Raw genomic sequence first — 140,379 nt, 5'->3', positions numbered from 1 at the left:
GATGCCTGGTACCTCCTCAGTGCCTCCCTGACCACACAGGCTGCTACAGCTCCCTCAGTCTCACCATGTATCTGTCTCACCTTGGGTTGAAAAGAGCTTGCTTGCTGAGTCAGTCTTGAGGTCCATTAAGAGACTCCCTTCTCACAACACCTGAGAAATTGCTTGGTGCATGTTATATGAGCGTAAAAACTTGTGGTGGAATTATTCCGGGGCTGATTCAGACAGTCCGCTTGATAGCCCTGTCATAGCTCCTGGGGTCCCTCTCAGCTAGGGAGCCATGCCCTGAGCAGAAGTCCATGTGTTCATTCATCTGGCAGAAGGTGGGGACCAGCTGCCACACCACCAGCTGTCTTGGAGGCACATCCGTGTCACAGAAGGGAGGAGGGGAGAAGCTGGAAGGAAGCAGAGAGCATGGGCAGCCTGCGGGCTGGGTTCCAGGGCTCTCGCTGGAAACCCGGTCCCTTCCACCCAGGGCCGAGAGGCAGGAACACCATGCGTTTCCCTGCGCCCTCATCGGGGCCAGTGATGGGCAGGCCCGGGCAGCACACCATCCACGCTGGCTTTCCAAACCCCCAGAGTTCTACACAGTGTGCTGGGGTCACACCGAGAGCTCTGAGCGGGCCTGCCCTTAACTGGCTTACCCAGCGAGTCCGTTCCTCGGGCCGAAATAACACAGGACACAAACCAGGTGGCTTGAAGACAACAGAAACATAATCTGTCCCAGTTCTGGAGGCTACGAGCCGAGCATCGGGCTCCGCAGGGCTGTGAGCTCTCCTGGGGCTGCACGGGCTCCTTGCCCACAGCCGCGGGACTCCAGTCTCCGCCTCCGACTTCTCGCGCCCTTCCCTCTGTGTCTGTCTGTCTCTCTGTCTCTCCTCTTCTTGTAACCACATCAGTCACGTTGGATTAAGGGCCCACCCTACCCCACTGGGAGCTCATCTTCACTCACACCTCAGTTACACCTGCAAAACCTCTCTTTCCAAACAAGGCCACATTTCCCAGTTCTGGGGTGGAGGGCTCAGACATAGACATTGGGGGGACGCATTCAACCCGCAACACCAGGTAAGCCTCTCTCTCCCCCATCAGACCATCCAGATCCTCTCAGGGGCCATGATTATGAGCCTGGGGGTCCTTCTGCTGTGGACTTCCTTCCCCCATCACTTCCGCCCGGTTATCGTAACCTTGGTGTCGTCTGGATACCCGTTCGTTGGTGCCAAGTGTGTGAGTCCCGTGGGCACTCGTGGGAGGGTGGGTCCCTGGGAGGGGGGGGAGCGCGGGCTCAGTCTGGTCTGCTCACCTGTCACCTGGCAGTGTCCGTTATTTGGAAAGCAGAGATGCAGGTGTGGAATCTGCTTTGGGGCTGACGGGCCAGAAGTGGGAGGAGGCCAGGGAGGGTGGAAATGACTCTGCCAGTGGGAACAGCATGGACTTGCTGGCTCAGAGATGAGTTCTTCTGAAAATCATCGTACTGTTGTCCTCTAGGCCTCTGGGAGTTCAGCAGCTTTTCTCTGGGGTGACCATATAATCTGTAGCCCCAACAGGGACACTAGTAAACATAAAAGAAGGTGCTATTAATAATAATGCTGTGACAAGAAGAACACCTGGACTGTCCTTGGCAGCCAGGATGTAGGGTCACCCTACTCCTTTCCAAGTTCAGGAGAAGCCTGGGTGGGAGGGGGATAGGAAGGACCACCCCCCCCAGATGTGATCAGTGAGGAACAGCGAGACCCAGGCACACGGGCCGAGTGACCCGGATATGGGCAGCACACACCGGCCGAGTGGCCAGGCCGGTGGTCGTCAGCTGTGGGACCAGTGGACCCCACCCTAAACGTGAAAAGATGGATCTGATTGCTCAGAAGCTCTGCCTGCTGCTGTCCATCTCCAGAAGCCCTTCTGGAGAGTTCTGCTTCAGACCCACCTGGGAGTCCTGAGTCATCCTGACGCCCCCGGGGTCAACGAGCTTCAGGGGAGATGTGAACGCCCCTTTCCTGGAGCCTGGAGCCTGCCCACGCCTCGCCCCGCCTCTCGTGCCAGAGGTGACTTTGGCACTCTCCCTGGGCTGCTGCCCAGCGTGCCTGCCCGCCCCCCGGGGGCTCCTTCTGCTAGGACCCCTGGGACAACTTTTTGCTTCCATCTTGCCACATAGTTCCACTGCATAATTTGGTTGTGTTACAGCTCCTTAGAAATTACCCCATTCCCCTAAACCCGTCTTTTTCTCTGATGACCCAGAATCAAACACTTTGATCCAGCTTTTTGCGAGGCCCTGCAGGTTCCCCTCCGCCAGGCCCCGTTTTCCTTCTGTTCTCGACTGTCATGTACCAGAGCCCACAGAGCCCACGAATCCTTCTCCACAAGGTCCTGTAACGCTCAGCAGCCCTCCTGCCGTGGAAAAGCCTCACTCCCAGAGAAAGCCCTGGACCCTAAGCCCCCTTCGCCCTGGAGGCACGTTGTCTCCGAGCGGTCTCAAGTCCTCATGAGATTTTTTGGGATTTCTTCATCTTCCTGTGTCACCTGCCTTTCCCCACTTGTTCTGTAAGCCCCTATGGACCTGGATGTGACCCAGGACCCAATGTCCCTGATGCCTTCAGTCCTATAAGGATGTTCCTGGAGGTGACCAAGGACATGACGGCTTGGTGGTAAGGACATCAGGGCTGCCTCTCTGCATAGAAACTGACCTGACTATTTTCCTCTTTTCTGAGTAGTTTATCATTTCTGGATTGTTATGTGTCATCTTGGAAAAAAGATCAACTAAACGTTTGGTGAGTATGGGGCCAGCGGCAGCTCACATCTTCCTGGGAAATTCGGAGGGCACCCCTCCCAGTTGCTCTCTCACACTTTCACATGAAGGAACGGACCCCCGGGTCAGCTACAGGTGCCCTCGGCCAGCGCCTGGACAGCACCCGCTGGTTTCTTGGGGCTCCTTTCATGATCCCTGTTCTGTAACCAGCACCGAGCCTCGACAGGCTCTGACTGGCTCCACGGAGAAATCCTGTCCAGTCATGACACCATTTGGTGCCAGCTGGCTGCCTGGATCCAGGTCCTTGGTAACCACAGGCTAAAGAGGTGATGGGGTACTTGCTGTGTGCCACCCACTGGGCAAGAAAATCTGAGACCACAAGAAATGCCCCTCCCTCGAGATGAAGCCAGAGCGGAGTCTGTGTGGGCTGGAGGAGAAAATGTTCTGGCTGAGACCAGTGTTGGTCACTGGTGGTGGCCAGAGGCATGGCCACCTGCATTCTCATGTTTCCGGGTCAGACAAGGATGGAGTGGAGGGTGGCAGGCCAGCTTTTAGTGACAGGGGACAATTGCGATCTGCAAAGTTTCCCCTTTTCCTCGAGAGGGATGGTGGGGGGAAAGCTGGGTGCATCAGAGGGCTTCCTGGGAAACTGAGTCCGAACGACCTGAGTCTAGAATGCAGGCTTCCTGCGCCAGCCCCTCCTCTGGGCCCATGCCGGGGTCCAGCTACAAACGTCCACGTGGGGCCCAGAGTGGCCCTCCCGTGCCTGCCTGCAGAGGCACGTCTCTCACGTGCTTCTGGTTTGTGCGGGGGAAGGGATGGAAAGAACCAGGGGAGTCCCAGTTCTGCTGGATCCCCACGTGGCTGATGCTGCTTTGGGGTGTCTGTTGGGGTTGGGTGGGAAAGCCCCTCTGTCTCTAGCCTTGCGTGGGGGATCCTGCAGGCCAAGCCGGGGTGATGTTACAGAATATGTCATGCACCCATGTGACACCAGCCCAGCCTCGGGCCGGGGTCCAGAGGCCTCCTGCTGGGCTCAGGGGAGATGGGGGAGGAGGGGGCCTCTTCAGGGCACCTGGGTGGCTCAGGGGGAAGCCAGAGGGGGGCCTGAGGGACTAGGGCAGCAGTGATTTACCCAGCATACGAGCATTTCAGTATTTTAACTACTCGGTCAGTACGGCCCAGCCGGACATCAGTCAGGTATGTGTCTCCATCCAGTCCTGCCCGGTCCCGTCTGTTTCCCCCAGAAGCGTGCGCTTCATTCTCGAATTCACACGTTCTGCCAGCATTTTCCCGCTGGGCTCGGGAGCTCTGTCGGAGGATGGAAGATGACCAGAAACAAATTCTATCACCTAGACCCGTCCCGCAGTGACCCCTACATGGAACCATCCTTGCCATCCCACGGGAACGTGGTACCCCAAAGGCGCGTGCCCCGGGGGCAGACACCCTGACCCACAATTCCCCCGCAGGCCTGGACCAGCCTGGTCACCAGCCTTCTGAGTCTCCTGGGCACTTTTGTGGGGTTCATCGTCATCCTCCTCAGCCTGGCAGTGGGGTTCACCGCCTGGGGACAGTGCAAACTGGACGTGGGGTCCAGGCAGACGCCCCAGGACAACTTCCCTTCAAGAGGCAGGACCGCTGACTGCGCCTTCGCTGGCTCCAGTCTGCTGGTGAGTATGTTTGGATGAAATATTTCAGGCTGGTGAAATCTTTGAGGTTCTCCGCTTCCTGTCGGCTGTGCTTTCTTCTGGGGGGTGACCCGGGGGAAAAGGCTGGAAAGAGGCAGAGGAAAGGAGCTTGTACGCTGAGGAAGCACGGGTGTTCAGTGGACTGTGCTGGAAGAGCTGTTCTGAGTCGTTTAATGCCAAACAGGCCGAAGTTGCAAATAGATCCTCGTCCACTTGGTTTGGGCTTAAGCTCCTTCATAACCACACCAAGCTAGCTGCGTGAGTCTCAAAGGATGGATGTATCTGAATAAGAACTGGCGCCTGGGGCAACGAATGGCTCAAAAAAAGCCAAGGGCTCAGGGAGATGTTAGGGATCTGCCCGGGAGAGGTGGCCTTGGGCTCAACAGGACGAGAACCAGAAGCCGCGGCAGAGAGGGAACAAATCCTCCACATGCACCGGGGTGCACGGTGATGGCCAAAAGCAAAGCATCAGAAATCCAGAAAGAGCAAAATTAAAACCACCAAATCAATAAATAGGATTTAGTAAGCGTGTATTGTGCATATAAGGACAGTTTGCACACTGGGAGCTTTCCAAAACAAAAACTGACACCAAGCTCAGGGACGTGACATCACAAGATGTCTTATAAAGTGAAAACGAGGACGTTGTTAAGCTTCACAAGGATCGGCTGTTACAACGGAAGCTTCCAGAGGGCAGGGAATTGGTTAAAAGTGATAACAGGGGCCAATCCGTGGCTGAGTGGTTAAGTTCGAGCGTTCTGCTTGGGAGGCCCAGGTTTTCACAGGTTCGGATCCTGGGTGCGGACCTAGCACCGCTCATCAAGCCACGCTGAGGTGGCGCCCCACATAGCAGAGTCAGAAGGACCTACAGCTATGTACTGGGGGCTTTGGAGAGAAGGAAAAAAAAGAAAGAGGAAGCTTAGCAACAGATGTCAGCTCAGGGCCAATCTTAAAAAAAAAAGTGATTAGCATTTTTAGGAAGATGACTTGAGTTTCTCGTATGATTGGCAGAGGCATTTACAAGAAATAACCAAAGTTAGGTTTCACTCATGTTCGTGAAACAAGCTAGATTTAGTTTTTCTTATGGCTTCCATGGTTTTGTCTGCTTGGGAAATTGTCTGATCTGGTCTCCATTTTGTGTTAATTGCAACAACACCCCCCACCCCTCCACGTTTGGTCATTCTCTCAGCAACTTGAGGGTCTGACCACTTACTAGTGTTCCTTTCGGTTACCACTATCGATGTCGCCAGGCTGGAGAATCACGTATGTGCTGTTTCCAATAGCTGAGTCACCAGGACCGAGGGTCACGCCACGAACAATTGATTGTCATCAGGCCCATGGCGGTCAGAGCCTTGAGTTCCTCAGGCTGTCTAGTCCAATGGGTAGCGTTTGATGTGTGAGCGGCTGCCAAAAGGCATTTAAACCCTTTGAGAGGAGATAAGGCACAAGAGAGGTTCATGGGATGGCTATAAGGAGAATAATAGCCAAGGATTAAAACATTCCCCGGAGAAGTATGCCCAGGAGCCAAGATTTAACCAGCCAAACAACTCAAGTGCGTTCTAATCACATTCAGGCTTTACTTCTTTCGGTTAATCTACATTTTTCAGGGTTATTTACATAGGCATAACATATGGATTAGCTGCCACACATCCTCATAATTACTGAGGAGAGGATGGGCGTGAAGATGTTGCATTTCAAAAAGCAACATTGCAGGTGAGCTTCCATCTAAATTAGGTCTCTATATGATGTGAGGGGTCAGGTATTTTAATTAGGGAACTTCTATGGAAACCAAAGAAAAAGATGAATAGTTTGAGCAAATTATAAATTCAGTTTCTCAGTTTGGAGAGCGGCTAGTTGAGAAAATGCCCAGATCTGCGTTTGAAGCATCTTCAGTTGGTGGAATGAGGATGGCAGTTTTTATCTGATGGATTTTCCTGGTTTGTGGTTTGACGATCTCTGGTGATGGCATCCAGGGTTCTGTGGAACTTTCTTGAGTGGCCCATACAGCACCGGGCATGAAGGTTGTCCCTAAGTGATCTATTGTGACGATTTCTCTGAAGTTTCTAAGCAGATGATAGAACCTAGAAGACAATGAACAGGAGAAGACTAGGATCTGATAATTAAGTACACTAAAGTCTTCTACCAAAATATAATTTCTCATGGTCATCCAATTTTTATCAAAGATATTTTCAGCGAAACCAATTTGTAAAATAATTCTAGCCTCATTAAACTTGGATTATTTACGTAACCGTGTAAGAATAGTCATTCGATGCGCAATCTCAAAGATGACATTTCAGTCCAAGCTTTGGTAATACGCAAGGGACATTAGTGGCTCCATAAAGTCGACCTCAGTTCTTTAAAACTGCCTGGTAATGAGGAATCTCGGACTAGACCTTTCAAAGTCTCTTTCTGTTGAGAAGCCAAGTTAAGGACGTGTCCGATTGCGTCCTGTTACAAGGAGAGCAGATCCTGACTGAGCTTACGTAAATACATATATTTCCATGAAAAGTAAGAATATTTAATGACAGTTTCTGAATACTGGGGGAATCAGACAGGGAGAAAAAGATAAAAGTCTCAACTTCTGTTTACAAAAGTGACCTGTATCAAAATGATCTAAGTTATAGACAGCTTGAAAGATAGGAGAAAGGGTCTTTAAACCTGGAAAACAAACATTAAAGAGCCAGCAATGTTTTCAACGAAGTCAGAGAAATTATAATCACCTCCATCAGTTCATTCAGTCTCCTGTAATTAATTCTTGTTTGGCTCCATCTTGGGTTAGTAGCTTTATGAAGGAATTTTCCATTAGAGTTTTAGAAATTCTCACCCAGTTCAGCATTATGGTCTTAAAGTTATCAGAATCCTGCCTCCTAGAACCCTTGTCAGGGTCTTTCCCGTGCATCTCCTTGAAGATGAAGCATTTTTGCCAGAAGCTGATTGTAGTTGACTATTTGTGACTTATCAAGAAGCTTCAAGGAGGTACAATAAAGTTGGAGCGCTCAAAGTGCAAAGAGAGCAGAAATCGGGGGAAAAATAGAGACGGGCTTTTACATCTTTATTAGCGAGTAGAATTTTACGGAAATGATGGAGTGTGGTGTTGCCTTCCTGAGTCTATCAGAGAAAGGCTTCCAGCCGGTAAACTCAGGGGCACAGGCACAGATCCACAGGACACTGAGGAGAGGAGAGCAGGTCAGGAGGATCAAGGTTTCCATCCGGCAGCTTGAGAGGGAGGGGAGGCCCCAGGAGGCAGCGAGCTGGGCAAGATGAGCACAAAGACTTGGACCCACCGCAACCCCTGGCTCAGGCCGGCCCCCAGGTGATGACACCAGTGATAACGGGAGCTGCTGTGGGCTGGATGCGCAGAGCGGTTTGGACGAGGTCTGTGTAGGGGATGAAAGGTAAGCTTGTGAGGGATCAAGCTGAGCTCACTTGCTCAGAATTTTCTCAGGGGGGAGCAGGCCAGCAGCATCCCCCTCCCACTTGGTCCTTGAATTCATTCCCTGGGGTGGCCATAACAAACGACCTCATGCAGAGCAGCTGAAAACAACAGAAATTCAGCCTCTCCTGGTTCTGGAGGCCAGAAGTCTGAACTCAAGGTGTGTCAGGGCCTCGCTCCCTCCAAAGGCTCCAGGGGAGGGTCCTTCCTGCCTCTTTCAGCTTCCGGGGCTCTAGGCCCCCAGATTCCTGGGCTTGTGGCCACATCACTCCAACCTCTGCCTCCAATGTCACCTGACCTTCTCCTCTGTGTGTCTGCGTCCTCTTCCCTTCCTATAAGAACACCTGTCATTGCCTTTAGAGCTCCCCCTAAACCCCAGATGACCTCATCTCCAGATCCTTAATTAATTAGCTCTACAAAGACCCTATTTCCAAATAAGGTCACATTCTGAGCTTCCGAGTGGACACAGATTTGGGGGACACTATGCAACCCACTAGTCAGGTCAGCATAAATGAATTCGATGTTCTGCACACGTGTGGCCTGACCTGTTCTACCTGGCGGCCCTTGCTTGGAAGAAGGTGACCAAGGGCAGTGGAGTTGTCTGATTCGTTCTCCGCGTGGGTATGCCCTGGGGCAGGGGGGCGGCGTGGGCATTGGCAGCTATGCCAGCCAATCGCTTCAAGTAGTTGCTGTGCCCCTTGCTGCCGAGGGGTGAGGACAGGTAGAGGGTGCTGACAAAGGTCTCCTGCACCCTCCACCTCTGGGGACCTGAGGGGTGAGCGTCAATGTCCCCATTTTACAGACAGGACACTGAGACCCGGACAAGTAAAGACACTCACTTGGGGAGGCTCTGCTCTACCCTGGGTGCCACCTGCCGCCCCGCCCACCCTGGAAACCAGGGCTTGACCCTGTCTCCCAGGGGTCACGAACAGGTGGGGTCAGGTGGACAGCGAGCAGACTAGACGATGCCAACCCCCCAGCAGGAGTGGGTGGTCCTCTTTGCTGGGTGGTGTTGCAAGGCTCTCTGAGGTTCCAGGCGGCCTGCAGCCCTCCGGCCACCCCAGGAGACAGAGGGCTGCTTGGTCCGAGCACCCACCTATGCGTCCTGCATTCCAGGGGGTGCTCTCGGTGATGCTCCTCTTCACGGTGTTGGAGCTTGGCGTCGCCGTCCCGTCTTCCATCCTCTGGTGGAAACAGGCCCGGTCAAGCATCCCTGGGGTGAGTCCCCTGGGGCTCGGGGACCTGGGACTCAAGTGGCAGTACAGGTGGTGGTCACAGGACCACCGTGGCAGGTGGCACTGAGGTGGACCCGTGAATGTGGCTCCAGCTGAGAGGGAGGCAGCTGCTGGAGGGCAGGACGGCAAGAGAGCGGGGGTCGGTGTTGGGGGAGACCGCTGATGAGGACCTGGTCAGACCTAGAAAGCAGTTGTGCAACCCACTCACTTAGCAGAAGGGGAAACTGAGGCTCCCGAGGCTAGATGACTTACCTGACACCCAAGGCACCTGAGCTGAGACGAGGATGAGGCGCCATTTCCCCCTCTGCAGCCCACCTCCAAGGCCAAGGGCAGCGGACCAGCTTCGAGAGGATTTTCTCCTTCTGGAATCTTCCTTCCTCCACTTCACACTTGTTATAAATACTTTAACATCCTCCCTTACACACGAGAGCAAAACATACTCAGACCAAATTCCCCAGCTCAACCATGGATTGGCTGGTTGGAGATTTTCTTAAGGGACAACATGCCCCACAGCAGGGTGGGGGAACTGTGGCCTCGGGAGGGGCTGGGTGGCGGGGCAGAGAGAGGAACAGGGCAGAAGCTCAGAACTCAGAGTCAGGCGCCTGTTGACGTTCTCTGCCTTCTCCAGGTTGTGCGTTTCCTGGCTCAGAGCGACACAGTCGTCACCAACATGCTCGCAAGAGCATCTGCTGATCCTGATCCTCATCCCGGATTTGAAGAACAGGTGACCTCTTAGGAGAGAGAGAATGAAAGAGACGGAATGAGACAATGAGAGACGGAGAGAGAGACAGAGACAGAGAGTTACGGTGACCTGTGAAGACCAGCATCCCTGGAGAGGGAGAGTAGATCTCACTGAAAACCTGGGCCCGTGGTCCCCTAAGGAATTTATAAACAGGCTTGTCTTCTTCTAAGCGAATGTTTGTTTCGCGTGGGTCCCCTGGTTGCCTCACGATGATTCAAATAAAGCACACGCATGACCAACCTCTCAGGCCACCGGCTGTAGATGGGCCAGGGTGGCCCCCATGCAGCCAGGCGGCATGGTCATCACATCGACCATGAATCGGTTCCTGGGGCTGGTGCTGGGGTCCCTGCCTGAGTGGTCAGTTGTCTGCAGGGCTCCGCTGAATGAGCACACAGACCCCGCCACGTGTTATCTCCATACTTCGCCTGGTGACGTGCATGGGGAAGATTTGGATTAGATTTAGGAACTGAGATCAGATGCTAAGATACTGAGGGACTCCCGCTACGTGCCGCACAGTGTACAAAATGCTGGATTTTCAAAGTCAAGCCTTGCCCTAAATGAGCCTAGTGGGGGACACACGGGGATGATGCAACTTTAGTACTATATGAGGGTGTTTTCCAAACGGCAGATTATAACCCATTAGGGGATCATGAAATCAATATATTGGATCAAGAAAAGCATTAATGGAAAATAAGATAAAATGACTGAGTGTAACATGGTGAGTATAGTGTATGTATCTGAGCATAACGGAGCAAAGTAGGAAGGACGGGACTTGAGGCAGGCAGACAGAACGCATCTCTGAATTACTGGGCTGAGGTGTACAACCTATTTAAAGTGGCTGGTGGTCAGATTTTACGATTCAGTTCATTAAGGCAAACCCTGTAGGGGAGTGAACATGGCACCACCCAGATCCCTCTCCGGGATGAGGGAATTTTCTCCCCATTGCAGGGGGTGCCGCCTGCTGGAAGCCCTCAGCCATCAGCCCCTTTGAGACACCTGCAGTGGGAGAGAGTGCCACCCAGGGTGGTGCCCCCTCTCTAGGCAGCCTGCATGCCCCCCTGGGGTGGAGGGTCTGGTCCTCTTGCTCTAACTCAAGACACCTTGGAATGGTCACCCCAGCTTCCGAGCTGCCCACAGCTGTGGCCTTCACCGAGACTGCAGGACTTCTGCTCTCCGGCTGCCCCAGCCCATTACCCCAGGAGCACCCTGGGCGGACTTCCTCCTTCCCCGGCGATCCCGATATGCTGCAGCTGACGCCATGAGTGGAGGCAAAGAGCAAATGCTGAGACGGCATCTGGACCAGGAGGATCCACCGCCTGCAGGCGGCACAGAGCACACAGGGCCCCGGCCCGTTGACGCGTGACGGGTGAACCTCCCTGATGCTGGGTGGGGTCCTGCTGGGGCAGCATGTCAGGCATTTGAGGAATATGGGGGAGTAAAATCTGTACACTGTGGGGTCGCGTGGCTCTTTGTATCCCGTCAAATGTGACCAGAGGCCGTGGGATGAGTTGACAATTGGACAGAGGCGTGGGTGCCAAGGGCTACTGGGTGGATGGAAGGCCCTCCCCTCCCGCAGCCAGGATGCTGCTGCTGAGGTCCAGACCCAGGGCCTAAAGGCCAGCTGAGCTCCAGAGAATGACCTCCCCACCTGGCGGGTCAGCCACCTTAGGACAGAATGGGACCCTGACGTGGAGGAGGACATCGGGGTGATGCACCCCAAATCTTGAACCCCCAATTCCCTGCACCCTCTGAGCATGCAGAGTGCTCAGCCCTCCCTCTTGGGGGCGGGCACTGTCCCCTTGCTTGGACACAATGCAGGGACCTCCACCCCACAAGACAGCATGTGACCCCGATCCCCCAATATCTGCCCACAGCTCCTCTCCCCGCCACCAGGCTGATGACGAGGTTTGTCCCAACATAACCCAGCCTGGGGCCTTCTGACCTAATAAGGAAGAGCCCCAGGAAGGAGCCCACGTACACCGGCAGAAGTCCGGAGAGATCCATGGAGCTGGCTATTGAAGGTTCTAGACGACAGGGACGGATCCTAAGGTTAGATAAGAGTGGGTTTGTCTTCAACTTGGGAGCATTCTCCAGGATGCAGGAATAACTTCCTGGCAGGGACCTCAGGAGTTGGTACAAACAGGCTGTTAGGAGGGTCCCATGAGCGTGCAAAGAGTGGCAGCTCCCTGTGAGAGAGGCTCCCAGAAGACAGGAAGAAGCTCAGGGAGGTGGGCGTGTTGGAGTGGAAAGCCTCTGTGAAGGGAGAAAAGTCCAGCGGGCGCCTCCGTGCTGCAGGATGCCCGAGCCGGCGCATCTCCCTCAGCAGCAGAGAGTGCGCTGGGGAGGGTCTCAGCATCCCGGGGGACCCTCCCTGGTCCGCCTGTGCTCCCAGGGATGAGCTGTAATTAGCACATTGTTTTCACGCTGCCATGATCTAACAGCCTTGGTTTTTCCTCCAACTCCACAGGACCCTTCTCCTTGGATTCCGTTGGTCTCTTTGGACTGAACTTAGCTTACATTCCACACACATTCTTGCCGGGTCCAGCCAGACTCTGAGGATGTAGAGATGAACAAACAAATAGCAGCAAAACCGGTGCCTGCCATGAAGGGGCTGCAGGCTCCGCGGACGTATAGATAAGTCAAGAGACAACGTAGATGGGGCGTGATGACCAGGTGCTGGAAGCAAGTCGAGGGAGCCCAGAGGAGGGACCCTCATCTACTTGGCGTCAGAGAAGGCTTCCCTGAGGAAGCGACACGTGGGCTGACACTGGAGACGGGCTGGAGGGAGCAGGGTTAGACTACCCTCCCCGGCTCAATTTGCATATCAGAGGATGTGACTTTGAACCCTCACTCCGGTTTGGTACTGCATCCCAACTATTGCTGTGTACTGCAGCTCACAGCTCTCCTGGCTCAGCTACACACGGGCCCTCCAGGAGGGGGTCCAGCACGGAGGCGAGATGCGGGCTGCAGGACAGACGGCTTGGGTTCCAACTGCATCTCCATTGCTTCCCTGGGACATGGCCTTGGACAAGCCCAGTACCTACCCCGTCAGGAAACCAGGTGGGGGAAGTGTCTGCTCCGTAGTACCGGTGTGAGGAGGACGGGCAAAGACCTTTGAACCCTGACGGGCTTGGAGCACGTGTCCAGCGCGTGCCGGCTGCTGCTGCTGCTGTGAGGGCCTTTATCACGACTCGGCCTGCGAGCCCCGTCTCTTCTTTCTCCAGCTCACTAAACTGCTTCTGTGATCCATCTGAGTGGCTGCACGCATCCAGAGTCTGTTCCTTTACTTACCAAACACTGTGAATCCATCACAACTTGTTTATCCACTCACAAGCGGATGGACATTTCCTTCGTTCAAATTTTTGGCTTTTCTAGACAAAGTTGCTGTAAACATTCATGCACTTTTTTTCTTTTTCTTAAATGGGAGTGTACTTTTATTTCTCTTGGGTAAGAGGAATTGCTGGGTCCTGTGACACACTCCATCATCATTATTCTCAGATTCCGTATTCGTGAGTTTGCCAACTCGCTAAAATTTATTCGGAACCCCCAAAATCAATACTCAAGATGATTTCACAGGTATTCACGGACGTGCACAGAGGGACGAAAAATTCAAGTTGCCCGATGAGAGTGTTCCAGCTGAGGCTGCCCAGGGCAACGCTCTGCCTTCTTGTTTCAGTTCATGCTGTCAACAGGTGTCCTTTGTGCTGTCTCCTCAGTGCCACAATTTTCACATTTTTGTGGTTTTTGTTGGCGATTCACCAGCTTAACTGGTGCCCCTGCGTCGTGCTGAAGTGCCTGGTGGTTCTGTCCCCGGGCCGGGTACACCGCCCAGGGCCCCAGGCCCGAGAAAGTGGGTCCTTGGGCACCCGCAGGAAGGAATTCAAGTGAAAGCCACAGAATAAAATACAAAATCTGCCTTTTATTCAGCAACTAAGCAGCAACAGGTAAAGGGAGGGAAAAGGCGGACTGCTCAGGTGAGAGTCAGGGCTGTCCCAGAGAGAGAGCAGCCTGGGGATGGGCTGGGGGGAGATTTTTTTTTTTATTATTAATGTTATGATAGATTACAACCTTGTGAGATTTCAGTTGTACATTTTTGTTAGTCATGTTGTGGGTACACCACTTCCCCCTTTGTGCCCTCCCCCCACCCCCCCTTTTCCCTGGTAACCACCGATCAGATCTCCTTGTCAATATACTAACTTCCACCTATGAGTGGAGTCATATAGAGCTCGTCTTTCTCTGACTGGCTTATTTCGCTTAACATAATACTCTCGAGGTCCATCCACGTTGCTGTGAATGGGCCAATTTTGTCTTTTTTTATGGCTGAGTAGTATTCCATTGTGTATATATACCACATCTTCTTTATCCAATCATCAGTTTCTGGGCATGTAGGTTGGTTCCATGTCTTGGCTATTGTAAATAATGCTGCGATGAACATAGGGGTGCAACGGACTCTTGAGATATCTGATATCAGGTTCTTAGGATAGATACCCAGTAATGGGATGGCTGGGTCATAGGGTATTTCTATTTTTAACTTTTTGAGAAATCTCCATACTGTTTTCCATAGTGGCTGCACCAGTTTGCATTCCCACCAACAGTGTATGAGGGTTCCTTTTTCTCCACAACCTCTCCAACATTTGTCGCTCTTGGTTTTGAGTGTTTTTGCCAATCTAACGGGTGTAAGGTGATATCTTAGTGTAGTTTTGATTTGCATTTCCCTGATGATTAGCGATGATGAACATCTTTTCATGTGTCTATTGGCCATATTCATATCTTCTTTTGAGAAATGTCTGTTCATGTCCTCTGCCCATTTTTTGATCGGGTTGTTTGTTTTTTTGTTGTTAAGCAGTGTGAGTTCTTTGTATATTATGGAGATTAACCCTTTGTCGGATAAGTGGCTTGTAAATATTTTTTCCCAATTAGTGGGCTGTTTTCTTGTTTCAATCCTGTTTTCCCTTGCCTTGAAGAAGTTCTTTAGTCTGATGAAGTCCCATTTGTTTATTCTTTCTATTGTTTCCCTCAGCTGAGGAGTTACAGTGTCTGAAAAGATTCTTTTGAAATTGATGTCAAAGAGTGTACTGCCTATATTCTCTTCCAGAAGACTTATTGTTTCAGGCCTAATCTTTAGGTCTTTGATCCATTTTGAGTTTATTTTGGTGTGTGGTGAAAAAGAATGGTCAATTTTCAATCTTTTACATGTGGCTGTCCAGTTTTCCCAGCAACATTTATTGAAGAGACTTTCTTTTCTCCATTGTAGGCCCTCTGCTCCTTTGTCGAAGATTAGCTGTCCAGAGATGTGTGGTTTTATCTTTGGGCTTTCAATTCTGTTCCATTGATCTGTGGTGGGGGAAGATTTTTTATGGGACCTCAAAGGGAAGTGGTCGCAGCAGCTGGGGGGTGGGCCTCAGGATGTGGCCGGCTGGCTGATGCTGATTGGCTCTGGAGCTGCATGCTCAGTTTGTGGTCCCCCTGCAAACCGAGCGGTCTGTAGTGGGCACGGACGGGCTGCTGACTTGCTCTGTGTTACAGGATGTGTGGCCCACTTCAGGCAGATGTGGCTTCCTGTATGTGCAGGCTTGTGTCACCTGGGGCCCTGCCTAGCCCACCAAGATGCCTGTCTCATCCCTAAGCACAAGAGCGCCGTGACGTGCCTCCCAGCGGAAATATGGGCCAGAGAGAAACTCTGTTCACCTGTGAGTTATAGCACTGTTGGCCGAGTATCCAACGTTAATGGATTGACTATTTATATTCCACAAAGCATCTCTAAACAGAAACACACATAACATGTGCTTTGATCAGCTGGCAAATGTGTTGTGACCAGAGGGTCCCGGGAACCAACCCCGTGTCTCCCCCCGGAGCAGCGGCTCAGTGCTCACTGACTCAGGGTTTGCAGGGATTTTACAGGACGTAGCCAACGTGGATGATGACAATCGAATGTAACTGTGTTTAACTTCACAGGAAACTGCCAAACCATGTTCCAAGTTTTTGTACCACTTTACCCTCTCATCTGCAATGCACGAGATGCTCCCCATCTTTGCCATCTTGTTATCATCAGTCTCATTATTTGAGCCACTCTGCTGGGTGACGATCATGGTCACAGCAGCTTTGTTCGTGGTGGAACCACTAGAAATAATCTAAATAGCTATCAGCATGTTGCTAGCAGAGCACACTTGGCTGCACATATACATAAACTGAATAATAGAAATAAAACAGGACGGTACAGGAGCATAAGCAACATCGTGGATGAATCTCAAAGGCATCGTGTTGTGTTAAGAAGCCAAATGCAAGAGAAAGAATGCTGTGTGGTTGGGCTGATATGACTTTGTAGGACAGACAGAACTACTCTAAATCACAGAAAGCAGGTCGGGGGTTGCCTGAGCGCGTGGACTCAGGGGGTTGACTGCAACTCGTGGGAGGGAAGGTGATGATGGGATTGTTGGGGGGTTGCTGATACTGTTGTGTCGTTTTCTAAAGCCATGAACTATGTATTGAAATGGATGGGTTTTATTGAATGTAAGTTATTCTTCAATGAAATGGGCTTAAAGGAATAGACGTAAATCATGCCCCCTCTCTCGGTTGATAATTGATCACAATTCTTGGTTTAATGGAGATGGAAGGTGTCAAGAAGTGTGTGACCCTTTTTTATCTGGTTTTCCTTTTCTTGATTTTACAGAAACCATGTGAACCGTTGGTTTACATACAACAACACATGAGAGTTGCTCTCTTTCTGGCAAGATAGATTGCACTGTACATCTCTCATGAGGTACAGGCCTTAATGTAATGTATTGATTTTCCCATTGATCTTGCAAATATATTTATTAAGGACCCATTTTCTGACATAGGTTATTTGGGACAAAGTGATGTCCACGTCGTCCAATGCCTTAGGAGAGTCATGTAGCCAGTACTTGACAGCCAATTTGATTAGAAGGATGATAGATCCCTTCACTGATGCATAGATAAAATAGAGCTGTATTGGGTGTGTTAGAATATGGAAGCACAGATGAAGGGCTCCCAGAAAGGCTTGGGTTTCTCTTGGAATATTTCAGAAGAGGCCCCCTCGAAGTTTGTTGCTTGTGTTATTGTCACCGAATGAAAATGAGAGCGGTTGAAAAGACAGGTGGGCCCTGGGGCGTCCTTTTGTTGTTTTTCTTTTGCTCAGAATGGTGGTCAAGCTTCCAAGAAGCAGAAATACCTGGGGGAACATCTGAACCAGGGGATCCTTTGGGGTCTGCTCCCTGTGTCTTAAGCCACGTTTGGTCCCCGGAGATTTCCCGAGAGAACCTGGGGGTGGGGTGGGGGGTGGGAAAGGACGTCTGTCTCTGCGGTCCCCAGCTCTCTAGGGCTTTTCCCTCCGAGGCCTAGAGGCCCTCGATGGACACATGGTCTACCTGTCCGCACTGCCAACAAGAAAACCCTGCAGGAGGATTCTGCGCTGCTGCGGAAATGTCTAGAAAGGGAGGCTGCTGTGGTACCTCACGACGACTTCCCCTGTAGGGTGGTTCAATGGCTCGGATATTTAGGCAATTCCGCCATCTGACTTCACACAGATCCAGATTCTCAGGGGACTGCAAGGGTTTGAGCCCTTCCTCTTGAGCTTGGTGCCTGTGTTGTGCACGTGTGTGTGTTATGTGTGTGCGGAGCGTGTGCGTATTATGCACGTGGTGTGTGCAGTATGAATGCCGTGTGAGCTCATTTCCTCAGGGAGAACTTATGGAATGTCTGCTATCTCATTCTGACCCCTTTATGAAGCTACTTAGGACTCAAATTCTGGGAACACGTGGAAAAGACTAAAAGGAAAAGTGGCTGATACGGTGAGTAGAGGTCATTTAAAGCAAACATCACCTTTTGCGTCACGTTCCTCAGTGTCCATATGGAGCAATTTGTCCTTCCACGGGATATCCTGACTCACACGTCCCTCTGTCATCTCAAGCCAGAGATAAAGATTCAGTATCATTTTCCCGACCTCCTTATATGATTTCCATCAGGTGGGCCCCACAGCAGATTAACAGCTGCTCTCAAGTGGGGCTGGGTACGGGAGTAATTGCTTTCTTAAAGCAGCTTCAAACACGGAGCACGAGATGTTGACACCCTGGAAAGACACCCTTCTCCTCCTTCACGCTTCCTGCCCTAGAGATCGCGGAGCTATCTGGGGAAGAAGAAACCCATTAGAGCCCAGCACGCTTCCCTCTCTCGACCTCAGTGTGCCACTTAAAATTCCGCTGCCCACGTCTTAAGGGAGATGGTGTCCCCAGCAGCGTTTCACTCCGTCACTCTAGCTTCAAGTCCCTAAGAAATGCAGAAGTTCAAGAAGACGCTGCCTGGAAAATGATACCCTCATTGTGCATGCTTCTCTGCGTCGAGTATATCACTTTGCCATATTTCCCTATCAATACATTAGGCATAGATATTAAAATTCTTAAGGAGTGAATAGAAATTGTGTACGTAACGTAATTAATTTCCCCATTCCCTACTGAGGTACATTTGTTTCCATTAATTTAATATTATAGGTAATTTTACAAAGAATATCTTTGTACACAGGACTTTTTCCTACATGCGCTGTTAGCCCCTATTGACCTTAAACAAATAGCCAGCTATTTCTCCAGCAAAAATGGGTCGGGATCAGCAAAGAAGCGCCATTTGGGGTCTGCAACCATGGGGAGCCACATGCGAGGCCCCGGCAGCAAGAGCGGAGAAACTCTTTTCTAGAGGGGAAGAGAAAGTCGGGAGGGCTGTTAGAAACAGGTGCAGTGGCTTTTCACTGAGGGGTGAGAGTCTCTCGTGGGCCGAGCTTCTTGCCCATCAAGAAGAGGAAGAACTTCTGCTTCCTTTGGGCTCCGCTACGAAGCGGGTGCGAGAGCGCCCCCTTTTGGCCTCCCGACTCCAACTGAATGAGGTTTCTGTTTATTAAAATTTCTGCACCCCTTAGTATCAAACCCTAGAGTTGGTATCCCTGGCCCACGGTATACACACCTGTAAAATTCAGAAGCATATTGAAAAATTGTTTATTCATACAGCACTCATACTTACTGTAAAAAAATGCATGCCTAATTAGATGAACTAAAACTGTGAGACTCTCCATAGAGTAAGGATCCCAGTTTCTTCTTCAAGTCAGTGGCATGAAAAAAGGGACACTCCTATTCAACAAAGTACTTGAAAACTGTAACAAACGAAAGTAACGTGGAAATTGCTTAGTTCCTGACTAGATTTGAACAAACCAATCGTAAAGATATATTCTGGGGAATTTGCCCAGAGACTGCGCGTTACTTGATATTAGGGACTATTGCCCCACACGTAAGCAGCAGATGTAATTTGGAAATAAAATTCCTCACCCTTTCTCTAGTTTCAGAGATAAATACTATCCAATATATTATCACAATGCTATCGTCCACGATATATTGTCACTGATGCTAATGGATGGGATGGGCTCGGGAAGCAATAATCCTGCCTGAGCCAGATATTGGCAGAATCAACCCAGTCACACGAATACTCTGGAATTTGTTAAATTGAAATAGTCATCATATTGGCGGAATTGGATTATTTATAATCTTGGCTGATGACTCCCTGTCACCGTTGAACCATGCTTAGAACTCTTTTATTTTACTTATAATGTAAATTTACATTAATTTACTTATAATGATAATTATTTACTTATTCTTTATTTATAATTTCTTATAACTTACGTATAATTAGTTACTTAATTATAATTAATTTACTTATAATTAGCAATCAAGAACTCATCACCTAATCTGAGAACAAGAACAGTCACAACAACCCACGTCTACCAATAACCCCTACTCCCCCCTCCCCTCCCCCCAGAGGTAAGCACATCCCAAATTCTGTATTCATCCTTTTAAAATTAATATTGTGAAATGAATAAGAGAAAACTCAAGGAAATTGCAGTCTGGAAGGCCTGTAGGGGGAGTTCTCATACCCTATCACTTGTCATCAACAACATTTAGTTCTGTACTTTCTACCACGTTCATGGTTTTTTTTTTGCTGTTGTCCAATTTAATTAATTTTTTTTTTGAGGAAGATTAGCCCTGAGCTAACATCTGCCGCCAATCCTCCTCTTTTTTAGCTGAGGAAGACTGGCCCTGGGCTAACATCCGTGCCCATCTTCCTCTACTTTATATGTGGGATGCCCGCCACAGCATGGCTTGCCAAGTGGTGCCTAGGTCCGAACCTGATATCCAAACCTGTGAACCCGGGGCCGCCAAAGTGGAATTTGAGAACTTAACCGCTGAGCCAGCGGGCCAGCCCCTAATTTAATTTTTTAATAGACTTTTCTTTAGAAAAGTTTTAGATTTACAGAACAATTGCAAAAATAGTACAGAGAGCTTCCATCCATTGCAGACCCACATTCCCCTATTAGTGTGCCTATTTACTACACTTAATAAACCAACGTTGATATATTGCAATTAACTAAATCCTATCCTTTATTTAGATTTTCTTAGTTTTCATCTGAAGTCTTTTCTCCATTCTGGGATCCCATCCAGGACACTCCATCACACTTACTTGTCACATCTCCTTAGGCTCCTCTTGGCCATGACAGTTTCTCAGACTTTCTTTTTCTGTTTTTGATGACCTTGACAGTTTCTCAGAGTTCTGGTCAGATCTCTTGCAGAAGGCGCCTCAGTTAGGATTTGTCTGATATTTTCTCGTGATTGGAGTAGAGGTCCGGGTTTTGGGGAGAAAGACGGCGGAGGTAAAGTGCTCCTCTCATCACATCACATCGAGAGTAGGTACTATCAACAGGACTCATCATGGCTGGTGTCGACCTCGATCACCTCGGTTGAGCGGGTGTTTGTCAGGCTTCTCTAACGTGAAGTTACTCTCTTTTCTACGTTGCGCACCGTGCGCTTAGGAAGGACGTCCCTTCCTAAAGAGACTAATTCTCCCCTCCTTAGGGTGGAGTATCTATACTTCTATCAGGTGGAATTCTTCGACATGGAAGGTTTGAGTCTGCTCCCCCAGTCACTGATTTATTCAATCATTGATTTATACCGGTGTACTCACGGATATTTATTTTAATAATTTAGGTTATATTGTAATACTACTTTACTTATTTTGGGTCAAATTGCTGCAGCCTTGGCCACTGAGGTCTCTTTCAGTCCGCCCCTGTGTTGCTCTGATATATGCCATCATTGTAGAACTGGGTTTTGGTTTGTTTGTTTGTTTTGAGCAATTGCTCACTTTCTAGCACGATAAAATACTCCAGGCTCATCGTGAGTATTTCCCACCCCAGTCCTAGGATCAGCTATTTCTCCAGGGAGCCCTGGTGCTGTTTTCCCTGGAGAGCCGTATTAGAAACTAAGATTTGCAGTAGGTGCATCTCTGATTTTTACGTCATGGATTTCTGCTCTTTATTGTTTCTTTTTTTCTACTTCCAGTAAGTTTTGTTTGTTCTTCTTTTTCTATCTTCTTCTGATGGAAGCATAAATAATTGATTTGGCACTTTTCTTCTTTTCAATATATGCATTTGGGTACCAGCTTAATATGCCATATCTTCATTAACGTTTCGCTTAAATTACTTTCTACTTTCTAATTTCTATTGGGATCTTTTTCCTGACGCATGCATTATGTAGAAGTGTGTTTTTTAAATTCCTAGGTAGGCAGCCATAGATTTATTACTTATGCTTTTGCTATTGATTTCTAGTTTAATTTCAATGTGCTTCACATAATTTGCTTTTAAAATTTTAAACCCTCTGAATTTGCTTAGACTTTCTCTGCATCCTACTACTTCATCTATTTCAGTAAATAATCCATATGCACTTGAAAAAGACTTGAATTCTGTTATTTCGGTGTATGCAATGTTTCATCTATCTTAATTAGATCATTGTCATTAATAATGATTTTCGGATTTTCTTCCTACAATTTTTTTCTCATTGTTTATCGGATATTGAGAGAAACGTGTCAAAATTTCCTTTTTCATTATGTATTTAAGTATTCCCCCATTTACGTCTAGGAAATGCCAGCTCTATTTATTTCAAAACTGTGTTATAGATTTAACATACGGATAACTTATTGAATGATTGATTCCTTTATCATTAAAAATATATTTCTTTACATGTAATAATGTTTCTTTGCGTAACTTGCAATTTGTCTCAAATTAGTATAGCTATGCAAGCTTTCTTTTTTCATAAATTTGCGTAGTACGCGGTTCTGGGGAGGGTCCTTTTACTTTTAACCCTTCCATGTCTTTATATTTCCTATTTGTTTTACACAGCGTAGAGTTAGAATTTGCTTTTTTAAAAATCCAGCCTGAGATACTTTGTCATGTAAAACGTTTAGTAAACTTACATTTAAGGCAATTTCTCACATGCTGATAACTGTCCGTATTCTATGTGAGTCGCCAGTAGTACCTTCCCTTTTTTTTGGTCTTATTTCTTGCCTTCTTTTTGATTAAGAAAGTGTTTTACTATTATTTATATTTTCCCCTTTAAAGTGTTGTTTATATATATTTTTTGATTCGTTTAGCGATTTCCCTAAAGACTAACACACGTTTTCTTGCTTCCTGGAGTCCGATACAGAGCGTTGCCTTTGTACTTTTCCTACATTCCTGCAAACGGGAGCGCTTTAACTCCATCTCGTTCCTGCGCCCCATTTGCTTTATGTTTTGTCAATCATTTTAATTATATCTGTTCTTTCAGATTTCACATTCAAGTGTTTTCTGTAGCCAATAGTAATTATTAATTACCCTCGTGTCTTGTCTCTACACTCCTGCCTGCATTTCCTTGTCTCTGAGTCGTGTCCTCCCTGCCTGAAGGAGTCTCTAATATTTCCCTCAATGCAGTTCTAATTCCCTTGAACATTCTTATTGTACTTCTGTTACAAAAGGATAACGTATTGGGTATAAAGCAATATATGTACATGAATTTTTTAGCACTTTAAAGATGATGTTTCCTTAAAGTCATCTGGCTTCTCTCCTTTCTTTTGAGAATTCTCCTGTTGGTATTATTGCTCCTGTGAAGTTAATCACTTTCTCTGTCTCTCTCTCTCATTGCTAGGACATTTTATTTATTCTTTCTTTTCTTTCTTTTTTTTTTTTGAGGAAGATTAGCCCTGAACTAACTGCTGCCAATCCTCCTCTTTTTGCTGAGGAAGACTGGCCCTGAGCTAACATCCATCCCATCTTCCTCTACTTTATAAGTGGGACGCCTACCACAGCATAGTGAGCCAAGCGGTGCCGTGTCCGCACCCGGGATCCGAACCAGGAACCCCGAGTGGCTGAAGCGGAACGTGCGCACTTAACTGCTGCACCACTGGGCTGGCCCCAATTATTATCTCATTTTTATAGTATAACAATGCCCCAAAGGGCCTTATCAGAGAACACGAGATTGGTTTAACATTTTAAAAGGAATCAATGTAATTTTCCATATTAGACAAAATAAAGAGGAGAGATCCACTGAATGCAGAATGTAGCGGAAGTAGAAAAAAATAGGACAAATATAACCTTATCCATCATAAGAATTCTCAGTAAACTGACAACATAAGGGCGCTTCCTCAGTCTGACATGAGGCATCTGCGAAGAAAGCTCAGCTCACTCATACTTGATGCGTCAGTATTTAACTCTTCCCCCTAAGGCCACTCACCACTTCAATTCAAAACTTCCCTAGATGAACAATGAACAATAAACAAATAGCATAAATGTTGGAAAAGAAGGATTAAAGTTTTCTCTATTCAGCGACTACACGATTGTTTACAAAAGAGTCTAAAATAAAGTGTAAAAAATCTCCTAGAACTAATAAGTGAATTGACCAGGGTTGCAAGACACAAGTTTAACATCCAAAATCAATTCTATGTCTATATGTTCTCAAGCAAACCCTTGACAAGTGAACTTTAAACCTCCATTTACAGCAGCATCAAAATATGAAATAAGAATAAACGTAACGGAAGTTGTATTCAAGTTCTCAACACTGAATACCACAGCTACGGGATATTTTAAAGAGAAAATGAAGAAGATGTAAATAGACAGAGAAGCGTATCTCCGTGGGGGGGCAGCTTCAGCCTTGTTAAGACATCAGGTCTCCTCACATTGATCTATGAATTGCATGCAGTCATAACCGTGATGACAGCGTACTTTCGTGTAGAATCTGGCAAGTCCATTTTTCTGGCTTACATCTTTAGATGCCTGTCTAGTGCAACTTCAGAATTCGGCTACTGTCTTGAAGGGGAAACCGGCCATATGTTTGAGGCCTCTCAAGTTTCCAACATAGTCATTCCAGGCCCACGTGGCCTTCCCTCCAGTTTTATTTTTCCTGAGGTGGTTACCCTCTGCCTTGACATGTCCAGAGCTGCGGTCACTAGCCATGTCTAGAATAAGCCAGTGCCCAGGACAAAATGGCAGCCACGTTTCCCCAGCTCACATGTGAGAGGTTCTACCCCTCTTTTCATCAATACATCCCAGATGCTTTTAAAAATATTGCTCCATTCCTGCCAGCAGTAGAAATCTCTGTTATGGAATATTTTACATGTGATATTAGCTGACCACTTTGATAGCAATGGACTAAATATCTCTCTTCAGTGACAAGACATGTTTACAAATTTTTTATTTGGTACTGAATAGCTATTTCTCGAAATAAAGGTATACATGAGTGTTTAAAAAAACCATGGCCTATCTACTCTACCCTAACCATATTTTCTAGGAATAATAAATTCCCTCTAACACCTTCTGAGACAACTCCCTGGAGCATGTGGACGGAATAAGCATTTGTTCGGAAACAGAGATTTACATACTATCTGCAATCTGCACTTAGGCATATAAAGATTGCTTATATAAATTATCTTTGGGGTCTCTGGGTGTTTGAAAATTAATAAGTTAATTAGAGAAAGGGAAAAGGAAACACTTGTTCAACGTTCTTTATTTCACCAGTTCTAAAGTGAGGGATACCCAATGTAGAAATTCAATCAGGAAAATATACACTCAAAGTAAATAGCCAGAAGTCAAATATGAAGTCTGGTTTTGTGTCACCCTTGGGAGTTTGCTGACGGCAACCAAGCAAACTACAGTTCATCAAGTTGCTGGATCATAATCATTTGCTTTAACACAATCATTTATGGCTTTGATGAGATTCCTATAAAACCAAAGAATCCATTTGGGCTAAACACGACCAAAGTGGATCAGTTTAGAGTGCGAGAGACTATATTTGACATGTAGAGCTATGCAGAACCTAGACCCAATCTTGATGGCGCTTCATTTTCCTACTGTATCTACACATGTCGAGCTTCTTCCTATAGGTTCCTGAGTTATTTCAGTATCTTTCAAGAATTACTCCATTTTCTGTCTCAACTGGAGCATGGAAGCAGAATAAAGAGATTCTGTTTTGTGATACAGGCTTTGAAATACAGCAGGCTACCGTAATCTGAAGAGTGCACGCCTCGGAAGTGGTAGGGCTGCCTTTGGGACCCGCCCTGCCTGACTTCAGCCAGGGCACCATTTAATCTGTAAAGCTGAGGCCATGGAACTCCCCAGTGGACATTCCAACTCTCTCTGTGACTTCCCCTTCTGGATGCTGCGTTACTAGGCGAGGTGACACCCCAAGTCTGGAGAGACCTGAGCCTCTAGAATCCATACTCTCATCCTATGCAGCTTTGCTTAGTTCCGTGCACTGAGCCCCGATACGCCGAGTTTAAAAGTGAACTTGGAGGTTAATTCCAAATTCCTTCATTGAAAGCTTCTCTTATTTTAATTTTGTTTTGTGCTCTCTCATGATAGCCCCCAAATAATAACACCTTTTCTTTTCTTCCCTTCTGTTTTATTTCTTGATTCCTTTGTCCTAGAATCTATAATATTCCCAGAATGCTGACCCCCAGGAGAGCCTCAGGGGCAAATTAAGAAAGAGAGCCACAGAGCTTTAGCGGCCAGGCAAAGGAGTCACAGTGCCTGTCTCTCCTGGACATTCTCCAGAGGGACCGACAAGACCCACTTCACCTGCTCCCCTCGGCTTAGGAGAACGACCATTCAGGGAGGCAGAGAGGTGGCAAAGATAGCACGCCCTTCGGATAAAGGCTTGCAGAGTTAAATAAGAGGATAGCAAGGTTACCCAAAGAGGCACATCAAGGAGAGAAAGGACGGAGAGGATAGACAGAGTCTCTCACCTCAACCTCCTGGCGGGTCCATGACTGAAGGGTGCTCCACAGCTCGACGGCGGCTGGAGAATCTCAGTGGGGGAAGCTGACCTGGGCCTTCCACGGGCGGGGTGCCCCAGGTTCTGCTGTGGACGGTCCTTGACCACAAGCTTAGGGATCAGATAAGGCGTGAACATTCATGAATCTTCTAATTCACTTCATCTCCTTCCATTTCCAGGATTTGGCTGGGTGGAAAGTCTCAATTAGTGTAAGTGCCAATAAAGGAATTGCTTTTCTTTTCCCAAAAGGTGACCTCTGACTGTTCATCTCCTCTGCTGACTCATTGACGGTACAGGAGAGCGCTTGGCGATGGGCTGTGGTGAAGAAAATTCTCCACTCCTTTCTAATGCAGACTGGACTTAGTATCAAAGAAAAAAAGATGAAATTTTGGAGAATCTCTTTGATTTCGTCTGTTATGATGAATTCCTAGTTGCGTCTTGCCCTTCGCAGTCCTAAGACTCTGGCCCCTTCTCCCTGAATCTCCTCTCTATCTCTCCTCCCACTCCTGTCTTTGGTCAGTGGGCTCCAGCCTCAGTGACTTCCTTGGGGTCCCCAAAGACTCTACAAACCCTTCTCCCGCTGGGCTTTTGCCCCGTTGGTTCTTTTCCTATTTACCCGTCATGGGCAGCTGTGGACCTGCCTGGTCTGGCTCCAATGCCCCCTCCCTGATGAAGCCACCCCTCCTGCTTCTGCTTTTCCTCCTTCTCTGATACATTTTTCTCTATAAACCACATCAGCTAGAACGCAAGCCACAAAAAGGCAGGGGTTTTCCCGTGATGTGCTTGCTACCGTATGCCCAAGGAAGGTGGCCAGGCACAGAGAGGACACTGGTGCTCAAGCATTGTTGACTGAATAAACAAATGAATGAATAAATGATTCTATCTTGGTCTCATTGTTTCCCCTAAAGTTGGCCCTTTGTATAAGTTCTACTTTTCAAAAAACCATCTGTATCTATCCATATTTCTCTACCTATCTGGATGAAGTGGGGAGTTTGGTAGAGGGGAAATTAATATAGAGAAGGCGTCACAAAACTATCCAGACAGAAGAAGGTGACAGAGAGTGTTTAAAATCTCTACCTATACAATTTTAGATGCACACGATGCAGGCACCGTTGTAGCAAGGATGGCCGTCCTCTGCCCTGGAAGCTGGTACCACGTTGCCTTGGTGATGAGAGTACTTCCCAGGTGATTCAGGGTGTAGGGAGGCCCCACTTGGGGCTTCTCGTTCTCATTCCCTCGGCCACAATCGGGGCCACTTTGTCCTTCAGGGACTGGCAGAGCAGCTGTCCTTGCTTTCTGGAACTCTCCCTTTCTAGTCAAGATATAGTTCGGAAACTTCCCCTTCTGCTGAAGGTGACTGTTCAAGAGGAAGACGTTCCCTGAGTTCCCCCGTGAAGGATGTGGACGACAAATGTTCCCATTCATGTTTTATTTTCATAGATCCATGTCACTGGAACTTTTGTTGGAGGAAAACAACGTGGTCGTAGTTGGGTGTGGCGCTCCCCTTCCTGAATCTCAAATCTTCCAGAGTCTTATGGGGACAACCTGGAGCCTCTGGGTCTCCCCCTCGGCACGGCTCATATCCTCTCATCACGTCAATGATCCGGCCTCGGGTGAGCCTGGAACACCCATAAGTGATGAAGCGGGAATTTTAATAAGGGAAAACAACAGTAAGAGGCACTTATCTCCCTCCGTCTTTAATATCTGCTGCAGGAGAAAGATGATGATGCTCCTGGGGCACGGCGAGACCCTCCGTCTCCAGCTAATGGTCAAGGCCCATTTTCTCGCCTGCCACATTACTAAGTCCATCAGACCCCTCCCCTTGCTCCTCTTTGGCCTGGGATGGGCAATAAATGGGCACAGTCCAGGCTGGAAATGATGTCTCTTTCCAGGTTAGGAGAAATTTACTGGAAATGTTATTCACAAACTGTTCCCTCGAACTCCCGATGGTTGAGACTTTCTTTTCAGTTTCTTTCTTCCTCTGCTGTGATGCGGTCTTTCGTGAAGGGCTCTACACGGCAATTCCAATTTGACGTCAGCGTATGTCCCCGTGAACACTTCGGCATGAATATTATTAGCTACAGTTTAATATTTGTTTAAGTTGCTTTCCTTTGAATGTAGCACTCATCAACAATGGGGTGCACGTTTGAAGAGTTTGGACAGGCCCGTGCCACGCTGTAAGCCAGTCCTTTACCAGGATACAGAACGTTATATTCCCGGAAAACTCCCCGTGCTTGTCTCGGTTCATCTCCGACTCCACCTCTGCTGGAGGCTACCACGGTTCTCATTTGTTTCTAGCATATAGTTTAGGATTTCAAATAAATGGAATGACACAGCAATTACTGCTTTGCGTCTGGTGACTTTTGCTAACATCATGTTTTTGAGAATCTCCATAGGTTTCATTTTCTGAGTAAACCTCCGTTTATTGACTGTTCTCCTATTGCTGGACAACTGGGCTCTTTCCGATTTAGGCTTTTTGGGTAAAACTGCTATGCATATTCTTAGACAAGTTTTGGTTTTCCCATTTAAATAGAATAAAGGAGAAAAAAACACCTGATCATCTTAGGATGCAGAAAAAGCATTTGACAAAGTTCAACACTTATTCACTTGAAAAAGCCTTCAGCAAACTAGGAATAGAAGGGAATTTTCTCAATCTAATAAAGGGCACCAGCGAGAAAAGCTTCCTCAGATTAATGATGAAATATTGAACACCCCCTCCCCCAGAATACACGTAACATAAACTCCTTGTGTAAGACCTCAATTCGAGATTGCTGAGAATAAAGATCCGAACAGACATAGATCACGTTCACGGTCGGAAAGACTAAATATCATCAAGAGGTCAGCTTCCCCCAAATTTATTGGCGGATCCACACAATCTCAGCCAAAATCTCTGAAGACCTTTTTGCAGAAGCTGACAAGCTGATTCTGCGATGGATACGAACGTTCGAAGGATCTCGACGTCCAAGGCCATCTTCAAAAGAGAAGCGAGGCTGAAGAAGTCGTACGAGCTGACCGCGGTCCTCACCGTGAAGCTGCTGTCGTCAGGAGAGAGCGCTCCCGACACAGGAACCAACAGAGGGGTCCAGGAAGCCCAGAAACAGACCCAAACTGTCGCAGCCAACTGCTTCAGAGGAAGGCTCTAGAACAACTGGGTGTCCCAGATCAGGAACAAGCCAAGGACGCCCAAACTCACGACTGAAAGTCAAACTAGAGCTCACCATGGCAGTAAGGCCAGGAAATAAAATAGAAGTCAGAATACTTAAAAAAAGAAGAAAAATACTCTCTCTCGATTTGCCGATGACATGACTGTTTACATAGGAAATCTTAAGTAATTGACAAAGAAGCTGCTAGAACTAATAAGTCCATTTAACAATTTTGCAGGATACAAGGTTAATATGCAGAAAGGAGTTGAATTTTTATACAGTACAGCAATCAATTGGAAAATGAAATGAATTTAGAAATTCAATTTGCAACAGCATGACGATTCATGAAACAGTTAGGAATAAATCTTTATTACTGTTCTGTTCAAAGTGTTTTCTAAATTCTTTTTTGATTTCTTCTGTGAGCCATGGATTATTTAGAATTGTGCTGCATAACTTCCAAATAAAATGTGTGAAGGTCGATGGTGATAACTTCTGATGGGGAAATAAAGCGGCAGAAAGAGAAAGATACCAAGAAATCTCAGAATCTTCCCTGAAAGGCTGATCTGTGATTGAGACGAGGAGGGGGTGAGAAAGGCCGCGACGTGAAAAGCCGTAGGAACATTCCAGGCAGAAGGAACAGCAAGTGTAAAGGCCCTGAGGCAGGTAGACGCGGGAGCTCTGGGGGCCACTGTGGCCCAAGCAGAGCGAACAGGAGAGCAGTGAGCAGTCTGGGGCTGCTTCGATGGGACCCTGCTCCTCCTGAGGTCACTGGCTTCTACTTTGGTAATCAGAATTAACCGTTAACTTCCATTGATAAAGAAAAGAATGGAGATATTTCAACAAGTCTGTGGCTGAATCAATATTTTCTCTTAATAAGATATTAAAATGGTTGGTTAGAAATAAATGGAGCCTGATCTTCCTGGAGTACGTGAGCTGTGTTTTGAGTATTTGCAATTATGGTGCATGAAATGAGCACTCTCCATTGAGATTGCTTCTAGAAAATCAGTGATGATGCCTCACAGCGCCCATAGGCTCCGAGGGTGTCATCCGAGTGAGACCCACGTGACGGCAGGAGTGTAAAGTGCAGGAGGGAGTCACTGGGACCAGCCGCAGACCCTGGTCCTCAGCCTGCAGGCAGCGTCTGAGCACAGTGCGCTTGAGGGAGCTCGCTCTGAGCCTGTGCTGTGGGGAGAACCTCAGGCCTGCGCCAGCCACCGAGACCCTCCAGTGGCCTCCGAGCATCAGGACGCCCCAGCCTCTGCGAGAAGATGCAGGTGAGAACAAATGTCTGTCCTCCGTCCTCTGACCTTGACCCGCTCTGTCCTCCTCGAGCGCTCTCGGCGTCTCTGTTCCTCACTCTGCCGGGCTCTGTCTGGGACACGGGATGTGCTTCCCACTGGTTCCCCCCTACAGGGGCTGCCTCTAGGGTCCTGGGGAACAGGCTGGGCTGGGTCTGCTCGTCCCCCTGGAGAACGGGAAGGAGGGTTCAAGAGACAGAGGCAGGGACGCCAAGAGCCTCAGAGGGGCCAACCCCTGAGCACTTGGCTCTAGCTCTTTTTCCTTCATTTGCTTCTTAAACCTCCTGAGAGCAAGTGGTGCTGCAAGAGCCAGTAAGTACGAAAGGCTTGAAACATGGGATTCCTGCGGGCAGCTTCCCCAAAGGAAAATTGAAAGCACAAGTCTTGGGACTAAAGAAAATGACACCGACCTCCGAAAGTGACACCCTAAAACCAGCACACGTTAGATCCTAACGGGAGAGAAGAGCGAGCTGGGACAGGGTGTGGGGCCCACACCTGCCGGGACCGGGGTAACCTGGCTCTGTGCGCACCACACCTGCTCAAACCACGTCATCCCGAAGGGACGTCTCTGAGAGAGGGGCTCAGAGTCAGCGTGGCACCTCTCAGCTTTGGCCTTTCTGACAAGACGCTCCCTGGTCTGAAGGCAGGAGGGTCTGCCGCAGGGGCGAGCGCAGCCTGCTGTGCAGGTGTGTCTCGAGAGCATCAGCGTGACCTTTGGAAGCAGCCATCACACAACCAGATCCACTGGTTCTGATTCGTCTCACCTGTTGACGATCACAAAGGCAGGACAGGGCTGAGATCCTGAGAAATCCCAAGATCTCATGAGGAGGGTGGCTCTGCCTCCCGTCCCTGGTGCTGAGGAGCGAGGCGGCACCAGGACCCCGCGTCTGGCTTGCAGACCCGCCGTGTTGGTGGACGCGGGCCTCTCTCTCGCTGTGGACTCTGCACGGCTTCCCCGCAGGCCTCAGCCTGAACTCACGCGCGTTGTCTCTTCAAACACACATCCCCTTCCGGCCTCAGGAGTCCATCGTTCTCACCGAGCACGCGCAGTCATGGGCCTTCGAGCTGCAGAGCCGCATCTCTGGGTCCCAGGACGCAGCCAAGCCACGAGGCCGCACTGTGGCTGCCCCTCGTCCTGTCTGTCCCTTCATGGATGTCCCTGGCTTTAGCTCTAGGGGTACAGAGAGAGAAAAGAAGCTGGATTCCACCCTTTCCCCTAATGTGTGCACTGCGTTTATGATGCCAGAAGTCCGTGTGACGGTCAGCTGTATGTGTCAGCTTGGCCAGGCCACGGTACCCAGATATGTGGTCAAACACTGTTCTAGATGTTTCCGTGAAGGTGTTTTTGTTCCATTACTTTCTTCTTCCAGCTTTATCGAGGTATTATTGATAATTAAGAATTGCATTGTCTCTGTGAGAGGGTTTCCATTCCCTTGAATATACACCCAGAAGTGGGATTGCAGGATCCTATCGTAGTTCTATTTTTAATTTTTGGAGTAACCTCTAAACTACTTCCCATAATGACTGTACCAGTTTATATTCCCACCAGCAGCGCACAAGTGTTCCCTTTTCTGTGAAGATATTCTTTAGGCAGATTAACGTTTGACTCAGCAGCCTTTGAGTAGAGCCCATCAGCCTCTGTAATCAGATTACTGATGCGTGGACTTCATCCAGTCAGGTGAAGACCTTGATGGAAAGGACTGACCATCCCCAGCGGAGGGATTCTCCTCCGGGCGGCCCTGGGGCTCCAGGCTGCACCGTCGGCGCTCCCCTGGGTCTCCAGTTTGCCCGCCCACCCTGCAGGTGTGGCCGGGACCAGCCCCCACAACTGCGTAAGTCAACCCTTGAAGTCGCCCTCTCTCTCTAGACACACCTCCGCTGCTGGGTGTCGTCTGTGAACAAAGACAGTTTTATCTCTTCCTTTCCAATCACGTGCCACTTATTTCTTCTTCTGATCTAATTGCACTCCGTAGGACAGAAGGCGAGTGGTGAGAGAGGACGTCCTTGCCCCGTTCCCACTCTCAGAGCGCAAGGTGTCAGCCTCTCACCGTCGAGTGTGATGTTGGCTGTGGGTCTTTCATGTGAACCCTTTACGGGGTCAGGAAGTTCCCTTCGATTGTTCATATTTTGAGAGACTCTATCAGGAATGGGTGTTGAATTTCGTGAAATGCTTTTCTGCATCTGGTGACATAATCATGTGCTTTTTCTTATTCAGTCTGTTACTATGATGAGTTACATTGATTTGTGTCCATTTCTTTTAATTGGCTTTATTTTAATCTGGTAAGGTAAAAAGTCATTTATTTTCAAGAAAGTTATATATCATATAATATACATAATAAATAATAATATAACACTACATAAATACATATTATATATTGTTCCTTCTCTTTTTCTCTGAACCCTCTAGAGCTGACTGGCTGTGTTTCATACCGTCCTTTTGCTCCCAGTTTGGACCTCGTTTGCCAGACCCCCTTCTGGTCAGCAGGACCCGTGTGGCGGAGTTTTGGCTGCTTGAACGAAGGAGGAGAGTTGTGAGCCGCCTCTGCGCGAGCCTGCGAGGACTTCCCATGTCACGTGCTCACACGTGCTGTCCATCCTCCTTCCTGGTGGGTGAGCGCGTCCCAGAGACACCTGGAGACTCGTGCTGAAGATGCTGGAGCCAGCGAATGGGCAGAGCCCGTGTTCCCGCCGCTCCGCATAGAGGAGGGGACACACACTTGCCACCCGCTCATCAGGAGCAGCAGTTTGGCGCGTAGGTGAGTGAGAAACAAACTTCTATCGCACTTAAGCCCTTTTGCTTCTTACAGCCCTTTTATCTTTTATAGCTGTGGGGCGGATTTCTCATAACAGAAAAATTAATCGTCAGCCTTTACTTAAAGCTCAAGTGCCAGGCGGTGAAGACACTCCTACGGCAGGCGGTGAATGTGGAGACTGATGCTGTGTGGTTGTAACGCATTTGATCAAGCAGTTGCCTCTCAGGACTTAGAAGGCAGACAAGGTTCCGAGGGAGGCTGAGCCTGTTGGGGAAGGAGGGGAGGGGGGAAGCGGGGTAGGAGGTGTGAGGATTTTCTTTTCTCCTCTGAAGACCTTACAGAGCAGAGAGGAGCTTGTTGAAATCACTCTCTCATTGCAAACAGAAATGAAATTGAATAGCAAGTGTCCAAAGAGCCATGGATAAGGAGCCGCCGGGGTTATCCGGTGATGAAGTGTTCCCTGGGTGTCTGCCATCTGTGCAGTTAAAGAAAAACAGCCAGGTGACGAGATGCAGCAGGAGAAAGGAGTGGGAAGAAACGGGGAACAGGGCCCGTCCCAGCCAGCTGCTCGGGCGCGGAAAAACGGATGTCTCTCTTAGAACCTAACTGTGATCTTAACTTTTTCATCCGGTCAACAAATATTCACGAATCAAGGATAGGCCAATCACTGTCTTGTTATCTTGTGAAAAAGATAGCTAAGTTTTTTACCTTAAAGTTGAAAGTGGTCTCAGTGGGGAAGTTGGCAGGAAGACAAACTATGTCCCCTGGCGCTTGATGAGATATTTTCTCCAGGGAGCGTGTTTGGAGCGCTCCGTGAGCCTGGCAGTTGGCTCGGTCTGGTTTGGTGTTGAGGGAGCCCTTCACGCGAACTCTAAGCAGCTGTTTCTTCGTTTCTCACATGAGTCTCTTTGTGCCAGTGGTGAACGAGATTCGTGTATTCTTCTAGTTTGGGATATTGTTAAAGCATAAGGGAAACAAATGTGGGCGTGAATTTCAATGCTTAACTAGTCTCCCTTTTGACATAACTTTGTAAGTTAATTTGTAAATTTGAATTAATGAGTACTAAATGTATTATAAATCAAATAGATTACTCATCAGATCTTGTACCAAATAGTAGCCTAAGATTTGAAGCTGATCATCTTAAATTTACTAGAAATTCTAATTCTTTGTTACGTGCATTATCAACATTCACAAAGTGAAATCACAATTTAAATTCCAATTAAAGGGACAGAACTGACTTAAGAAAACAGTTACTTGGTAAAGATTTGTTAATAAATGTCTCCTTGGTTCCATTCAGTGGTGCCACTGAAGAGATTAGAGCGGAGCAGAGAGAAAAGCCCATAAATACAATTTGCTGGGAGGGGCACCAGGCGTTGTGTAGGACACAGGGTGAAGGCCTTCCCCCTGAGCTGCCACCTCCTAGAGGGGACACCAGGAGCACAAATGGGAGCTGGCACAGGATGATGCCGTCTTCCCGATGCCAGTGCAGCCGTGCCGGCCTCACACAAGCCCAGCCGCGAGCTGAGTGCCTAGAACACAGCCTGGAACGTGGGGATGCCGCCTGTCAACCACAAAGAGCACCGGAAAGGCCAGATGCTCACAAGCAGCCGTCTCGGGGACACCACTCAATGCAGAACCGTCTCTGAGCACACGGCCTTCTGCGAGGGGTTTTATGTGGTAGAACACGGAATCGAATTGCACGTCAGTTATTAATGGAATTCTTCAATACAAGCACAGCCGTTCAACGGAAGGAAGAGGATGCACAAATCAATGCTAATAAATAGGGTCATAAAGAAGTGGTTCTGCCTTCAAACCAATTCTAAAGCATCCAGTAAGACAGTGACACTGCACATCTTTCCTGTGACACGCTCACAGCAGTTTTTCGTGCATTCAGAAGTCATTGTGTGTCTGTGTGTGCACGTGTGTGTGAATGAGCCATGAAGGAAACGCCACTGAGTCAGATCCAACACTACCATTGTGTATTCTGTGCACGATAATAACTGAAGGCAAATGGACAAATACATTTTTGTATATTACTGGTGTTCAGTTTATACAATTTTGTTAATATTCATTCTTATGTAAACATACTTCTCTTTTCTGATGATGTCTATTGATTTGCAAACTTACAGAATGTAGTCAAGAAAAGAAGCCCGTGGTGAAAAGAGAGACGAGTTGAAGATTTGCAATGCGAGGAGGGAGCAGTCGCCCCAGCGAGGTCCCTCCAGCAGGTTAGAGGGACAGGCTCTCAGGCTCCGGCCTGGGCTCTGGGGACGTGCGAGTCTAGGATTTCTTCAGGAGCTTCCAGGGAGAGGGACTGGCCCTGGGATCAAGCAAGGTGGTCACCTGCACGTGCCAGCATCGTGGCTTCTGGGAGCAGAGTTCTGGGATGACCCTCCGCAGCTCCCAAGCTTTGTCCTTGCTCCCAGGCTCGCGGGAGGGTCTGAAGCTGGAGGCTGGTGGAGTGAACGGGATCATCCCCAAACTCAGGGGTCCAGGCCCCTCCCCCATCTCCATCTTCACAGGGGTGACCCCTCAGCAGGGCGAGCAGATGGCTCACGAGCCCCGAAATGACCCCACGGGCGTCTCTCCCAGACCGCAGCCCTGGCCGTCACACCCGAACAACGGGTCTGAGTTACCAACGGCGGCAAACGCGACAGCGCACGCCACGAGTGTGGATGGGGCCCACGCCTTTTCCGCTTACGAGAACGCTCTCTTCCTTGCGATTGTGCTCCTGAGCCTCTGTGGGTTGGTGGGGAACGGGACGGTCATCTGGCTGCTTGGGTTCCGCATCAAGAGGAACCCCTTTTCCGTCTACATCCTCAACTTGGCCGGTGCCGACTTCGCCTTCCTCTTCTGCAAAAGCGTCAGGTTCCTACTTTTTCTTTTAAATCGCTCCGTAGCTGTGCTCAATGTGCTCATACGAGGGGTCACCTTCTCTTCTTACCTGGGGGGTCTGAGTCTGCTGATGGCTGTCAGCGTCGAGCGCTGTCTGTCCGTGCTCTTCCCCATCTGGTACAGGTGCCGCCGCCCGGCGCAGCTCTCGGCCATCGCGTGCGCTCTGATTTGGGGGCTGTCATTGTGTATGGGGATCTTGGTGTTCTTGTGTGTCCACTTTGTGGACTTCTTGTGTGATGTAGTAAACTTGGTCTATTATGGGATGTTCTTCCTTACCTTTCTGGTGCTCTGTGCGTCCAGCCTGGTTCTGTTCATCAGGGTGCAGTGCTTCTCCATGCGGAGACAGCCTGCCAGGCTCTCCAGGATCGTCCTTCTCACGGTCCTGGCCTTCCTGGTGCTCGGTCTGCCTCTCGGCGCAGGCTTGCTGGCCCACAGGCTCTCCCCCTCCTTCCCCTATTATGACGTTGTGCTGCCCGTCTTCCATCTCCTCTCCGCCCTGAACAGCGGGGTCAACCCCCTCATTTACTTCTTCATGGGAAGGCAGAGGCAACAGCGGGGCCGGAAGCCTCTCAGAGAAGTGCTCCAGAGCGCGCTGACGGAGGACGTGGAGCTGAGCACAGAAGAGCCGCCGTCCCCAGACGACACCTGATGTCCCCCTGAGCCCAGGGAGAGGGCAGCTCTGCTGGAGCCTCAAGATCCGACCCTGCACGAGGGCCCACACATCCTGCACCCACTTTAAAGGCCGGCACAGCCACCCCATCTCTTACACGAATTCATTATGAGAAACAATCATGTTTGGGTTGATCGGCCTCCATGCTTTGCATTGAGATTTACAAGCAGGCGCCTCTTAGGTCTGTTTTTTTCATCCTTGTATCTTCCTTCTGGAAGTCTCCTCTGCTAGTTTTGCTTATCCAGGCTTCCCACAGCCCTCTGCTCCTAGGGAGAGGCTGTGAACTGAACTCAGTGGGTTCATGTCTTGGTGACTGCAGAGCCGAAAAGCACAACCAAGGCAGAAGCAGGGGAAGAAAGGTTTATTGCTTGCACAAGCAATGGAGAACAGCGGGGACAACTCCCAGAGCAGGGTCTCCCCGAGCTCAGTGCTCATGGAGACGTTATACACAGGAGGGCGGAAGGTCAGGGTTTATTTGTAACAAGTGTGTTCATTAAGGCGCATGTATAGCGTGTATACATGTTATTACATACATCGCATGATCTAAAAATGGCTGTTTGGACCTCCCCAGAGGAGGGAAATTTAAGATGCTAATGAGTTAAGGAAACTTTAGGATATCTGATGCTGGAACAATTTGCAGAGGTCTTTCTGTAAACACGTGATTTCTCTGCAAAACAGACTACATAGTTTCTTTTTGTCTGAAAAAACCCAGACAGATCACTTTAGTTGTTAGCTGGATCCTCCGTAACCCTTTCTTTGCCTGGTTCCCTGGTCACAGTTGGGCACAAGGCCCATGTGCAAGGGATGTCCTCACCCCAGTACTAACGCATCTGGCTGTTCCTTTGGCTGATCTCGACCCTCCCTGGGTCTCTGACCTGCCCTCCTGTGTGTCGCCCCTGGAGAGCCGCCCAGAGGGCACGTGCTGTGGAGCCCCTCCCCCAGCGCCCGCCTGGACAGGGCGGGGTCGGTGCCCTTTGCTGGAACCATGAGCTCGCTAAGGGGGCCTGGCACACAAGGTCCCGAGACCCACGTCTCCCCCGTCTGTCCCTCGTCCTGATTTCCTGCGTGTGTTCCAAGTGTGCAAACACTAACGGATGCCACCCTTAGCCTTTTCCTTTACACAGAGCATCGCATGCAGGCTGTGTCTTTATTGATAATTCTCTTCCAATTTCATCCTCCTCCTTCTGTACGGCTGTGTTTTTTACAAGGTGAAGTTCCTGCTCCTTCTTCAACAACTGCTTTTATTTTCTATTTCATAGTAGTATGAAGTATTTCATTTACCTAAGAAAGTAAATTTTGTCTGCATGTGGTGTGTTAGCGTGTGTGTGTGCGTGCGTGTGTGTGCGTGTGGACACATACAGTGTAGGGAGCGTATCATTTTCCAGCTTACGGTACTAAGTGTGAAGGTGATGCGTGGACGGGAGTCAGACTGCCCGCGCTCCCTTCAGACCCCAGACACCCCGTGTTAGGCGGCGACTCTGAGAAAGTCACGTAATCTCTCTAATCCTTACAATTCCACTTCGACAAAGAGCTCCTAACAAGAGTCACTGCCCCGCAGCGCTGCTCTGAGTATTAGGGGCATCAGCATCCTTCACGTGCACAAAACACTGTAAATCGTGTGAAATGTTGCTGCTGGGGGTGATTGCTGTTCTGTCGCCTTCCTCACAGCTGGTAAGAAGTGAGTCCCTCGTGAGTGCTGCAGCGTGATCGCTGGCGTCCTGAGACTGGGCCCAACAGCAGAGAGAGTTGTATTAAATAGACAACGAATGAAGGAGTAGATTAGAATTATTACTATTTTTAGCTCCATAATCTCTGGAAAGATGGATTCCTCTGTGCGTCCCTGAGGTCGGAGTTGTCGAAGTGAGTTCTGAGTTTGTGAGGGGAGAGGGAAGGCGGCACAGACTCTTCCCGGTTGCTCCCTCGTCCCGAAACTCTGGGGTCCGCACAGACCTCGGCCTGGACGCCCCTCACCCGGGCACTGACTTTGGAGTGACCGTGGATTCTGCGATGACCGGCGATCGGAAATCAGCTGTCAGCACTGCAGGTGAGCGGTCCTGCCCCTGTTAGCACGTGTGGGCTCCATACCTCACGCTGAACTAAAGAATGGAGGGAGGGTGTGGGACTGATGACATTTGGTATTTCCAAAGGTGAAGAACAAAAATCATGTGTCAGAAGGAACAAGAACATGGAAAGAGAAGCTACTACAGATGTTTGGAGAGTACCAGAACAGGTCCACCGTCAACTTACACTACAAGCACGGGGAGGGAGGTCATCCTTCGGGTACCCATACCAAGGCTCTCTTGTGCTCCCAGCACCCCTAAACCTTTGTCCTATCTCGAGTATTTCAGGGGAGTGCAGTATTCTTGGAAAGAATAGAGTGTATGTTTCCATCGTGGAAAAACTCAGGGTGTTATCAATCAGGCCGGAGCGGCAATTAAAGTATCTGCAGATGGTCTAGCATGACCAGGAATGAACAAGGAGGAGGGACGCAAGGAATAACACGGAATTTACCCACCAGTTCTGCTCCCTGAGTACATGAGCTGGGACACTTATGACCGGAGAGGAGAGCGCGTTTCCAGAACACAGTGAATGTAATTGGTTTATATTTATGGGATGAAAATACGTCATAGATCATCAATAGAGGAGACATGGGGAAAAAGAAATGTTTAAACTCTGCTTGCAGGCACACCAACCAGCAAGGAGGAAACTCTTACGACTGAACGAGGACCTCAGTCTTCTGGTTTGTGCGTTTTGTCCTCACGTCTCACAACTGACGTGATCATCATTGCTCCCAGGACATATATGATGTTGACATTGTGTGTTCTCAAATAATTATGTCCTTGTCTGCCCATCGTGAATCCTAAACCAATAAGGCCATGAAACACTTAGGATAAATTGTGGAGCCACTACACTAGATATAAGATACTCACAGAGCTACAGGATTTTCACTGTGTTTTGTTGGTGCGAAGAGAGACAAAGAAGTGAATGTAATATACCTGTTTGAAACAGTTAGAGACTCACTCATGAGTACACCTCATTTATCCTAAAGACAGCACTGTGCAGAAACGTGGAAGGCCATACTTACAAAGAGTACTTGTCAAATAATTGCCATTTCTAGGGGAGTTGTGAAACCTAGAATGAAATAGTTAGAAATATTTGCTGGGCTAGAAGAAGAGACAAGATTATTTGAGATAAGCTTTGCTAACTGCAGCTGTGCATACTCAGCCTGATCAACAGTTGTTTAAAAGTAACCAGGTCTTTTTGCCCCTCTTTAGTATATGAGGGAGCTGTTTTTCCCCCGGGAAGTAAAGGTCCAGGTGTCAACATGCAGCCTCACAAGGCCAAACACAGGCTGAAGATGAAAACCAATCAGAAACGTCTAGACAGTCAAGGGGAAAGAGAGTTAAGATCAAATACAGGCTGAAGATGCCAGCCAGCAGGGCCACATGCTCCCCCTCCACTACCCCTGAGCCCAGAACCTGTTCCCTCTTGCCTACCTGAAACCCCAGGGAAAAGCCCCACCTTTTCCCTTCGAGGAGGTGGATTTGATTTTTAACTCCCATCTCCTCATCTGGCTGCCTTTCGATAATAAACCTCTTGCCTTGCCACAAGCCCGACATTTCAAGGAATTGGCCCTCCTGTATACTGGGTGATTGACCTGTGTTTGTGTTCAGTAAAAATTTGGTGAGCCAGCCAGGAGGTTCTCTGCCCACAGTCTGCAGCCCCAAGCCAACTGGGATTTCCTGGGCAGCAGTGCAGCAGATCCCCAGGCAATGCACCCTGCAGACCGTCCCCGGTACTTTCCGTCTGACCTGGCACTAGACTAATTTTTCTCGTGGCATGGAAACAAGCTTCAGATTTGTTTGTTTGTTTGCTTGCTTTTGCTTCTGGTTTGGAATGGACATCCTTTTGGTGAGTTTCCTCATTAAAACTGACCGAGTCCTATTTGTCCTTTCATTTCTTGGCGTCTGCTTCAATGGGTTTTGTTCCAGCTTGCTGGAGATTGGTCAAGGGGGCCTCAATTTCTTTGAAAGTATTAGAGACCTCACTCCGAGAGGACTAACTATGGGCTCCATTTGTTTGGACGCTCGTGTGTGTGTATGGATGTGTGTAGTGGGCACCATACTGGGAAACTCCGATTCCATTCCCAGCGGCAGCCTTCTGGGTTAGGTATTGCAGAACTGGAATGTTTTCAGCTATAAACCAATGAAAAACAAGAAGATGAAACTTAATCAAATTGGGGGTCTCAGTTTCATTTCATGGTCTTGCAGAGGCTAATTAAAGCATTAAGTTAACAGAAAAATAAAAAGAAGCTGAGAAAAAAATAGAGGGGCTCTTCTCAACAAAGTGGAATGTTTAAAGGGGTTTTCAGGAAATAAGACAGTGGGGTAAATAAGACAATTTTTTTTTTTAAAGATTGGCACCTGAGCTAACAACTGTTGCCAATCTTCTTTTTTTTCTGCTTTATCTTCCCAAACCCCCCTGTACATAGTTGTATATCTTAGGTGCAGGTCCTTCTAGTTGTGGGATACGGGACGCTGCCTCAATGTAGCCTGACGAGCAGTGCCATGTCTGCACCCAGCATCCGAACCCTGGGCCGCTGCAGCGGAGCGCACGAACTTAACCACTCGGCCACGGAGCCAGCCCCAGAATAAGACAAATATTGAAAGAGAAAAAACAAAGAGGAATCAGAGAGTTAAGAGTCCCAGGATTCATTGCAACAGGATGGAAAACTTTAGCTGGTTATTAAAAGAAAAATGGGATGAATAAAATGGACATTAACGAGGTTAAAACAAATGTTTTAATAAAGGACTGCCTAATGTTGAACAGGCCAAAGGGACTCCTACTGGCCTGCCAACATTAAAGGACCTCAAACAAGTCCATTTTATTCACCTCAGCCTGGAAAACATTTAAAAGCCAGCAGGCAGAAATCACAGTGAGAAACCTGACCAACAATTGTTTGGGGCAACAGTCAGGCCGCTAAGGTTGATAACATTATAAAGACTAAAATGTTGCAGCTAATATTATATGAAGAGGTCATGTCAACTTTGCCTGAATGTTTTTTGGGAATGGTTGCTGTGTCTGGCTGGGAATGCTTCCCCTACACAATGTCATAAGACTGCGACTTGTGCATGGAATCCTAACGGAGAGTATGACTAGAGGTATAAGAGTTGATAAAATTAAGATAACATTTTGTCACCTAGATTAGTATATTTAAATGGGCTTTATGTGAAATGATTGCATCCCTTTTGCCTGATCTATTGTAGATTATGTTGTGGGGATGAACTTTGTGTCTCACTGGGGACTGTTTCCCCTGCCTGATATGTGAGAGCATATTAATCCACCCTCCAAGCAATGCTAATGAAACATGCTCAAGGAGATCTCACTTTAAAATGGCCAAAATGGGGTAATTCAGGTTACCCAACCTGGCGTATTTGCATATGCAATTGGAAAGAGCCAGCTATAAAATGAAATAACCAATGGGAAGCCTATTTTAAACTTTAGAGGCTTCTAATGAAATCAGGAATACCTTACTGTCTCTTTAAAAGAAAAAAGTTGCATAAAAACATGCCATATTCAAGGGCCTCAGGTGCACCAGCAGGTGTGCGAGTAAATAAAACTAAATCTGCTGCTCCTCTCTCTTCTCTCGCTGAGCTCCCCTCCTTCAACTCCCTCCAAATTCCTCATCTAAAATTAAACGAGTGGAAATAGGTAATCTTTGGAAGTTGTAATGGCCATTCTGGGGAAGCTCTGTTTCAAATAAGTCCACTTTAAGAGTCACCCTGAAAGGAAAGGATTCAGAACCTCTCAGAGACAAAGGAATGCAGTCTTTGGTTTATATGCAGAAGCTCCTAAAAGACAAAATGATTTCAAAAACACCTCTAAAAAGGATCCTAGCGGTGAAAAGGAAAGAATCTTCAGTAAAAATCTTCAGCCATCTGAGCAGGTCCATCTACCATGGAGTAATTTGGATCCAACTATTGTTTTGAATTTTGTACCTGAGACAAGGCTAAAATTTGAAGATCACTGTTTGTGTCTATCTGTATGTCAGTCTTTCTCTATGTATTTGTCTGCCACCAGAGGATAGAATTTCTAAAGGAGCTCTATTTAATTGGCTTAAGATCAGCACTTCTATATATTATTTCTAAGTGTAATAGAAACTAGCCCAAATGCCTTTCATGTGAACATGATGTAAAATGATCTTTAGTAATAAAAGCTTGTTGAAGTTTGTTGGTTTGATTTAAATAGACATGCCCTCATACTTATCAGCATTGGATATGATACAAGCACGTTATGTCTGTTACAAAATTTGTCAGCAATAATAACAACTTAGAATAATAGCTGATTTTGTTTGGTGTCTCATGAAGTCTTTGTAGGCAATCTAAATATAATTACTGGACACAAGTAAGCTGAATAGATATAAAACGGGTGAAAAGTTTTGGGGGAATTTTTGAACAATAATTATGTGTTATGATGTATGTACTTAAAAGGACTTAAGATGATGGCTAACTGCTTTCGTGTCACATAATGTATTTACCAGGAATCTAAACATAATTGTTGGAAACGAGTGATTTATATAAATAAAAATGGGTGAGAGTTTTTGGGTGTGATAATTATGTTTTATGGTATGTGTCCTAAAAAATAGCTTCTAAAATCTTTGTGGTGACTTAAAATCTTAGAGTTTTGAGAAGTTCAGTTAAATGATGACATTTCATTGATTATCTGTATCATTTTCTACATAAGACAAAATATGAGAATTAATTACTAAACAAAGATTTATCTATCTTTGGCTTCTTGTTTCAGAGAAACTGAAAAATGCTTGTGTTTGTTGATAAACATGTTTTGTGCATGCCAAGGAATTTTCTGTGAGACAGTGTATATTTCTAGACAGTCTGTATACAAGGAAGGTAAAATGTATGTTTTCAGTAAAGAAGGTATAAGGAATGGAAATATTTTTGTTTGCTTTGTTAAGAAAGATAAATTTATTGTAAAGTACTAAGAAAGTAAAGAAAAAAAGAACGAAAAAAGAAAGTAAAAGGAAGGGGGCAGATTCTGAATGTAAAAAAGTAAGTGACAGAAGGTTCTGGAAATAAAACCTTGAGGAAAGAGTTTTGTGCATGGCCAAGTTGGCTGAGATTAAAATGAATTCAATTAAATGAAAGCGTTTCAATATCAAATGCAAGCTGGTACACACTTACGATTTGGCTTTCCCTTTCTTAAAGGGATAATTTTCTAAACTTTTGGTCTGCTCTTGATAAAGAGATTATAAAAGTGTTTTCTTTATTTTTAAGTGAGTCTACCTAAAAGACAGAAAATGTATGCTTTGTCAAAGTAATTTCCTATGTTCAAAAAGACTGAGGTCTCTCTATTAAGGTTTCTTAAAACTGTTTGACTCTCTCTGTCTTTGACGTCTTCTGTTGTCACCTTGATTGAATAGATAACTAAGCATTGTTTCCTATTTCACCAAGTGTTTTAAAACCTTTTGATATTTCTGTCAAATTGCCCTCCCAAAGTCAAGTTTTTCTTTTCTCTTAAAAAGTCACTTTGAAAATTTCCAGTCAGCCCTGGGACTTCTGAAACAATTCGATCTCTCTTTTTATAAAGAGGGAAATATTTAACTAATGAGAATTATTTGGTATGTTACATTACATGCTGGGGCTGGCTCCATGGCTGAGTGGTCAAGTTCACATGTTCTGCTTCAGCGGCTGGGGTTCGCTGGTTTGGATCCTGGGTGAGGACATATGCACCGCTCACCAAGACATGCTGTGGTGGCATCTCACATGTAAGAACTAGAGTGACTTACACCCAAGATATATGACTGTGTACTGGGGCTTTGGGGAGAAAAACAAAGAAAAAATATTGGCAACAAATGTTAGCTCAGGGCCAATCTAAAAAAAAAAGTTACATAGGAAGCATCGTCAAATAAGTGATGACAGACCTTCTTATGTTATATTTGGTCGGTAATTGTTATTAATATAAATGTCTTAAAAGTTATGTAACATTCCTAAAATTCTGAGCAGTCTTGGTTGTCAGTCACAATTCTAGTTATTATCTCAAAGTGTTATATATTACATAAACAGCCATGTTTCTCTCTCGATTGCCATTTTTGAGTGTTTTTTTGGAGATAGTAGGTGCTTTACTCTGCTATTTTTGCAAATATGTTTCATCTTTACAGAGAGTGATGGAAAGAACTCTGACATTTGCTCTAGAATGCAGGTTTCTGATGAACTTTCAGATTATGCAACTGAGCTGGTAAGAAATTACAGAACTCTATCAGAGAACCCGATGGCCTCATACAACTGCTAACAGAAGATCAAGATAAAAAAATGATTACACGAGCCACAATGAACTGGTGAAGATGATTATAATTTTTCTGAATTTTTGTTTGAAATATTGCTTATTTTTTACATGCTTTGTCTTTCCAGGTTTAAGGAAATCTTTGTTTCTTTTCTCTTAAGCTAACTATGATTTTCAACAATTTGTAAACAGAATTGAAAGGTTTATCTTTTTTCCCTATCTGATCCCTCCAGAATTTGAAACCTCTTGATGAGTGAGTATTCTTATTTTCATGGCAATTTAGTTATTTGCATAAGTTCAATAAGAACAGGTTCTCCCTATAGCAGGACACAATCGGAAACACTGGTTGTGTTACCAACACTTTGACTGGAATGTCGTCTTTGAGGAAAACATGCATAAACTCAGATATAACCAAACACCTTTGAGGAACAAGGATTGACTTTAGAGAACAAACGAAGCCACTTGGAAATATTGGCCTGGGATCTTGCTTACAGGGTTCCCAGGATCCTTACCAGGTGAGTAAAGAAAGTCTGTCACTCTGGCAGCTGCAAAGAATCTCAGGACATTTGAGGACCTGCAGAAGAGAGAAATTCATTCAAATCTGTAGGTATTGCCGGTGGAGTCTGATGACAAGTCCTTAGCTTGGCTGGCCTGGCCTCAAGAGGCCTTAAAGTTTAATCTGAGATTCCTTATGAAAAGTTCCAGCAAAGCAGATTTGAAAGAGCCTATATGATGAATTGTTATTCTTGCTGTACTTATAGAAATAATTGGGTCAAGTTTATTGAAACTAGACTTATTTTGCAAACCAATGAGTCTCTAACTTGGCTATCTTTGGTGAAAATGAGGGTGATTTTATAGAAAAAAATTATGTTTCAATACAAAGTATAATACACATTTGTGGATGTTGGATTCTGGTTCTGTTAACTGACTTCAAGGTTTTTGTTTTCTGTTTGTAAGCTGGACTGGATCCTGAATGCTTTTAGTTTCCTCAAATATCTGGGACAGATCTCCAAATTGACACTTTAAAATTTTTTTCCATCTTTTTCATTTGGAATCATTGTGAACGGAAAACCCCCTTTTCCCTGAAGCCCTGCAGACTGAAATGGGACAACTTGACATCAACCTAAAAGAGAACACCATGATAGCCCATGTTGACACAGTCTTCATGCCTGTTGCTCTATACGCCACTCAAAATGTTTACCCGAACACCCAAGGACATCATCAGAGACATTTCAAAGTACAAAATATGCTTAGACTCTGGCATCTAGAAATCTTCTTGACTGGCCATCCCCTGGACTCAGAAATTGGTTTATAATTTGCTCTAGCCATTAACCTTATTTTTCTGTTTGTTTCTTTAGGAATGGTTCTTAGTAAATTCTTGCTTGCACAGTATAGGCCTAACTTTGAAGACACTTCCTATGTTTTAGAGATGATCAAAAAGGCCCTGAGGGGGTGCTGGACCAGTGGCATAGTGGTTAAGTTCACGTGCCCTACTTCAGTGGCCTGGGATTCGTGGGTTCAGATCTTGGGCACAGACCTACACACTGCTCATCAAGCCATGCTGTGGTGGTGTCCCACAAACAAACTAGAGGAAGATTGGCACAGATGTTAGCTCAGGGACAACCTTCCTCAAGCAAAAGAAAAAGAAAGAGGAAGATTAACAACAGTTGTTAGCTCTAGGCCAATTTTCCTCACACACACACACACACCCCAAAGATCCAGAGGGAACTCAAATTAATGCGAGACACTGTGAGATGTTCCTCCGTACCATCTTTGTCATGCAGACTGGGTCCTATTGAAATCCTGTAAGCACAACTCCCAGAAAATCAACTTCATCCCCGTTGGATGTGACCATCTGAGAAATGCCACAGGGTACATGAACCATGCCATAGAAAAACATCACAACTGGGATGACCCAAACCTTGGCTGGCTGCATATTCTAGAAACTGACTTCTCTGAATGGACACCTGAACCCCTGACAGACCACAGGTTGCTGTTCTGAAGTCAGTCTCCTAAGATAAATAATGAATGCCTCCTGGATTCTTACCTTACTTGTTCGACTATTAAACAGCACTACTCAGGTACAGCAGATTTTACCTGAGGTTCGAGGCACTAACCTCGATTGGTTTATGGGCCCCTTCTCCTGGATTCCCCAAGGATCAAGGTCCATCATGGAAATTTGGGCTGTCTATTTTGCTAATGCATGTGGTCATCTACGTAATTATAAAATGTGCCAAAGCCATTGATCAGAGTACTGAACTATTAGTCATGCACACCATACTCACTCTACCCACCTGCTACCCAAAAATATTTTTAAACCAAAGTAGAACAGTTTCATTCCCCTGACCCTGATCTTTGCCCCTTTACAGCAGGTAGTGGCTAGAGTGGTTGTCACCCCCATTCCCCAAGATTGAGGGACAATCATAAGACAGTGGGGATTGAAACCAAGGATGAAAGACTTAAAAATCTTCCCTGGGCTAGAAGAGAAAAAAATACTTGAGATAAGCTTTGCTAACTGCAGCCGTGCATACTCAACATAATAAATGGTTGTTTCAAACTTACCAAGTGTTTCTGTCCCTGTTTAGTATGTGAGTGAGCTGTTTTTCCCAGGAAGTCAAGGTTCAGATGTCAAGATACAACCTCACAAGGCCAAACATAGGGCAAGGATAAAAACTAACCAGAAAAATCCAGACAGTCAAGGAAAAAGAGAGTTAAGACCAAACACAGCCTGAAGATGCCAGCCAGCAAGGCCACAATGCTCTCTCTTCCCGACCTAAAACTTCAGCACATGCTCCCCTCCCCTACTAAAACCCCGGAGAAAAATCCTTATCTTTTTCCCTTCAATAAGGTGGATTTGAGTTTTACCTCCTGCTTCTCGCCTGGCAGCCTTTCGATAATAGAACTCTTACCTTGCCACAAGCCTGACATTTTGGTTAATTGACCCTCCTGTGTATTGGGAAATGGACCTGAGTTTGGGTTCTGTGACAGTTGTAGGCTTAAAGGTGAAAGATAAAACGTTAGAATATATTGTAGAAGGAAAACTTGATAATTATGCATCAGAGCAATGCTTAAAATTAAACAAAAAGTACAGAGAATAAAGGGAGGAATTGATAAGTTGGACTTTTTTAGAATTAAGAAATTCTGCACTTATTAGAAAAAGCATCAAAAAGTCTCAGAATATTGGGAGAATGTCTGACAACGTATAATTAATAAAAGGCTATTATCCCAAGATAAGTAGATTTCAAACACCTAGAAACTAAGGTTACTTAAATGAATCAATAAAAAGTAAGACAACTGTTCAGGGACTTCAGTAAATTGCCAGAAATATACAACTCATCAAATCTGACAAGACAAAAAATATAAAATGTGACTATTTCTATATCCGTTTTAATATTGAATATGTTATTTAAAGTCTCACTAAGAAAGGCCCAAATAATTTCACTGGTGTTGTCTTCCAATCTTTTTGTGAATAAATAACACCAACGGTACAAAATCTTATAGAGATCAGAAAAAGAAAGAATTCATGTGAATGTGTTTTCCAAGTCCTGAGGAGTGGGCTTGATGCTCAAAGCTGGCAATGACATCACAGGACAGGAAAACTGCAGACTAATCTCTCTAATGAATGTTTGTGCCAAGAGAGGCTCCAAACACTGGGAGACTAAACGTCCCACTTCTACATAATCCCTATGTCAGAAAGGAGACTTCAGAGCTGATGGCACCCCCCATCTGAGTCCTGAGACATCAATGCACACACAGAGCTAACACTCATGTTGGAGGGAGGAGCATGGTGCATTCCAAGTGGATGGGCAGGTCTCACAGTCCCGCTGCTGTGGTTCCTGAGAGGTGACAATGCAGCTGGAAGTGTGGGACAGAGAAACCCCACTACATCTCCATACCTGGAACGGGAAGACACTCTGTTTGGAATCTGCTATGAACTGAATGATTGCGTGCCCTGAAATTCACATGTGGAAGACGTAATATGATGGTATTAGATGGTGGGGCCCTTGGGGGGCGTGAGATCATGAGGTGGAGCCTGCATGATGGGACCAGTGTCCTTATAGGAAGAGGAAGGAGCTGCCCTTTCTGTCTCTCTGTCCTGTGAGGACACAGTGAGAAGGCGGCCATCTGTAAAGCAGGAAGAGAGCCCTCCCCAAGCACCTGGCCATGCTGACACCCTGATCTCGGACTTCCAGCCTCCAGACCGTGAGTGTGCAGTGTCTGCTGTGCGAGCCGCCCCACCTACGGTATTTTGTTACAGCGGCCTGAGCAGACCAGGACTGAGTGTCTATGAAGTTCAATGCTGTTCAGTGAGGTGAGGGAAGGACCATGTTGCTGGCCTCTCTGTGCATGAATTGTATTGGAACAGCCCTCAGGGACTTCTTTCTCAGGGATGAGATGGGATGAAAGCTATTTTTCAAAAGGGTTCTCAACCTCAATCTTAGTCCCTTGTTCATCAAGAGCAATGACATGAAACTGAGGCAGCACATCCAGCCTCGATCTGGTCTACCCACTCCAAGGCCATATTCCCCATCCCTAGGAAAATGGGCCCCAGCAGCACAGGGCTGGACTCTGGGCAGAGTCAGAGAAAGGAACTGGGTGGAAAGATGAGGGAAAGACCCACACATGTGCCCGAGTGACTTTCTACATGTCTACAGGGTCGGGAAAAGTGCCTGTCCCCACCAGTCAGAGTACAAACCCTCCTAACTCCAGGGGCTCTGGGTAGACCATGCATAAGGGTCTTTCCTTGGTGAGGAGAATAATTCACCCTAAACTAAACACTGCTCTGCTCCCACCTAACGAAACTGAAAAGCAAGACCTGAAAGATTCAAACGTTTCCAAATAGCTTAGCAGCATCCAAGAAGAAAGACCAAGAGCATTTAGAGAAGTATAGAATTATCCAGTACCCAACAACATAAAATCCACAATATCTGGCATTATCATGAGCAAGCCTTAGAAAACCAGGAAGGGGCTGGCACGGTGGTTAAGTGCGCGTGTTCTGCTTTGGCAGCCCGAGGTCCGCCAGTTCGGATCCCCGGTAGGGACATGGCACTGCTTGGCAAGCCATGCTGTGGGAAGCATCCCACATATAAAGTAGAGGAAGATGGGCACGGATGTTAGCTCAGGGCCAGTCTTCCCGAGCAAAAAGAGGAGGAGTGGCAGATGTTAGCTCAGGACAGAGCTTCCTCAAAAAAAAAAAAAAAAAAGTAGGAAAACACACCTATAGTGAGGAGAAAACTCAATCAATCAAAACCAAGCTAGAATTAGTGCAGATATGAGAATTATCAGGTAAGGATGCTGAAAGCTATTAGAACAGTACTCTACAGGTCAAAACTTAAGAAGAAATGTGAAAGATACAAAAAAGATTCAGATTAAAATTCTACAGAGCAAAATTACAACACAAGAGATGAAAATATCCTGTAGGGAATTAATGACAGATTAGACATTGCAGAAGGAAAGAGCAGGGAAGTTGAGGAAATAACAATAGAAACCATCCAAAATAAAACACAGAGAGGTGCTTTTTGAAAAGTGAAAAGGACGTCCATGAGCTGAAGGAAACTGTTGGTCTGATGGACACATAATTGAAGTCCCTGAAAGAGACGGGACAGAAAAAGCACTTGGAGAAGTGATGGGCAAAATTTTTCCAAGTTGGGTGAAAAGTATAAATGCACAGCTCCAAGACATCAGGGAAAATTCACAATTATTTGAAAATTAAGCAGCACATATCTAAACAACATATGGGTCAAAGAAGAAGTCAATAGAGAATTTAGAAAGTATTTTGAACTGAGCGAAAATGAAACAAACAGCAATACTCGTGGGATGGCACTTAAGGAAAACAGAAATTCATAGCAGTGAATACCTCTGTGAGGAAAGGAGAAAAGTCTCAGATCCCAGACCAATGTCTATCTTAGTTTTCAACCTTCACTCAAACAGTTCAGAAAAAGAAATAAGTACTCATGGGCTCACCATATGTTCCTGAGACAGTCCACTTAATGCCTTTTGTCCCAGAATAATTATTAATAGTCCCCAAGTCATTCCAGAGTTTCTCTGTTTGTACACCTATCACATGCTCATTCCAATTACATGTAATTTGTTGTTTTTCCTTTGCTGTGGTCTAGGTGTTTCACTATTCTGAGTCAAATACTTCCTGGGATGTGATATGGACATTCAATAATTTAGAATTTTCCAGAAAGTAGAAACATGGAGAATCCAAAAGAATCTCCAGATGAGTTATTAGAATTAGTAAGTAAATTTCAGTGTCCCCAGAAAAAGGTCAATATACAAAATTTAGGTATATTGTCACATACGAGCAAAAATTCTTTTAACTCTTTTCTGTCTGTTTTGTTTGTTTTTTATTATCTATATCCTATAAATCTGTGTTTTGCTTTGTTCTCCAATTTCACCTTCTTTGTGTGATATTTCCTTCTCATTTATGTTGATTCGTTTGTTTAGCGAGTCCAGATCTTAGCTCTTCCTGCTCCCTAAAAACCTTCCACAGGCAGCTCTCATATCTCTGACACGCATTCTTGGTGATTAGTGCTCGTTTCTTCACTACCGGTGTCAATTCCAAGTGAAATAACTTGTCACAAGTTCCGTCTCCTCTTTGGGAGGAATGTTACCGCTGAGGCATCAGCCCTCTTTTTCACTATTTCCTAATTCATTGTTTTTGTAGCTTTTTTGTGTAGATTCTGGCCAGCCTGCTTTGGGTTTATTTATCTTTGGAAGAAGTGAGCTTTTCCTGGAACTGGAGATTCATGGCTGGCATTGAAGACACAGGTTAGGTGTCTGGGCCACGTTTCAGACAACCATCAGAGATCAGAGATGAAAGTGGACACCAACCCAAATATCAAAGACCCCATTTGCAGTAGATTTTCTAAGAGATGATGTTATGGACAGAACTGTGTCCCCCTCAAATATATATTCATATATGAATATGCATATATTGAAGTCCTAAACCCACGATTTGATTATATTTGAAGACAAGACTTTTAGAGAGGTCATTCGGGTTAAACGAAATCGTAAGGGTGGGTCCTAATCCAATATGACCGGAGTCCTTATAAGAAAAGGGGATTTGACACAGACACGCGCAGAGGAGACAACCGTGTGGGGACACAGACAGAAGATGGCTATGTACACACCAACGAGAGAGGCCTCCGAAGGAAGCAACCTTGCTGACACCTTGATCTCGGACTTCCAGCCTCCAGAACTGTGAGAGAGTAATTTCTGTTAAGCCACCAGTCTGTGGGATTTTATCATGGCAGTCCTGTCAGACAGACGCACAGGGTCATTACGCTGAGCTCCATAGGAAGAAGACTGACTTCTGAGATTGGTGCCTGTGACGTGTGTGCCAGCCTTTGATGGTCTGCGTCACAGTGGTCCTTCTGTATCTCCTTACTATCCACCACCTTCATAGAATGGATTCTTCCATAGCTCCCCAGGGCCTTCCGCTTCATCCTGCATCCTCCATGTTCACAAATACAACGGGGTTCTGGCTGAAGCAAATAACAGAGATGGTAGAGTGTGTTTTTAAGGATGATTCTTCTAGATTTTGTTTGTCAGTGGGTTCCAAAGAGCCAGAGACATCGGGTAAATCTCTATCAAGCCAGCTAGAGAGACTTTGAATTCTAAATATTTACAAATTTGAAGTGGCACAGAAATCTTCTCTCCCACCAACTTCCCTCGGTGACCAACCTAAGAACATAGCCCAACCAAATGTTTGAGAAGAGAGACAAACTGCCCAGCTGAATGCAACTTTATTTGCTGTTTCAGTGAAAGCGAGGGTCGTGGTGTTCCCAAACATCAGTCAAACTCTAGAATCTCAGAAGGCATTTTTCCCACTGTAAGCCATGTTTCTTTTTACACTGACAATAAGTAAACATGTCGGTGAACTCAAAGTCGGTATTTGAGCTAGTGATGAATAAAACAAAGGAAAGACAGGGGGCAGACAGCAGATCGCTCAGAGCAGAAGGACTCGGATCAGGAGAGGAAAAGGCGGTCTGACCTCAGAATTCAGCACTTACTCATTTAAAATGATGGACCTCTTCTATTTCACACGTCATCTCATTTTATTCCAAAAAAGGGAGACTAGAATTCCTGTAAAACTTTTTGATTGATAGTGCTGAGCCTCAGAATGGCGCTGTGGCTCATATAAGTTTATGGGAATAGTTTTATCAAAGCAGGATTCCAATACCTGCTTCTCCTCGCTCGCTCCTCCCACCCCAAGGGCCCTGGACCCGGTGGACAGATCATGAGTTTGGCAAGACTTAGCTCGCATTGTGTGGAGAGTAAAACACTCAAGGGATGGAGTAGAGAGAAAGACCATCCAAAGCAAGATAGGCTCACCCTGTACCCATGAGCTCCAGACATCCCGGCTCAGGTGGATGGTGAATAAAGGTGGTTTCCAGGCCGTGGGGAAGAGGCGGAGGACAAAGATACGGGATTGGGGCTGAGTCAATCAGAAATTCATGCAGAGTAGAGTTGTGTAATTTCAAAGGCATCCTGACTATGTCCCTTCTGGTTACTCAGATTGAACTATTAACCGCTCCACTCGATGTAGCTCCTTTCGGATCCGCCTCTTCCCCCAGAGCCCTCTGGAAAATCTCCCTCAGATGTTCCTGATGCCTTTGCTTCCCAAATCTCCCTACAAAGTAATAAATGAAGGGGTTGGCAGAGCTGCTCATACAGGAGAGCATGATCATAAGCGAAAACAAATAGGATATGTTAGCATAGGGAGCTAAGAAGATTTTAATAAAAAGAGGGCGGGAGGACAAAGGGAAGACAACCTAAGCAGGAGGATGATATAAAGCTTGAGGGGCGGATTACGCTGGGAGCCGTACCTGACTTTGAACAATGTAGTCAGAATGCACATTTTTGTTACAAAAAGAACACAAATAATCACACCAATGATAGCAGTGTACACACGACAAGCCATGGGCTCATAAAAATTTCTACAGGGTAGGATCCTCAGTACATTTATCGTAATAGATAAGACCCAGATGAGGATGCACACCATGGTGGACGTGTGCTTGGGCAAGCGGTGCCTGTACCAGACGGGAAATGGGACAGACAGGCAGCGTCCAATGCTGCTGGAAGTCAGGAGAGAGAGGCCAACTGTGTATGAAGTGAATAGCACTCTGTCCATGTACCTGAGATGAAACAAAATATTGTGAAAGACAATTAATATTACTCACATGAGAAACACTGTCTGACGGGAAAGGTGGATAAAGTCAGCCAATGACAAATGGAAAATAACGACAGTGAAGTGGGCCCACTTGACAGACAACACGAGGGGGCCAAGAACCAGACCATTCCCCACCAGCCCCCAGAGGGAGATGAAGACTGCAAGAGGAAGGACGGTCATCAGAGGCCGGAATTCTTCAAGATCAACACGGAGGGCGCCCTTTGCTTTGAACTCGTAAGCTGATGTGGAAGACTTGCTCATTGTGGTCGAGGCTGAGCTCGGAAGACGTCTGTAGAGTAAGGACTCCCTGCGAAGACAAGAATGTGAACACACAAGACCTATGAGAGGACGGGAATGTGTCTAAACACGTCCTTCCCTCATTCATTCATTCATTCATCCTTTCAACCAATATGTCTCGGGGACATTTTATGTGACGGGAATTGTGTTAAACGACTTGGACTGTGCAGAAGACAAGGCCACACGTCTGGCACTGTCACATGCTACACATTCTGGAGGAGGACACAGGCGATAACAAAAGGGAACAAACAAAAGGAGCAGAAAAGGTTGCGATTCGGTGCAGAGGAGTTATAAATAACGTCCAGGAACAAAGAGGAGGGAGTGACCCGACTCTTCAGCAGTTTTCAGCACAGTTTATCACACGTCCCCTTTGATAAAAATTCTCCACTTAGCTTCTAGAGCATCACTCCCCCCCCCCCCCCCCGTTCTCCCTCCCGCCTCACTGGTCGCCCTCCTTGTCTCCTTCCCTCCCCCTCCTCCGCCCAGCCTCTCAGTGCCGCAGTGCTCAAGGCTCCATCCTTGCTCCGCTGCTCCGTCTACACCCGCTCCCTTGCTGAGATCATCCAGGCACGTGATCTGAAGGACCATCTCTATCTCAGTGAATCCCATGTGTGCGTTTCCAGCTCTGATGTGCCTCCGAAACGTCAGACTCAGTGATCTCATTGCCTAGATGACGACTCTACCTGAAATCCAGCAGAGCCTCACACCCAACCTGTGCAACGACTGTCTCATAACAATGTCTTCCACACTCCCCAGACTGGCACTTGCCCCATGTGGGTTGAGGGCAGTTTGGTACCTCAGTTTGCCAAGTCCAGAAGCCAGAGAGTTATCTTTGACCCCCTCGCTGTCTCACTCCACATCCAGCCAATGAGGAATCGTGCTGGGTCTGCCTGCCAGGCTCACACCACACCTGATGGCGGTTCCCCACCCCCATGATTCCTGCCGGCAGAGAGCTCCATCTTCTTTCCTGATCACGGCAGTGGTCTTCTGATGGGTCCTCCTGCTTGCACAACACCTCTCCCCCAGACCTGGTCCATGCTCAGTGAAGGAGCCCAAATGATCCACTGAGAACTTCACCATGTCACATAGCATCTCCGCTCAGAAGCTTCCGATGTCTCCTATTTCACTCAGAGTTGAAGATGCCACAAAGTGCTAAGGGTCGGCATAAACCGCGTCCCCCATTGCCTGCCTTCACTCATGCCTCATGCTCTGCCCTCTCTCATCCTGCCCCAGGGCCTTGTTAGGGCGTTGGCTAGTTAGGGCAGTGGCTCCGCCTCTGCTGGTGCTCTCTCTTCCCGGCAGAGGAAAGACTGACTCTCGCATCTTTCAAGTCTTTGACACACGAGCCCTTCTCTCTGCACCCCCCTTATCATTGCAGCCCTTGGGCCCCACATCGCCACCCCCACATCTTGATTTGTCTCCTTCTCGTGTGTTCTTGCCCATGGTTATCTTTTAAGATGCTACATCGGTACTTACTCTTCCCGGTTATTGACCGGTCTAGATGTCTCCTTTAAGAACGGAAGCACAAGGCAGGCAGGGTCTTTGTCTGTTTCGTCCTCTGATGGACTCAACCTCTGTGCCTACAGTAGAGCCAGAGAGATTTTAATTGCTAAAAAAAAAAGTGTTTTGGGGATGAAAGAGCAGAGCGTTTAGGGGAGGGGCTGCCCGTGACATCCGTTACCCAGGACACCTGTTTCAGGCACAGGATTCGACATGAGCAAGAGACACCCTTGTTTGAGATGACTAACACGTCTTGAAGGATCCAAATGTGACAGCAGAGGGAGGACAGAGGACAGCACCGAGGAGTCAGGGAGGGAGTTCGTAGAAGCCGGGGAGGGTTGCGTTCTGGGAACGATGTAAAGGGGTGACAGTGTCCAAAGCAAGTCACGCCCTGGTCTGACTTATGTTCCCAGAACCCTCTTTCCCACTGGAAGGACAGATGAGGAGGAAGATCCAGGAGCAGTCTTGAGGGAAGGCTGAGTGGCCTGCTGTGAAAGGAATCAGCGATGCCCACCGCCTGGCGCCCCGAGGTCTGAGGCTGTTTCCTTCCACCCGCATCAGCGCTGGAGAGTGAAAACCCTGCTGTTTCTTACTGGTCAGATCTAGAAAGCATTGTTGTTTCAGTGATTAAAAATACGTATTGAGGGTGCCAGCCCCGTGGCCGAGTGGTTGAGTTCTCGCGCTCGGCTTCGGCGGCCCAGGGTTTCGCTGGTTCGGATCCTGGGCACGGACATGGCTCATCAGGCCAGGTTGAGGTGGCGTCCCACGTGCTACAACTAGAGGGACCCACAACTAAAAATATACAACTATGTGCAGGGGGGATTTGGGGAGAAAAAAAGCAGAAAAAAAAAAGAAGATTGGCAACAGTTGTTAGCTCAGGTGCCAATCTTAAAAAAAAAGAGAATACACACTGACTTCTCACTGACTCCTCAGCTCGGGGTCTGAGACAAAGATCAACTGAGAAGGAGACGGAGATTTATTTCTATTTCTCACTCTCTGTTTCCATTTTTCCTGATGTTTTTACAGCCTTTTTTAAATGCACAAAAATAGTTTTGAAAGAAGAAATAAAGTTGTACTAATCAATTTTTATCTCCGTGTTACCAAAGGGTTCATAATAAATCCATGTTGTTGTGATCATTCTATTTTTAATAAATTATTGATGATATACTTCTGATATGTTAATTATCATTCTTGATATTATGTTGCAAGCCTTTCATGCTGCTACTTAATTTATACAAAGGTTATTTTTTGGACACGAAATACCCTGTTGGAATGATTTGTCAGGAAATATGAGGCATTCTCTTCTTAATGAATATTTACGGTGTTTTGTTTTTGCTGTTATAAAATTACTAAAACATAAATTATGAAAATGTTAAACTTCAGCAACGTAGAGAGTGCAAGATAAATACACAAAATCAATCGTATTTCTATACACTAATAATAAACAATCCAACAATGAAATTAAGAAAACATTTCCATTTATAATAGTATCAAAAAGAATAAAATACTTAGGAGTAAATTAGCCAAAGAAGTGCAAACCTTACTCTCTGAAAACTAAAAGTTATTTCTGGAAAAAGTTTTAAAACACCTGAGAAATTATAAACGTCCCGTGTTCATGAAGCTGAGACTTAACATTGTCAAGATGCCAACAGTCTCTTACTCGATCACATATTCCATGCGATCCCTACTAAAATCGCAGCTGGATTCTTTGCAGAATTTGACAAGCTGACCCTAATATCCATGTGGAAATTCAAGGACTCAAAATAGCCCAAACAGTGTTGAAAAAGAAGAAAAAAGTTAGAGCATTGATATCACATTTCCTGATTTCAAAACTTGCCACAAAGCTACAGTCATCAAGACCGTGTGTTACGGGTGCAAGGATAGACGTGCAGATCAATGGAAGAGAACTGAGAGTCCAGAAAGAGCCCCTAACATTTACAGCCAGTTGACGTTCAAAAAAACTGCCAGCACAAGTCAATGGGAAAGAACAGTCCTTTCGGCAAATGCCCTTTGTCTTTAAAAATGCCCCTTTTTCCATATTGGTGCCTGGTGACTATGTATTGGTGACTCATAGAAAGGAAAGGAACGCGATTCTACAGACTCACCTCGGAGATGCATCAGCTCTTCAGCGCTAAGACAGATACAGGCGTCAAGACCATTGGATGCCGTTCCTCGTGACTGCCTGCTCTGAGGGTATCGGTGATGTCACCACTGAAGTCCCTGGCGAGGAACGAATGGCCATTTCCCCATTAACCTCGGCAGGAAACTGAGAGGGGAGGTAACGCTGGCAGAGTGTTATCCCGCAGGAATGATCTCCTTGGGAAATCACTCGAAGGCAGCGTTCCTTCACCTTTCTTTAAAATGACGATGGTGGTGATGATGATGGTGATGATGGTGATGATGATGATGGTGATGATGGAGGAGACGGTGGTCCCCCTAAGGAGTCTTTTTAGACTTTTTCCAATTGTTTCCATTAGACATTTTAATACCACAGATATACTGTGTATCTGTTTATATACTATGCATATACTTGCGCTTCAGACATAAAAAAGAGTTAGCTTCTTTGATCCCTCCCCTCAAACCTATTTTTGTCCCTTGGAGGTGATATCGCCTCATTGAGAATGTATGCCCCAAAACATAGGGTATCATTTTCTACGTTTCCCCAATTATAATTTTCAATATCCTGGACCCTTCATTTTTATAGCTACCCGGGAAGCCTGGATGTGTCTATGATGAGAATCAAAGAGTTGGAATTTGTGGACAAGTCATGATGATGAATGAGATCATCGACACAGCGACTGTTTCCTGAGGGACGGTGTAAGGAGCCTGTCACCCTTGAGGGGAAAAGGAAGGAAGCATCAGACGCTTAAATCAATGCAGGTCCGGGGGATGCATAAGAACCCTCCACTTAATCCTTCAGATTTCAGACTTGCGTTAGCCAACACCTGTCTGAGCCTTAAGTCCTTTATTCTGAAAGTCAATGAGGACCAATCCGTGCTCCAGGACCACCTGTGGGAGGCGTTAGCACACACTGTCAGTGTGTGGAGACTAGAGAACTGGGCAGGGGGCGGTTTTCAGCGCCTCCTTTGTTCTGCACAGCCTTCCACCCGGGAGCTTCATTTTCCATTAAGTCTTGGCGATGCTGAGAACAGAGGCCTCAGTTCAGCGAGGGAGCCCCTGGGAAGTGAGCCCCTCTCTATGGTTAGGAAGGGGACGCCCGGCATCAACAAGAGAACAAACCCGGGTCCTCACCTTCTGGCCTTCTCGTCTCCTGGAAGGACCACGCCACCCCTCTTGGAGCCTCGAGAAATCCCTGGGAAAAGATGATCCTGGCCCTTTTCATGCCGTGACGCTTCAAATCATATTGCCACCATGCCAGCCAGAGCTAATTCCTGACGACGGTCCTGGGAGCAAAGCTCCCTCCCGGGAGCACCTGGGAGGCTGCGCTCCTTCCCTTTATCACACGGCTCACCCCAGCGCACGCACCTAACGGGGTGAAGTGCCAGAGAAAGGCATTTCCCAGAAGGTAATGAGAAGATGCTCGGAGTATCTTCTGCCGTAAAGCTGATGCAGGGAGCAAGGCGCTGAGGTACTTAAAACTCAGAGAGCCTGTTTCTTTATTACCTGGCCACTCTGGGTTCATTAATATTGTATGGACCCCATTAGTCCGTATTTTTACTGATATTTGATGAAATGTGCTGTTTCCTGTTGCTTCTGCTGGCCCTCAGCACGAACTTACTTTACCTAAGTTGGCCCAGTTTGATGCCTGTTCTTTGTAATCGCTTCTGTGAAAGCTGCATTCTATGTGACCTGGGGCTGGCCCGCCTTGGCCCTCCCAGCCCACAGCCCGAGCCCAGGTGGTGGAGCTCTTGCCAGCCTGGCTCGCAGGTGGAGCGGCTGTGCGTTAAGAACTGAGCCGGGCTCCAGTTATCAGAGAGGCCCCCGCGGAGCAGGGGCTGGAAGTGAGGCCCCTTCGCTTATTCCTGGAAGAGCTCAGGGTCCCTGAAGCATGAGGGATGTTCTAGACCCAGTGTCTCAGCATCACAGGCTGGATCTTCTTCCTGGGGCTCAGAGCCCTCACCAAGAGTGTTCTACGGAGAGCTCAGCCTCAAGGCACGATGGAAACACAAGACAAACTGTAGTCAAGATGGGCGCCAGCAGGCCACGCGCGGAGACGAGCGTTGAGCCAGGAGGGGCTGGAGGCGTCTTAGGAAGACCCCTTCTCTCTCGGTCCACCCCTGCTCTTCGGGGGTGGCCCTCCCTTGGTTTGTACCAGAGCCTGGCAGATACCCCCTTCAGTCCTCAGTCCTGGGGTGTTTACCCTCAGGGTTCCTGGCACAGATTTGTGTTCTCTCACCTCACACGGCTCCACATCCTAGCAAAATCTTGATGGGGTCTAGCTGTGGCATGCCTGATCCCTCCCCAGCCTGGTCTTCCGTCCTAAGATCCATGAGATGCCGAATATGTCACCCCTCCTGGTGGAGGCCTCGCTCTCCTTTCCCTGCCTCTGTGGGGACTCGGCGGGCCCAGGACTCGGCAGCTGCTCCACGCGGAAATCTGGCTGTGTCCTCAGTGCCCCAACGTGCCCGACTGGTCACTTCAGCTTCGGGTGGCTGCTCAAAGCTGCACTGGTTTTCCTTCTCTCAGCAGAAGTCTCTTCCCAGACCGAGCCTGGTCCTTATTTCTCATCCAGAATCTGCAAATGGCCCCAGAGGAAATCACGCTGTCATTTTAAGGCCGACAGCTCAGAAGAGTTCTCCTCTGTCTGCAAGTTTCGTTCAGCGAGCTCTCTGCTTCCTCTTCTCTCTGTGGCTTTGTCAGTGGGAGGTCTGATTATTTGGCTTTTTCCCACATTGAAACATGAGCTTTGCCCGCTGAGAGCTACTGCCTCCTGCCTAAGGGTCCCAGAATGTTCTCTAAGCTCCTGAAAACCCTGGTAACCTACGTCGGGCACAAGCAGGCACAGTGTGCAACGGGAAGTCATTTGTGGGGCCCGGTTACCACATTTAAACTTCTCTGTGAATCCTCCGCTGTCCTGACTGAGGTCAGAGTCTCGGAGGCTACGATGGGCTCCGCCTCAAGGCTTTCCTCGGAGGCACCACAGAAGAGCTGCCCTTGGTGTTGGACGAGTCGCTCCTGAAATGTGGCAGCAGGAGACCCCATTTCCTGTTGCCTCATCTAACGAGGGAAGAGCTTCATCCCGGACTCACCACCGGGTTCATGTTGAGCCCAAACTGTCAGGGAGACAAAGTCCTTGGAAAACCAGGGGACACGCTTATAGTTTCCTTCTCCTGCCCCCATGCAGAAGGAACCCCCCTAAAGCAACCCCTGGGGTCTTGCCCCACCCCAGGCTCCCCAGGGTTGGGGAGTGAGTTGGGTGACTGGGATGTGACAGCCACTGCCCTGCGTGTCACCTGGGAAGAGAGGACAGTTAAAGTTCCTGGTGCCTCTGGCCACCACCAGTGACCAACACCGGTCTCAGCCAGAACATTTTCTCCTCCAGCCCACACAGACTCCGCTCCGGCTTCATCTCGAGGGAGGGGCATTTCTTGTGATCTTGTGGTCTCAGATTTTCATGCCCAGTTGGCGGCAAACAGCAAGTACCCCATCACCTCTTTACCCTGTGGTCACCAAGGACCTGGATCCAGGCAGCCAGCTGGCACCAAATGGTGTCATGACTGGACAGGATTTCTCCGTGGAGCCAGTCAGAGCCTGTCGAGGCTCGGTGCTGGTTACAGAACAGGGATCATGAAGGGAGCCCCAGAAACCAGTGGGTGCTGACCAGGCGCTGGCCAAGGGCGCCTGTAGCTGACATGGGGGTCCGTTCCTTCATGTGAAAGTGTGAGAGAGCAACTGGGAGGGGTGCCCTCCGAATTTCCCAGGAAGAAGTGAGCTGCCGCTGGCCCCATACTCACCAAACGTTTAGTTGATCTTTTTTCCAAGATGACACATAGCAATCCAGAAATGATAAACTACTCAGAAAAGAGGAAAATAGTCAGGTCAGTTTCTATGCAGAGAGGCAGCCCTGATGTCCTTACCACCAAGCTGTCATGTCCTGGGTCACCTCCAGGAACACCCTTGTAGGACTGAAGGCATCAGGGACATTGGGTCCTGGGTCACATCCAGGTCCATAGGGGCTTACAGAACAAGTGGGGAAAGGCAGGTGACACAGGAGGACGAAGAAATCCCAAAAAATCTCATGAGGACTTGAGACCGCTCGGAGACAACGTGCCTCCGGGGCGAAGGGGGCTTAGGGTCCAGGGCTTTCTCTGGGAACGAGGCTTTTCCAGGGAGGGAGGGCTGCTGAGCGTTACAGGGCCTTGTGGGGAAGGATTTGTGGGCTCGGTGGGCTCTGGTACATGAGAGTCAAGAACAGAAGGAAAACAGAGCCCGGGGGAGAGGAACCTGCAGGTCCTCGCAAAAAGCTCGATCAAAGTGTTTGATTCTGGGTCATCAGAGAAAAAGACGGGTTTAGGGGAATGGGGTAATTTCTAAGGAGCTGTAACAACCAAATTATGCAGCGGAACTCTGTGGCAAGATGGAGGCAAAAAGTTGTCCCAGGGGTCCTAGCAGAAGGAGCCCCCGGGGAGTGGGCAGGCACGCTGGGCAGCAGCCCAGGGAGAGTGCCAAAGTCACCTCCCGCACGACAGGTGGGGCGAGGCGTGGCCAGGCTCTAGGCTGTGGGAAAGGGGCGTTCACATCTCCCCTGAAGCTTGTTGACCCCGGGGGCATCAGGATGACTCAGAACTCCCAGGTGGGTCTGAAGCAGAACTCTCCAGAAGGGCTTCTGGAGATGGACAGCAGCAGGCAGAGCTTCTAGCAATCAGGGCCATCTTTTCACGTTTAGCGTGTGGTCCACTGGTCCCACAGCTGACGACCACCGGCCTGGCCACTCGGCCGGTGTGTGCTGCCCATATCCGGGTCACTCGGCCCGTGTGCCTGGGTCTCGCTGTTCCTCACTGATCACATCTGGGGGGCCTTCCTATACCCCTCCCACCCCAGGCTTCTCCTGAACTTGGAAAGGAGTAGGGTGACCCTACATCCCGGCTGCCAAGGACAGTCCGGGTGTTCTTCTTGTCACAGCGTTGTTACTAATAGCACCTTCTTTTATGTTTACTAGTGTCCCTGTTGGGGCTACAGATTATATGGTCACCCCAGAGAAAAGCTGCTGAACTCCCAGAGGCCTAGAGGACAACAGTACGATGATTTTCAGAAGAACTCATCTCTGAGCCAGCAAGTCCATGCTGTTCCCACTGGCAGAGTCATTTCCACCCTCCCTGGCCTCCTCCCACTTCTGGCCCGTCAGCCCCAAAGCAGATTCCACACCTGCATCTCTGCTTTCCAAATAACGGACACTGCCAGGTGACAGGTGAGCAGACCAGACTGAGCCCGCGCTCCCCCCCCTCCCAGGGACCCACCCTCCCACGAGTGCCCACGGGACTCACACACTTGGCACCAACGAACGGGTATCCAGACGACACCAAGGTTACGATAACCGGGCGGAAGTGATGGGGGAAGGAAGTCCACAGCAGAAGGACCCCCAGGCTCATAATCATGGCCCCTGAGAGGATCTGGATGGTCTGATGGGGGAGAGAGAGGCTTACCTGGTGTTGCGGGTTGAATGCGTCCCCCCAATGTCTACGTCTGAGCCCTCCACCCCAGAACTGGGAAATGTGGCCTTGTTTGGAAAGAGAGGTTTTGCAGGTGTAACTGAGGTGTGAGTGAAGATGAGCTCCCAGTGGGGTAGGGTGGGCCCTTAATCCAACGTGACTGATGTGGTTACAAGAAGAGGAGAGACACAGAGACAGACAGACGCAGAGGGAAGGGCGCGAGAAGTCGGAGGCGGAGACTGGAGTCCCGCGGCTGTGAGCAAGGAGCCCGTGCAGCCCCAGGACTAGGAGAGCTCACAGCCCTGCGGAGCCCGATGCTCGGCTCGTAGCCTCCAGAACTGGGACAGATTATGTTTCTGTTGTCTTCAAGCCACCTGGTTTGTGTCCTGTGTTATTTCGGCCCGAGGAACGGACTCGCTGGGTAAGCCAGTTAAGGGCAGGCCCGCTCAGAGCTCTCGGTGTGACCCCAGCACACTGTGTAGAACTCTGGGGGTTTGGAAAGCCAGCGTGGATGGTGTGCTGCCCGGGCCTGCCCATCACTGGCCCCGATGAGGGCGCAGGGAAACGCATGGTGTTCCTGCCTCTCGGCCCTGGGTGGAAGGGACCGGGTTTCCAGCGAGAGCCCTGGAACCCAGCCCGCAGGCTGCCCATGCTCTCTGCTTCCTTCCAGCTTCTCCCCTCCTCCCTTCTGTGACACGGATGTGCCTCCAAGACAGCTGGTGGTGTGGGAGCTGGTCCCCACCTTCTGCCAGATGAATGGACACATGGACTTCTGCTCAGGGCATGGCTCCCTAGCTGAGAGGGACCCCAGGAGCTATGACAGGGCTATCAAGCGGACTGTCTGCATCAGCCCCGGAATAATTCCACCACAAGTTTTTACGCTCATATAACATGTACCAAGCAATTTCTCAGGTGTTGTGAGAAGGGAGTCTCTTAATGGACCTCAAGACTGACTCAGCAAGCAAGCTCTTTTCAACCCAAGGTGAGACAGATACATGGTGAGACTGAGGGAGCTGTAGCAGCCTGTGTGGTCAGGGAGGCACTGAGGAGGTACCAGGCATCAGGAGCCCCGCCCCTGGCCTCTGCAGCCTCTTGCCCTGTCCCCGCCCCCTCGTTGCCTCCCTTCAGTCATGAAGTGGAGTGGCTTCTTGTTGAGGAATCGTGGATTATAACAGAGATCTCATTGGAAGTCAGACAAAGGGCAAATGTCCAATCTGTTTTCAAAATGGTTAACGTTTTCAAAAGGGGTGAGCAGGGGGATGAAGTTTCTATAATTTTCAGAAAGAACTTCCCTGGGAAGTAAAATCTAGAAGAGTTTTTTCACAGATTTTTGAGCACCCCCAAAATAAGGTGTATACAAGTATATTATCTCCCAGTCGCTCATTTAAAATGAGTTAAGAAAGTCCAGTTTCGTAAATCAAGCTCAGGTGAACACTCCCTGGGAACGCAAACTGGGACATCTCCTGCTTTCCCAAGGAGAAGGCCCCGGGTGGTCTCAGAGGACTCCTCTCCCCTGGCCTCCAGAGCAGCCTGGGGCCCCGCAGTGACACGGAAGTCTCCACCCCGCCCGTGGACTTGTCACCTGCACTCAGCCCGTCCCCTCTGTGCAGCTGCACTTACCCCAAGCACTTTGGCCTCATTCTTCAGACCTTTTTTCCTGTCGTCCTGGTCGGGAGGCTCCAGTTCCTCTGGGTGGGGCACGAGGGAGCCCCCCGGTAGAAGGACCGTAATGTTCTCACCGGGCACAGTGTAGGACAGCATGCTCCTGCCACTGGAAGAGGCAGGGACCTCTATCTGGCTCCAACTGGACCTTAAAATGGCAAACCTCCCACATTTCAGAGCTCCCCGGGTAGGGGCCAGAACCCTCCGTTAATCTAGGGGTGACCCGGGTTTTGGGACGGGACCTGGGAAAAGAGTGGGCACCTCACATTGCAGGATGGTGAGCATTCTCGCGGGGGACTCGACACCGTCGACGCCTCTTGGTAACCAGAGTTCCCCGGACGGCAGAGCCAGACCCAGAGGAGCATCAGAGGCAGAGATGCCAGCCCGAGCCCGCCTGTGGCTGCTCCCTCTATGTCCCTCTCTCTCCGCTTCCCCTGGTCGCCCCCAGCCCTCACCTCCACGAACAGGACAGGAATACACTCCCCTTGGCCTCAGCCAGGAATGAGATCCGATGCCTCCCAAGGTCCGGTGTCCTTCCCTTTCTTGGGCGAGGCCCGCCCCCTTCAGGACGTCCCCTTAGCTCTGACTGCTTCTGTGGGCCCTAAGGAGAATAGGAATTCTTATTAGTAAAACTAACAATTGACATCAGAGTTTTCCAGGCTCCCACAGTGTACAAGGCTCTGTGCTCTGCTGGTGCTGATGCCAACACCCGGTGACACTCACAAGCGGAGAGTCTAAGTTGTTGGTTCTGAACTAATAACACGCTCAGAACATAAGCACCTGGCACAGCACGCGGCAGTAATAAATGTGCAACAAATGTTAGCAATTATGCCGTAAATGTAATTTACATACAGTAATTACGTGCGATAAGTGATTAGCAATAGCGAGTATCGTCATGTCGAGTTCTCACGCTGACGAGTCCTGTCAGCCTCAGTTATCCTGCAGCCTTGACATGGGGCTGCACGCGGGCGACACAGATTAAGATTTGGGAAAATTTGGGTTCGGCCTGGCTTCTCTCCTGGGAACATCACTGGCTCACAGGCTGTGGTCCGGCCCTTCAGGGGCATGTGGTCTCCCAGGTGCGCTCGGCCCTGCCTGTCCCTAGTCCTGTTCGCTGCACGGCCCCTCCAAGGACTGCACAGTTAGAACAGGGCGCACGGCTGTCTGAAGAGGCGATGGTTCTGCCCCCTGGCCCTTGGTCCAGCTGTCTCAGAGCTTGCGGGATGCCCCAGGCCTCCAGGCTGGCGGGGGTAACATATACAGCTGGGAACCACACCCCAAACTAGGCACCTGGTGGAGTCTGGTGGGAACAGCACGGGGCTGCAGGAACACACAGCCAAAGACAGGACAGGACGCAGGAGTGACCCTGGGATCACCGTGGCCCCTCTCTGCAGCTGGAGATCACACGTCGGCCCGGCTTTGTTCCATCAAGGGGACGTCTGGGCTCCACAGGTCCCCGTCGACCCCGCGCTGCCCTAACTGGCAGGGAGCATCGAGGTCTCGGTCTTGGGCACCACGAGGACTGACACTTCACAGGGTTCTACCCGCAGTAATTGTCTTAGTTTCTTGAACTAGGCCAGAGATGTGATGGAGCTGAGTTACCCTGGAATCAACTAAACTGAGTGTGGGCTGAAGGCTGTGGTGTGTACTGGAAGCAGAGGGCGTGCCCCAAGATCGTGGACCCCCAGAGCTGCCAGGGGCCCGCTCGACAGGCGAGGGGGGGCCGCCCCGAGGCCTGAAGCTCCTCAGATGCAGGGACAAGAGAGCGAGACTCTCCTCTCCCTCATCAGTGCCCTTTCCAAAGGATGAGGGGCTTGCAGCCCGGGGAAGACCCCCTGGATGCCTACCTGCCCCTGGGGTCCGCCGCGGGCTTCGGCTGAGCTGCAGGTCGGCGGGCGTGCGGGGGCCTCCTCTCCCGGGCCAGCGGGGGCCTCACCAGGAGCCCCTCTGCAGCTGGTCCTGTCACAGCACCTTCCCTTCTGCTTTTAGACCCCGAAACTCCCCATCTCTTCCTTAACCGAAACAGGGGTACTGGTTGCGACACAGGAAGTGGCACTTGCTGTTCTCACGCGGGAGGATTCACGAAGTGATCAGCTCTTCCTTTTTCTCACTTCTAGGACTGATGAGTGGCCCTAACTGGAACCAATTTACATGAGAAGAGCCGGCTACAGGCTCTGAAGCCACTGGGCTGGGCTTGGATGCAGGCGGTCCTTCCTTCGAACCCGTGGGGTGAGACAACTTGTCCGAAGCCCCCAGTCTCAGATTCATTACCTGCTTAACGGGGACCCAGACGCCTCAGTCCATACAGCTGTGTACCCAGCTGTAGGCTCCTCCTCGCCCTGCCTCATCTCCCTTCCACACTCCCACCTTTCAAACGCGCCCACCCTTGTCTTTGTGCCCTCCTGGGTCATGGAGCACCGTCTGGAGCCTGCCGAGGTCCCCTCTGCATCCACCCACAGCTGCGGTCACCCAAGCCGGTCTTCACACTCGAGCCATCTCTCACAAACTCGAGAGGGTGATGTCACCTCCCCCCTCCACCTTTAAAAACATTTTGTGGCTGCCACGGGCCTTTGTGTCAATTAGAGAACTCTAATGGGGCCCGAAGGATGTCCCCTGCATGCTCCGGCCTCACCCGCGTGTTCCCGCTCTGCCTTCTGTCCTGAGCCCCGACTCCCAGAGCCTGGGTCCCCTGCCAGCCCCCGGGGCGTTGGCACATCCCATGTACTCTGCTGGGCGTGCTCTGGTGGGACCTCCTTCCCGGTTCATCCTGCTGACCCGTCGCCTCAGAAAATGTTATTACCTCTGAGAAATACAGTTACTCCTTTCTTGCATAACGGAACCCAGAAGCGGAGTGGCTCACTCAAGGGTACATATTCTTAGATGGTGGCTCTCTAGCACATTGTAGCTGTGGCATTTGGTTCACACGTAAAGATCAAGGAGCCGCCGGCCCTTCCCCAAACTCGCCCACTTCCACATACCCCTCTGAGCCCAGGTCTAGGCCACTCGGCTCTCTTGCAATTGGCCTCCAGCTGCCTGGGGCCTCCCCTCGGGCTCTGAACTGTGTGGGGCAGCATCATCTCCTGAGCATTTTCAGGCACACCTCCTGGGCTCCTGAACTTCTCTGCGTGCCCAGACGACACTTCGAGGAGGCCAGGGTCTGGTCCCCAGGCTCTGGGGAGCTGGTAACTCTCCCGGCACCTCCTTCCTCCAGCGCTTGTTCTTTCTGTACTCCCGACCCTGGGAATTGGGGACTGGGATCCCATGAGTTAGATGCCAAGGATCTGTACGTCCCTGTGTTCGGCGTGGAAAGGAGACCAGCAAAAGGTTCCTGGCTTGGGGGCCTATTCCTCTAGGGTCGAGGGGAGCCTGGACCCCAGACCTGCTCAGCACTCTGGCTTGCGGTGGGCCAGTGGAGAGAGGAGGCCAACAGAGAGTGTGGTCAATGGAGAGTGGTGAGCAGCCCGATGGCACCTCCGTGCTCTGCACCATGGGAGCACCCTGGGATGTTCCCTGTCCCTCCTCCCCAAGCTTCTGTGAGCCCCTCCTCACAGAGCCTGCTTCTGGGGACCCTGATATGCTGCAGCTGACTCCAGGAGTGGCGGCAAAGAGCAAATGCTGAGACGGCATCTGGACCAGGAGGATCCACCGCCTGCAGGTGGCACAGAGCACACAGGGCCCCGGCCCGTTGACGTGTGATGGGTGAACCTCCCTGGTGGCGGGTGGGGTCCTGCTGGGGCAGCATACTGGGCATTTGAGAAACATGTCGGAGTAGAATCTGTACATGGTGGGGTCAGGTGGCTCTTTACATCGAGTTAAACGTGATCAGCGGCTGTGGGATGAATCGACCATGGGACGGAGGTGTGGGTGCCAAGGGCTACTGGGTGGATGGAAGGCCCTCCCCTCCTGCAGCCAGGATGCTGCCGCTAGGTCCAGACCCAGGGCCTAAAGGCCAGCTGAGCTCCAGAGAATGAACTCCCCACCTGGCGGGTCAGCCACCTTAGGGCAGAATGGGACCCTGATGTGGATGAGGACATCGGGGTGATGCACCCCAAATCTTGAACCCCCAGATTCCCTGCACCCTCTGAGCATGCAGAGTGCTCAGCCCTCCCTATTGGGGGGGGGCACTGTCCCCTTGCTTGGACACAATGCAGGGACCTCTACCCTACAAGAGAGCACGTGCCCCCGATCCCCCAATATCTGCCCACACCTCCTCTCCCCGCCACCAGGCAGATGACGAGCTTCATCTCAACACAACCCAGCCTGGGACCTTCTGACCTAATAAGGAAGAGCCCCAGGAAGGAGCCGGCATACATCGGCAGAAGTCTTGGGGACCTTCCCGCTACAAGGGTGGAGTCGGGAGTTCAGTGGCCTGTGGAGCCTAAAATATTTATTATCTGGTTCTTTACAGAAAAATGTTGCCAATCTCTGCTCTAGATGAAGAAATGGGGACACAGAAAGATCAAGTATGTTGCACAAAGGCCCTCACTAGTTAGTGGGAAGGGCAGGAACCCAACCCAAAGAGTCCGGCCCCAGAGTGGCCCTGATGCCCTCCAGGGAGTCGCACGTTTCCAATCCAAGGGACTGGGTTTTGTGTGGTTATGGAACTTGTAGGGATAAGAAACATGCCATGAAGGGCACGAGCTTGAGGGGCGGTGTTCTGCTTGGTGTTATCAGGAGGCAGTTCAATAAGCAAGCCTGGGTCTAAGGAGAGATGGAGGCTAGAGACGGTACCTGGGAACTGAGTGACCACAGGAAGCCCTGCGAAGGAGGAGATCAGAATTCAGGGACACGGCTTAAACAGCAGAGAGCAGAATGCCGAGAAAAGGGGCCTGGAAAGCATCAGCATCTTGGGGAGGAAAAAAGGAGAGGAGCTGAAGAAGTCTGAGTGGAAAGCAAGGAAAAGCCGGAAATCAAGGGAGGGAAAGCTAAGAGGTGTGAAGCCCAAAGGGCAATGGAAAGGGTTGCCGTAAGAGCCTCCTACTGCTGTTGGAGCAAATTACCACTAATCTGCTCCATGACAGTTCTGGAGGTCCAAAATCCAAAATGGGTCTCACCGGGCTACAATCAAGGTGTCAACAGGGTTACACTCCTTCTGGAAGCTCCAGGGCAGAATCCATTCCCTTGTCTTTTTTCAGCTTCTAGAGGCCACCTGCACCCCTTGGCTCATGGCCTCTTCCAGTATCTTCAAAGCCAACAATCGCATCACTCCTCCCTCTGCTTCCATCGTCACATCTCCTCCTCTGACCCATGTGATTACATTTAGGGCCCACTTGGACAATCCAGGATAATCTCCATGTTTTCAGATCAGTTGATTAGCAACCTTCATTCCATCTGCAACCTTAATTCCCTCTTGCTAGCTTAACACATCCACAGGTTCTGGGGATCAGGGCGTGAGCACTATTGGGAGGAGTCATTCTTCTGTCTACCACAGCTACCGAGGTGTGAAAACGCATAGCCCTCAGAGCCCACAGAGCACCGTTGGTGGCTGACTCTCTGCCGAGTCATTAGCACGTGGGTGGCATTGAAGCAGCTGGAGTGGTTGAGATCCTCTGGGATCAGGCCTGGCTCACAGTGCAGACATCAGCACATCTGGGCGGCCACTGAGCTCACCGAGCTCTCCACCCGGACCCAAGTAAGAAGGTGGACCAGATGCCTCCACCCACCTTTACACTGTCTATGGTCCTCTCTCCTGATCCCAAACTGCTCTTCACGTACCAGCCATAGCAAGAGTCCCACCCTTGAGTGGACATGCTCCCCAAGCACCTGGCTCTTCCTCCAGCGGTTTCTCTGCGTTGTGCATCGTCCCTCTTGACGATTTCTACTATGTCTTCAAGGGTCAGCTCAAGGAGGTGCTCTTCTTTCTCTCGTCACACTGTCCTGTGAATGGTTGTTACCTTGGGGTCCTTGAGGGCAGAGACTGGGTCTCCCCAACTCCCCTCACCCTGACCTGGAGGGGACATCCAGCAAATCAGTTTGTTGAATGCAGAAAAGAATGAGTGAGCCATTCTGATGCTCAAGGGGCCCAGCCCATGAGGGAAAATCTGAGAGCTCAAGCATGCTCTGGTGGGAACCAGGAACGGCAGGAAGGCCTTTCACTCAGGACTTTTGTGGCCAGGGCTGGGGGCGGGAAACAGAGGGAAGGGGAAGAGAGAGAGAGACAAAAGGAGGGAAGAGGGAGGGAGGAGTGGAAAGGAGGAGTGAGGAGAGAGCCAGAGAGAGGAGGAAGAAGCAAGGGGCCTCCTTGCCTGAGGTTCTGCATTTCCATCTTTGCCTTCTGCCCAAGAGTGCCCAGAATCCACTGATGGAAAGAACCCAGCAGAACTTTCCTGAACTCAGATCTCCTCACCATAGACCAGTTTTGCAAGCCAACCAATAATTCCAGCATTGACCCCACAGGGAAATCTCCAAGAACAGAGATTACTGGCCACGTGCTCTTCCGGTCCTTCATGCTGGCTGTGGCCCTTTATGGGTTGGTGGGAAATGGAATCATAATCTGGCTTGTCGGTTTGTCCATCAGGAAAAAATCCTTCTCTGTCTATAGCCTCAGTCTCACCACTGTGGATTTCACGCATCTTTGTTTCCAGATCGTGTCCCCATCTGTCAAACTCTAAAGTCTTCCCTTCCTCGTTGCTTTCCTCTTCTTGGTATCTTTACGGTCCTACGGTTCTCCTATTTCACTGGCCTGGGCAGCATGACCGCCATCAGTTTTCAGCATTGTCTCTCTGCCCTCTTCCCTATTTTGTATCCGTATCATTGCCCCAAGCCCCTGGCAGCCGTTGTGAGCGCCCTCCTCTGGATTCTGACCCTTTTGATGAATATACTGACAGGCCACACCTACGGTCACTTATCCCCAAAATGAAGCTCTGCCCCACACTTGTAACCACCACCAGCGCCTGTATTTTCCCCCTGTTCTCCATTGTGGCTGCGTCCATCCTGCAGCTCCCCATCCGAATCCAGGAGCATCAGCCGAAAGAGCTCCCACCTGGCCATTCTGCTCTCCATTCTGGTCTTCCTTCTCTGTGGTCCGCCTCTCAGCATCATCGGGCTCCCCAGGCTGGAAACGGAAAAGTCTCGCAATGACATCTGCGTCCTCCTGTCTTCCACCAACAGCGCTGCTAACCCTGCCATTCATTTCTTCACTGGGGGCTTTTTGAGGCAGCAGCTGAGGGAGCCCATCAAGGGGGTTCTTCAAGGAGCCCTGGGCGAGGAGACAGAGGATGGCGAGGATGGGAAGATGCCCCTGACGGGCAGAACAGAGAAGGCGGAGCCCCGAATGACGGGGAGCTCACTGATGGATCCATGTCTCTGGGACACGGCCCTAACTACCTCCCCAGCAATGACCACTTCAGCGTGGAAGAGCTCCTCCAGGTCAAGCACCCAAGTAATTCCCTTGGCGACCTCCTTCTCTTTGTATAAAAACTGAGAATGAACTGTCAGAAGCAGGTTCGTGTGTGTGAAATGAAATGCACGTCTTTGGGCCTTTTGGAACCTACTGTCAAACTGTCCTTCAGGAAGCTTGCCGAGGAGCCGTGTAAAGCTACGCTCGCCGACTACACACAGCGGATGATTTTAACCTTAGTCTTACTATCCGAATTCTGCTAATTTCCAGTTTTGCATAACCAGCTGCTCACTCCTTTTGGGTGTCAATGGGTCCCTTGGAAACGGTGTGCCTTTGTCTTTTGACTACTTTTCTGGCATGTTCTGGGGTCTTACTATAGTTTTTTTTTTTTTCCTTGACTTCTAATGGATTGACCTTACGGGACGCAATGTCTCTCTCAAAACTCTCCCGTCCTTTTGCCTTTAGGATTCCAGCGAAATAAAGTTTTGATCAATTCCTGTCTGAAGGACCACCTGAGCCTGGTCGTGGATGTGGCTGCTTCAGTAAACCCATGTGATGAGACCTGAGTCCTCGTGGGCTCCCTCAGGCTGCTGTGTCACTGAGTGTTTTAGCCCAGGCTTGTGGGACCTTCCGGGGTGGAGAGAATGGCACTGGTGAGTCCTAGCTCTCAGGAGCAGCCCCAGGAGATGTGGAGTTAGCTCTGCATTTGACCTTCCCTCTCCAGGATGTAGGGTGGGTCTTGTCTGTGTCTGTGTCTGAGGAGAGGGCCAGGACCCTTCAGCAACCTGCTGGCTGCAGAGAAGAACCAGTATCTTTTCATTGGCTGAGCTCTGGTGACTGTCCTATAACTGGAAGGACACTACCCTATGGACAGGGGAGACACTAGCCTGTAACTGGAGGACACTGCCCTATAACCGGGGGACACTATCTATAACTGGAGAGACATCGCCCTGTAACTGGAGGTCACCACCTGTAACAGGCTGGCAGGGGCCAGGGTCCTGGGGCCCCTGAGCTCAGGCAGCTCCTGCAGTCGATGTTTCGGGACCTCTGACCCTGCCTCCATCCGACGAGGCCGTCCTGTGTCGCATGCTCACTCTCTCTCCCTTCCCTGAGACAGAGGCTCCCTCATCCCGTTTCCAACACACACGGGTGTGGGAACAGGCAGGCCTCACCTCAGACGTGGAGTGCTCCTGCTGAGTGCTCCAGCAGACTCAGGAGCGCCCAAGCCATGGCCTCCCCCAAAGTGGGCGGGGCCTGCAGACATGAGGATGTCACACCAGGCGCCCATTTCCTCCCCACAGTCAGCAAGGTGCCCGCCCTGCCCTGGGACACCCTGGGGTGATGAGGCCTGTACTGAGGGGGCCTGCCCGTCACCCGGGGTGAGGTCATCTCAGAAGGTGACAACATGTGAGCTTCCCACCTCCTCAGCTGCTGAACCCCACGGCCCCACTTCCTGGGACTCCTTCGTGTCACCACCCCCATCCCCTCAAAGACGGGGACAGCTCACAGGGCTGGGGAGAGCTGCCCGCAGCGTCCGCACCCCTCCACGCGCCGGCCATGCCGACGACCATCCTCGAAGGAGCAAGGCTCCCTTCACCCGCGGGCGGGCGTGGCTCTGACTGCTGGAGTGTCACCCCATCTCTGGGTTCTCCTGAGTGGAGGAGTGAATTCTCCTTGAGGATAAACTGCTCCTGTGTTTCAGAAAAACCACCTTGACGTGTGTGCTAGCTCAGACTGCTATAAGAATCCATGGACCAGAAGCTTCTCTAAACACTTCTGGAGCCGGGAAGCCCGAGGTCAGGTGCCAGCGTGGTCCGGCGTGGGCCCTCTTCCAGGTCACCAACTTCTCGCTGTGTCCTCGCATGGAGGGGGCAAGGGAGCTCTCTGGGGCCTCTTCCATGGCACTAACCCCATTCACGGGGACTCCACCTTCACGACCTAGTCACCTTCCGAAGGCCCCACCTCCTAACACCATCGCACTGGGGGTGAGGGTTTCCACAGACGAATTTGGGGGGACACAAAGATTCAGACCGTAGCAATGGGCTTTTGGTTCTCCAAGGCCAAGAGGAGGGGCAGCAAATGACTTTTCATCGTTGTATACACGCTGTCTTTGCACGGCTGACTCCATCCTGAGAATGGGCCTTCAGAGGGGTGGGGACGGTGGTTACTGTGCTCCTGGCCCTGCAGGAGGGGCATGGAGTCCAGGAGTGGAAGGGGCGCAGATGCTGCCCGGCTTATGGGGGCAGCCTTGGGGGAAGGAGGACGTGTCATCATTGCCCTCTCCTCCCCAAGCCTTCAGGGCAGCCTTGTTAATCCCTGCCTGGGTCTTGCTGCCCCTGTGGGAGGCTGAGGGCAAGGTGTGTGCAGTCTGCAGGCCCAGAGCCCACAGCAACGTCCCTGGGAAGTGTGGTCTTAGAGAGCGAGCGGCGAGGGAGGCGCCGTCGTCCAGGGCCAGGGCGTGTCTGAGGGGCGTGTGCAGTGGAACTTCCTGTCTGGGGACTCGCCATCTGTTCTCCCCACTTCTGGCAACACCTCCTGGTCCTCTTTGGGGAACCCGTGAACTGTAGCTAATTGGCGCCTGGATGGGCATGTGACCTGGCTGAGGAAAGCCAGGGCTGGTGCTGAAGAAACAAGGAAGATGAATGTCCTAATTTCCTACTGGATTTGAGCCCAAGAGTTCCCAAGACGGGAGCCACAGCACCCAGACGCGGAGCACGAAGGAGGCCAGCAGAGAGAGGGACGAGCTGAGCAGGGTCGGGGAGAAGAGAAACCGAGTCCTAATGAGACGGCCGACATCATCCCCTACCTTAAACCCAGCACGCATGGGGTCAAAACCAAAGGACCCCCCGCCCCGTTTCCATAAGTTACAATCACAGGTATTACCAGGTTCTGTAACCCTGTATCACCAACTTCACTAGGCAAGTAGAAGTCACCAACTGTTAGAGCCCAGGTGGCCTCATGTGAACATTTTGGCTGGTTACGGGTCCTTTGAAGTTCATTACAGGGAAACTGATGTCCAGAGAATATCAAGAAATGGAAGCTTCCCAGGCCCCAACTCCTCAGCTTCCTGGGACCAGAATCCACCATGCACCATGGAGGCCGACAACCAAGGATGCTCTCCTGCGGACTCCCTTATCTTGCCATCCTCCTCCCTACCAGCAGCCTCACAAGGCCAAACGCAGGCTGGTGGGACAGTGCCAATCAGCGAGGCCACAGACTCCCCCTCCCTGCAAGCAGCCACATTCCTCACAACTTTTAAAACACCTTGCCTCCCATCTTTCAAGGAGACGAATTTGAGGGCTGACGTCACCCAAAATAAAAAGCCTTTCCTTGCCATAAGCCTGGCCTTCCAGTTTTCATTTTGGTCTCTCTCATGTGGTAGGTAAAAGAACCCGTGTTTATGTCTGGTAACACTAATGATGTTGCACCTACCCTGGATCCAGCCAGACCTGAAGCTGTCATTACCCCTGGACTGCTCAGCACGCCGATCAATAAATTCCTTTTCTTGTTTACGAGTTTGTTTTCTTGGGTAGGGCTTTTGGTAACCTGCACACAGAAAGTCCAGGCCGATGGGGTTTGCAAATATTTCTGGGAATTCCTGGGGGCCCAGCAGAAAGGGGGCCGTGCTGTATTGCTGGAACCCAAGGCTGGACATTCAGCAAGGGCTGCACCCAGAGCCCAGCTCTCCTCCTGGCGCACACCACCTGGCTACAGAAGAGCAGACGCAGGCAACGCCCATCCTCAAGCTGCGCTAGTTCTAACTAATCAACCGCCATCGGATCTCAACCTTCTGCATGTTTCTCCCCAAAACTTGCCTGTGCCCCCCGTCCTGCCAAGATGCAGGCCAGCCCAGGCCAGGACATGCCCCAGCTAACCCTGTGCCTTCAGACCCATCCAGGCAGGAGGGTCAGGCCACCATGTGACGTGGAGGACGGATTCCTTGAGGCAATGACAGATAACATGGTGACGACAGCTATGCAACACAGACAACACCCAGTTGAGTGCCCCATATTCCGGCACCACCCCACTTAACACTGGTACCCACCCAGAGATGAGGAGACCGAGACAGACCAAGGACGCTGGCAAGGACGTCAGGCAGCCTGCCACCTGGGCGGACCCTTCCTTATGGCAGCACATCAGGAGGGTCACAGACTGACGAAGGAGCAGCGGGCCCCGCGTGCGCCATGTTCTGAAGCCTTTCCTGGTGGCGTGCGATGGAGGCAAATCTATACCCGCGCCGGCTTATGTCCTCAGAATGACAATGACGATAACAGTGAAACACAGATCAGGGAAACGGGCCGGTCTGGACAAAGAGGGACAGTGAGAACAATCGTAAGCAAGGACAGAGGAAGATTGCAAGGGTGGGTGCACGGGTGAGCGGGAGTCATTCGAGAATCCTCCTGCCCCCAGGTCCCCCTCCATCCCTTCCTGAAGAACTTTCCCTCGGCTTTGGTGTCGCCTGGGGCTCTGGGGAGATTCTGGAGCAGCTACACGAGGGCCAGGGAGGCCAGAGAGAGCGCTGGCTTCAAGAGGAGAGTTAAACATCACACCCTCTTTATTTCCGCCATTTGTTAAAGGAACGAGACTGAAGACTGAGGAGATCCCCTCTCCCTTAAAATGGAAAACAAGACTCGCTGACCACGCCGTCTGGGCAGGGAGTGGCTCACGCCGGTGGTCACTAGCGAGGCCACGTGACGTGGGATCCTCGGGGGAAGGGGTGCGCTCCACGCAGGGCCCGACGTCAGTCCACGCCATCCAGGTCCTGCGCCTCTCTCCGCTCGAGCTGGAGAACCTGGAAAGAGAAGTCTCATGAACACACGGCGTCCACGTGCCGACTTCAACAATCACACTGCCGAAATACACCAATTCACACCCAAAGAGGGTGGCAGTCGGGGACCTGAAACAGCAGGTTCTCAGACAGTATCTAGAATTGCTGAGATGTGGGCAGAAGGCAGAGCACGTGCACGGCACAGGCTGGAAGGACGGGCTCCACACCTTCCCGGTGGTCTCTAGCTACGTGTCTTACAAAGGTCCTGACAACTTGTCCATCTTTTGGCTGCACAACCTGTGAACCCCGCTCCTGATGTGGGGGAATCCCTCGCTGAGTGCCTCTTGGTGGCGGCCAAGCCCTGCCTCGCACTAATTCTCTGTGGGAGGTGGGCTGTCCCACGCACGGCAGGATGTGTGCAGCATCCCGAGCTCAGACGCCTCCCGCAAACACCAAGTGTAAAGTGGGATCCTGTCGGCCCCCAGGACTCTCGAGCTCGGCGTCCCACTTCTCACGATGTCTTCTTTTCAGTGTTGCCCTGTGCGCATACCAAGGGGCCATCCTCCTCCCGTCAGCTTCTGCCCGCTCCAGGGAGGGCCCCGTCTGACGTGCCTTCCGTCACGGTGCCAACGCTTCACCTTGGACGAGGGAAGGCGGGCAGGACCTCGACTTGCTTTCTAAATTGACGTTATTAATCCCTCCTTTATTCTATCAATTAATTACAAAAAGAAAGGGAAAACAGGGCGGTTTACAAGATCTGAAGCCATCTGGACGCTCGGGTTGTCTAGAAACGACAGTGACAGGCACACGTTGGTAAAGCCGTGACGGCGACTGCTTTTCTATGTGCAGCGCCAGTAAACACAGTGCAGCCTAAGCAGCACACGCCAAGCTCTGACGGCCTTAGACACACTGGTCCCTTTGTGGAAATGAGGACACCGGAAAAGATGACGCCGTGTATATAAAACCGCTTTTCGGTCTTGGACAGAAATGAGTTGACGTTTCCACGACAGACATTTAACACAGAGAAAAAAATCACTCGTGCACTTGTGCCTGACGTACCTGGTTTTCTATGCACCGGAACTGCCACGGCCAGCCGGTGTGGTAGAGAAACGGCCGCAGATCGAACCTGTTGTCGTCGGGGCTGTAGCTCTCTGCGTGGTAGGCGGGCGTGAGCGTGGTCATCTTGTGTCTGTTCGCGGAGTACTTTGAGAAAAACCGCTTCACCTTCTCAGCCACCTGGGAGGTGAGCCACACACACGACTTCAAGTTGGTCAAGTTGGATGATCCGAGGCCAGAGTTCTGACCCGGGTCACCTTGGGCCGCGCAAGCGAATGGGTTCTCCCGCTGCATCTGGACGTCCCCGAGGGCAGGAGGGGACGAATGCCAGCGCTCAGGTTGGGGCGGCCAGCTGAGCTATAAAAATGCGGGTTCCCCACTCTGACGCCCCAGGATACTGCATCAGGAGAGCTGAGTGGGGGTCCCAGCAAGACGTATTCCATGAGGCTTGCAGGCGGTTCTGTGGGGACCACCATGTTTACGGGCTTCTAGCAGAAGAGCAGTGATATTCACACCTCAAAATTTGCCCTCTACCCCCCTGAAAAGGGGAGCAGCTAGGGGTCAGCCCAGTGGCATAACATTTGGGTTCACATACTCTGCTCTGGTGGCCCAGGTTTCACGGGTTCGGATCCCGGGCAGGGGCCTACACACCACTCATCAAGCTCTGCTGTGGCGGCGTCCCACATACAAAGAACAGGAAGACTGGCACAGATGTTAGCTCATGGCCAATCTTCCTCAAGCAAAAAGAGGAAGACTGGCAACAGGTGTTAGCTCAGGACCAATCTTCCTCACCAAAAAAAAAAAGCAGAGGGGGAGCAGCTTGCTTGCTCGATATGGTGTGGTGGAGCCCCAGTCAGATGCACTTAGCCAGGGCCCGAGCTGGCGACAGGTCAGACCTGGGCAGGAGGACCATGAGCTAAAGTATCACTGCTTTAAGGGCTCACCATGTGTCCTGGCTCTGGTGTCAGACCCACCACTGTGAGGTGGCGTTTCCTGCCGGCTTCCCTCTGCGGTGTCACGCACGGTCTTACCTGCCGCGGGGTACAGATGTGGCCCCACATGGTGAGGAGTCTGCAGAACATGCTATAGGGCCCGGTCTTGGCCACCTTCCGGAGTCTCCCGTAGACGGAGAGCTCTGCGTACGTCATCCCCATGTCTTCCTGCGGAGGAACGACAGGCGTTTCCCGGAGGGACAGCACGTCGGCGCCGGAAGAGCGCTTAAAACTTCTCTCGGGGACAGGGATCGGAGACGCAGGGGAGGGGAGACGTTCTCAGAGGGCCAGGAGCAGAGCTGAGGGTCCTGTCCCCAACACTGACTGGTGGATATGACGGTGGCATTCGGAAAACATGAAGAATAGACACCTGATTTTGAGAACTGCAGGTCACTGAACTGCGGCCTCACAAAAGATGTGTACATGTCCTAAGCCCCAGAACCTAGAAATTGTGACTTTACTTGGAAAAAGGATCTTTGCAGATATGATCGGGTTAAGGATCTCAAGGGGCGATGACCCTGGACTTGGGGCAGGCCCTAAACCCGGCGACGGGCGCCCTTAGAGGAGACAGAAGAGAAGACACAGAGAAGGCCAGATGAAGATGGAGGCAGAGGCTGCAGTGATGCGGACGGAAGCCAGGAACTCCTGGGGCCCCTAGAAGCTGGAAGAGGCAGGAAGGAACCTCCTCTAGAATTTTCGGAGGGAGCGCAGCCCTGCCAGCACCTGGAGTCCAGACTCTGGCCTCCAGAACCAACAGAGAATGAGTTCTGTTGTTCAAGCTGCCTGGTCTGCGGCCACTGTTACAGCTGTCCCAGGAAACCCATACAGGCACCATTCCACGTCAGGCACAGCGGCCGAGCAGACAGGCCCCAGGCCCTGGCCCCGGGAGCCCGCTTTCCTCAAGAGCGGAGGACTCAGAGGAGAGAGAATACGTTTGCAGAAATCAGGGCCCTGTCAGAGGCTGCAGCATGCCCCAGGCCCGGCTCCAAAGGGTCAGCCTCACACCGAGGCTCACACGAGCTGGACGCCTTCTCCACTCCTCAGCATCTGCTCCAGTTCCCTCTCGATTCTTGCGCAGCCCAGAATAGGCAGCCAGAGCCCCGTCAGAGAGACGGACGGTGACGCAGCACAGCACTCTCCTCCGAGCACGGTCTGGAGGGGTCCCGCCTCCTGCTCCCATCGCCCACCCTGGCCTTCCCTCCGGCCTCAGCTCCACCATCTCCTCCTTGGGGAGGCCTGTGCTGATCTCTATCTAAGGGACACTGCCACCACCAGGTCACCCGGGTTGATTTTGCGGGCAGCAGTCATAGCCACCTGGGGCCACCACGGTTCCTGCCTGCTTGTCTGTCCCCTCCAGGGGACTATGAGCATTTTAGGGAAAGTGACCGTGTCCACCCTGCTCACCACCGAGCCCCCAGCACCTGACGGGTGCTGGCATGTGACCTCCTCTACTTCCTTCTTTCACACAAAGTGCACATTTTCTCGTGTGATGCTTTAATGCCCTAAATTCAACACTAATAGAGACATCGATTGCCCACTTTCGACAACAGGCAGAACTAGAGAAAACAATCAAGGGGAAGCTGGAAGACTGGAACACCGTCAACCAACCAGCCCCGCAAACACCCTCAGAACCTCCAGCCAGCACCTGCGGAATACAGGCGCTTCCCCAGCGCACGCAGAGCAGTCTCCAGGACAGACGCACGCCAGGCTGTAACAGCCTCCATAAATTGTAAACGCTGAAATCACACAAAGCGTGCTGTCCGACCATACTGGAACAGAATTACAAATTCAGCAGCAGAAAGAAATTTCAGAAGCTCACGCACATGTGGCAACGAAACAGCACACAGCGGAACAACCAAAGGGTCAAAGAAGAAATCACAAGAAAATCGGAAAACACTTGCAGATGAAGGAAAATGAAGACGCAGCGTATCGAGACACGGGCTGTGGGGACAGCCGGGCGAGGAGAGAAATTCATAGCTGTAAACGCCCATATGAAGAAAGAAGATCTCAAATCGACAACCCAACCTTCTGCCCTACAACACTGAGGAAAAAGCACACTAACCCTCAGGCCCATAGAAGGATGGAGTAAAGACTGGAGGGGAAACGAACGAAATAGAGAACAAAAAACAGGAGAGAATATCAACTGTGTTTCTGTACGCTGGCAACGAAGCATCCAAAAACGGAATGAAGAAAACAGTTCCGTTGACAATAGTAGCAAGAAGAGTAAACTACTCAGAAGGGAATTTAACAAAACAAGTGCACGCTTATACTCTACAAAACATTGTCGAAAGGCACTATCGACAACCTAAATAAATGGGAGCACATCCCGTGTTCATGATGAGAAGATTAATACTATTAAGATGGCGTTACCCATCAAATTGGTCTACAGATTCAATGCGATCGCTATGAAAATCCAAGCGGGCTTTTTTCTTTGTTCGGCAGAAAATAACTGGTCTCAAAATTCACACGAAAATTCAAGGGACCCAGAAGAGCCAAAATGACCTTGAAAAAAGAAGAACAAAGCAGGGAGACTCACACTTACCAATTTCAAAACTCACTACAAGCAACAGTAATCAAGATAGTGTGGTACCGGCACGAGAACAGTCATACAGACCAACGGAATAGAATCCAGAAATAAACCCACATATTTACAGTCAACTGGTTTTCAACAAGGAAGCCAGGACAGTTTACAACGGGAGAAAGAAGAGTCTTTTCAACAACTCGCGCCGGGACACTCGGATGTCCACATGCAAAGGGGTGAGGGTGGCCCCCCTCCCCTCACCATTCCCAAACATTAACTCGACGAGATCACAGATCCCAACATAAGGGCTGAGACCATAAAATTCTCCGAAGAAAATGCAGAGGTAAATCTTTGTGACCGAAGGAGCTGGCAGCAGGAAGGTGAGTTGTCTTGGATCTTACGACAGTCTATGGCCACTTCCACAGTGTCCACAAAAGCTGCAAACCACAGCCTATGACCCCAACCAGCCCCAAGTGTTAAAAGGTCAGGACGACATGGAGGAGTCAAGAGCGACTCTTCTCTGAGGTCGCCCTATGGCACATGGAGACACTCCCCTCGTCCATGCTCTCCCTCCCCACTCACCTCGTCCCCCTCCTTCCAGGACCCGACCTCAAGAAGCCTGAACTGAAATGTCAAAGGCCGCGAGTGCAACTGAAGGAATCCCCCACAGACAGGCCAGGAGCAGGGAGACGGGAAGAAACACGGTGACAAGGCCCCCACCGTTACCTCGTCAGTCTGCGACACCTGTCCGTTGGTTAAGGGCTCCAGCTCTGCGGTGGCCGGCGCTGCCAGGATGCTGCAGCCAAGACACACAGAGGGCAGTCACAACGGCTGCCAAAGTGCTCGTGAGCTTTGGGACGAAATCCCCAAACCAACTGTCCCCAGCACGCGAGCCAGTCTCCAGTTGCACACTGTCAACCCATCGGTGTCGGCGAGAGCCGGGGTTGGCGGTGCCAGGCTTCCCAGAGGGAGGGTCCCCGGGTAGAGAGCATGGACGCCAGCTTGGCTTCATCACCTGGAGGGCAGGAGGCTGACGGTAGGGAACTACACGTGGCTGCTCCACTGTGGCGCCACTGACATCTGGGCCAGGCGTGCTCCGCTGTGGGGCCGTCTTGGGCACTGTAGGGCATTTAGAAGCCTCTACGCACTTGACGCCAGGAGCACACCCCATCGTGAACCCAAAAAAGTCTCCAGACGTTGCCCAATGTCCCCCTGGGGAAACGACGGAGCAGTGACAAGAAGGAATGGGGCGGCCTGGTCACGAGACCCCCAAGAGCCCGCCAAAGGGCAGGACTATTTTCATCAGGCAACAGGGAGCTCAGAAGGTGGCTGCATGGGGTGAGGGTGGCCCAGGGGCCACAGCCACGGTCTTGCGGGCACACATTCACCTCTGCAGGGCGGGAAGCTGGAAGCGCTCGATGCAGAACTGGACGAAGGCTCTCAGGTCCGACTTGCTGATCCCGCCTATGGGGTTGATGTCTGCGCTGGAGCAGTCGTACTTGGTCAGGTAGCCGAGGAGACTGAGCACGAGAGAGAGCACACAGTTTCTGTGCGGCAGCCCAGGGGGGCCCAGGAACCAGAAGCTTGGCAAATCGGAGGGTGGCGGGGAAGTCTGGTATGACTAGGGCAGATTAGGAAAGGGGCAAAGGCTGCAGGTGACCAAGGAGAGGTATTTGGCACCCCAGAGAGGAAATCGGGGTTGGGAAACACAGCTGGGCATGATGAGCTGGGAGCAGCCTGTCCCAGGAGGGCCGGGCGGGACCTCAGCGCATGTGGTTGCTCAGGCAAGAGCAGCGAGGTCATCTCTCCACACCTGGCAACTCCCACCTCCTAGAGGCCTCCTGGGTGGGCAGAAGAGTGGCCCCCAACGATGCCCACACCTATGCCACGTCTACGCCCAGAACCTGTGAAATACGTGACCTTACAGGACAAAAGGGACTTTCCAGATGTCACTAAATTGAGGACCTTCAGATGTGAAGATTATAGGTGGGTCCTAAATGCACAAGAGTCTTTAAAAGTGGACAAGGGAGGCAGGGGGTCAGACTCAGAGGGAGCTGTGACGACAGAGGAAAGACACAGATACGCGATACTGCTGGGTTTGCAGACAGAGGAAGGGGCCACGAGCCAAGAGACGTGGACGACTCCGGAGGCTGTGAAAAGCCAGGAAGGGCGTGTCCCTGGAGCGTCCAGAAGGAAGCAGCCCTGTGACACCTTGACCTCAGCCCAGCGAGACCCACACTGAACTTCCACCCTACAGAACTGCAAGAGGATCCTTCGTGTCGTTGAAGCCACTGACCCTGCGGTCATTTGTCACAGCAGCCACAGGACAGTCGCCCACCTCTTCAACCGCTCTGCCCCTCCCCACCCCACCCACCACCATGCAGGCCACCATGTTCTCTCGCTGGACCACTGGATGACCGCAGGTCTCCACCCCCCCCCCAAGCCCGCCCGCCCGCCTCCACGGCGATGCCTGACCACGCCCCCTGGGCTGTGAGTCTCCCCGGCGTCGGTGTCCTTGCTCCACCAGGCCTTCCAGGGTCCGGCCGCTGCCTGTCTGGCCACATGCATTTCTCCACGCTCCCCAAGCTCACCCTACAACACCAGCCTTGCTGAACGTGCAGTTCCTCAAAAACAGCTGCTTCTCTCCGCCCGTCTCCCCTAACCTCCACACACACCTGGAAATGCACCTGTGCCACCGCCACGTGGCCCCTGCCCACCTCCACTCACACCACGGACCTCTCCCCACTCTCCCAGAGAGACACCAACCTCGCACCCCTCCTGACTCCTACTAGGGTGCGATGCCCGGGTGGGAGACCCCCAGGGTGCCAAACAGAGGGACGATCACAACCTGGTGCCTGGCGGGGCCTCCTCCAACCAAGCCCCACTGGGCATCCCACCGCCCCCCGTCCTGTGGAGGGACAGCTGACAGCAAAACAGGTCATCGTGTGGGACTTACTGGCCGGAAGAGATGCCTGTTTTCATCTTTCACCGCACCTCCGCCATCCCCCGCCTACTCCCAAAGATGCCCCAGGAGTAATGCAGACAGTGTGGGGACAGCGCCTGCAGGTGTGGGGCCCCGGGCCAACCAGGAGACCCACTCAGGGCAAGACTCCTGCCGTGTCTCTGTCTGAGAATGAAAATCTAGTAGGCAGGCGGTTACCGTGGGGAAGGGGGCTGGTATGTTTATATGTTAAAAATTAAGACAGACTTTTTCTGCCTGATATTGAGACGGATTCGGTGGATCGGTTGGACTCGAAGGACGACTTGGCTGAAGAAGTCACTGTTACGGACTGAACGTCTGGTGTTCCCCCAAAATTCACATGCTGATGACCCAACCCCCAGCGCGACCGTATTTGGAGATGGGTCTCTAGGAGTCCATCAAGGTTAAATGAGGCGATAAGAGTGGGTCCTAATCCAACAGGACTGATGTCCCTATAAGAGGAGGGAGAGCTTTCTGTCTCCCTGCCCTGTGAGGACACGGCGAGAGGCGGCCATCTGCAAATCAGGAAGAGTCCTCAACAGGAACCAATCAGCCGGCACCCGGATCGCGTGCTCCCAGCATCCAGGACCGCGAGCTACAAACATCTGTGGTTGCAGCCACCCAGTGCGTGTTGTTTCGTGTGGACACCCGAGCTGACTGAGACCGTCACGTAACAGGCATTTTCACCAGTTTCAGCAAGTGGACCAGGCTCCCCTCGTGCACGCGCATCATCGATGCTCGCCTCCACTTCCACTTCCGTGAGCACAAGGAATGCTCTAAGGCCTCCCACCTTCAAATCCTCTCTCAGCCCCACCTTCCTGCGACTGAATCCCTCGGGGGTGTCTCCACTCCCCATCCTGTTCTCTCGAGAGCCTTCTCCTGCCAGGTTCCTGCCGTGGCCCCTCCAGCAAAACCGTCCTTGTCAAGCTCCGCCCCCCGAGTCTTCAGTCTGGAAAACCCTGTGGCCAACCCCAGTGCTCCCCATCCCTGATCAATAAGCACCGTCAGCCCCCTCCTCCTCCCGGGAGGAGCCTCTGCTTGGCTCTGGGTACCACTTTCTCTTGGTTGACTCCCACCTGGCCGCCTGCTTCTCCTTTTCTCTGGGACCTCTTCACCCCCCAGGTTCCCAGTACAGGGGTGTCTCAGGGCACAGTCCTTGAAGCCCCTCCCTGCTGTGTGGACAGTCTCATGGTGACCCCACCCGGTCTTGTGGCTTCAATGGCACCTCACCACGCTGAGGACTCCCTGATGTGTGTTTCACCCCTGAACTTCAGAATCCCTGAACAGCTGCCTGCCTCACATCTCCACTTGGGTGTCTAGAAAGTACCTCCAACTCAGCATTCCCAAAACCGAGCCCCTGATCTCCCCACCCTCTTCCCGCCATCTCCCACATCTGGTCATGGGCAAGTCCATCCTGTAGGTTGCTCAGGCCCCAAAACTCAGGGTCGGCCTGGGCATCCTCACCCCTCATCTGGTCCATCAGCAGAAACTGACGATTCTCCCTCTGACGCCAAAGGATGCCAGAAGCCAACCACGGCTCGCCACTCCACATCCCCATCCTGCCAGGCCACCCTCTCTCGGCTGCGTGAGCAGGATGCACAGGAGGTGGGGCCCGGGATGGACAGTTAACGTTTTTGAAATTCGCCAGCTAATAAGGAACAATTTTTTTTAACAAGAGAACAATACAAGAAAGCGGTCACATGAAAAATGAACTCTGTGGCTTGGAAATGAAAACTGGCTACAGACGGACGACCTAAGAGGCAGAGGAATCGCCCAGGAGAGAGAGACCAGCCTGAACGCGTGCGGCGGGGGTGGAAGATGGTTGAGACACAGGATGAAGGAAGACCCAGGAGCGAGGTGAAGCCGGGCAGGGCTGGGGGCGAGGGAGCCGGAGGGACACAGCGCTGACCGTCTTCACACTCGGTCACGGGGAAACTGGAGAAACGACGTTGCCCCTGGAGCCAAATGTGCCCTGAGATGTAGGATGATGTGACCCCCACCACACACACAGACGCTGCAAGAACCAGTGAGACATCATGGTCTCATCGCCTCCAGAGTGCTCGCCTGCAGAGACCCAGGTGCTAGGGAGCCCCCGCCACGCCCACCGGGCCACACTCACCTCTCATCCACGTTGGCGGATCCGAGCACCAGCAGCCCACCTCGAGCACCCCGGGACCAGAGGCTCAGCTGAGCGAAGAGATAGGCAACGACCATCCTTATCCGAGCCTGGACGACAGGAGGGGACATGTTACCCTGTGCAGGGCCCGAGCACGCGGGGCCCACATATCAACACAGTGTTCCCGTCACAGCTGGAGAAAGGGTTCTCCCCAGCCAGCTCTGGAGAAGAGGAAGATCATGGTAATCTAGGGGCTTTCTAGCATCCAGGGAGGGTCCAGGAGGCCTGTGTTCCTCCCGGGGTGGCCCCATCTCCGCGGTGCTCGTGTGCGCCCTGCAGCAGTGGAGTCCGAGATGGAAGGACCAGAGCCAGGAAGCCGAGAGCCTGGCCTGGACTGCAAAGTCAGCGGGGTGGGATCTCGGCCATCGCGCACCACTCCCCACACCACAGGTGTTTCTGGAGGAGGGAAGGCCACCCATGCCCACAGAAAGGGGTCAGAGGGAGGCGCAGAGCTGAGCAGCTGGCGCCCAGGGCCCCTCTGTCCCGCCACCAGCTGACCGGTGTCCAGCTCTCCTGCTGCAGCGTGGGAGCTAGGGCAGTCCCCGCCCGAAGATGCGGAAAACCGACACTCACACACACTTGTGCACACTCACACCTCACTCTCACAAACTCACACTAATGCACACACTCACACCATGCATACACACACTGATCACACACTTGCATACACACTCATTCACACTTCCGTCTCACTCTCATACTTTCACTCACACAGTCATGCTCACACATACGTTCACCCACACACACTCACGCACTCTCAGACACCCTCACACCCTCTTACACACTCAAACACTTGTATGCTCTCTCCCACACACACGCAGACCCCTGGCCTTGTCCATGAGGCTGCATGGTCAGTGTCTCTATTGAGGACACGGCTGCTGACGCCACACTGGCTGTCCCCAGGGTGCCCTGGCCGTGGGGTGGCAGCAGCCAGGCTGGGAGGCCCACCTGTACATTCTGCAGTGCGAGGTTTTCCCTGCTGCTTCCTCCCTGGACCGCAAACAGGGGGCTTGTCCCCGTCACCAGGCTGAAGATGCCCACGACAGCCTTCACGGCGGGATCAATGTTGAGGCCGATGTGGTGGCTGGAAGGAGAAACGGTGTGCGTGGAGGGGCAGCACGCACGCGTGTGCATTACATAAAACACACATAACACACGGTTTACCATTTTAACCAAAGTGCACAATTCAGTGACATTTAGTGCATTCACAATGTGGTGCAACCACCACCTCTATCTAGTTCCAGGACGTTTTCATCCCCCATAAAGGAAACCCCATACCCATTAGCACTCACTCCTTGTTCTCTCCTCCTGCAGCCTCTGACAACCACTAGTCCACTTTCTCTTTGGATTTGCCTATTCTGGACATTTTAGAGAAATCACACAATATGTGTTCCTTCCGTGCCTGGCTCCTTTCACTGAGCATCATGTCCTCGAGGTTCATCCAGGTGGTAGCCTGTGTCCGCGCTTCCTCTCTTTACGGTTATTCTATGCCTGGACCACCATCTGTGTGTCCATTCACCTGCTGACGGACGCGGGGGTTGTCTCCACCTTCTGGCTATTGTGAATACTGCTGTGAACACGGCGGCACAGACATCCGTTTGAGTCCTGCCCTCACTTCCTTTGAGTCTAGACCCAGGAGCAGAATTGCTGGGGTGGGCAGGTGAGCTCAGCACGCAGGAGGGGCAGCTCCTTGTGCTTTCCTGAGAGGCGGAATAAACGGAACACTCCAAATGGAACTGTCTCCCTTCTCTAGCTCTCTGCATCTTCCTCAGGGACAGAGAACTGACTAGGGTGGAAGAGGGCAGAGAGGCGGGTCGCACCACCAGCCCCTCCCAAGACCGGCTGAGCGGGTACCATGTGATCCCACGGGGGAGCACGTCGGCCCTGGCAGCCTGTGCCTGTGACGCAAGAAAGGAGCAGAAAGAGGGGGGAAACCTTAGACACAGCTGGGTTTTGGGATAAAACTGATACACAGTTTCCCTAAAATCTGGCTCAAATCAAGAGAGGGAAGAAACCTCAATTCCTGGACCTACATTTAACCGCAAATGCCTACACAGGAGGAGTTTCTGGGGGCTCTAATCCTCGTCAGCGCCATCCGCTCATGCCCAACATGAGTGCCCACCTCTACCTTCCAATCTGCTGGGCCAGCTCTGTGGCCCTGTTGCACGTCTCCCGGGAGGAGTTCTCGCTGGCCATGTAGCAGGTCGTCAGGATGCGTCCACACAGCTCCCGGGGGTCCTGGGGGGTGTAGCTGATCTGGTTCACGATGGTCCGGACGTCAGCCAGCACTTCCTGATCTGAAAACCACCGGGACACAGGGCATTAGCCGCTTGCTGTGCGAGAGGTGCCCGAGGGGCTTAATCCCTCTCGCTCGGCCTGGCTCTCTCGTCAGAGAAGGGTCATCGTCCTCGGTTTGGGTTGTACGCACAGAGGGAATGGTCACCATCGGAGCACGTGGTGGGAGCATCTGAACCTGGGTTGCCTGACCCCAAAGCCTGTGTTCTTTCCACCAGGCCACACTGCCAAGAGGCAGCAGCAGGCACCTGTGCCTGAGGGACACAGCCATGTTGGTCCAAAGCCCTGGGGAGGGACTTCAACGACCCTGCTGTCCCCAGGCCCCGGGACTTGAGCATGAGGTTATGACAGCTGAGCAGGTCCACAGAGCCTCCACGATCCCTGCTGCCCAGGACCTGGGTTTTTCCTCTGCTCCTCCCACAGGCAGCCCCATGGCAGACCCCCACGTCTCCCTCCAGCCGACGGATGTCACCTACTTCCGTTCTTCACGGCCTCGCAGACCTGGCGGCACAGGGAGTAGACGAGACAGGCGGTGGCTGCGCTGTCCACCCCGCCACTCAGGGGCAGGAAGAAGCCCGCCTGGAAGGGGCCAGACAAAGGCGGGTGTGAGCTGAGCCTCAGAGACGCCATGTGCCCAACAGGAACCCAGCTCCACCCGCAAATCCGACTGACGCTCCACAACCAGGCTCGTGGGCGTCTGAGCTCTGGCCGGGGGAGGAAAAAAGACGGCCTGCACGTTCCAGAATGGATTTTCCGGAGGGAAGGACGACCTTCCCCTGCAGAGAGTGTCTAAGGCTGATTCTCCATGTGAATTACAGACGTGCGGGGCCACGAGACTAGCAGCAGAGGGCGAGTCTCAGAACTGCGAAGGTCACGGGACATGGGTCCCACCAGGACTCCAAAGATGGAGCCAGCCTCAGCGTGCCCTTCAGCCTCTGGCTAGCATAGACTAAGCTCCCAACTGAGGCAGAGCAAAGACATGTTTTTTTGTTGTTTGCATTAAAAAAAAAAAAATCAGGGCCAGCCCGGTGGCACAGCAGCTAAGTTCACACTTTCCGCTTCTCGGCGGCCCGGGGTTCGCCAGTTCGGATCCCGGGTGCGGACATGGCACCACTTGGCAAAAGCCATGCTGTGGTAGGCATCCCACATACAAAATAGAGGAAGATGGGCATGGATGTTAGCTCAGGGCCAGTCTTCCTCAGCAAAAAGAGGAGGATCAACAATAGTTAGCTCAAGGCTAATCTTCCTCAAAAAAAAAAAAAAATCAGAGCCCAGCCGCATGGCACAGTGGTTAAAGTTCCACGCGCGCACTCTGCTTCAGCAGCCTGGGTTCGCGGGTTCAGATCCCGGGCGTGGACCTACTCCACTCACCAGCCACGCTGTGCAGGTGTCCCACATACAAAAAAAAAAAGGAAAAAAAACCAGTCACTCGTCTGCCATACAATCCAACGCAAACCAACCGGCAGTACGAGCAAAGGGAGCTGGTGAGACATGGGAGATCTTACCTGTTGGCTACGCCTTAAAAAATCCCAGAGCCAGCAGGCAGGTCCAAGGCTGGGGAACAATTGGAAGCAGGAGGTTAGGGATCCGCTGTGCTAGGGGCAGGTGCCAAGGGGGAAGCGGCGCCAGCGAGAACCGCCAGCAGCTGGGCTCTCACGACACACCGTCTCTGTTCTAAGCACCTCACAGCAGCCCTGGCAGGTAGGCGCTGTCGGCCCCTTTATGAAATGGGAGAACTGAGACACAGGAAGGAGGGGACGGCGCGTTTGTGCCCAAGGTCCTCGCACAAGGAAGGGCACAGCTGGGAACAGAAGCCAGGTGGTCTGGCTACGGTGTCCATGCCCTCGACCCTGACGAGCTGCAGCCTCCTCCTGACCAGCAGCCAGCGCAGGCAGGTTCTGATGACCAGCCACCAGCACCGGCTCCGTGCCACCACCCAACGCGATCAGTGCAAGCTGACTCGGCAGCAGTGGGGACAAGGGAGTGGCTCCCGGAGCCACAGCATCCCTTCTTGCACTCGAAGGACCCCCACCTGATCTCCTCGGCAGGACTGTGGTATTTCCACTCGACGGGCTCGGACAGCGGCTCCAGCAGATCCTCGCGGCACGAGAGGGCGAAGTCCACCTTCACTCGGGGGTAGGGGCTCACCCTGCTGGCCTGCGATGGACATTCAGGACAGAATGACACCCACTCAGTACCGAAACCCTCACGGGTTCCTGAGACCCAGGGAGGAGCAGGACCCCATAGGCAGTGGGATACACCCATCGAAACCACGGTGGGATCCCCCACACCGGCCAGGACGGCTCGAATCAGGACAGCCGGTAACAAGCGCTGCCGAGATGTGGAGAAATCAGAACCTAGGACGTGCGTCCCGGGGGGAACGTGAGATGCTGCAGCCGCCGTGGAGACATCTGACAGCGCCTCCAAAGATTAAAACACAGCATTAAAATAAGACCCAGCAATTCCACTCCCAGGTATGTCCCCAAGAGAAACGGAGGACATATATGTCTATATGTCCCCACGAAAACCTGTGCATACGGTCCTAGCAGCAGTATTCGTCACTGACAAAAAGCAGAAACAACCCAAATATCCAGGAATGGACAGACGAATGGACAAACAAAAGGTGGTCTATCCATTCGGGGGGAAATCATCTGACAATACAAAGGAAGGAAGCACAGACACGCCATGACATCGATGATCCCCGAGAACAATATGCTCAGTGAAAGAAGCCAGACGCAAAAGACCACATATTGTATGACTCCATTTACAGGAAATATCCCAGAACAGGCTAATCCATGGACAGAAAGCGGACCAGTGGTTGCCAGGGGCTGGGGGTGGGGAATGGGGAGTGATGGCTACTGGGGACAAGTTTCCTTTCGGGGTGATGAAAATGTTCTAACGCAGACAGTGGTGATAGCTGCATAACTCCGTGAAGATGCTAAACACCACTGACTCAAGGGCTTAAATCAGTGAATCGCGTGGTCGGCGGACGATAAGTCAATAAAGCCGTTATTAAAAAAGAACAAGTTTCCAGGTCTCTGATGAGCATCCTACACTGGTGTCTACTGGAGTGCTTACCGCCAGGTTTCGAGACGAAATCTCCGCCCGGTAGCTTCTGACATCCTCCAAGTCCAAGGTGGCAGTGAGGACCTCCTGGAGAAGGAGTTTCAAGGAGAAAAGGTGACTTCCTGGGGTTTTTTTCACTCACTCCTGTAATCTGGCCACTTTAATAGGTGTGCCAAATTACACCCGGATGCGTCCCACCTTGGAAGGCAGGGACTGGGGACCCGTGGATTCCTAGGGGCTCAGGGAGAGGGGCGGCCAGTGTTTTGCCAACCAATAACCCTTCTCCCTTGCTGTTGCCCCCAGAATCTCTGTTGAACTCAGAACCTTGCCAGTGATCTGTTAATCATGGCACAGGACCCAATTTTGTCAATAAATGTCTGCTGGGAGCTTCTGAGAAGGCCTCTCTCTTCTCAGACACCCGAGAATCAAGGGTCCCTTTTCTACCTTTGAATGTGGCTGTGTGGAGGTGAGATGGCTGGAGCTGCTGCAGCCATTCTGTGACCATGAGGAGACACAACCCAAGAATGAAGCCAACACAGAGGAAGGCGGACCTGGAAACTGGCAGAGAGGTGAAGCCAGAGCCCCGGCAACCCACCCCAGGGTCCTAGCCTAGATGTGCTGCCTGTGCTATAGGAGGTGACACTGCCCTGCCTTTGACCCCAGCTGAGGTGGGGGGTTCTGCCACTTGCAACACATAGCACAAAACAGAAGGTCTAAACTCCCAGATGTCATTCCTTTCTTTATGAAAAAGCATTCCTAATCAAACTACGTTATTAGAATATGGTCTCATACACGCAAGCGTGGGACAGCAGGAACTGCTCTGTATACCACGGGTGACACAGGACGGCTGGGGCCCGTGGACCCAACGCTGCCTTTGTCAACCACGGGCCTAACGCAAGCTGGAAACATCTGCGAAGAGAATGGGAACAGGCGGCTCCCATGAGGTCTGCTTCTCCTGTCATTTGCCAAAGTGACAAGCCACCGAAGCCACCATGCTTCTGGCATGACAAAGCCAAGGGAAGCGAGAAGCCACAAGAAATGAAAAGCCCCTGGACGGCATGAGTCTTGACATGAGAAGAAGGCCCGTCCCACCTCTCCGGGACTAGGTGAGCCTCAACACCCACGGCGACTGAGGCCGCACACACCAGAAAGCCCATGAGGCCAGGAAGCCCGGGAGCAGCACGTGCCAGAGAAGAGGGTCGCCGATCTGTTCTGCGGAGCGGAGGGGACAGAAGGGGTGACTCTGTGAACCGAGTCTGTGCCATGAAATTTCTCCTGACCGTTTTGGGCAGATCACAGAGGATGCGTGCACAGGAGGGGAAGGCGAGGTCCTCAGATTTCAGTGTGACTGGAGATCACCAGAGTGGACCCCTGGGAGTCCATTTCAGGGCGGCCTGGGTGGGGCCGGCACCTGCAGGGACCTGCACACCTGCTTATCCCGGCGCAGGAGACCCCCGACCCACCCGCCAGTCAACGCTGCCACCAAGCTGCCTGCAGCTCTGATGTCCGGCCGAATGTGTTGGCCAAGCCAACCTGGACCGAAAAACAACTCAGCAGTCTCCAGGGACAGAGGGACACACGAGGCCATCTGCAGGAACCTGCTCTTTCTCTTTGACCCCATTCCGTCTTTATTATGGTTAATACTGGACAACAGGGGGCCTCTGGGGAACTGTCACTTGGAAAGCAGAGCCCGGGTGACAGCAACGAGGACGCTTTCACACGCAGAAAGTGTTCCGCCTGCTGCAGCCGAGTCTGCCAAACCCTCGCCTCCCCCCGGGGGGCAAGAAAACACGATGGGATTCTTTGCGAGGTTCCCTGCACTCAGCCACTTTGAAAGCGAAGTCTAATTTCTTAACCGCTTCCCTGCTGGCAATGCCAAGGTGGCCGCGGGAGGCATTGCACAAAAGCCCACTGGGGCGGATGAAAGGAAATGAAGGAACAGACGTGATGACAGAGGGCCCGGGAGAACTCACTGCTCTGTGGCGCGGGTGCGCCCTGCTCCAGCCCTGCCTGCAACTCGTTCTCCTGCCACGGCCTGCCTCAGTACATCAGCATTTCCAGCACTCGTGCCCCCAAGGACAAGAGCTGAAGACAGCGGGATGAAAGACGAGCCAGGCGACGCCATGAGAGGGAGCTCCATGGTCCCGGACCGTGCGACCCCTTCTGGGGAGAACTCAGTCCACCAGGGAGGCTGCGCAGGTCTGACTCCCAGCCTGCCCTCCTTGAAGTCCTCGCCCTCTGCCTTCTGCCCGCTCCACGTGCCTGCCAGCCCTCAGCACTTTTTGACGCTTTTTCTGAAATGCACTGCCCAGCTCCCCTGGACACACGTGGCCCGGCCCCCAGGTGGCTGGCCATCACCGTGTGCAGTGAGACCAGAGACCCCCGGAAGGAGGCCGTCCCCACCAGAACAGCATGGGGGTCTCCATCCCACCTCCCAGCACTCGTGGGCAAGGCCACGTAAGGCCTGCAAGTGAACATGTGCTGCCTTGACATCAGCCATGGCCCTCCCCACCCTACTCTCATGGGTGAGGTCCCCTGGCTGAAACCCTCCTCACCATGGGGACCAGGCACGGTGCCTGCTTATTCCCAGGTGGTGACTTCAGGTCCCGCCAGCCATGGAACTATTCACGCCAGCCAATCGCATCCTCCACGGGGTCACCCACCCTCTGGTTACTGCAAAGCCCCCTCCCCACGGCCCCTGCTTGCTCACTCTGCTCCCAGGTGCAGCCTCAGGCTGACCCCCTCGGCCTGGTGGCCTCCTCCCCCGGGCGGTGCGTGTGTGACTGAGAAACAGCTGTGGGTCTCACCTGTCCAGGGCCTAGTGCCGCGTGCTGTGTGAGGACCATCCCCTTAATCGAGGGGCGGGGACCCCTCCCTCACCGACAAGGCGAGGGCGAAGCGATCTAAGCAGGCGGGACACCCCACGGGGCCCCCACGAGACAGCCTGGTTCTGAGGGAGCAGAGACAATGGCCTCCGAACAACAGAACCGACTGGACTGGGCGTGCCCACAGTGGCACGCGAGCCCGCTCCTTACCACGTCGTCCAGAGAGAACTGGGATCCTTGAGCAAAAATGTGGCCGTTCATCGCGATCATGGCACAGCCGTCATAGTAGAGACGGTCCCCGTCACAGCCCTTCTGATTGGCCAACAAGTAAATCCCGCCGTTCTGGAAAAGGCAGAGCCAACAGGGGGCATGTCAGCTGTGGTCCATCCCTCCGCCTTCCACCGGCCCAAACACGGGAGGCTCTGCCGAGCCGGCTCACGCAGGCTTCAGACACCCCCAGCCCACTGGGTCACCGTCAGCGCCCCCAGCAGGGAAGGCACAGGTGTGCAGGACTGCCACGCAGCTGGACTGACTTGGCCTTCCGAGCACCAGGCATCATGCAAAACGTGTTTCTGCCTCCCGACAACCCCACGGGGCAGGCGCTGTCATCTCCATCAGAGGGGAGGAGAGACGGGGGTTCAGAAAGAACAAACTCCCACGTCACGAAGCTGGGATTCCGACCCAGCTCGGCTGAATGCACACCTGTCCCGGGAATGACCAAGCACCTTGGCCCTCGCGATGTCACACCACCAGCGAGAGTGACAAACTCATGGCATTCCCTGCTTCCGCCACGATGCCAACGGGCAAGGGGCACGTCCTGGTTCCCGGGCATCATGTCGCTTGTCTGGAAACACAGTGGGAAGCCCGGGAGCCGGACGGCTAGGGTGTGAGCCCAGCAGCCACTTGACCACCACATGCTGGCGTCCAGCTCTGGAGGGCGGGCATGACAGTGGCGTCTGTCTCTCAGGGCGGCTGCAAGGGTTAATGAGGTCGGGCAAGTGCAGCCCCAGAACGGAAGCTCGCGTATGCTTGTTGAGCACTGGCCGTGAACGTCCATGGTGCTTGGGCCACGCCCTGTGCTCGGCACTGGGGACTCGGGGGCGTGTGAGACAGACACAGCGCCCAGCCGGGGGCGCCCACACTCCAGCATGCCAGCCCGACACCTACCTTGGTGGTGGCCATGGTCACCAGGTCCACCCTGGCGTGGGCTTTGCGCAGCACGTGATGGCTGCCCGAGGCATTGGTGAAGATCTCCACGCCGTCCAGGCCCATGTCGACATGTGGGCTGCGGGCAGAGGCAGGTGAAGACAAGAGACTGGCTATGCTCCTGACCCGCCCTCCCGGCCCTGCAAGCCCCCGGGGATCGGGCAAGGCCACGATTCCAGGATGTGTGCAAACCCCTAGTCCTCCAGTTGGTCGTGCAGGGAAGGCGTCCACCGGATGCAGGGCGGGGCTCACCTGTGGGGTGTCCAGAGCTCCTCGCAGATCTCGCTCCCAATGCAGGTGTCCCGGGTGGCCAGCACCGCGTCTCCAAAGGGCACAGTTTCCTGTAGTTGGAGGACAAGAGTGCATGAGGCCCCTTGGCCATCGTCCTTCTGGGCTACCTACTGACCCAGGACCCCCCACGTCACCAGGAAGACTTTCACAAAGACTACCGTTTCGTCTCAAGCCCCAAATGAGTCCTTCCTCGGCGCGGAGCATGTGCAGCCCAGGTGGCCCAGTGCTAGCTGGCATCTCCTTGGCCGACCCTTACGGGCCTCCGGTAAGCCATTCATTAGCCAGAAGCCACGCTCTGAGCTGCCGGGGGGCTGACCGTGTCTGCCACAAACCGTGACTCAGCTCCTGGAGTTTCCACTGACACAAATTGCCATCGTCATCCTTGTGATTAATGATAACAGCTCTCATTAATCCAGGGTTACTCTGCCAGGCACGGCGCTGAGCACATCTACGTTATCTAGGCTCCTGACGGTTTCACCAGGGAGCATTCCCAGCCCTGCATCAGAAATGACCTAACTGAGTCTGACGAAGTCCAAGAAACCTGACAAAAGCCACCCAGCTCTCGAGTGGCAGGGCCGGAAACAGAACGCAGGGACGTCCTCCTCCGAGAGCCACATGCATCAACGCCGGGTGCTGGGAGCGCCTGGCAGGGAAAGAGCACCCCCGGAGGCTGCCGACAGGTCTCACTCGGCACTGAGATCAGTGTACGCTGACCGGGTACCGTGGGCACAGATGGGCTGACGTCCACAGACACCTCTGCTACCTGCTAGCTCGAGCCCAGCCTCGGCATGTCTTTCTGCGCCAAAATTACATCATGGTATTGCTGTGCTTGTGCTTGAGAAATCATCGCAGGAGGCCTGGATGCATCCCAGAGCCTCTCGTTTGGGTTCTCTGACCTTTGTGTGTTAACCCCTTCATCGCCAAGGGCAAGGACCGGGGCGCACGCCCAGCACTTTCTTCTCCGATGCCTCCTGCCACGGACAGTCACTGTTCACCTGTGGCATCACGGAGAGCCCTGAGCAGAGGACCCTGTGCTGGTGGTCGCGGGACCTGTGTGTCCCCTGCTCCCTGGCGCCTCGCAAACCTGACCCCAGGGCAGGCCGGGAAGCCTGACCCCGTCGTGCTGTGAGGACACCAGGACTCAGAGCAACAGGAGGGATAAAGACAGGTCTGGAACGGCGCTCTGGGACTGAGCCCGGGACACATGGTCCGGTTGTAGCGGTGTCAGCCCGTCTTCACTCGTTTCTTGAAAATGCCCCTGAACTGTCATCCACATTCATTTCGGGGCAATCGGTGCAACGTGCCCCCCGACCAATGAGACCCAGCAGAATCCTTCATGCTGCAGACCACACCCCCACGTTGGGTCAGTGGGTCACCAGTGGTATGTTTTTTAAGATATGACAGGATCGGTAAGACAGGAGAAAGGAGAATGAAAGTGGGGTGCGTCTCCCTGTAGAAGGATTGCTGCTGACGTGTTTGTTCCACACCCGCCCACACTGTGTTCCAGGTCACGATGATTTTAAAGTGTGCTCATTCCTGCAGTTCATGGTCAGAAAGGTCTCCAGGTCACTTGGGAGGTGATCAGACCAGGCTGACGGTCTCTTTCCAAACCTCAGCCAGTCCATCCCTGCCAGTGCAGAGGGCACTGAGCCCGAGCCCGCCTCTCGGAGCCAGAGCTGGTACCAGCGACTCAGTCTGGTTCCTGGACGGGGCGAGCTCAGCCCAAGGGCTCAGGGCAGCCACTGTCCACCTGGGAAGCAAGAGGCAGAGAGAGACCCACGATGGTAAAGAGGAAAATGGAGCTGGGGTCTGGTGGGAGTCAGGGGAGTGGTGGACCCCTGCCCCTCGAGCCTGCTCAGGTTGAGCCAAGGTCCAGTTGCGTTCCCGCTGACCCACTCTATCGGAGGCTCAGTACATCCTTATGAGCTACCCTGAGAGCAATAATCAGGGTGCAGAGGATTTGGTGTTCCAGGCTGAGCTGTGTCCCATTCAAATTCTTGTTAGGGACATGACCCCCAGCACCTCAGAATGTGACCTTACTGGAGATGAGGCCTTTAAAGAGGTGATTAAGGTGAAATGAGGTCACTGGGGTGGGCCCTTATCCAGTGTGACTGGGGTCCTTATAAGAAGAGGAGATCAGGACACAGATGTATGCAGAGGGCCGACCGTGTGAGGACACAGGGAGGAGACGGCGTCTACATGCCAAGGAGAGAGACCTCAGGGGGAACCAGCCCTGCCCACACCTGGACCTCAGCCGTCTAGCCTCTAGGACCAGGAGAGAATAAATCCCGCGGTTTAAGCCAACTAGTCTGGGGGACTTTGTTACAGCAGCCTAAGCAAATTCATACACTTGGCAACCAAGATGAGAAATGAGGCCGGAGGCAGAGAACTCGAAGGGCCCCCAAAGACCCCCATTGCACCCCCAGCTCCCAACCAGCCACGGGAAGGGGACAGAGCAGTGTTCCAGCTGTGCCCTGTAGGAGGAGGATGGATGAGGTCCCGAGTTAGGGCTGCAAGATCAAGCTCGATGGGCCTGTCCAGCCCGGTTCAGAAGACAAGATGGATTTCTGACGCAGGGTTTGCACAGAACGAACAGGCAGCCACGTGAAGTCTTCCGTGAGCTTTATAAGTAGAAAACCCCCAACTCGGCCCCTCGGGCAGCCCCCAGGTCCCAGCCCTAGAGGAAACAGCCCACTAAGCAGGGCAGGAGGCCCCCAGCATGCTCCCCGCACACACGCGCCAGCAGGAGCTAGAGAAGAGGAAGGGGGCAGGGACAGGAAAAGCGTGAGGGACGCACGAGGAAGGAGGTGCCCACTGAGGTCTGTGCTCCTGAGACCCCTCCCTGTTGGTCACAGAAACCCTGTTTCTCACGTACACCAGCTGAGGCGGTTTCTGTCATGTTGATCCCAAGGGCCTGGCCCCAAACGGTCCACCCATTGGCCTAGAATAGTGACATTTGGCCGAAAAAGGAGTTTTATTCCCAGAGACTCACCTGCTTTGTCAGGTCCTGGAGCATCCGGGGAAGAAAATATTCCTCTGTTTGCCTAGAAAGGAAAACACCACGGATCTGAGACAGAGCACCTCAGAAAAAAACAAAGAAAGGCATCCAAGTTTAAACAAAAATCCCACTGTCCAGTACTAACATATGCTCTAAACCCTCCATTTAAGCTAAAAAGAAAAGGATAAGGTGAACTGATAAAGCTCCCGTGTGCTCTACCAGGTGACACCAACACGCTCCGAGCTCTCCTGTCACCACCTGTCGGCTTCCACTCGCCGTGATGTACGGCGTTTCCCAGAGATGAGTCACGGGGATCATCCAAAAAGGAGTCCCATTTCCCCATGGAGAAATCCAGGTGGAATTCCTGACCAAAGTTGCTGGATCAGAAAGCTCATCCCGCATGAACTCAACATACACCTGCAAACCTATGTCATCACTGACATAACAAAATCACGGTCTAAGTTTTACAAGACGATGGAAGAATTTAACACACAACTTCAGTACGAGGCATCCTGAGCTGCCAAACAAAAAGGCAGAATTTTAAAAAAAGACGGTCTACAAAGTTGACCTCAAATAGGCTGTCAGAAGATGCACGATTAAGACACTCCATGAACTTATTTCTTTTTGCTTTCTTGGAATTCACGAGAACCTTCTGGGATGATTTCAGTTGGTCTTTTACTTAAGTCAATTTTAAAGGCTGAGATATTAAGAGGATGCCTTCTCTCCTCGCTAATGAAGGGGACAGGGACACGTAGGCACCCTGCTGACCTCCAAGCTGCCTGGCCATCCCACGCTAAGCATCGAATCCACCATCTGTAGGTTTGCTGATGGCCATGTTGCTGCACCCAAGTTCATTTTAAAGGGAACAGTCGTCCAAAGGTTTCTCCCTTCATCCTCTCCGTCCCCCTCAATCACACAAAGACCCACTCAGCACCAGACCAAAGCAAGACCACCAGGAAACAGCGCATGTTCGACCTCACTCTTTCTCACTCTCTGCTCCAAAACCAGCCGACACCTTGCGGGTGGCCGGTGCGGTTCATCACAGGTCATTGGAGAGCCAGGATATCATGAATAAAAGTCATGGCTCTAAAGCTTGTCACTCAAGCCTGCCTCGGGCTGGCCCAACCCATCTCCCTGGCTGTCTCCACACCTGTACCTTTCCTGCTCCGCACAGCTTGCGGTGCTCTCTGATGGGGTGCCCTTCCTCCACAGGAAACATCCTCTGGACAAAACCGAGCAGTGTATTCCTGCCAGGAAACCATTTTGGGGTCATGCCAATGGCAAGTCTTTTTTGGCCCCCCGGGAGCTACAAGGGCCCCTGTGACCCATTTGCTGCGCTTAGATTTGGGGGTCCACCTAAGAACATGAGGAAAATGAGCAGGTTCTTAAATTCTCTGCGGTCAAGAACTGGGTCTTGTTTCTATTTTCCGAGGAGGATCTGAACCTGTGACGTACTCCTCACTAAAGGGGAGATGCCGTGCACGCACTGTCCCCACTTTCACACAGCTCTCAGAGGGTAAAAGTCTCTGTCTTTTTAACTGTATCAGAGTGGAAGCATCTGGTTCTTCCAGCTCAAATGCCACCCCATCTGCAGGCACAATTAAACAGGCTTCAACATGAGACCTACACACACGTTACAAATGGAGGAAAAGGTGAACTAGAGATATATGTATATCCTCTCAAAGACATTAGAGACAACATAAACCCATAAAAGATCTCAAAGTAAAGATGATTGAACAATAGGAGATAAAAAGTGAGCTGGCAGGGCCGGTCCGGTGGTGCAGCGGTTAAGTTTGCATGCTCTCCTTTGGCAGCCCGGGCTTCCCCGATTTGGATCCTGGGTGTGGACCTACACACCGCTTGTCAAGCCATGCTGGTGCAGGCGTCCCACATCTAAAGTAGAGGAAGATGGGCACAGATATTAGCCCAGGGCCAGTCTTCCTCAGCAAGAAGAGGAGGATTGGCGGCAGATGTTGGCTCAGGGCTAATCTTCCTCAAAAGAAAAAAAAAAGTGAGCTTGCAAACTATGAAAAGCATTTGGAAAATTCAAAACATTTGTAAATACCAAAAACACCTCAGAAGCATCAAGGAGTAGAACAGATCCGACTGCAGACTCTACATAGAGGACAAATGTGGGGAATGAACCCACAAATAAGAGACAAACAGATGAACAGACAGCAGTGGTCAGAGAGAGGGTGAAAGAAACAGAAGACACACACGGAGACGTGAGACAGGGTGGGAGCTCGAGGCCAAAGGTGGGACAGGAAAGGCCACTGAGGTCAGCGTGGGACGCACAGCCTAGAAGATCAATAGACTTTTTTTCTGGATGAATTAAAAGGTCCCAGAGAAAAGACATCGAAAAAGAAAGCTTTGAAGGTGTCCTGGTGGAAAGCTCAGCTCAGTGGCTGCTCCACGGACAGAGGTCAGGAGTGGCCACGCTCTCAAGTAAGCACACACTTCCAGCTGATCCTTCAGAGCTTTATTTCCGAACATGCACTAAGAGCCGAGAGTCTTCCAGAGACCTGAAGAAAGCCCCATGGTCAAAGGCAGAGACCCGGATGAACAGAGAAAACAAAGGCATTCAGAAAAAACATAGCCAATGCAGGGAAAAAGTCCAAAAAACAAAAAACTGGTTAATACACTCAGAAGTAAAAGAGGATACTAAAAAAGACGCTTTATGAAAGAAAATAAAAGAAAAGGAGAAAGCGTTCTCGGAAATTAAAAATAAGATGGCTAAGTTTAGGGGCCGGCCCCGTGGCCGAGTGGTTAAGTTTGCGTGCTCTGCTTCAGCGGCCCAGGGTTTCACTGGTTTGGATCCTGAGCGCGGACGTGGCACCGCTCATCAGGCCACGCTGAGGCAGCATCTCACCAACAGCCACAGGAGACCCCTCAAACTGCATTTGAAACAATGAAGAAAAATTACGTTAACCTAGAATTTCAAAAAAACTCTGCACAAGTATTCATCACCTGGGAGAGTCAAATAAAGATACCTGCAGGCAGGCAAGGTCTCAAGACTTCACCTGCCGGGAACAGTTGCTTAGAAAGCATGATACTGTGATTTATAATAAGAAATATCTATTTGGTCTTCCTCCCATTCCTGGCACTGAGCTCTGAAAATGTTTGGAACTACCCAAGATGAGAGCATTCAAGGTGTCTTTTGTGATGACTTTTGGAAATAAGATGACTTTGGAAAGGCACCCCCAGATTGCCTAAGGATCGGGGCTGGTTGCCTGGGAAACCAACTAGTGATGAGCCAGGGAGGAGAGGGGACCGGAGGTTGAATCAATCACCAGCGGCCAATGATTTAATCAATCAGGTCTATGTGATGAAGCCTCCATAAAAGCCCAAAAGGACAGGGTTCAGAGAGCTTCCGGGCTGTGGAACTCATGGAGACTCGGGGAGGACAGTGCGCTCAGAGAGCACGGAAGCCCCTTCCTTTCCCCATCCCTCGCCCTGTGCATCTCTCGCATCTGGCTGTTGCTGTTATATGATTTTATAATAAACTGGTAATCTACTTAGTAACATGTTTCTCTGAGTTCTGTGAACCACTCTAGTAAATTACTCGAACCCGAGGAGGCGGTCATGGGAACCCCTGATCTATAACCCGTTGGGCAGAAATAGAGGTGACAACCTGGACTTGCGAGTGGCATCTGAAGTGGGAGTCGGTGTTGTCTTGGAGGACTGAGCCTTCACCTGTGGGACCCGAGGCTATCTCCAGGAAGACAGCGTCAGAACTGAGTTAACTGCTTGGCAGTGGTCAAATGGTAGAAAGCCACTGGAAGCTGTGTTCCAGCAAATGAATGACAAGAAAAAAACAGTCCATCCAGGAGGCTGATCAAACCTGGGGGAGAGGGAGAGGAATCCAGGGAACTGGGACTGGAAGGGGTGACAGCCCTGGAGCAGGCTGGCGACGGCGTGGGGCAGGAGCGCAGGACCGACCACGTGCCCGACGGGATGGGAGAAGCGTCAGGTGAGGCGGCGAGGGCAAGGAGAACACGGAGCACGGTTGACTCCGGGCAGGAGGAAGGGCAACATCGCAGGCTCAGAACAGAACCGCGGCTCGGCCATGACCTTCCACTGGGGCGAATCACGCAAACAGTGAGTGCAATGTCACCAGAAAACTTGGTGTGTGCATATGAGAAAGAGGATGCAGACAGAGAGGAAAGGTGGGGCTGTGCGTGCTCAATCCTGTTCTTCCAGAGCAGGAAGTCGTGATATGGCAATAGCTGCACTTGATTTAGAAATATGGAGGCAGAACCCAGAGGCTGGGGGGGAAAGGAGAAAAATGGAAAAGGGGCCACTACTGGGAAGCAGGGCTCGGAGACGGGGAGGGGGCAGAGTGAGGGGTGTTTGTTTTGTTATCAAGCTTATGAAATTATTTAGGACTTTTAAAACCATATTATTATATAAAAGAGGAAACTCCTTGTATATATAAAGGAAAAACCACTGAATGAATCTCAAAAGGCTCATGTTAAGCAAAAGAAACCAGTTATGAAAGCGTGTACACGTATGACTCCATTTGTATGAAATCTAAGAAAAGACAAAACTAAGCTTGGGGGACGGGATCCACTGGGAAGGGGGCAGAGAGGGCTCCGGGTGATGGAAATGTCTCTTCAGGGTAGTGAGTGCGTAAAGGCACATGTTTGTCAAAGGCAAAACACCCGAAATCTGCATATTTTATTGCATGCTATTTCTATCTCAAAAAATTTAAAAGTAAACATTATTCGATACATCATTCCTAAGTTTTAAAGAGAATTGTAGCCATATTATTCTTTGATACATCATTTCCTATAATACTTAAAGTGTCAGAGCACAGAAAAATTTTCTTAATATTTTTTTAAAACGCTAGTATAATACTGGCACCTATATCTGGAAAAGAGAGAAAAATCCTGAATAGACAGTAGCAAATTGAAACAAAGTTTAACGCCCCACATTCATCTGGAGTTTATTCTAGACACAGAGATTTACTCTCCATTCATCTCAGTGTTGCTAAGAAGATATCCGATACATTCAACATCCATTCTCAACTCATTTTAAAACTCCAAAGTAAAAATACCTAGAGACAGACATAAATCCGAAACCAAATGCAAATACAGGACGAGGTTTCCAAGTCAAGTCGGGAAAAAGACAAAAATGCCGGTTATCAAAGACACTGGTTCTAGAAATGACCTAGAACAGTGTTCTAGAAATGCTGGCCAACAAACGCTCTTAGGAAAATGAACTGCCAGATGTAACTATCGAAAAAGGGGAAGTCAAATTAGCTGTACCATATAATTTCTACTTGGAAAAAAAAACTAAGAAAAATCAACAGAATAACTAGCAGACACAGCAAGAGAACGTAGTAAGGTGGTCAATTTCAAAAGCAAAAGACAAAAATCTAAAGTTTTCCCACATAAAAATATGAACCACTTAGAAACGTAATGTGAAAGATTCCATTCACAACAGTAACGATAATAAGGAAATAAGAATAACTGTGATAAGATAGGGCAGGGCTTCTGCCCTGGGGATGATGTCGTCTCCCCCCCCACCCCCCGCCCAGGGACATGTGGCAATATCTGGAGACAGTTTTGGTCGTCACAGATGTAACGGGTGGAGGCCAGGACGCTGCTCTGCACCCTTCTGTGCACAGGACAGACCCCCACCACAAGGATGACCCAGCCCCAGAGCAGCAGGGCTGGAGCTGAGAAACCCTGACACGCAGGGTGACCCAAGACGTAAGTGACACTACACTTAAAACGATTGGTGATGGGTGACGGATGATTGACAGTTTTACGTGATCTGTGATCACTTGGCTATCATTTAATTGGCAGCATCAAAACAGCCATATCCAAATGACAGGTACCAGGAGGCGGGGATTTTGCCCCGAATTCTCGTGTATCTCCCCCACGATCTGCACCGAGGTGACGCCCGGCAAAGATGCTTCATCAACATCCAAGGAGCTGTCACAAAGCACGACCGGGACTCACCGACTCCTGGACCACGGGGTGAACCAGCGCAGCTCTCGGTAGTTGCCTTCATTGGCCAAGGCCATCTTGGGTCTGATGAGCAGGATCCTCCTGCAGGCAGAGGAACAAGACTGCTCCTGAGACGACCACGCCCGGGAGCAAGGAGCAGCGCAGGGGTCCGTCCGGCGCTGACGGTCGACGACAAGAGCAGCTCAGACCCAGCAGGCGTCCACCGTGCAGTCAGCTGCCCGGTCTGCGAGGGAACATACAGGCCCGCCCTCCCTTGACTGACCTGCCGGCAACAGGGCCGTGTGTCCCCAAGCCCCACCCTGAGGTCTCTCTCTTTCTAAGACCTGAAGGTGCCCACGTCAGTGGCGGCAGGGACCAGGAACAGTGCCACTCGAGTCACCTGCCTGGTGCCTCGGCCCTCACTAAGGATGGGCCTCCAGAAGAGGCCTCCCAGCACATGGCTCGCAGGGGCCCTGCCACTGGGCACCAGCATGAGTGCCGCAGTCCCCGAGAGTCCGGGCAAGGCACGCAGGCCCCCTGCTCCTGGGGCCACCCACCTGTTGAGGAAGATCACCCTGCAGTTGTAGCGGACATTTCGGTGCATCACGGGCCTGCAGAGAGAAGGGACGCACACGCTCATCTGCACACAGCAGGAGCAGCCCTCTGTCTGCACACGAGCCTTCCTCGGGTCCCTACAGGGAGTCAGGAGGCTCCTCGGCAGCTTTCTCAAATCACAGTTAAACACAAGCCGAAACGCTGCTGCCTCGGCGGAGACTCTAAAACGGGAGAGAATCTCCTAACAGGAGCACAAACTCGCTCCCTGCTCAGGGCTCCTCCTTCTCCTCCTGGAATGTTCTCAGATCTTCCAGTGGCCACCTCCCTGCTTTGCGACCTGCCACCGGCCGGCCGTGTCACCCCTCCACCCCCTACTGGCCTCCTGCACCAGCCCCTGCGCTTTCCCTATTCTCCTTCAGAGCACTTCTCCCGACCTGAGGCCCTTCTAGAACGCAGGCCATGGGGCAGCGGCCACTGGCCCAGGCACTGCCGGTTCCTCACGCCCAGGGCTGGTGCCAACGGCTCTGCTCACCGCTGTTAAAAGGGCGGGCTTGGAGGTCGGGGCTGCAGGGCTGACCCCAGCCCTGCACCGGCTAAACCACCCTGACCTTGGTTTTTCCTCCCGATGTGGATGAGAGGACAGGATGCGGTGGGCGCCCCCGTCCTGCCCACAGACACGGACAGCCACCTGAAGCCCTCGCATCATCACGGTTTCCATTCCCCACCGGAGCCAAACCAAACCACGCTCCTGTTCGCATTGCAGGAAACGCGTGCGCAGCATGAGGGAGACACATATTTTAAGTAACACAGACACCTACGGTGAATATCTGATTTCTAACTAAATGAGCCTCTCTCGCAAAAACAAACGAAAAGCACTACAGAAATTTAAAGCTTAAAACATAAAATTAAATAGCGAACACACAAGGAAAAGTACTTTTCTCATGACAGGCTGACATCTGTGGGAGGAGGTCACGGAAAGGACAGGACCACTGGCTGACCCTCGAGCTGGACCCAGGCAAGTGCAGGCTCCACCCCTCCCCTGTCCTTGGAACGTGTGGTCCCCTGGCCTTCCCGGTGCTGGAAGCTGCCCACAGGACACAGCCTTGAGAGAGTGACGTGGCACGGAGACCATCTCGATGGGGGGAGTCACTGAACCCAGGTAAAGCCTCTATGTAAACTTTTAGCATGCTGGCAAGAGGACGCAGAGACTCACTCGTCTTGCATTCGCCCAAGACAAGCCTTCTGCGTCAGTCCCCTTGCTTATTAAACCCGCCACCCACCCATCTGGACTGAGGCGCCTCTCTCTTCCGTCTCTCCTTGCCCTCCAGGTACGGGGGCCCATTTTGGAAACCAAGCACACCTTTCATAGCTAAAGAACTCTTAAATTACACACAAACGCTTCAATTGTAGCCAAGAGAATGAGTAAATGGCGCCCCAAATGACCAATAAGCGGAAAAAATGTTCAACTTTGTAAGTAATGAAAGCAAATAAATAAGATAGTTCTTTTTTTTTTTTTAACTATCCATCACTCTAACATCTTCTTTATTCCGTTTGTAAGAACAAATCCCACGTGATCAAGGATACCGCGCCTCCAGCCACAGAGCGCGGGAACGGGACTGGACGCCTCGTTCCTGGAGAGCATCTTGGAAAGACGATTCGAGATGGCAGACGTCAACAACATCAGGATAAAACTGTTGTTTTGTTCAGTGGAGGTTACAGATGCAGATAAATGCTAGATTTCAAAAGAAAAATATCTTCTAATATGACTGCTAACATTTTAAGGGTAAAAACTGGAAAAAGAAAAATGGTATTATAAATTCAAAGCCAGCAGAGCAAAGTGGAGCAAAGAAAACAAATAAGCAAAAAAAAACAAAAAAAACAATGTCTAGGAAACTTAATAATTAGGTGAGAAGAATCGGTCCATCTGGTAGGGTGACGAATGGCCCCCTAGTAATGTCTACGTCTTAAATCCTAGAACCTGTGAACATGTCACCTTCTATGGCAAAAGGGCCTTTGTAGGTGTGATAACTAACTTACAGATCCCCAGATGGCGAGAGGGTCTGGACTACCTGGGGCTGCCCGATGTAATCACAAGGGTCCTTATATGAGGGAGTGACATCAACCCTGATATCAGTTCCCCCACATCAAGCCCAGCATACGTGCAGTTAAAACCAAAACACTCTTTCCCTGCTTAATCCCTGGCTTCCTGGCTCCAGAATCCACTATCCTCCATGGAGACAGACCCCGCCAAGGACAAGCACCTGGATTTGTTATCTCCTCCCTGCAAGGAGCTACAGGCTGGTGGGAAAGCTGCTGACCAGCAAGGTCACGGGCTCCCTCCTCTCTGCAAGAGTCTCAAGGCCAAAGGACAAGCTAGTGGGAAAGCTCCAACCACCAAGGCCATATGCTCCCCGTCCCCTCCCTAAAATCCCAAATAAAAACCCTTCCTTTTAGCTTTTTGGGGAGTTTGGGATTTCAGCGTTAGCTGCCCATTCTCCTCGCTCAGCACTGGGCAATAATAAAATTCCTACTTTCTTCCACTACACCTGGCGTCACAGATTGGCTTGCTGTGCAACTGGTGAGCGAACTCACTTCAGGTTTGATATCAGGAGGAGGTGAGTCAGAGAAGGAGATGTGAGGATGGAAGCAAGGATCAGACTGATGCATTGCTAGCTTTGAATGTGGAGGAAGGGGCTGCGAGCTGAGGAACGCAGCAGCCTCTAGAAGCTGGAAAAGGCTGGGAAACAGATTCTCCTCCAAGAGACTCCAGAGAGAACCAGCCCTGCTGATCCATTTTAGCTCTGACCCCTCGAAAAATAAGACAAAAAAGCTGTGTTTTATATTTGTGGTGATTTGTCACAGCAGCAATGGGAGACGAACACAGTCCACGTATCACAAATTATAATAAACGTGAACAAATTGGATTAAAAATCCCACAGATGTGCTGCTTAAGAGACACCCTACCAAGCAGATGTCACAGCGAGGGTGAAATGAAGTGGCAGAACACACACCAGGCAAAAACCGAGAGAAAAAAAGCAGAGGTGGCAACGTTCACATCACATAAGACAGAACTGAAGGAGTCAAGAGAAACAACACAGAAGCCCATCAGCGGGCTGTGGTTACGCACGGTATGCATCAGACACATACACAGACACAGCACTGGGCCTGAGGCCTACCCGTACCCCCTACATCTGTGGAACCTACACCATATGAAACCTACACCTACAGAACCTACACCATATGGAACCTACACCTACAGACCCTACACCATATGGAACCTACACCTACAGAACCTACACCATATGGAACCTACACCTACAGACCCTACACCATATGGAACCTACACCTACAGACCCTACACCATATGGAACCTACACCTACAGACCCTACACCATATGGAACCTACACCTACAGAACCTACACCATATGGAACCTACACCATATGGAACCTACACCTACAGACCCTACACCATATGGAACCTACACCTACAGACCCTACACCATATGGAACCTACACCATATATACCTATACCTACATACCTTCACCTATGGAACCTACACCATATGGACCTACACCTATGGAACCCACACCATATGGATATATACCTATGGAATTTACACCTATGGGACCTGCACCATCTGGAACCATATGGTTGGCATGTCAATATGGAGTGACGTGGAACCATCTCAAGATTTGCCATCACGTGAAGAAAGTGCTATACGTGACAAAGTGAGCACTATGCTCCCACTGTGTAAAGTGTGTCCACACGTGCATAGCTGCTTTTGGAAAAACATACCAAAACCGCTTCCAAGAGCTGCCTCCGGTGGGGGAATTAGGTGTGTGCAGCTGGGAAGGAATAAACCCACTTCTCCACAAAAGGCCTTCGTATCTTTCGAAACGCACAGATTCCACATCCCTGACGTGAGGATGGCGTTGGCTACATCACGTCCTCGAACTTCCCCCTTTCCCGAGCTCACCTTGTCACACGCTCACGGTGGCACTTACATTCCCACATCGCAGATGATATCGCGAGTGACCGGAGATTCCAAAAGGGCAGCCAGGACTTGCAGCGAATGCAAGAGGGTGTCCGACTCGTAATAATGATCCCAGCACCCGTAGCCGCTGCAGAGGGAGGGAGCAGACAGGTGAGCCCCAGAGATGTAGCAGGTGCACCCAGGGTGGGGGTGCGGGCAGGGGCCTGTGGGCCAATCAAGTCGGAGTGTGCAGGGCTGCGACTCCAGCCTTGCTATCTTCCGACAGCCTCCGGCATGACTCGGCTGTGTAGCAGAGCCAGGATCACTGCCACAAAAACCCATGCATTTTATGGGAAATTAAGAAACATGAGGCCCCTGCCCATTTCTCTTAGTTTTAAGCTACTGTGAGAAATTCTCTCTCGTGTCAAAATGTGTCTGCTCTTGGAATTTTTTTTTAACCTTTAATGTGGCCCAAATCACACTGCTCTACAAGAAAAGGATGCAAAAGAAGCAAAGCTGACCCCCCAGGAAAACATTCTTCGGGCAAGGAAGGTCATTAATAACCTCTCAAAATGCCGCTCACATAGCTGCCCTGAGCTTCTTGCTATAGATATTTGCAAGGGGCTGAATGGTGTCCCCCAAAAAGGTATGTCCGCGTCCCAACCTCCGGAACTGGTGATTGTGACCTTATTTGGATAAAAGGTCTTAACAGATGTAATTAAATTAAGGGTCTCAAAATGAGATGATCCTGGATTATCTGGGTGGGCCCTAAATCCAATGACAAGTGTCCTTACAAGAGACATAAAGAGGGGAAAAGGCTGTGAGAAGACGGAGGCAGTGACCGGAGCGATGCAGCCATAAGCCAAGGAACTGGGAGCTGGAAGCACAAAGAGGCAGGAAGAACCCTTCCCTAACCCCGTCAGAGGAAGCAGGGCCCTGCTGACACCCAGATTGTGGACTTCTGCCCTCTTAAACTGTGAAAGAATAAGTTCCTACTGTTTCAAACCACCCAGCTTGTGGACTTTGCAACAGCAGCCCCAGAAAACACATGCAACGCTCAACGATCTCACAAAGCGTGAAGACCGGTTGAGAGCCATCTCTTAGGATGGGAGTTCCCATAACAAAATGCAGAGCATCTAGAAACCTCTTCTAAATCTTCCACAAGTTTTCCTTCCTACTGCCCAGCAGCCAGGGAGTGGTGTTTCAAACGCTGAGCAAACTTTGCACACACGAACAGAAATCCCCAAAGTGGCACACGCCATTTTTAGTGCCTGGAAAAGCATTCCCCTCGGCCTTTGGCTCTGGTTCTTGATGAAAAGAGGGTCAAGGAGATGCCCCGTGAGGGATGGAGATCCAGGATGTCCTCTCCTCTCCAGCAGACAGACTCCTGTTTCATGGATTTTCGCTCCCTGGTAGCGCCCAGGCCACACGTGACACCAAATAACAAGGCAACACCAGACGTCTTGCTGCCTGATGTCCAGCCATCAACTGACCTCTCACTCCTTTGGCTGCCCGGCAAACAGAAGGGCATTTTATAACGGGGGCGATCAGGAAGTGCCCGCGGCCCATTGTGGGTGGCAGCCCTCCATCGACAAAGCCTACAAAACTGGCTCAAAGAAAACAGCCGGCCTTTCTGGGGCAGGACCTCTACATCCATGAGTCAGCCCTGGGGGGCAGCGGCCCCTCATTCTCCTTCCAGGTGCCCCTTCTGGGGTGGGAGCTGGACTCCTCACCAGCAGGGACAGCAAGAGGGTATACTCGGTAAAGGATATGACTTTCCTCTCTGTCAACGGGTGCAAATAACAAATGTGAGCTGGCTCGGCACAGTCTAAACCGCATGGAGCCCAGCTCAGCTGGGCCCTTAACCCTGCTTGATGTGAATACACCATCCTGGGGAGGGAGGTCGGGGAGGGCGGGGCATGGAGAAGACGACAAAGAAAGGCATGAGGAGCTAATGTGGAAGTGTCTGGACGGGGATGATGCCAGGAGGGCTGGGCTGTTACTGCAGCCCCTCCAGAGGGAAGGGACAGACAGAACAGAAAGATGAAGCAGGCGTTCAGGAGCAGAGGTAACTAAAGCTACCCAATCTTAGGCAACCAGGATCCCAGGGCCCGGGCAGGCAGACAGGGAACTTCTTAGAGAACAAACCAAAGGAGGGGTGTCGATGCTCTCAGATATTACGGGAGACACAGCCCGCGATGACGTCAGGATTCCAAGGAGAGAAATCAGCGTAACAAGGACAACGATCTGGAATGGACGGAAAAGTTGCCTCAAGGACTAATCCAAAAACATCCGAGAGAAGGCAGTGTCTGCTTACACTAACTCCAGAAACAAGAAGGAAGCGAGGCGGGGGCACAGGCAGAGGATGGACTTCAGACTCCACAATGGGGCAGGAGCAGCAAAGACGAAAGGAACAGCAGCACTGAGGGCAGCCGACGGCCGAAGTCAGAACAGAACCACAGCTGCGGGAGACTCACCGTGTGGCAGCCAACTGATTGTTATTGAATAAGAGACAAGAAGAGAATCAAGGAATCAGCTTTCCCGATTATGGCAAAAAGGCAGAGCAGAAGGGATCGCCTACGCTCGCTTAGGGAAAGATGCTGAGACCACTAAATGTAACCTGTTCACGGCCAAGTGTGCAAATGACGACCAGGGAAGCATGGTGGTAAAGGAGAAGCAGCCCAGCTTTGAAATCAGCCGTGGCCTCATAGAACTCACCTCCTCTGGTTACTCTGCACAGGAACCTAGGATCACCCGGCCTTGCTGGGCCTCCTCTTGGTCGATGGCACTAAGCAGGCCCACTCACAGGTTTCTGATGGCCTCCTAAACGGACCCGCAGAGCCGCAGCTCTGAACACCAGCTCCCAGTGCGGTGGAGGGGAGCTGATGCACACACCTCTACCTGCCCACCCAGGGGTGTCTGTGTGTTCTGTTCTCACCATATCTCCAGTTCTGGTCCAAGCCTGTATCTTGCTCCTTTGTGTTTGGCAATTTCGATACCTACATGTACAGAGAAAGAAAGGGGCAATGTCAGCACCTACAGCTTTGTCAAAGGCTGTGGTAGGTAGGATAAAAAAAAAAAAAAAAACAAGGAAAAAACCACTCCACCATCTCCCAGAGCCTGCTTACACCTGCAAGAAACGAGAAACTCGCAGGGCCCGCACGGCGGACCCTGAGCACCATGGAGGAAGAGGACGAAGTCACATCCTGACAGTTTATTCACAAGCAGATGCAACCACGTGCAGGGAGGAGGCGGGACCTACAGCGGCACCAGCCCCGGGCACAATGACCTGTGGGTTCAGGCAGCAGCTTCTGGGTGCAGTCCAAGGGGGACAGGCCAGCTGAGCAGAGGATCAGCTCTGGCCACCCAAGACCGCCCCTCGTCACCCCAATTAGATTTGCGCTGACCTCTGATGAAATGAAACCAGGCTGATATCGAAAAAATAAAAAGGATGAAAGTCCAAGGCACATGGCTGATAAGATGTCCTCACTTGAATCATTTTTTCACATTTCTGCTCTTGGAAAACCCTCTTGCAGGAAGCTGCTCAGTACAAGAGAATTGGGATGGCCACACTCGCAGGGCTGCCCAGGACGGCCCAACGCTAGGGGTTAAGTATGAATAGTGCAAATGAATAGTGCAAACTTTCACTCCTGAAAGTGAGCAATAATTACATGGTGAATCCATGTGGCCACACCCTAGTCTCTAAGCTCACGGGCTCACCCCTTATTCCACTTCCCTCTTTGGGCCAGCTTCCCCAAATGTCTGCCCCCCAGGAAGCTTGTCAGGCACCAGAGACCACTCACTCTAGGACACTTCTTCACAACAGCATCCCCGGAGGCTGGCGACTCTCCCCTTAAATGCCTCCGAGGATGGGCAGCTCAGCTCTAGATAAGCCACTTGGGACCCCAGAGATCTCTGAAGACAGGTACGCCCCAGCCCTCCCCCTCTCCACTCCTCGGCCAGTCAGGCTTTTCTTACTACGTGCACACACCACGTGTCCTCAGGCACTGTAACCCCCGCCCCCCATTCTAGAGGAGGACCTGGGCACTCACACGGTCGTGGTCATCATTATCTTATCTGTCCCCACGCCCACCGCTGCGGGTTTCTGCAGGGCAAGGTTGCGCGTGCGTCACGAGCAAGAATGGACCTTCGCCCCTCCTCCTGTCCCCCTCCCCCCGCCGCCCCCAAACTCACTCTTTAAAATCCTTTGCAAATTGCCCTCGAAGTCCAGCGCCCACTGGTTCAGCGAGCAAGTGGCCACGGTCACCTTCCGGCCCATCCTGGCCGCAGTCGCCTGTGGAGGAGGCCGGCCGGACAGTGGGTCCTCCCGTCCTGGGGAGACCGGCGGCCCTGGCGCGGGCCCTTCCGGGTCGCCCCGCCCCGTCCGGCCAGGCCTGGCGGGGACTGGACCGCGGAGCCCGGGGTCAGGCCCCGCCCCCGGATCGCCCCGCCCCGCCCCGCCCCGGAGCTGCCCGCCGCGCCTGCGCAGAAAGGAGGCCCTTCGCACCGCGGGTCCCGGGCGAGCGCGCTCCCCGGCCCGCTGACCCGGCGCCCCCTGCACCCTGAGCCGGGCGCGTGGGAGAGTCGCCAGGTCCTGGGGCGCAGATGGACGGGCATGCCGCCCAGTTGTTCCCACCCCTCTATTTTATTGCACACCTCCCCACAAACTGCACCATAATGTGCTTCTGCTTCTCGATTTTTTTCCTGCAATTAGATACATTCTTTTCATTGTTTTTCTGCAGTTTGGCGCTCGATTGGAGGAATAAAGCACACTTTACCCATTCAATAACGACAGCCATTTAAGTTATTAGCAGCGTTGTGTCAACACGCACGCGCTTGCACACACATGCGCTGCTATTTCCATTCCGATAGGTGTCTCCCTCGGAGCCACCTATGGTTTCTCTACGCCCGTAGTTGCCAGTTTCTCCCGGGCTTGCACCTCCCTGCAGCTTGCCTGCGTAGAAGGATGTGCACACGTTCAACCTGACTAAATATTGCCAAATTTCTTCCCCGAAGCGTTGGTACCTGTTCACCACCAGCAGTTCTTCAGGTTTTCTTTTCCCATTGCACTCTCTAGTCCACTTAGGGTAGGAATCAATTTTTTTTTCCTCCAAAGGACTAAGTGGCTCATCATCATTGATGGAATAGTCCATCTTTTTCTCCTGGTTTGCGATGCCACCTCTGCCATCCATACACCGGTTTTCACACTGTCAACTTAAAAAGCAAATTTGCCTGTTATTTTATCTCAAAATGAGTTTATTCAGGATTAGCCAAAAAGAATTGCAATTCGGGACGTGCATGCTATGGCAAACCATAGGCAGATCCTGAAAAGAAAGAAGGGGAGCCGCTTTATGGAGATGAAGACGGAGTATGGAGGGGTGTTCTAACTGGGAAGTCTATTAGGGGACAGTAGCAGTTCAGGGCCGCAAGGGCTGTGCATTGGCTGGGCTGCTGCCGGATGGGGAGAGAAATCTACCTTCAAGTAAAGTAGTTTTACTTCCTGTCCAAGTTGACAGCGCACGTCTCATCCTGGTCGGTGTAATTGATGATGTGCTAGGGCGTGAGGGCTCCCCCTACACGCCCTCCCGACTCCAATTTAGTTAGGGTTTCTTTTATTAATTTCCACACAGTACAGGATCATAACTCAATGAGTGAGAAAATCCATTAGTCTGTACTGACAAAAAAATTAAACTAGGGAAGTTCTTTACAGAAAAACGACAACTAATAAACGTTGAAAGGATGATGAAATCAGAAAATCACCCCTTTGCACCAAGAAGTAAGTGATTCAGGCCAGAGACATTAAATCTAGATGACTGGGTGAAAGGTTATTAGGAAGCAGCCATCTCAAAGGATCCACAGGTTGGCCATCAATCATGAGAGGAAAAAGGGAGAGTTCTGGCAGAAACCACCTGAACCACACAATCAAACTTACCATCGACCATGGGGCACAGAGACACTGCCTTGCTCCTGATGGGATGCGTGAAGGCATGTGTTGACACAAAAAATCAATAACGCAACTATAGATAAGAGAGACATTTCAAGAGCTAATGTTGACAGCTAGCCCAGAAGTGTTCTCTTCCCCCAGGGAAGAAAGCGCTCCAGAGAAGTGTGGTTTAGAGTGCGATTATATATTGTTTCAGAACAAAGAACCTATTGCAAGCATGACAGGAATACAATTTTTTATCCCCAATGTCACAAGGATATGTTTTGCTGAAGTTTAGCACATACCCAGCAGGTCAACTTGACCTTGGTTCTCTGGGAAGAAAAGCTTATCTTCAAAGAAGTGCTGGCACTGGCGTCAGAGAGAGGGAAATATTCATCCTAGATTTAGTGAGTGTGTTCTTTGGGAAAATGTTTGAAGCAGATGTACAAGGCAGGAGTGGCGGGCCATAAATCAGGCTGCTCTGGGAAAAACAAGTTTTAGGCCAAATCAGGGTTAAACCAGAATGGCTCCCCCATATACCTCAATATGTGCAAACTTACTATTTTCGTCACATATGGGACCGGCCCCGTGGCCAAGTGGTTAAGTGCCCGCGCTCTGCTTCGGTGGCCCAGGGTTTCGCTGGTTCAGATCCTGGGTGCAGACGTGGCATTGCTCATCAGGCCACACTGAGGCAGCATCCCACATGCCACAAGTAGAAGGACCCACAACTAAAAATATACAACTATGTACCGGGGGGCTTTGGGGAGAAAAAGCAGGGGAAAAAAAAAAAACCAACAAGGGCCATCACGTGACATCACCTATTATATAGTATATTATCCTGCCTAAAAATGCAGAATCTAAATGCAAAGAGGAGGAAAACGGCCGAATCCAAATCGAGATAGGCTGAAAAAGCTAGCCTTGACTCTGCAAAAGCCTCATGGCATGAAAGAATAAAAAGATACAATAAAACAAAATATAAAGGCTGGGGCAGGCACTAGACTGAGGGAGACTAAAGGAGTTGGGACCACTCGAATGCACCCTGCAGGTTCCGGATTAGATCCTGGGTTTTTAAAAAGAGCTGTAAAGCACATTATTGGGATAATCAGGGTAAGCTGAATACCGACAACATATTAGATAACAGCATTGATGTTAAATTTCCAGAGTGTGGTCATTTTATTTTGGTAACGTAGGAGAATGTCCTCGTTTTCAGGAGATGGATACTAAGTATTTAGGAGGAAGGTATCATCTGCCAGATAATTAACAGTTGAGAAAAAAAGGAGGGGGATACACACACACACACACACACACACACACACACACAGAAATTAAATGTGGCAAACTGTTGAGAGCTGCTGAATCCCAGGATATGGGTGCTCACTTTACTATATCTTCAACTGCTTTTTTGAATACTTATATTTATTTTACTTATACTTATTTTATTTTTAATACTTAATAATACTTATACTTATTTTTCAAAATAAAAACCTGCAGGAAAAAAATGCAAACGTTTCTGTGAGGGGCACAGAGACCAGATCCAGGCTTCGACCAGATCCCTCCGCCAGGAAGGCTTGACGCCCAGGATGTTGGGAGTAGGGTCAGCAGACCCCTTTGGCTGCCCACCCCTCCAGAGGCTTCCTGGGCTGTACAGCTGCCCTGCCCAAGGTCATGCCCTCAGAAGGGTGGCCCGTGTCCAGTGACCGATGGAGGCAGGGGCATATGGTTTAGCCGTCCCTGCCAGGGGGACAACTCTGAGGGGCTCCCTTATCACGGGAGCTTCCCCATGTGGTTGACCCAAGCCAACGGGTTTGCACTGACACTCATCTTCTCCCTCTGCCCACTCTGCTGCTTCCTCCCTATCCATCTCTGCACAGGCGTGATCCCTACTCTAAACGCCAGCTTCAGGTAACTTCCTGGGGAACCAGACCTCTGATGGCAGGGAGCCCTCCCAGACACCCCAAAATAACACTGCTACCCACACACCCAATCTCTTACTTGCTTTAATCTTCTCCAACCCACTTTTCACCATCAGACACCCTAGATACCTATTCGATTGTTTACTGACTACTGCCGCCCCTACCCCAACGTGCACCCTAAGAGCGGCGATCTTGTCTGTTTTGCGCGTGGCTGCGGACCCAGCACCTGGACACTAGATGCATAGTGTTTACCGCGCGCCTTTGAAGCTTCTTTGGCAGAAGAGGAAACAGAGCACGGGGAGCTAAGGAGCTTACCCACGACCACCGGCGGAGGACTGGCCGGGCATTGCTGGGTCCCAGTGGGGCTCACGTGGACGCCCCGGACCAGACCCCGCCCCCACCGGGCCAGATCCGGGGGTCGGGCCCTGGGCCGTCAATCTCCACGCCGCCGCCGCCGAGTGGCGCGCACTGAGGCGCTAAGTCAGCTCAGGGGGTGGGGCGAGGCGCCGCGGCCAATCGCGGGGCGCAGGGCCTCCAGCCGCGCAGGGTCCGCCTCTGATTGGTCGTCTACAGCAGCACCTCAGCCTGGGGGCGGGGCTGCGGGGTGGCAAGAGGCCTGGACCGCGGGGATCGAGGCGAGTGCGGAGCGTGGTGCGCAGGTGAGCGGGCGCGGGGCGCAGGTCCAGGGGCGCGTAGGTGAGCTGGCGTGGGGTGCAGGTGGGGGCCCTCAGGTGAGCGGGCGGGGGACGCGCAGGTTGGGGGGAGTGCGCACGTCCGGCGGGGGCGTGTTCGGGTGTGGGGCGATGTGCGCCCAAGTTGGGTGGGTTGTGCGCTCAGGCAAGGGGGCCCTATGCGCAGGCGAAGAGCAGATGCGCGCTCAGCGTCTCAGGGGGCGCGTATGCGCAGGTGAGATTGGGGAGGAGGCACGTGTGTTCCGATGAGGAGAGGCCAGAGGTGTAGGGGTGCCCGTTGGCCCACCCGAGACGACCCTACGGGGACGCTCTATCCCCAGAGTGGTCAGGGCGAGGCGGAGCCAGGTGCGTGCTTCCTGGACTGGGGCGTCCCGCGCAGGAGGATGCATTTTTCCGTTTAAGGAAATAACGGAGCTGCGGTCCTTTGCTCCCTTGCTGGCTGAGAAGCGAGGAGCAGGTAGGAGATGCTGAACTGCTTTCCTAGGAATGGATTAATGAGGGTAGGGGATTGATGTGCCGGGAGCGCCCACAAAAGGTCAAGAGTCCTGTTTCCTTTTCCAACCATCCCTCCTTTCCTGTTCTTAAAATAATGATATATTGCCTCTTTCCTGGACATCCTAGGATTTTATTAGAAAGGTTGCTAAGGGTAGGAGTTGCTGGTTAAGGTTTCTGACAAAAGGTGAAGGAGAGAGGAAAGCTGGAAACGAGGAAGCGTTTTTATGGAGAGGAGTGTGTGAGACCTTCTGTCGTTCACTGCTGGGCGGTCCCGTGTGTCAGGCACCAGGCTTAGCACTACATATTTGGCATCACCTCCGTTTTACAGACGAGGAGACTGAGGGTCCCGAGAGGTGAAGTTACCTGTAGAGAGTCGTGTACTTAGAGAGGGCCAGAGCCAGGGTTCAAACCCACTGGCACCAGTGACATTACTTTGGTTGTGAGGGAACAGCTCCATCTGCAATGCCTGCGTTTAGGGGGCTGGCAGCAGGGGCAGAACACTATCCTGGCCATTCTCACCCTCCCAAACCCCCACGCTAACGGTCAGGGTTGACCAGAGAGCAAGAATTCCACACTGACAGCCTGGTTTCTTTTGCTTAAAAGTTTGTGCTTCTCAACCATGACTCTGTCCAGAGCTGAGGAAGGGGCTGAGTGGCCTGCCCTCGAAGCGCCTGGCACCCAGCGCCCCGGTCTTAGGATGGAGTGGTCTCCTCGTGCCCGCCTGAGCTCCTCCTGCAGTTACTTGGGTAAAGAAACAGGTGCCGGGCCCCGCTGTGCACCATGTCGGGTGCCCAGATTTAAGATGCAATATCTAGGGCCTGCACGGTGAAGTGAGAAAGATACTTTTGTACACTTTTGGTGGGAGCAGAGAATGACCCACTCTTTCTGAGTGCAATTTGGCGAATCTGTTTTTAATAGAATTTTGCATAGTCCTGTTTATTCTCTCAAGAAGTATATAGATGGCTCGGGGGAGGGAGCTGAGAAGCTTAGGGGTCAAAGAGGTCAGGTGTTGGCTTGTGTAGCCCCACAGGCCGGGATGGCCCCCAGGAAGGCGGCAGGCAGGGGCAGGCCTGGCGAGGATGGAGTCGTTTCACCTGCGGGACAATTTTCCATGGAAAAACTAGGATGGTTTGCAAGGCAAAAACTCAGAAACAACCAAGCACGGTTAATTCTTAGAATACTTCTAAACCGAATCCTCTTACGTAACTACTGCTAAAAAAAGGGGACAGATTTCGATACAGTCATTCCTCCATATCTGCGGCTTCAGCATCCTCAGATCCAACTAGATGCTGCAGGTGGCTGAGTCCGTGGATACAGAGGACCAGCTAAGGGAGTTGGGCACCCAGGGATTTTGGTATCGGAGGCAGGTCCTGGAACCGATCCCCCATGGACCCTGAGAGAGACGACTGTGGTAGGAAGCCGCGTACCAAGATAGGACAGAGGGAAGAAGCGAAATTGCAGAAGAATTTGGATACAAACCGATTTTTGGAATAAAGGAGAAGGAAGGAGAGTGGGTGTGTGTTGTGTAAGTCATGAAGCAATCTGGACTGATGCACACCGGAGTTGAATGACTCCTGGGAATGGATTGGAAGGACTTGCAGGTTTGGCTTTTAAACTTGTACTACGATGAGTGCCTTATAATTCCCAGGAGGCAGAAACCCTCTCCTGGCAGCCAGGGCTGCAGTTCACCCTTTAGCATCAGAGGTCAGAGTCTCTGGACATTTCCTTCCAACTAAGGCACATGCCTATTTCTGGAGGCCTCAGAAACAGCTCCGCCGTTCAACGTTCAACGTGAGCGTTCAACGTTCAATGTGAGCGGAGGCCAGAGCTCTCGAGCTGCAGGAGCTGGGTGGGGCCACACGCCCCGGGAGTAGCCTCTGCACTTGGCAAGTGAGCCTTGTGAATTGCATGTGCCAGTTGAGGGGGGAGCACACAGCCTGCAGAGGGCCAAGGGGGATGGAGAAAATCTGCCAAAAGTCAGCGTCACCATAACAGATGACCTCCTTGACTCCAGTTAGAGTCACGAACGTTCCAGAATTGTGGATCTTGTGACTCCAAGAGCTGTTAAAAAAACTCTTTTCCTTGTTGTTAAATTATCCCTCGAGTACTCGTCTACTAGAAAAATTAGGAAAAAAGAGGAAAAACACCCGCTATATTTCCAATACCGTTTAGGCTTTTGGTGTACAGCTGTTTACATAGTCTTTAATGATAAGACTATATTGCGACCTATCCTTGTGCCGTAAATACACCGGGGAATGTTTTTCTGTGCTCAGCTCCTTTTTTTCAACAGTTGCAGAGTATTCCACTGTGTGGGGGTGTCATCATTCATGTGATCTTTTTCCTGAGAGCCACTTGGTTGCGGTATTTTGCAACTGCGTACAGCAGACTCTCATGGAAGTTCTGCCTCTGCGTGTCTACATAGCCATCTGTCTGTGTCCCAGGATAGATTCCTACACGTAGATGCTGGGTCAACATGCAGGTCTTCCTAGCCTCCAGAACCATCCTCACGCCAGGAGAGCGGCTGCTCTCCCCCCCGCCCCCGCCCCCACTGATCTGGATTTTATCGTTCTTTTTCACGCAAAGCCCAGCTAGGGGTCTGTCTGAATGTTTCCGTCTCCACCAGTCCCTACACCAACGAATTTCCAGAACAGACCCGGCTGCTGTTCCGATGAAGTTCTCACTCAGTGTTTCTACGTGTGCGTTAGAATGGTACCTGGCACATCCCTCGGGGAGGTTAGCTGTCATCGTCATCGTTATTCTTCTGAACTTTACTCCAGAGCCTCCCAGGTGTGTCGCAGCGGGTGGAGTTCCCGCAGACCTGGCTCTGTCCCCATAGGCCTGCACCAGCAGAGAACGGCTTGATCCACCTCCCTTGCCTTTTCAACCTCCTCGTCTATAAAATGGGCATGATAGTATTCTCCAGGGTTGGTGTGGGAATCCAGGAAGATAATGGGTGCTTGGAAGCTGGCAGATGCTCAGTCAAGAATCTGTCTGTGACACGTTGCATCATCCAGGGATAGCCTCAACAATCTCTCATGTTCTTCTAATATCTTGCCTCTCTCCCCGCCTCAAGAAGTGGAGTGTGATTCCCCTCCCTTTGATGGGCGGTGGGCTTGTGACTCAGTGGAACCAGTAGAATGTGCTGGGAGTGATGTCATGAGCCTTCCCAGGCCAGGTCCGAAAAGGCTGTACCACCTCTGCCTTGTCTGCTGGAACTCTGGCTGGTTCCCGAGGCTGCCACGCTGGCCCACACTGCTCCAGCACAGCCCCAAGCCGTAGCTACCTTGCCAAGCTCTCCCCAAATTCCCCACGCACAGAAACAATGAGAGCTGGTAAAAAAAAAAAAAAAAAACTGTTGTTGTCTTCAGCCGCTCAGTTGCGGGGTGATGAGTTACGCAGTGGACAACCAGAACACTCTGTGGTGGCCGCCGTGGGTTCATCTCCTTAGCGCTCTGCCGGTCTGAACCTCTCCCTGCTGCCCTGCGGGAGCCTGACGGAGCCCTCCTGAGGCCTGGATGGTACTGACAGTGGTCTTGGCCATCCCTGACTCTCTTAGGTGAACTCTGATGGGGGTCGGGTGGGGCTCTGAGCCCTTGGCCCCATGACTTCATTTACTGGACAAGGTGGGTGATATGGTCACTTTGCACATGAAGAGACTGAAGCCTTACAGTTGTAAATAGCTGTTTAAGGTCACATAGTTTGGATCCCAAATGGGGACATGTTGGCCACATATTCTGCTGAGAACTCACAGCCTTGATGGGGACCGTTGGGCCTCCTGGGCATTCATCGTATCAGCCCCCAACCTCCCTGCCGCCATCCTGGGTCTCAGGTGCATCCCCAAATTACTAAACCCTCAAGATGCCAAAAAGCTGCCGAGGGGCTGGAGTCACCTGTTGCATTGGTCCCCGCCTATGGACAGTGGATGTCTCAGCTCGAGGCATTTGCCCCAGCCCTCTGGTCTTACTGTAGGGAGCTCCCACAGACATGTCCCCCACTGGGGCCGGTGGTGTGGCTGGGCCCGCCCTTGTGGTTCTTAGGATCACAGGATGCACTTCAGTAAAAACCATCAGGGAACTTTGAGGAACAAGATTTATTACTCACAGGTCCTTGAGGGTACACGGCAGGCCTGGGGCCACACAGCGAGGTCACGGGTAGAGAGAGAAGGAAGGAGTATGAACCTGGGGCTCTGCCTTTATTAGGGTGTGAGGGTGGGGTGTCTAGGGTTTCACGGTTCAGTCTTTATTGGTAAATTTTATTGGTAAAATTTTATTTTATCAGTCTTTATTGGTAAAACAGGAATTAGGACAGAGGAAGGAAGAAGCAGGGCCACTCAGAGGTCACTCAGAGGTCACTTAACCACAACAGGGCTTTCGGAATGAGAACGCTTTGTGGGCGGGGCCTTCTAATTCCTTCTCTGGTTGTTTGGCTGGTAGCTGTGTCACATGGCTACCAGTATGTTTATTCAAATGGATGTCTTTTGAAATGAATGCTTAACATTAGACCCTTACACTACCTCATCCCCACACCCTCAGGAGCAACGCCCCTTTAGCTTTGGCTGTGAAACTCAAAAAACAGCCCAGGGAGCTGACCAGGTGCCAAAAAGCCCCACCCATCTCCCTGGCTCTTCTTCCCCAGGTGTGGAACAGTAAACCTCCTTGATCCCGCTTTCACAGCAGCTGCCAAACCTCACGTGCGTGGGTTTTCATGGCCCAAGACAGTCAAGAAGGTCCCTCAGTCCAGCGAGTCTGCAGACATCCAGGCTCTGAGCCCTGGGGACTCTCAATGCTGCTCTGGGTTCCTAGGACCTCACTGGCTCTTAGAATGTGACCATGGGAACGTACAAACCCTAGGCGGGGCCTGATTCAGACAGATGGCACAAAGAAGCTTCTAGAACTGTTTCAGGTGCATATGCAGCTACCTGTTGTAAATGTACAAAGAAAATACCTTTTGGTTCATCGCTGCTTATCAGGGATGCGTCTGTGGCGTGTTAAGGCTGGTATCCAAGGTCCATCGACTGTTATGAAGTGTTTCCTATTTGCCGGGCATCGTATGTGCCAGGCAAAAATCCTGGGAGATGCAGTGGCCTTACGCACCCCCCACGAGGCCACTTTCCCTTTTGAAGCCCTGAGCATCGAGCTCGTACCTCTCACTCGGTTCCAGCAGCAGACCTGGAATAAATGCCATTTGGGTCCTTAGCTCCCTTTGATCCTGAAATAGCAGCTCCCTGAGTGTCTTCGTCATCTTCGTGTCCCTGCAGAACTTGGTTCAGAGGGTTGAGAAGGATCAGGCCGACCTGTTGATCAGAAGAGTCTGGAGATCTTAGAGGGGCCAGTTCAAGAAGGAAAACTTCTGCTCTGCTGTGAAACCGCTTGACAAGAGGTTGGAGGTAAGCGTGTCTTGGCGCTGTTGTTCATGAGCGCCGGCAGCGACCTTTCAGCTTTGAAAAAGTAAAGACAGCTAGTGCATCAGCTCTTGGCATCGGGTCCTGTCTGTGAGTCTTAGGGAAAAAAGAAAATACACCCAGAACACCTCCTTCTCTTTTGCGGGCCGTCTGTTGCCAAGGATATTATCTACACGTTTACTACAAAATTCATTGCTTCCGACAGCCAGCGAGGTGACTCCTGCGCAAATGAACTCTGTGATAAGCTCAAAATATTTGTATGGGCTTGTTTTAATCCCTAGAAAGTATGCTTTTTCTTTTTGGCAGCGTTCTTTGGTTTTCCACGCTTAGTTCTCAGCCTGTGCATCTCTGGCCCTTTTGTAATTTTCCAGCCCGTTAGATGAGAGTAGCTGCCACGCACCAGGCTCTCGATTCTGCGTTTTAGGGCCGTAGAGATGGATGGTCCCAGCCCATAAAGAGCTCTTCATCCTGCCTGGTACATCGTAGGCGTTCCCTAAACCGACCCGTGTAAATTAAATTAAATGATGCAGCTACAGTTCCCACACGGCAAGTCAAAATGTCTTTCATCATTGAAACTTTTTAAATGAATGCACATTTGTATTAAAGTAGCTCATATTCATATTTTTTTTAAAAATCAGTGTTAAAATAAACTATGCCCAACCTCATTCTATAGTCTCACTTCCCAGAAGCAAGTACTTTTCATTCTTTTACCTACTTTTGTGTCATTGTTTTTACCAGCTTATTTCTAAATGATTTGCTTTTCTTCCGACTTTATACATTTTCCCTTCTGACTTTATACATTTCCTTATACGCATCCAGTAGTCAGTCAATAACCAGAGTTTACATGGTTCTGGCAAAGTTACTATTATTTACTGTTACGCTGAGTAACGTATTATAATTATATATTTTTTTTCCCTTGTGTGACTTTTTATTTTTCTTGGAATTAATGCTCGCCTCACTTACTCCATTTGCTAAGGTTTCTACGCATCTATCAATAATTGTTTTTCTGCGTGTTCTAACAGAGCTGTCATACATGTCAATAATTTTTCTACACACTCTAACACAACAAAATTTATCATTTCCGTTCCTGCCTCCGCTCACAGCCAATCATCCTGTACCAATGTGGATGGTACAATGGGGACTATCTCGTCCATTGCACAGCTGTCACCTTGGGACTTCCTCTTTTCCTCTCGCTGGACATCCCTTTAGCAGCTCTCTTGGATCTTGCGTCTTCTCCTCTGAATCGTAGTTAACCTGGAAATAGAATTCCAGGTTGAAAAAAAGTCTCCCTCAGAATTCTTAAAGTTTTCCCATTCTCGATGTCTGGAATCTAACTTGCTGCCAGTGTGATGCTTAATCCTGGATTTTCCCTGAAAGCTTTTAAGATCATCTTTTTTTTTATCCCTCATATTTTGAGACTTCACAATTGTGAACTTGTTCGGAAAGTCGGGTTTCACTTCCCCCATATTATAACCATTTAGAGCAGCTGCTACTTAGCTGCATATAATTCCTCTTCTTCTTTTTTTGTAAAGTGATTGTTTCTTCAACAGCCTACATGTACTAAACACTCTTCCAGGCCCTGATAGAAAAATGATGACTAGAACACACAATTACTGCCCTTTGGGAGCTTACATTCTAATGGGGAGAGACAGACAATAAACATGTGCTCAAGGAAATAAGCAGAAGAATTCCACAGGGTGAGAAGAGTTATTAAGAAAATAAAGTCATAGGTAGAGTGGCTGGTCAACTTGCACCCTGGTACAAGATGAATGACTATCGGGGGGGCGTGGAGAATGGAAATGATACACTTTGTGGTGTTAGAGTGTGTAGGAAAATTATTGACATGTATGACAGCTCTGTTAGCACATGCAGAAAAAAAAAATGGCGATAGGTGCATAGAAACCTTAGCAAATGGAAAAAGTGAGGCAAGCACAAACTCCAGGAAAAATAAAAAGTCATACTGAGGAGGGGACATTTTACACGAGACCTGAACGAGGAGACCTGCAAAGCGTGTTCTAAGCAGAGAAGTCGCAGGTATTATGAACAGGATGAACCATTTTCGAGGATCAGTAAAGACCCTTGTGTGCCTGGAGCAGAGGGTGTGAGGGGAGAGTGGAGAGGAAGGGGGCCAGGAAGGCAGGAGCAGATGGTGTGGGCTCCGAGCCACGGAGGGCATGTGGTGAGAGGGGCATTCTACTGCCATTTAGGGGATGAATTGAGATGAGCAAGCCAGGTGGGAGGTTGTTGCACGTTCCCAGGGAGAGATCCTAAGGTGCAGCGATGTCTTCCTGCCTGGCATCCACTGTCCAGGACAAGGCACAGGGAAGGGAGTGAACGAGGCCAGCCCAGCAGGGCCCAAGAGGAGTGGGGGATGTGGTGGGGAGAGGCAGTGTCTTATTTTTCACAGAACAGTCTGAACAGAGTGTCTCTCCTTCCCTCAGGGCCCAATGGCTGCAAAATCTCAGCCCAACGTTCCCAGAACCAAGAGTCCGGATGGGGTCACCAAGGATGGGGCTGCTCCTCATGGGCAGTGGGGCCGTGCCTGGTAAGGACCTCACCCGTCTTCCCAGCCAGAAAAGAGAGTAGAGTTTTAGCGAGAGGTTGCCAGCCTTTGGGATTTTATGAAGCTATTAGAAGAAGTTTCTTTTATCGTAAAGATTCTGAAAGGTAAACAGTTTTCATTTTATAAAGTAAGGAATTAAAAAAAGAAGAAACTAAAAAGTCAAGGATAGCCGGTGTGCTAGCCGTATAGTACATGGGCGTCACGGTTCTCCTGGAGCCATAGAGTGATGGGGACGTGGTGTGGGTGAACAACCCCCATGGCCCGGAATGGAGAAGCCCCTGGCCTTGTTGGTCACAGATGGCCTTCCTGCATCCGTCTCCTGGGCCCTGGGCTTTCTGTGGGTGCCCACAGGTCCATCCACCTCCTGATTGATGGCCGTAAGGCGAGCCTGCTGAGTGGCTTCTCCAGGCAACGGGAAGGGCTTTGCCCTGAGACTGACACCCTTCTCTCACGAGGTGCTGTCTGGTTGGAACAACTGTGTGCACACAAGCAAAGCATCCTCTTTGCGAGGGCAGAGGGCCTGGCAGGCCGTGGGGTGACCACCTGCCGTCTCCCGCAGGGAGGTGGACTGGTTCTCCCTGGCGAGCATCCTCTTCCTGCTGCTCTTTGCACCTTTCATCGTGTACTACTTCATCATGGCGTGTGACCAGTACAGCTGCTCCCTGACCGCGCCCGTGGTGGACATCGCCACCGGGCGTGCTCGTGTCTCAGACATCTGGGCCAAGACGCCATCTGTGACGAAGAAAGCAGCCCGGCTCTACACCCTGTGGGTCACGTTCCAGGTCAGCCCTCCCAGCCATGGTGGTCAGGGTGCAGTGTGTATGGAGCGTCCCCTCCTGCTGGGATAGTCCTGGCCGTTTGTCACGGAAATAGAATCCTGGCTCAGATGGGCCTTATTTCCAGGACCCAACAGGGCACGACCCAGAGCCTGATGCACTTAGCTTCACCTTCAGATAGGGGGCACCTGACAGCGTCCTGGGATCCGAGACGCCTTCAGTGTGAGCCTCCCCACGTCAGGAGTGTGCCCCGCCCTCCAGGGACAGGCCGAGTAGTAGGGAGCAAGACCCCTTGGGAGGGCGTAAGGGCGTGGCTGGCCCAGGGAAGCCCTGTTCACAGCAGGAATCTTACCTTATGGGAGCTCCATTGAAAGAGCATCTCGCCCCCAGAGGGACCCTCGGTTACGAGAGACACCACTCAGCAAAGCCAAGGCCTGTGTTCCTGACAGGTGGTCGCACAGTCTTGGTCAAGGATGTCCTCAGCTCTTTTGTGACCCCACTGGCCTCCCAGGCCAGAAGGAGTTCACCAGGCAGGGGCCGTTTGCACGGCGAACCTAGTACACAGTGGCATTATTTATTATCGGAACCCAGGACGTTTCCAGGGAAACAGGAGTTTCTCGTCGTGGAGGAAGGCTCCAACCATTTTTAGCTTTTTCTCCCCAGGGTCCCAGCTTTTGGGCTTCAGACTCCCTCTCACTTCAGATCTCTTGGTCCCTTTGGGTAAAAAGTAGAAGATAAGAGTAGCATGAGCCACAATAGCCCAAAACTGGGAACAACCCAAATGTCCATCGACAGACAAATGGATACGCAAAATGTCCATCCATGCAGTGGAATATTATTTGGCCGTAAAAAGGAATGCAGTGCTGGCATAAGCTACAACGTGGATGAACCTTGAGAACAATCTGCTAAGTGAAAGAAATCTGTAATAAAAGGACAAATCCCATAGGATTCCGTTTATATGTGAAGTCCAGAACAGGGAAATCCGTGGAGACGGAAAGTGGATTAGTGGTTCTCAGGGGCTGGGGGAAGGGGTATGGGGAATTAGTGTTTAGTGGGGACAGAGTTTCCCAAAGAGTTCATGGAAGATGGAAAGTTCTGGAGACAGATGGTGGTGATGGTTGCACGACACTGTGAATGTACGTGATGCCACTCAACCGTACACTTCCTTCTGGAATTGGATATCTGACCATAATCAGGATTTCTTGCCGACATACGGTGCCTTCCTATCTGTCATCTCAGTTAATAAAAGCCGGGCTGTGTCAACACAGGCAGGCCCTTCGGGACGCAGGGGATTTAGCTCAAAATCTCTGTGTTTCAGGTGCTTTTGTACGTGGTGCTTCCTGACTTCTGCCATAAGTTTCTGCCGGGCTACGTAGGCGGCGTGCAAGAGGGCGCCGTGACTCCTGCAGGTGACCTGGAGCTCAGCCGCCGCCTCCCTCCCCCGGGCTGCTTCCGTCCCAAAGACTGCTCGCTGACAAAATTAAAAGTTTGCTGGGAAATTCCTACAACACCTGGCCTCGAGACAATCCAGGGCAACCCAGGGCTGTCCCGGATGTGGGGCTGAAGAGCAGGCTCTTCAGTAAAGACGGGGCTGAACGGCCTCCCGCCCCACGCTGGTTGCCATAAATGGGCTCCTGGAGCATCTCTCTTCCAAGAACACATCGCATCCATCAGTGGTGTCCGGGGGTGGGGAGCGGGGGCAGCTTTTGCTTAGGGGACCTCAGAGCTACCCGGTCCCATTCGTTCCCCATGGTTACCGAGACCCCATGAGGAGCTCTCCCACTCTGTCCCTGCCCTCTCAGAGCTCCCGGTCCAGTGGGGAGACTGCAGTGCTCCCCGGTGAGCCATGGGGGCATCCTCTCGCTTCTGCTGGAGCTCGGCCCCAAGTCTAACAAACGGCAGGCCGGTCACTCAGCCTCTGGTCCGTTGAGGAGAACCAGGACGAAAGCAAGAGTCTGCGCCCTGTCCCTCTTCTAAGGGCTCTGCCAGCAGGAGCCGTTAGTCCCTGGAATAACAGCAGGAGGTGTGCGCCTAGCCTGGGGCTGGAGTCTGGGTGCCCTGGACGAGGACCTGAGCAGCGAGGCCCCGAAAGCGTGGAGGGCCCGAGCCAGGTGCTGCTGCGTGGCGCGGGTCGGGAAAACGCCTTGACTTTTAAATCTGCCTTCCTTCACAGGAGTTGTCAACAAGTACCAGGTCAACGGCCTGCAGGCGTGGGTCATCACGCATCTTCTCTGGTTTGCGAACTCACACCTCTTCTTCTGGTTCTCTCCCACCATCATCTTCGACAACTGGATCCCGCTGCTGTGGTGCGCCAATATCCTCGGCTACGCCGTTTCCACCTTCGCCATGGTCAAGGGTTACTTCTTCCCCACCAATGCTGAAGACTGGTACGTGCTTCCGCCACTGGAGTGGAAAGAGGGTGCCTTCCCTCCTCGCCTTTTTCTGTTCCCTTGGGAGGGGAGGTTGTAAAGCCCTGAGGACTGAGAATCCTTGAAAGAAGAGCTTATTGGAACTTGTCTGACTCTGGGGAACATCCTGCCTTAGGAAGAATACAGTTGAAGATGGCCAAGTTCCATCCTTGGTGGCCGAGTTGTCCCCTGTAGGGCTGGCCTGGGAGCAGGGAGGTGGGAAAGGCAACTTCTGGCCAGGGGCAAAGGCAGCCCATTGCGTCTTTTTCTGGAACATCAGCGTGGCCTGAAACAATCTTAGTGAAGAGTCTTGTTGTCTCAGTGGCTTTAATGTAACAGCTTCCCAGGGAGAGCCCTACTGGTTGGTGCCCATTCTCATGGAAGCCTTGAGTTGGACAGTTGTGAGCCATCCATCCATCCATCTCTTCATGTATTCATTTATTCAGCTCTTCATCCATCCATCCATCCACCTACCCATCCATCCATCCATCCATCCATCCACCCACCCACCCATCCACCCACTCACTCACCCATCTACCCACCCATCCATCCACTCATCTATCTATCCATCCATCCATCCATCCATCCATCCATCCATCCATCTATCCATTCATCCATCCATCTATCCATCCATCCATCCATCTCTTCATGTATTCATTTATTCAGCTCTTCATCCATCCATCCACCCACCCACCCATCCATCCATCCATCCATCTATCCATCCATCCATCCATCTCTTCATGTATTCATTTATTCAGCTCTTCATCCATCCATCCATCCACCCACCATCCATCCATCCATCCATCCATCCACCCATCCACCCATCCACCCACTCACTCACCCATCTACCCACCCATCCATCCACTCATCTATCTATCCACCCATCCATCCATCCATCCACCCACCCACCCACTCACTCACTCACCCATCTACCCACCTATCCATCCATCCATCCATCCATCCATCCATCCATCCATCCATCTACCCATCTATCCATTCATCCATCCATCTATCCATCCACCCATCCATCTATCCATCCATCTATCCATCCACCTATCTACCCATCTGTCCACCCATCTACCCATCTATCCATTCATCCATCCATCTATCCATCCACCCATCTACCCATCTACCCATTCATCCATCCATCCATCCACCCACCCACCTATCCATCCATTCACCCATCCTTCATCCCTCCCTTCCTCCCTCCCTCCATCCATCCATTCATCAACAGATATTTGTTGGTTTCCCCCCTGTAGACAGGTGTAGGCAGTGGGGCTTTAGGTGAAAACAAGATTCTTGTTCTTGGGGTGCTTACATTTTAGTCTGGATGCCAAAATAAAACCAAAGGGTGTTTCCTTTCACTGTCACCCCTCGGCTCTTGGAAGCATGTTTGGCGATGGTGCTTTGGGCGTGTGCGATGATCACGTAATGAGGCTGGTCTTCTGCGGCTTGTGGGAATCATTCTCACTGTTCTATGATCACCTCACCTATTGTAGACTTCGTATGTTTTGCTTCTGCTTCCCCTAACTGAGGGAAATGGACAGAAAAGTATGTTCTTCTAATTACACAGAATTCCCCCTATGTATACAACAGCAAGTTACATCTAACAAGGGTCTCCAGTGAGTTATCTTGGCCCATTCTCCAGTCACCCCTGGAGAGGGCTTTGGGGTCAGGGAACTGGGTAGTGAATGGTTCAGGAACTTGACCAGTGAGGGGTCCACGTGGGCCCCAGAAGCAGGCACACATGCTGCTTTTCTCTGTACCTTGGCATCATTTACAACTTTGCACGCCCACCGGAGGCTCCAATGCCCTGTGAGTCCGCTTCAGGGGAAAATCTTAGTTCAGTCGAGCCAGTTCTGCAGCTCACCTGTGCCATGCCTCAGGGGAAGCTGGAGGAGGGTGGGGAGAAACCTGGGGACTGCCGACAAACTCTTAAGCACAGATACATCTGCCCGCCTTCCCAGGCCGGGAGCAAGCAGCTCACGTGCCTCCTGCTGGTGGGAGTGGGGGGGTCTCTGCTGAGCCGAAGCCGAACGCAGAGCGAAAGGACACGAGGCCGCGGGGAAGCAGGGAGCACGGACGCGCCCTCTGCTTGCGTGGTTCTCCGCGGCCCGCGGCAGCCTCCGCCTCGGGCATCTGCCTAGGCCCGGGCTGAGCACCTGCATCCATGCTAGCAAAACAGGCCACACGTCGTGAGCTGCGCTCAGTAACCCAACGCATCTTTCATTTCTCTTTTTAAGCAAATTCACAGGCAATTTCTTTTACAACTACATGATGGGCGTTGAGTTTAACCCGCGAATTGGGAAGTGGTTTGACTTCAAGCTGTTCTTCAACGGACGCCCTGGGATTGTTGCCTGGACGCTCATCAACCTGTCCTTTGCAGCAAAGCAGCAGGAGCTCTACGGCCACGTGACCAACTCCATGGTCCTGGTCAACGTCCTGCAGGTAGCCTGGCTGCGGCCGCAGCGGGTGGAAGCTCTGACACTTGCTGGGCGCTGGGGAAACCCGAAAACCGGATAGTTTTCAAAGGGAGTCGGCCCCCTTCTCTCCTGTCTCTGAGGAGCAGGCTAGCGAGCACGTAGTGACAGGTCTGTCATGTGCAGGTGCCACGTGGGCCCTGGGGGCGCTTGTGGCCAGTGGCCACTTTCCTAGAGGACGCCTGTTAATGGCTCAAGGGTGTTCTGATGGCTTGAGAACATTAACACCATTCCGACGGTTCTGGAAGGTCCCAGGCTCACGGTCCTGGCCACATCCACAGCTTACGGCCTGTAAGGCATTTTCCCCACGTGGTCCCCGTGGCTCTCAGGCAACCCCCTCGAGGTGGGGGCTGAGGAGCAGTGATTCATTTTCACCTTTTCCCCATTTATGTAAATGGACATCAGTCTCTTCCACTCCCCCTGGGCACAGTGGTCACCCCCCATGCAGGGCACACATATGCTGGGACATTCCCTCCATGGGCGAAGGGCTTCCGTGCTGGCGTGGACCCCGGCCCATGATGTCACATCCCCCGTGGGCCGTCCCCAGCCCTTCCACTCTGAGCGATCTCTGCTCCAAGCTCCACAGCCTGGGTGTCACCTCCTAGCAATGCCCCTTTCAGTCATCATTTGCGGAACATCCTTGTCTCAGACTGCAGACTTTCAGGACAAGGATGCTTTGTCCCCCCACTGTCCTCCATGTCCCAGGCATGGTGGGAAGCACAGGGCCAGCCCGATGGTGCATGTCACCCGAGGAGCTCAGTGACACTCCCGTGCCACCTCCTCGTCTACTGAAGCGGCTTTCCCCAGGTCCCCCATCAGTGCCCCACAGTTGGTACCTGGACGCTCCTGTTTTCCAGGCCATCTACGTGCTGGACTTCTTCTGGAACGAAACCTGGTACCTGAAAACCATTGACATCTGCCACGACCACTTCGGGTGGTACTTGGGCTGGGGCGACTGCGTGTGGCTGCCGTACCTGTACACGCTGCAGGTGAGGAGCGAGGACCGCGAGCCCCCGGGGCTGCCGCTGCCCAGCTCAGCACGGCGTTAGGCTGTTTGGTCCCAGGTGTGCCCCGGGCTACCCTCCGAGCAGACGCAGCTGAGCACATGCTGAGCTTTGCTCCCTGTGTGGTGTCTGTTCTCGGGGGCACCAGATGCTGCAGAGCGGAGGCTGCTCCCGTTTCTGGGAAGAAGGGAAGGCTTAGTGTCGCAGTCAGCTCGGGCTGTCTAAACAGTCCAACGGACGTGCGGCTTAAACCACAGACATTGACTGTCTCCCGGTCCTGGAGGCTGGAAGTCTGTGATCCAGGTGTCACCAGGGCTGGTCCCTCATGAGTCCTCTCTCTTTGGCATGTGGATGCCGTTTTCTCCCTGTGTCCTCACAGGGTCATCCGTCTGTGTGTCTGTGTCCGATCTCTTCTTCTTATAAGGACCCCAGTCACACTGGATCAGGGCCCTCCCCAAGGACCCCATTTTACCCTAATCACCTCTTTAAAGACCCCAGTTGCAAATACAGTCACATTCTGAGGTTCTGGGGGTCAGGACTTTAGAATATGAATTTGGGGGACACAAGTCATCCCGTAAAACTTAGAGGAGAAGAGGATACAGGGTAGACACTGGGTAAAAGGGAAGAATTTGGGGGATCTGGGTGGATGGAGGGGGTTATTTATGTTCATGTCTATTCAAATCTTAATGCTTAAATGATAAGAGGCCTTCTTTCTTACCTTTATTTCTTCCTTAAATACTTCGTGAGGGTCTCCACGGCACTAGGCACGTGCCGGAGAGGCAGGAGAAGGAGACGCGGAGGGCCCTGCCCTCGGAGCCCACGGCCCGGGGGGCAAGTCCATGAAAGAGGCAGCGCAGAGCAGGGAGGGGGTGCTTGATGGGAAGTGGGGGTGCTGACCCCCAAGAGAGGGCCAAGGAGGGGTCCCCAACCTGCAGTTGTGGGCCAGCAAAAGCATTGAGGCAACCACAGCCAGGCCGAGGGCAGAATGATGATGCTGGGGGTAAGAACATTCCAGAAAGGTGGCATGGTGTGTGCAGTCTTGTATGTGAGAACATTTCGGGGCCAGGGGCGTGTGGGGAGCTGACGGGGACATTTAAGGCAGGAAACAGTTCAGCATGGCTGGGACGCAGGACCTGAGGCGTGGTGGGGAGAATTCCCCGACGGAAGCTGGAGGATCGAGCAGGGCTCGGCACCGTTGAGCAGGCGTTGATGTCGGAGGCGTCCGGGGGCTGGGAGGCTAGGAGAGGGGAGCGTTCTGGATGAGAGAGGACCGGCAGGTCTCCAAGGGGGGCGTCACGGAGCCGTGAGTGCCGAGATGGGCTGAACCAGGCCAGAGTCCTCAGGAGAGCCCTGGCACGCTGCACTGAATCCGGGTGTAGAGCGCTGGCCTGGGGAGCCAGAGGGACCTGCGTCTGCACCTCTGTAGGGCCACCAGCCAGGGGAAGGGCTCCCGAACATCTCTGAAAAACCAGGGCAGATGCCACCTCGGTTGGGGCTGCGTGAAGCCGAGGACGTGTGCGTGTGCAGTGCTGGGCAGCTGGCCTGGGCGGCTTCGGACGACACCCCACCCCACACTGCGCCCCGTGTAGAGTTGCTCTTGAGGGCAGGTAGGGGGTGGGAGAGGCCTCGTCTGTAGGCCCCCAGCCCGTCGCAGCTCTGCCGAGAGCAGCTCTGCTCCCCTCTGGGTAAGCTGGCTGCTTGAGAGGCCTGGCCACGTGCCACCTGCTCGTTCCCTAGGTGAGTGAGGAGGTCTGGGGACAGGGCGAAGAACTTTCTAGGACACCCATGTCGTAGCAGCAAGCTGGGGGGTCTGCTTGAACAGGTTGTGCAAGGATGGAGAGAACCAAAGGGGAAAGACTTCACAGGCGGTACAGGATGTGAGCCAGCCAGTGCATGCAGCCTCCCAGAGCAAGGGCCCTGGGAAAGCAGGAAAGTCACAGCAGAGCCAGCACGGTCAAGGGAAAGAGCCTGCACGGGAGGCCAGACGTTCTGAACTGTGGTCCCCACGTGGGATCCTCTGGATGGGTCCTCTGGACCCGTTTCTCCCCCTGGCTGGTGGTAGGCCTGCCCTACCTGATTCCCTGATTCTGTGAAATCCTTTGTTCGGGTGTGCAAACAGTAGCAACAAATTTTATGTATCTATCCATCTCTATCTTAATATGTACCAGGCCGTGCCTTGTTTTGGCCTCTGTATATCTTAGGTATATACATACGTATATTTCATATTATATTTGTATTAGGGTCCTCCGGAGACAGAATCAATAGGATGTATGAATTTTATATGCACACATCCGCGCATGCGCATATGTCCATAGATACGTGTATGCAGTCATGCACCGCATAATGACTTTTCGGTCAACAATGGACCGCATATATGACAGTGGTCCCATAAGATTAGGACCGTACAGCCTAGGTGTGTAGTAAGCTCTACCATCTAGGTTTGTGTGAGTGCACTCTGTGGTTGCACAACTGAATCACCTAAATACGCATTTCTCAGAACATATCCCCGTCACTAAGTGACACATGACTGTGTGTATATATATATGTGACTGTGGTCCTGGCAAGTCCTAAATCTTCAAGGCAGCCAGCAGCTGGAGGTCCAGGGAAGAATTGAGCTTGCAGCTGGATCTAGAGGCCATCTGCTGGTGGAATCCACTCTGGTTCCAGGGAGATCAGTCTTTCTTCTCTTAAGACCTTCAACTGATTAGACAAGGCCCACCTACATTATGGAGGGTAATCTGCTTTACTCAGTCTACTGGTTAGAAATGTTAGTCACCTCTTAAAAATACCTTCATAACACGTAGACTAGCGTTTGACCAAATATCTGGGTACCATGGCCTTGCCAAGGTCACACACAAAATTACTATCATGATGTTATATTCAAATGATCTCTTTTCTATTGTTATATATCTTATATTTATACTATCTATGATGATACGTATATGTATGTAGGTAGATAGATAGAGAGGTGGGTAGTTAGGCAGGTGGATATACAGATTTGTCTATTTACTCATTTGCTCCCCACGACAAGCCTCTGAAGCAGGCGCTTCTATTGACACAAGAGGAAACCGAGGCACGACCCAGGCAGGCAGCTAGTTGGGGTGGAGGCGGGGTCTGACCGCTGGCCGCGCTCCCGAGCCCCTGCTCCCGCCGGCTGCCTGGATGCAGCCACGCCTGACGTCTCCCCTCCTGCCCGCAGGGCCTGTACCTGGTCTACCACCCCGTGCAGCTGTCCACCCCGCACGCCATGGGCGTCCTGCTGCTGGGCCTGCTGGGTTACTACGTGTTCAGGATGGCCAACCACCAGAAGGACCTGTTCCGCCGCACGGGCGGGCGCTGCCGGATCTGGGGCAGGAAGCCCGAGGCCATCGAGTGCTCCTACACGTCGGCCGACGGGCAGAAGCATCGCAGCAAGCTGCTGGTGTCGGGCTTCTGGGGCCTGGCCCGCCACTTCAACTACACGGGCGACCTCATGGGCAGCCTGGCCTACTGCCTGGCCTGTGGCGGGGGCCACCTCCTACCCTACTTCTACATCGTGTACATGACCATCCTGCTGACCCACCGTTGCCTCCGGGACGAACACCGCTGCGCCCTCAAGTACGGCCGCGACTGGGAGCGCTACACCACCGCCGTGCCCTACCGCCTGCTGCCTGGCATCTTCTAGAGGGGTAGCCCGGGCTGCGAAGGGCGTTTGGAGCCGGGTCTGTTGGGGCTGACATCCCTGCTCCACCCTCTGGGAACCTCAGTTTCCTCGTCTGTAAAAAGAACCTGGCGTTTGGCAGGCTTCTTGTAAACGAGAGTGTGCTTCCCTTTCCCCTTGTGGGTGTTTTTGTTTTGTTTTGTTTTGTTTTTTTGGTGAGGAAGATTGGCCCTGAGCTAACATCTGTTGCCAGTCCTCCTCGTTTTACTAGAGGAAGATTGTCACTGAGCAAACGTCTGTGTCGACCTTTCTCTATTTTGTGTGGGATGCTGCCACAGTGTGGCTTGGCAAGCACTAGGTCAGCACCCGGGATCCAAACCTGTGAACCACAGGCCGCCGAAGTGGAGCACATGAACTTAACCACTAAGCCACCGGGCCGGCCCCTCCCCTCGGTTTGAGGGGAATTCTGAGGGTTTGCACCCACTGTCTTCTCACCAGCAGAAATGACCAGTTTTCTCTATGCAGTGATCCAAGAGCAGGAGGATGGCCTGATCACCTGTGATGGCCCATTGGTGACAGTGTTTCTTCTCTGTGCTGGGAGCCTGAGCAGCTGTGCTGCCCAGACACACTGGCGTCTGACACTGAAGGGACATCTCCAGCTCCCCTGATCAGGAGGGCACCAAGTCTTGCTGGATAAAGTGGAAGGGCTACAGAAGGTGGGCCAGGAATCAATTTACTGCCTTCCGGCCGCAGTTCCCCTTGGCCGTGTGCACGATGTCACATTTGTCTGTAGAGGGGCACTGAGGGATGCTGCACGAGGAAGGGGCTTCTAGTTCTGGTACATCCATGAACTCAGGCTCAGGCGACCCAGAGAACCTGTCCACCATCCCGGGAGCCTCACCCCTGTCTTCTCTAATGAGATCTGAATCCCAGACTTGGGGAGGGGACCCTCTTGCCTTAGGCACTCCCTCAACCCTAGGCTATTCGTGAAAGCTCTCTTTAGACATTCTTGCCCCAGCGGAGTTAACAGTTCTCTATATTAAACTTTCCCTGTTCACACTTCTGTGTGGTTTCTGTCTCCCTGTCGGGCCCGACCATTCGTAAGGCTCGGGTTCTGGGATGTAGAAGGATGCCCAGGAAATGGTGGGCCAGATGCTTGGGTGCTGCCTCCGAGCTCTAGTGCCCACCGGGGGGGATTCAGGGAAGTGGTGCCACCCTCCCCCAGGGCCGGTCCTTTGTTGGGGCTTTTCTCATGCTGGGTGTGGGAGTCTGTTCCATTTGCCGAAGGAGGAAATCCCAGCGTGGCCGCCTACTCCCAGCAAGTGAACAGAGAAGCCAGAAAGCCGGGGCCAGGGTTGTCTCACACCCTGAGAAACCAAAGCTGTGAATGAGCCGGGATCCTTGAGCGCCTGGGCAGGGAGGGGAGGGGCAGGGCGGCACCACCCCTGCTTCAAGTTAGAACCTGTTGAACAAGACAGCCTGCCTCCTGAACAGCTGGAGGGCATCAGAGCTGGGGCCCCACACCGGCCGGACTTTGACTTCAGAGCAAAGTTTCCCAGTGCTGGGGCCCCACCCCTGCCCATTCCAGCTCTTGGGGCTGAGCGAGTCCCAGGCATCTGTATTTGTCACAAGCTACAGGAATGATTCAAATACTGGCCAGACCAGTTAACCCCTGCCCTGCATGGCCCTGAGTAAAGCGGACTCCTCCCTTTCCTCCCAGACATGGAGTGAATTCACTTTAAGGAGGCTGGAGTGTAGTGGTTGTGAGCTCAGATCCTGGCTCCGCCATTTAACAGCTATGTGGCCTTGAGCAGGTGACTTACCCTCTCTGTGCCTTGGCTTCCTCGTTTGAAAAATAAGGGTAATTATTATTTTCCTGCCCTGCAGTGAGAACGGCTTCTCACTGATTTCGTAGGCGAGCTCTAGTTCAAATCTTAGATCTGCCTCTATCAATTAGCCAAGTTTTGTTTGCGTTAGTCCCTCTGAGCTGAGCTGAAGTTTGATCGCTTGTGCAGTGTGCTGGGCACACACAAGTCCAGTCTGTGCTCACTGTGGTTCACTCCCCTTTGCATGTGGATGAAACCCAGCCCCTCCTCTGCAGATAAGGACAGGTGAGACCAGGAGCCCCACCGTCTGCACAGTGACATCGGACCAGGAGGCCTCTGTCAGTCGCTAGGTACAAAGTGCATTAAATTCTTGGTGAAGCCACAGCCCATGGACCCCTGGGAAGACGGCCTGGCCTTCTGCCTCCTCCTCACGGAAAGGACTGCTCGGACCCTCACAGCCAGGCGGGCTGGACCATGCTCCAGGGTCCAGTCCAGAGGAGACCTCAGTTGGGGACAGAGAGGAGGGAGGTGGTCTGCCCTGGAAAGTCTCTGTAGTGTAAACTGATGGTTTCTGCCTGTTGGGAAGCTTTTCAAGCAGCCCACCCAGCTCCATGCCACGGCCTTTCTAGCTGCTAAACAAGTTTCCTGAGCACCCACGAGGCTGAGCTATAGAGAGAGGGCCTTCAGGGCATGCACTCTGGCCCCAGATGGAATCTGAATCCCAGCTCTGCAGTTTATTAGCCTGTGTCAACCTAAAAGCAAATTTATCTGTTATTTTATCCTCAAAAACGAGTTTATTAGGAAATAGCCAAAAGAATTGCAATTCGGGATGAGCTTGCTATGGCAAACTGTGGGCAAACCCAGAGAACAAAGGAGCCAGCTGCTTTTATGGGGGGGGGGGGGGAGACAGAGAGGCTGTTCTAGAGGAAATTCCATTGGGGGAGAGTAAGAGATCAAGGGAGCAACGGCTTCCCATTGGCTGAGCTGTGGCATTTCTCATTGGC

At 51.2% G+C, this 140,379-nt stretch overlaps 4 protein-coding genes across 26 annotated transcripts in view; 2 read left to right on the top strand and 2 right to left on the bottom strand.

Annotated features, from left to right (window-relative positions):
* LOC106822733 (membrane-spanning 4-domains subfamily A member 6D-like) overlaps window positions 1–17,089 on the top strand; it is a 19,888-nt gene extending 2,799 nt beyond the window's left edge. For 2 of the 6 annotated variants that reach the window (XM_070488391.1, XM_070488390.1), the window contains exons 4-8: window positions 1,087–1,221; window positions 2,703–2,759; window positions 4,204–4,404; window positions 8,969–9,070; window positions 9,716–9,859. In XM_070488391.1, coding sequence (XP_070344492.1) covers window positions 1,087–1,221; window positions 2,703–2,759; window positions 4,204–4,404; window positions 8,969–9,070; window positions 9,716–9,823 — 603 coding nt within the window. In that variant the 3' untranslated portion in view covers window positions 9,824–9,859. Of the gene's footprint in view, window positions 1–1,086; window positions 1,222–2,702; window positions 2,760–4,203; window positions 4,405–8,968; window positions 9,071–9,715; window positions 9,860–10,948; window positions 11,879–12,296 lie in introns of those variants that run through there. The other 4 variants (XM_070488388.1, XM_044750355.2, XM_070488387.1 and 1 more) reach the window with 4 other exon arrangements.
* Window positions 17,090–52,723: 35,634 nt separating this feature from the next.
* Window positions 52,724–67,928, bottom strand: LOC123277833 (membrane-spanning 4-domains subfamily A member 6D-like). 6 transcript variants are annotated; one of them, XR_011495222.1, is made up of 8 exons: window positions 67,105–67,918; window positions 65,713–65,858; window positions 65,216–65,366; window positions 63,431–63,565; window positions 61,901–61,957; window positions 58,091–61,219; window positions 55,962–56,065; window positions 52,724–54,495 (listed from the first exon to the last, which is right to left on the bottom strand). XR_011495222.1 is itself a non-coding variant. In XM_044749806.2 (7 exons), exons 3-7 carry the CDS (start codon window positions 65,354–65,356, stop codon window positions 54,195–54,197), a joined length of 738 nt encoding a protein of 245 aa, XP_044605741.1. In that variant the 5' UTR covers window positions 65,357–65,405; window positions 65,713–65,858; window positions 67,105–67,928; the 3' UTR covers window positions 52,726–54,194. The 6 variants fall into 6 exon arrangements, 5 of the variants coding, with proteins under 5 accessions (XP_044605741.1, XP_044605740.1, XP_070344487.1 ...); XM_044749806.2 differs by lacking the exon at window positions 58,091–61,219 and having other exon boundaries at window positions 52,726–54,495; window positions 65,216–65,405; window positions 67,105–67,928; XM_044749805.2 differs by lacking the exon at window positions 58,091–61,219 and having other exon boundaries at window positions 52,726–54,495; window positions 67,105–67,928.
* Window positions 67,929–77,128: 9,200 nt separating this feature from the next.
* Window positions 77,129–118,565, bottom strand: NADSYN1 (NAD synthetase 1). 10 transcript variants are annotated; one of them, XM_044749804.2, is made up of 23 exons: window positions 118,406–118,565; window positions 115,280–115,468; window positions 114,449–114,548; window positions 113,193–113,253; window positions 110,286–110,402; window positions 106,282–106,335; window positions 105,737–105,826; window positions 99,765–99,816; window positions 96,734–96,822; window positions 96,443–96,560; window positions 95,486–95,617; window positions 92,463–92,537; window positions 91,417–91,541; window positions 90,890–90,938; window positions 89,861–89,963; window positions 89,218–89,386; window positions 88,038–88,173; window positions 87,033–87,139; window positions 83,322–83,453; window positions 82,660–82,729; window positions 79,452–79,580; window positions 78,424–78,600; window positions 77,129–77,388 (listed from the first exon to the last, which is right to left on the bottom strand). In XM_044749804.2, the coding sequence occupies exons 3-23, from the start codon at window positions 114,531–114,533 to the stop codon at window positions 77,338–77,340; spliced, it is 2,121 nt and encodes a 706-aa protein (XP_044605739.1). In that variant the 5' UTR covers window positions 114,534–114,548; window positions 115,280–115,468; window positions 118,406–118,565; the 3' UTR covers window positions 77,129–77,337. The 10 variants fall into 10 exon arrangements, 6 of the variants coding, with proteins under 6 accessions (XP_044605739.1, XP_070344482.1, XP_044605738.1 ...); XM_070488381.1 differs by having other exon boundaries at window positions 105,737–105,968; window positions 118,406–118,545; XR_011495220.1 differs by lacking the exons at window positions 115,280–115,468; window positions 118,406–118,565 and adding an exon at window positions 82,949–83,145 and having other exon boundaries at window positions 79,452–79,782; window positions 114,449–114,658.
* Window positions 118,566–118,641: 76 nt separating this feature from the next.
* On the top strand, window positions 118,642–138,608 carry DHCR7 (7-dehydrocholesterol reductase). Of its 4 annotated transcripts, none has more exons than XM_014828040.3 (9): window positions 118,642–118,749; window positions 124,535–124,663; window positions 127,120–127,223; window positions 127,801–128,023; window positions 129,336–129,426; window positions 130,191–130,404; window positions 132,669–132,873; window positions 133,763–133,894; window positions 137,109–138,608. In XM_014828040.3, exons 3-9 carry the CDS (start codon window positions 127,126–127,128, stop codon window positions 137,571–137,573), a joined length of 1,428 nt encoding a protein of 475 aa, XP_014683526.1. In that variant the 5' UTR covers window positions 118,642–118,749; window positions 124,535–124,663; window positions 127,120–127,125; the 3' UTR covers window positions 137,574–138,608. The 4 variants fall into 4 exon arrangements, with proteins under 4 accessions (XP_014683526.1, XP_014683527.1, XP_070344478.1 ...); XM_014828041.3 differs by having other exon boundaries at window positions 118,686–118,786; XM_070488377.1 differs by having other exon boundaries at window positions 118,728–118,821.
* The last annotated feature ends 1,771 nt before the right edge of the window (window positions 138,609–140,379 follow it).

The sequence above is a fragment of the Equus asinus genome, chromosome 17 (assembly GCF_041296235.1).
Source record: "Equus asinus isolate D_3611 breed Donkey chromosome 17, EquAss-T2T_v2, whole genome shotgun sequence".
Lineage (NCBI taxonomy): Eukaryota > Metazoa > Chordata > Mammalia > Perissodactyla > Equidae > Equus > Equus asinus.
Note: the sequence above shows the minus strand (reverse complement) of the source record. Positions and strands in the feature narration are given on the sequence as shown.

Coding starts and splice junctions, on each gene's coding strand:
- LOC123277833 (XM_044749806.2), bottom strand. CDS start 65,356: ATGCTGTCCTACACTGTGCCCGGTGAGAACATTACGGTCCTTCTACCG. Junction 61,958..63,430: donor CGTTCGTTGGTGCCAAGTGT/GTGAGTCCCGTG, acceptor TTTTCTGAGTAG/TTTATCATTTCTGGATTGCT. Junction 56,066..61,900: donor AAAGATCAACTAAACGTTTG/GTGAGTATGGGG, acceptor GCTCTACTGTAG/GCACAGAGGTTGAGTCCATC.
- NADSYN1 (XM_044749804.2), bottom strand. CDS start 114,533: ATGGGCCGGAAGGTGACCGTGGCCACTTGCTCGCTGAACCAGTGGGCG. Junction 95,618..96,442: donor TGACCATGGCCACCACCAAG/GTAGGTGTCGGG, acceptor TGCCTTTTCCAG/AACGGCGGGATTTACTTGTT. Junction 77,389..78,423: donor TCCGGTGCATAGAAAACCAG/GTACGTCAGGCA, acceptor TTCTCTTTCCAG/GTTCTCCAGCTCGAGCGGAG.
- DHCR7 (XM_014828040.3), top strand. CDS start 127,126: ATGGCTGCAAAATCTCAGCCCAACGTTCCCAGAACCAAGAGTCCGGAT. Junction 129,427..130,190: donor GGGCGCCGTGACTCCTGCAG/GTGACCTGGAGC, acceptor CTTCCTTCACAG/GAGTTGTCAACAAGTACCAG. Junction 132,874..133,762: donor TCCTGGTCAACGTCCTGCAG/GTAGCCTGGCTG, acceptor CCTGTTTTCCAG/GCCATCTACGTGCTGGACTT.